The 119,677-nt window shown below is 33.8% G+C and overlaps 1 protein-coding gene across 7 annotated transcripts; it reads right to left on the bottom strand.

The window, feature by feature from the left end:
• Nucleotides 1–4,838: 4,838 nt before the first annotated feature.
• Nucleotides 4,839–92,320, bottom strand: Hbs1l (HBS1 like translational GTPase). Of its 7 annotated transcripts, XM_005329781.3 has the most exons (18): nucleotides 92,103–92,296; nucleotides 88,863–88,928; nucleotides 81,135–81,263; nucleotides 76,348–76,542; nucleotides 39,909–40,017; nucleotides 34,459–34,721; nucleotides 33,860–34,025; nucleotides 31,171–31,288; nucleotides 26,668–26,814; nucleotides 25,603–25,677; nucleotides 24,966–25,083; nucleotides 24,198–24,266; nucleotides 19,072–19,176; nucleotides 15,821–15,911; nucleotides 15,350–15,458; nucleotides 9,816–9,916; nucleotides 7,043–7,187; nucleotides 4,839–5,497 (listed from the first exon to the last, which is right to left on the bottom strand). In XM_005329781.3, exons 1-18 carry the CDS (start codon nucleotides 92,143–92,145, stop codon nucleotides 5,486–5,488), a joined length of 2,061 nt encoding a protein of 686 aa, XP_005329838.1. In that variant the 5' UTR covers nucleotides 92,146–92,296; the 3' UTR covers nucleotides 4,839–5,485. The 7 variants fall into 7 exon arrangements, with proteins under 7 accessions (XP_005329838.1, XP_040139293.1, XP_077875214.1 ...); XM_040283359.2 differs by lacking the exon at nucleotides 81,135–81,263; XM_078019088.1 differs by lacking the exons at nucleotides 81,135–81,263; nucleotides 88,863–88,928; nucleotides 92,103–92,296 and having other exon boundaries at nucleotides 39,909–40,043; nucleotides 76,348–76,485.
• Nucleotides 92,321–119,677: the final 27,357 nt, after the last annotated feature.

Below are 119,677 nucleotides of genomic sequence, written 5' to 3'. Positions count from 1 at the left end.
TCTATTTGTGGATTTATTTCTTTCATCAGTTCTGGAAAACTTTTAGCTATTATGACTTTGAATATTCTTGTACATGTATTCTCTGTATTCTCACTTTCTACAATTGATTTTATATAATATATGCCTTCTCATATATTCTTCATTCAACATGATTTTTTTCATATTTATTTCTTTGCACTATATTCTGGCTAAATTTTCTCATCTATGTTTTGTCACTCTTATTATTGGTGATACCTAATTTGCTTAATCTATTAGTTTTAGTTTATATAATTTTTTTTACATCAAAAAATTATATTTGATTGATTGTAAAACATGTCTGGTCATTTTTGTATAGTCTTGTGTATTCACATTTCCACTTCTTCAGCAAATGTTAAAGAGTTAGTATTTCATCCAGCTATTCTCTAACTAATAATTTTAGTATCTCTAGTCCAAGACAGGCAGCTAAATCTGTTTAAGACTTCTAAAGTTGAAAAATAACACCCATATCTGTGGGTTGATCAGTGTTGATTTTATAACATTTAACTCTTCAGGATCAGTGTTATTTATCTCATCGAATTCTTGAGGAAAACTCGAATTACAGTGTATTCTCTTTGCATGTATTATATATATTTGTATATATATTTGTGTGTATATACATATATATTTATATTTGTATATATCATTGTATTCTTTCTACTTTGGCATTTAAGTCCTCTACAAACTTAGTTTGCATGATCTATAAGGTAATATTATGAGAATGCCTCAATAATTATATTTTTTTCCCCTAGTACTGGGGATTTAACCCAGGGGCACTTTACCACTGAGCTACATTTACAGGCCTTTTTATTTTTTGTTCTGAGACAGGGAGACTTGCTAAGTTACTGAGGCTGGCCTCAAACCTGTGATCCTCCCAAGTAGCTGGGATTACAGGCATGTGCCACTGCACCTACTAGTCCTTTAATTTCTAATAAATTTTCATTATACAGTTGGATAGTTTCAATTTTATACTAATTGTTCATTATACCTCTTAACAAGATGAAATGTTCTTTAATTTTTTCATTTGCTTACTTTAAATTCTTAGCCCAATATTAATAGCTATTCATGATTTCTGCAGAGGCAGTATAGTGATCATGCCTCAGATTTAAACTCAAATCAAGGTTTTATAATCCCTCTGTCTCTCACTTTTCTCCTTTATAGACTGAGATTAATAATGCCTGCCTTACATAATTACATAAATGTCATATTTAATGAACTAGTGTACAAAACTTGCCTAAAACATAGTAGATACCCAACTAGTTATTTTGGGCTCCTTTTCCATTCCATCCATAATTTTAGGCATTTTATAAATATCATTAACTTTGCAGTTTGAGCGTACCATTTTAAGAGAAAAATCTAAACTACTTTCACCTATTATTATAATTGCTGCCTGTGTCTGCATTTAACTTTGCTATTTTCTATCTCTCTACAGATTAAATTGCTTTGCTTTTGTCTTCTGCATTGATATAGTTTTATTAATTCCATTAGTAGTTATCTTAGTCTTACAACTTTATGGATTGTCAGAATAACAAATAACACAGTCCCTTCATGGACTATAAGTAACTCAATGCCTTTTCTTCCACTTCATGTCTCCATACCTGGAGAGATAATTTAATTCACTATTTCATTATTTTGTTTCACACTGTAGGTTACAATTGCATTATTAATTTACTTCTATGTATTTAAATGGCTTCCATGTGAGGGGGCAAAATCAGCTTCTGACAGCTAAGAGCTGACTTGGCACTCACAGTTAGGCCAGGGAGTTCTCTTGTTGAATAATTCCCAAATCTCTGTTACTATGCCAAAGTGCAGGCATAAAGTCACTCGCAGACCATAAAAATGACTAAACAACCCCCTCTTGTGGTTCGAATTAGAGACTGCTGCTTCTTTCCAGTCTTCCAACCTCCTATGTAAAAATTAAGGTACCCTACTTTGGGATAGCATTCAACCTCCCATGAGTCCTCCCCCAATTGACTGCACCTGCTTGAACTCTGTAACAAACACTTCTTTGCAACTTCTTACTGTGAAGCACCTATAATTCCTTAAGGTTTGCAATCTCTCTTGCTGTAATGAGCATCAATAAAACTAATTTTGACTACACTTGTGTCCTGGTGGTCTTCGATGCCACCAACAAATTGTGGGTATCAACAGATACTTACTGTAGATTTTCCACCATCACTGCCCAGTCTTAACCTGTTAAATTCCAAGTTCTCAGTTCTCTAAACATAATATTCAAATATTATTTCAAAGTCACAGAAGTAGTATATTTGTTGCTCAATTTAAGTTTTCATAGGGGTTCCACATCTGGATGATCGAACAAAATGAGTTAAGGTTTCGAATTACCTCTTTATGATCCAAGTATTCTTCAATTCTTCACCCTTCTGCCAGGGCACCTGAGACTTTCTGACCTTTGTCTTTGAACAACATCAGAGCTAGTGTGAAGTTGTGGGTTGCAATTCTTCTAATATGAAGTTAAAAAGCTTGATGCAGTTAACATTTTGTTTCTTGCAAATAATTATTTTAGTAGTTTTATCTTGCTTAGAATTTAACAATTGTTAGAAAAAATGCAGTTGTAATCCCTTTGTGACTTATATAAAATGCAATGTGCTCTCACGTGCAAAATTCGGCTGTCTATAATTTCATCTGTATGCATTGCAGCAGTGGTTTCTGCATTCTAGCAGGTCAGTTTCTCTATCAATTCTACCTTTTCAATCTATTCCAGTCTTCACTGAGTATCTGAATCTAGGATTTAGGATCTCTAGTCTCTTCTAATCTATCCCAATACTTTTCTCAACACACTAGCTTTCTCTTACATCTTAAATACTAAGTAATAGCTATTTAAAGAAAACATATTTCCCACTACAAACCTGAGCAGTGAGAGATAGGGGTCTAATTTCATTTTATTACATAGATTTCCAGTTTTCCCAGCACCACTTGTTGAAGAGGCTATCTTTTCTCCAATGTATGTTTATGGTGCCTCTGTCTGAGATATCTGTATTTGGTGGGCTTGTCTCTATGTCTTCTATTCTGTACCATTGGTCTACATGTCTATTTTGGTGCCAATACCATGCCATTTTTGCTACAATAGCTCTGCAGTATAACTTCAGGTCTGATATTGTGATGCCTCTTTTCTCACTGAGGACTGCTTTGACTATTCTGGACCTCTTATTTTTCCAAATGAATTTCATGACTGCTTGTTCTATTTCTAAGAAGAACATCATGGGAATTTTAATAGGAATTGCATTAAATCTGTAAGTCAAGGTCATAGGACAAAGTGAAGGTAAGATATAACAGCCAAACCATGAAAAGGAAGTCAAGAAATACCTGAAGCAAAATGACAAATTGGAATACTATTTCATCTGGATGGAAATGCCAGAACAAGGAAACCAGATCACAACCATGCTTGGGCATGCTTGTTGTACCTTGTTATTACTAATTAACACCAACCATCCACTGCCAGTGTCTTCTCTCACAGTGGTTCCTTTTAATAACTTCATCATTCCCTTAAACAACAATCCATTATAAACATAGTACAAATAAAAAGATCATATTTCATCACAATTTAAGGGGGAAGAAATGAATAAATGCATCCATTTCATCTACTAATATTACCACTAGTTAATGCTAAATTCTTAATTAAAATTTTTCAATCTACCATGATCTTCTATAACATACACAATTTGTCTCATTCTTGCTAAGTTCCCCAGTCTACTCCCCTTAATAGCACCCTAAATTTCAACAGTCCAGCTTTGCTTTGAGTTATGTTCATTTCACAACCCCCTATGAAAACACCTCACAGAGGGAAATAAAAACCAATCATAGTCAATGATGAGAACAGTTCTAGGACTTCCGGAAAAGATATGCTCTTTGGGGCCTGTCCTTGCCTAGGATGGTCTAAGGACACAATTGGAATTCTCATATCCTGTCTAGAACCTGGCATTGCAAGGGGATTCTATACAGAGCCTGGAAGCAAAACCAGCACTGGAGCTAGGAGAGATAAGACCCTGGAGACACTGTGAGGTGTATCAATCTAGAATGATCCAAGCTAGGGCTACCTCTAAATTTTTTCAGTCAGTCAGTCAAAAAATTTCCTTTGTTGTTTAAGTTACTTTGTTAGGTTTCTGCCATATCCATCTGTTAAATTCCTAATTTATATAATCATAAATAGAACATCTTCTTGTCTCAGCACAATTACTCTGAAGTGATGACACACTTTTTAGTAAAGAAATGTATTGTGTGGGTGTGTCTATTTGGCAATCATCCATCAAGCAGCACTCCTATGATCTGTGCACTTTACTACATGGATGTTATTTTTCAATTAAGAATAAACAGTGTTGTATATGGTACACCATCAATGTTCAAAATCACACCATTTTTTTACCCCACCGCACCCCCGCAAAAAAAAAAAAAAAAGGCTTACCATAAATACTCCCTCAGATCAGAATCCTAGGCTTAGAGGAAGACAAAATCTACTTGAACATTCCTTAGAGGCAACCCAACAAATACTTGTCAAATAAGCAAACCCTAGGGTCTGCTGTTTAAAGAAAAACATGACTCTAACTCATAGAAGACCCCATAATCTCTAAGGTAAGTAAGATACAGATATAGTCATTATATATGTAAGTCTAACAGTAAGAATGGGAAAATTAAGTTGTGGTTACAAATGGGTGAACTAAATTTGATTTGCTGTTAGGATTACAAGCAAGAATTCAGAAAGATCCAGGAAACTCTTAAGTGAAAAAGATCCCACAAAACTCCCAAGTCATATTTAGTGAAAATCATAGAGCTCTCATAAATGTCTAAGGAACAAAATACACGTTGCATTATGCTTCAACTAAGGCATTTTATTAGCTGGCTTTACAACTTAAATAAAATCTTAGTCACCAAAGGAACACAGCTTCCACTAATTCCAAACTATACTTTCAAGAGTTGACTTGTTAGAAGGGGAACATTTTTATACTCAAAACAAAATACCTTTATTATAATCTTCAGCAAATCTTAGAGTTAACTAAAAAAATAAGTTAACTTAAATATCTACTACCTCAAAAGCCCAATTTTGTTCTTTTCCCTAAAACATGTGCAGTACAATTGAATGAAAAGAGAAAATTGCAAATATTTTGTGGTTTGGCTGGAAGTAGAGTGTATTTCATGATAATTTCAATATCTTCTAATACTATTTCTGATACTTTCCATAAATCTTAGCAAAGTAAATCCATTTGCTAATATTTCAGAGGGAAAGATGGGTTCTTAAATGAAAGTGCAATATTAGCCTTTCTTTGCCTGTTGGCAGTTTGAAATTTTGCAGGAGTGATTATTAATACTTCTTTGTAGCTAATTTTAGCTTTAATTTTTCTCTCTCATTAAAAAAATATCGATTGCACATTGTTTCTTTAACTTCATAACTGGATTCTTTAAAATCAGTGGTCAGATATTTCATTCCATTTGGGACCGTGGTAGAAATTCAGAAACATCATTCCTTTATCTGTAAAGAGGAAAAAAAGATATTTGCTATAATTTAGTGAATCATATTAATGAAAATTAACAATAAAAAAGAAAATGACAGTGAGATAATTATCGTATCAAGAGGAAATTTTTATCTTTTTTCTAAAATGTTTTTCTACCTTCCATCATCAGGCAATTTATAAGGTTTACTCTAATCTCTCCATTATTTTCCACAAGAAAGTCACACTTTTAGAATGTTCTTTTATCAAGAATGCCTTTATAGATTAAACATGCGATTGATGACAATGGTGACATTAGCTAATATTATTGAAAGCAGTGACAAATACTGTGGCAAGTACTTTGAATGGATCGTTTCATTTTAAAACAATTACTCCAATTTTATGCATGGACAAACTGAAGGAGAAATGTATACTAGAAGTCAGTGGAGCAAGAACACAAATGGGTGGTTTAACTCCAAAGATAGATAGATATATATATTGGTACTAGGGATTGGACTCAGGGGCACATAACCACTGAGTCATATCCCTCAGCCCTCCACCACATATATTTCATGTAAAGGATGTGTCAGAAGATTCTTTTTATTTCATTTTATTTTTTAATTTGTTCTAATTAGTAATACATCACAGTAGAATGCATTTTGACACATTGTACACAAGGAGCACAACTTCTCTTTCCTTTGGCTGAACATGGTGCAGAGTCACAAAGATAGTGTAATCCATGTATATAGGGTAATTGCGTCACTAAATTCTGATGCAACTTAAAAGCTCTATATTCAAAGTATATATTCAATTAAATTAATGAAATAGTTTTATGCAGAAAATAATAAATCATATGAAGTAATAAAGTCTCCTTTAAAATATAATAACTATGATTCATATTAATAATGATAATGTGGAAGAAAATTTAAATTACTAAAGTTTCCTTGTTCATGTCTTCCATTTTCTCCAAAATTTATTTATACCTTGCATTATATAATAGACACATTCCAGAAACACCACTACTACATTAGTTAAACTTTTTGAATAAATCATTTCAAAAGAAAACAAACTGGGGGACTGGGATTATGGCCCAGTGGTAGAGACCTTGCCTAGCACATGTGAGGCACTGGGTTCGATTCTCAGCACCACATTTAAAAAAAAAATGGATAGAATATATTATATATATTCTATCCAATATAAAATATTCTATCCATCTACAACTAAAAAAATTTTGAAAAAAAATTAATGAGGGCTCTTCTATTAGACAAAAATCACTATTCCCAAGTCACTTAATTCCAAGTTTCTATATTCTAATTTGTATTGCATTTTTAACACCTATTTTCAACAGATTCCCTTTAACTCTGAACAATTCACCAATGGACAACAAAGTTTGGAAGTTTCACTATGAGAAAGTCTAAGATCAAATATTTTCTACCCATCGTTCTTTTTAATTTTTTTTAAATATAAATTTCATTTTCTTGTTCTAATTCCTTACTTGTGGTTCTCTTAAACCATAAAATCACAGTAACTATCCCTAAAAGGTAAAAAAGAAAAGACAACATAACCCTGCAGCCACTTGAAATTACCTCAGTGACAACGCCAGCAGCTATCGTAGAACCACTGTAGCGCAGCATAAACCGCCCTAGCTCCTTGAAGTCTTTGTAGAGCTCTAGGGCAACTGGTCTTTGTGTTTGTAGCTCTACCAATGCATTTTGCCCTTTAGTCAACAACCTTTTAAGAAAAGAAGAATAAAGGAACAAATGGACATACAACACATATGAGAAAGTGTAATAACAACCTGAAAAACGAATGTTTCACAATCAATGAATCAACTTAAATTTTCAAAAACCAAAAGAAAGTTGGTTTTTGAAAGTTTAAGTGTCTTTGTGTGTGCATTTTTAAAGGAAAATATATGCCTTTGAATATTTCTGGATTACTTAAAAGAAATGAGGAGAGGTTCTAGATTTAAGAAACATTAGGTAGTTCCTATATATCAGGTAATTCATACATTAGTTAGTTCATATAAGTATTGGACCTATCATCCAAATAAAGCTCTATCCCTTGAAGAACTACTATAACATAAAATGCTCAAGGCCCTTCCTAATCAATACTTTCCTTTTCATTCCCTGAAGAAAAAACTGAGAAGTTTAATTATCTCATAAAGTAATGCTAATTCTACAAGGAGGTGTCTACATTTTAAGAGAACTGCAAGGCCTTGTGTCTTTCCCAGTAATTATAATTTGCAGAATGTGTGTTAAGAAGTTACCTTTATTGTTTTGTGTTTAAGTGCAGGGACTTGCTCATGCTAAGCACACACACTCTACCAATGAGCTATACTCCCCAGTCCAGAAGTTATCTTTAAAGAGGACAATCTCTTCCCCACCTCTTTCCCCATGTTAGGAATAATGGTTCCTTAGCAGGGGTTCAGGACAAGATCATATATGGAATGTTATTTGTAGGAAAATGAAAGGTCACATTATAAATGATAATATACAAATAAGTAAACAAAATCCCTGGCATAGGCCCCATCCAGACTCACTGAAAAAGGTGCAATCCAAAAAAGGGACACTTTGGAAATGTCCTCTAATTTAATATTGATATACTGTAGAAGGATCAAGGATAGAAATCATAAATTCTCCTTCTGAAAGATTAATTCAGGGACAGACTGACTAAGCCAAACAAGTTCCTTAAAAAAACACACAATTACACACACAACCCCCCCCCCCAAATTTCCAATTATCAGCTTTGGCTAATTTCAGTCCAAAGTCTAATTCTTTAGTAAGGAAAAAATCTAATATTCATGACTTATGCTTAATTCAGTTCCTAAATACAATTCTGTTCCATTCTGCATAAAGCAACTGCGTTTATGATGTGTCTGAAATGGAATAAAGGGGAAAGGTCAAATGGTTTTTGTGTAAAATAAAAGGACAAAGCTACATGTAGAAGACAAGGAAAACTAACTGAGAATATGTTAAACCCCAGCATTACTCAGCTAAGACAGTGTAGCAGGAGGAGGCAAGGGAAAACTCAGGATTAGAGTTGACAAGCCAATTTCAGTTTGAAGATTCTCCAAGTCAATATTCTGGGTCAAATACCTTGACTCCAGCACAAAAAAAAAAAAAAAAAAAAAAATGATAAAACAACTGAGTTGATCAGAACCCTGACTATGCCATCTGTAAACTCTCTGTTACTTTGATCGCTGCTTCACATGATTGTTGAGAATATAAAACATGTGAAAGTATTCATGGTAGAGCCTATAAAAAAAGAATATTAGTCTTAGGGCTGGGGAAACATTTCAGTACTAGAGTACTTTGTCTGGCATGTACAGGCCCTGGGTTTGATCCCTAACATTGGAAAAAGAAGAAAAAGAACAAAAATCTTATATAAATCACATTTCTCATATCATGATGGTAAACACTAATGCTAGAAGCAAAATCTGCCCATTTAGAGCTGCAACGTGAAGATTCTCTTCCACTTGCAGCCAACCCATTAAACCACTAACCACTGTGGGCTGCTTAAGCAGGTGCAGAAGGTGAGGAACAATCAAGGACAAAATAGGGGATTTTAGGTGGGATTCCCCCTAGGGTTGAGGTTAAAGAAAACACCAAAACTGAGGCACCAAGACAAACTGTGATTAGCTTTTTTGCTCAATTAGTATAAGAAATCTGTATTTTGTAGCATTCATCTTTAACCTTTTGTGTTTTGTTTTTATGTACAATACTTAATTTCTTAAGAAGTACTTCCTTTGAAAAATTTCAAATTTGTCTCAGCCAAAGGGAAACCATTCACACATAGGCCTGGATATTCAATGGTAATCAGAGGATCAAATGGTGGTGATCACTGTAGCTGAAGGCTCCATCTGGAGTTTTAAGCAGAAAAGACTTTCCAGATGGGAAAATGAGGCACTGCAAATTATATAGATGAATGACTTTCTTCTTAGTATTGGGCATGAGCTGAGTATATGGGTGAGGAGACAGTTCGGGAAAGTGCAAAGCTGAAATGTGGAACCAGTGGCTAGACATAACTCAAATTCACCTCTTAAAATGTAAGATGAGTTTTTACAATGCCCTTATCTTTACATCATCAGTGTCTAGGGCTTGATACATAAATTTATATTTATATTTTTTACTTACAAATCACATCCCAATCATCATGCATGACAATAATTATATCTAACATACACACACAAACAGGAAATTAAATATTTGTTGCTATGCTTGTTTTAATCTAGTCATTAAAATTTTTTCTAGAACAAGTAAAAATGGATTTCACTTACTTCAAATATTATACAAATGACTTTATCTATAAGGAACTTGCTTAAGTTGTTATTATTTATGATTTCTGCATTAAAATACTCACTTAGGCTTTTTCTTTGTGACTTCCCCAGTACTTTTGTTTAAGACACTAATCAATCGTTTGATAATTGCAGGTTCACTGACAGTTTGGTAGTGTAACAGCACCTTAAAAAAAAAAAAGAAAAAAATATAAATATATAAACTGCAAAACTGAAAAAGCATTTACCACAGCAGTTCTGGCTTTCTCTTTGGTACTTACATTTAACTATGCTCAATTCTGTGCTGCTACTTAAGGTCAATCCATGTCCTCAGTTGCCTGAATCCCCCTACTGTAAGCAGGTAGCCCTTAACTTTCTAAGGGAGAAACTGCCACAAGAGGCAGTTTAAATATCTACTCCCCCATTACGTCTAAACTACATAACCCTCCTGTCAGATTCTCCTCTGTAAAAGTAGAGGATGACAGCATCTTAGGGTTCCTGTAAAGATGGAGACTTTATCATTTAGAACAATTATTATTGTTGATGTACAGTCATTATTATTAAGGAGTAGTATAGAAAGAACTTGGGATTGAACCCCTACTCTTTCCCTGTAATCTGCCCATGCCTCAATTTTTCCTTGGTAACAGCAGAAGCCTTTTAGGGCATTGTGACAAGAATTAAATATGATGAGACACAGTACCTATAATAGTAGATGTTCACCAACTGTTAATTGTTTCATTTTAAAAATGAGGGAATGGGGATATGGTGTTTACAAATCAATTAAACTTTGATAACTTTACTATTTCCTGGGAACTTGTTTTTTCAGCTATATCCAAATTACATATATATTATATACTTAAAGTCTATTATCCAAAGATAGTTTTGGTTTGGATTAGGATCTGTCCAAGCCTTAGCAGAAATTAATAATACATATTCATTACTAGGTAATGAGAATAAACTATTATAAATATAGAGATAAGAAGGAAGGAAAATAACATTTTTAAGCTCCCCTGAGTGCCAAGCACTGTGTGATGTGATTCATATACACTACTAAATCTTATGTATATGGAAGTTTAATTAGGCTTTGAAAGTCTTACAGATCTGGTTTCAAATCACTTCCTTTTGGGGCAAGTTCTTTAACAGTTCTCTACCTGCAAAGTCCCAGCCGCAGGTTTCTCATTTCTCACTAAAATGAGAAAATTCAGATAATGCATTTTCAAGTGGTTCTCACCACGTGGTAAACATTCAGTTAATTGACGACCATACATTAGACAATATATTATCTATAACTGTCCATGTTTTACATGTAAGGAAAACTAATATCAAAAAAGCAACGTAATTCAATGAGGCCATGGTACTTTTATGTAAGAGCTGAATTTTACCCTTTCATCAGTTTTGGAGCTACAAGTCCCTAGCTTTCCCCCATTTCAGCTTACTAAGGGCCTATAAAAATTGCATATATGCAACCTTTTGTTTTATCAAAAGAAAGCTAAGGCTTACACCCCAGAACATAGGCCAAATATCCTCAAATAATAGGCTTTAAGTGTGCAATACGTCTATAGTTTGAGTATAGTACGAAGACCAAATTCCCAAGAAGTAATAAATCAATCAAAGTTTAATTGATTCATAAACATCAATTTAGGCTATTTGATTGTAGAAACACAACTATCTCAAATCTGGAATTTCCTGGTCAAAATAGATTGCACATTCAGAAATCAGAAATGAGAGCTGGGGATATTACTCAGTGATAGAACACTTGCCTAGGCCCTGAGTTCCATCCCCAGAAAGCAAAGGCCAAAAGAAAGAAGACATAAAGAGAAGACAAAAAAGAATACAAAAGAAAAAAAGAAGACTAATGCAAGGGGGACTGTGAATGCACAGTCCTAGTCTTTGGAAACTTTTCTGAAAATCAAGTGATAAAATAAATAAATACAGGCACAATTGAAGCACTATTACTCCAAAAATGCAAACTGGCTTTCATTTTCAATGACAATTGATGATAGTGAACTGCAAATATTACAAAAAATTAACAACTGACTCTGGGGGAAAAAATGCCAAAACACAGGCTAACATGATGAGAAATACTTTTGTGCATTCAGTGAATTCAGGTCTCATATACTACTCTATTAACTCTAAATACCTAAGAAACATCTCTTTCATAACAACTTAGATAAGTAAGCAGAATTCCCTTCAATCAGCTCAGATTCAACTAAGAAAAACTGGTCTTCATGGTTTGCCAAATTAAAAAAAAAAAGAGGCATATGAACCTAATTAAGTTCCTTCTACCTTCAGCTGAGCTATGTGTGGATTTGGGGGTAAAATTAGAGTGGATAAAGAATGGTTGTGGCAGTAAGTATTTAGGTTTTATTTTTCTATCTCCACAGCATCTCACCAAAAGTAGTTCAAACAAAATACAAGTGAAAAGAATCTACATGCTTAAAATAAGAAAGAAGTGGTTTTATACTACCTTGACATTTTTATTCATGTTATATATAAACAAGGTCATTTATAATTCAAACCAATCTGCAACAGAATGTAACAGAGGGAAAAAGTACTGGATTTCATAATGAAAGTGATGAATAATGTGCCCTGGCTGAACCACTTCTAGTCATATAGTTACAATCTCTCAGAGTCTCCATTTCCTTATGTGTTAATAAAGACAACACTGACAGCTCCACAATCTCTTACCTGTAATTCCAAAAGACTGAAAACCTAAAAGTTTCTTTTTCCAAAGTTTGTTATAAATATATTTAAGCAGCAAAATTGGACTTGAAGTGAGGCAATTTAGAGTCCTGTGTATCTCATATAGTGTTAAGTTTTAGTGCAGGAATATCAATGTGTTTCATTATAAAATATTGGGTGCTGTCTCACTTTTTGTTAAGTGTTTTATATAATATGTACATAGCATTTACCTTTCCAATATCCGAACATTTCTAAATTCTGAGATACACTGGCTTAAAAGGCTTCAGGGAGGAACTCTGCTTCATGTGGAGTTATAAGAATCAAATTAGTGTTTTATAAATTATAGTGAGCTAAATAATGTTAGGTGGCAAAATAAGCCATTATTTTCCTTAAACCTCTAGTTAAACTATATTTTTAAAAAACTTATGGATATATAGACATTAGATTTTCAACAAGGGTTGCCAAGATCCACTCATTAGTGCAAGGAAAGTCTTTTCAACAAATGGTGCTGGGAAACTGGATATCCACATGCAAAAAAAGGTGAAGCTTTACCCAATGGCATATCTAACAATTAACTCAAAACAGATTAATGATCATAAAACTCTTACAAGAAAACAGGGCAAAAGTTCATTACACCAAACCATAGGTAACAACGACTATAAAAAAGAACTGGACTTCTTCAAAATTAAAAACTTTAGCCCATCAGAGGACACTATTATCATTGAAGGGAATGAAAAGATAACTCACAGAGGAGGAGAAAGTATTTTTAAATCATATATCTGATAAAATGATTAACATATGGAACAAGTCAAGAATTCCTGTAATACAACAATAACAAAATAATCTCATTCAAAAATGTGAAAAGGACTTGAACAGATATTTCTCCAAAAATACACAAATAGCCAATGAGCACTGAAAAGATGCTCAACAACAGTAATCATTACAGAAATGCAATAAAAACCACCATGATATACCACTTTCACTCACTAGTTCAGCTATTATTAAAAAAAAAAAAAAACTAATCTTTGCCTCCATTCCACCCAAATGGAAAATACACATTGATGAGAAACAAGAAAGTAGAGAAAACAGATCCCTTTTCTTGGGGGAGGGGAGGGGAGGGGGGGATAGGAAGGGGATAGGAAGGGCAGCAGAATACAATAGACACTTGTTTGGCAGTATGTGTAAATGTGGCTGTATAATCAACATGATTCTGCAATCTGTACATGGGGGAATGATAAGAATTCATACCCCATTTGAAACAAATGTATGATATATGATATGTCAAGATCAATGTAATGTTTTGAGCAACCAATAAATTTCTGATGCTTAAAAAATAAAAAAATAAAAAATAAAAAAGTTCTCTGGAAGTTTTTTTTCCCTTGGGAGTGAGCTGATCAAATACAACCATTTTTTTCTAAATTAAATTTCATCCTGGCATTTGTCAATCAATATGCACAAGTAGAATCTCATAAAGCTATGCCAAAAAACTTTCAATTCATGCCAACTTTTAAGAAACTACTGTAAACAGGAAGAAAGCATTAGTATTTAAAGTGACTACTGACCTCTTGACCTCTCCACATCTCCATTGGCAAATATTATTATTGCTGAGTAAAAACATGCAGCAACTACCCTCTCCCCCATAGGACACACTGCTTTCTATGAATGAGTTCCATCCACCCAAAAGCAATTAATTTGAAAGTTACTTCCCCATTGTTATATAAATATTATATAATTAAAATTTTAATATTTTCAATTGTAACAATTTTGTGACATGCTTTTATTCCTTTTTTAGTATATAGAAGAAATGTAATATATAAAGTACTTAAATAGTATCTTATAATTTTACATCATCAAAATTACACAGAAATAATTACAGAATGACAAGTACATGATTATATCAAATGTAGTAGTAGTATTCTAAGATGAATCTGAATTATCTAAATAAATTTATCACCAACTTCTAAAACAATAATTTTAAAAAGTTGAAGGGACAACTTAACTATCTCAATTTTATTTGAAAAATGCATCAAATAAAAATAGTCACTTTATATTTTAAAAGACAAGGTATATAATTTCACCGAGAAACACTTTTCCTTGTCATACAAAATCTGTACTATCAGAAAAAATAAGTCTAATGAAAAAATGTTTGCCTGTTAATTTACAAAACAAGGTGCTAACCTATGGAGTATGGCCTTAAACTTATGAAAAAATAATTTCCATATAAAACAAGAAATTCAGACTAGTCACAAGTAGTATGTTTCCGAGATAAGTAATATTATGGTATTAAAATCCCCTTCTTATTGTTCAAATGCTGCTGATCAATGAATACTTTAAACCAACATCACAGCATGCATGGTCTGAATGTGATGCTGCTTTAGCACAATTAAAATTTACCATATGTCAAGGGATCATCAGGATACACTCATAAATATCAAATGTATACATACTGAGTGGATAATATGTACACATGAAAATATAATGAAATGTAAAGAGTAGTTATCTACTTTTTATGCAAATATAGAACATTCTTATTTCTTGCATTTTTTTGTGGTTTCCAAAATTTTCTAAAACAATCCATTTCTTTCATAATTAGAAGCACCAGAAATAAGCATATTAAATAAAACAAAAAGCCAGAAAGTTCCAGTCCAAAAATATTAGACAAACTTTACAGTAAAAACTGATCAATTGTTATCTCCAAATTTAGTTATTATTGTCAGTTTGCATCCTATTGATTATGAAATATCTTTTCAATGCCTCTCTTAAAAAGTTCTCAGTCTCAAAGATCAAAATAAAAATGACTTTCAAATTCTAACTTGTTTTTCTAGATGAAAATAACAAGATATTAATTGAAAATAAAGACAGACTCATAAAATGTTACTACTTTTTGGGTAAACTACTTTGAATTTTTTAAAAGAACAATAAAATATTTGAAACTTACAGGAAATCCTTTAGTGATAGGAATTTCTATATTAAAGATGAGAATTCGGGCTCTGAAACGAGTACAAGCTTTAATGGGTTCTTTGGGGCCACAAAATATGCAGCCAACACTGTAACAACAAAAATAAGTAAATGAGGACGGATAGTTGGAGGACAAATAAATTTACATCCAACAGGAGTACTTCTAAAAACATTTATTAAAAAAACTAGAACAATTAAGTAGGAACTTTTCCAAAATACTCTCTTCAAGGTTAAAACATGACTTTATGCATTACAGTTTTTCCATCAACATGCAGAGTTTGTACAGGGACAGGTACTGATTCCAATTTTAAGTAACATTTGCTAATACTGTAAATGTCTATTTTTGGCCAAAATTCAAAATTCAGAATTGAGCTGATAGATTGCAAAATCTATGTGTTTTTATGTCCTTTATTCCAAAGTGATAGTTACTTAAACTTATTTTCTTACTCACTTGATTTTGATGATATCCATCCCAACCAAAGTCAGACTAACATGATCGCCTGCTGCTGCCCAATCAACAGGTTCATCATGCAGTGTGATTCCTGGAAATGAGTAAGAACCAAAGCATACAGTGAAACACCTCAACACTGAACCATAACAACCAAAAGAGTTTGGCTGGTTTGTGCTTCATCAGTCACTACTCATCATTTTCAATATGAATGGACTGAGAGTGAGAAATATAACTGTGAGCGTTGAGGAAAACACACTTCCTCTAGACTTGACTCTTCTATAACACCACCCTAATCATAAAGTGACTTGTATTTGCCCATAAAAGGCTGTCTTCTGCTTATTTAACCAAGATTTTTAAATTAATTTACACAATGAAGTCATTAAACAGGTCCCATTCCATTATTTTTGTTATATTAATAGAGGAAGGTATAATAAAAAGTTCAAATTATTCCTAAAGACATAAAAAAAGATAGGACTGGTGGAGATGCCTAGTAGTATTTTAATCTCTTGAGCTTTGCTTATAATTAGATAACCACCCAAACATAACATGTGTTCTCTAAATAATTCATGGGGCAAAGTGCTCAGTCATAACTTCAAATGGTCCTCTCAGAGGTCCCTTAACTGCATCTGGCTCAAGGAGAACTTCTTCCCAGAATCTGCATATTGATCACTGCTTATATGAAGAGAAAGATATTAAGGAAATAGTGTTAAGAAAAGTTAATTTTAAAAAGATCCCTAGTGTTACTCTATACCTAGAAATAGACACCTATTTATCTAGACACAATCCTGCCCTGGAGAGCAGTTCCAGAGGACAATACTCAGCAATCTTAGTCAAATGCTTTTAAAGATACTCCATACTTTCTTTCTGCCTTTATGGGTTAAGTTTATTGGTAAAGTTCCTTTCCACTGGAACCTGAGTCTTCTGATGAAGAGAATGTATAGGCCAATGACTGTGCAATAGTTTTGGACTGACATAATTTTAATGAACTACAATTTCCATATTTCCTTCTGAAATGTATATTATTTCCCATGCAGCATATTTCTAAGGAACAATTTCTGATTTGGGGGAGATAACCTACAGTTTTGGTGCAGAATTTCATACATGCATCAGCCTTAATCTGAAAAGAGGGATTCTTGACTCCAAATATGTTAGCAATTATGGTATTAAGGAATATTTGTCAGATATCAAGTAATTAAGTTTAATTTATAAAATGTAAATTAAAAATGATCATATCTGACATTTGCTTTGAAGTTTAAGATTAAAACTAGAAGGTAGCTATTCACATACAATAGCTATGTATATAAGTGTGTTTTGATGTCCTTTATCCAGGGACTGCCTTTGGCTTAAGATTTTGAAAAGCTTTCATGTTACAAGTTCAATGAACACTATAAAAATTTCCAAAGAGAATCATATCATCTGTTTTTCCTTCCCCCAATCATGCTAGACTACTCCATATTTGTCTTCCAAGGACTTTTCTCATTGGCCAGATATTACAAAAAGAAATTGTTTTATAACATTCCATATACTTGATATTTTAATGAAATAAAAAGGTGATATGGGGTTGCTATTTTAGTCAAGTCTCCCTTTTGGGACACTACCAATTAGAAAGCCACAGTAGCACTCAAGTATTCAACAAAAAGGGTGTGTTGAACAGTCAAGCAAAACAAGCAAAAGCAGCCCTGTCAGAAATTGAGGGCTGAGAACCTCCCACTTGTTACAAGAGAGGCTCCGAAGGAGTAGGCGTTTCTACCCGGTACTTCTGATGGGGTTTCTCTTTAAGAATCACTGATTCTAGGTAATGCTTGGAGTTTTTCTGTGGGAAAGGGACAGAGAAGAAAAGTAAAGACTATAGGACTTTCATTGGTCACCAAATAAAGATTTTAGCAGTAACAAGAGGGTCCATCCCAAGGTCTGTGATAATTTTGGAATCATGGTCTTAATTCATGACTGCTGATTATTAAAATACATATACGTATGTATATTTATACATATTATTCTCACAACAGCTCATTAACACAGGTAGAAATTAGTATTTCAGAAATATTGCAGTTCTTGATCACTTTTTTAAAAAATGAAAGAAATGAGCTGCACTTAAAATTAATAGATCTGGTTTGGGATTATGGCTCAGTGGTAGAACGCTTGCCTCACATGTGCAAGGTCCTGGGTTCGATCCCCAGCACCATATATAAATAAATAAAGTTATTAAATAAAATTAACAGATCTATGGAAAGTGACACTTTTTAAAGTGCATATTACTTTTAATCTAAATAGAAATTTCATGATCCCTAGTAGGCATAAAAAAAAGGTTAAGTAGAAATAACATTTGCTTTCATTCCCTTATTCATCTTTAAATATAGTTTAAACATGCTACCTAAACACACTCATTAATTTCTTCTAATAAGCAAGATATCTGCTTTTAAAGTGAGCAATTTAAGCAAAATATATATATTCAAATTTATAAACTAGTCAGTTGCAACACTGGATGTAAACTATAAATTAAGAATAATGAAGGAAAATTTTAACATGCCAAACAGGTTTTACTTCCTTCAGCTTCAAATTGTTACTAATAATACTATTTCATAGCATAAGACACTTCTTCAGATTTAACTGATGTCATATTAAGATAAATCCAGAACTATAAACTATTAGACCAAATTAGGAAAAGAATAACATGTATGCATGTAAAGCTAAAGAATAAGACGACAGAAACAGTTATAAACCATCATGGAAAAACAGATTCCTTTGGCAATTTAAACTAGCTTTATTAATTTTTTTCAGCATTAGGATTTTCTACATTTGTATCTTACTTAGGTCTTGCATATGTATATATTATATAACTTATTGATATAAGTTATTATATAACTTGTTCTGTAATAAACATTTCAAAATGACAGACTATTTGCTTTGCCACTGACAAATTAGTGTCAAGTTACACTTAGATTTAATTTTTTCTACAGAGTATGATCTTATAAATTTATCAGTCAGGTGTTACACATCTGGTTCAATCCTAACCAAACTTCTTGAATCACTGTCAAAAACAGAATGCTACCACATTTAGAATGCTATATGTACATATATACACACAGTCACAACAGAAAAAAATCGTTTATTGTTTTCACATCTAAATCTTCAACAGTTAGTATCATTTTGACAGTCAGTTACAATTTCAGTAAGAGGTTAAACCTAAACTACTTTTAAAAAAATTTGCTATCTCAAGGCTTGATTAGCAAAAGCAGCCTGCAGATGAATACCTTTTGCAGTACAAGTTTCATTAGGAGGCATTGCTAGTAGTCGGTCACCAGTCTGAATATAACCAGCTTCAATTTTACCAGTAACACAAAATCCAGATCCTTGATCTGCAAAATATGCAAAAATCTTACATAGCAGGTTTCTAATAATTAGTATTATAGTATTTAGTCCCTCGTAGTTTCATAAAACTAGTAGTTCAATGGCTACTTAATTAATGGTCCCTTCAGAATTTTAAACATCTCTACTAAATACAGGTATACACATTCTATTTTTTCTTGCAAATAAAAATATTCACATTACAAAAAAGTAGAGGTGCGTTTCTTTCTCAAATATTTGAGTGGTACCAGGCATTATGCCAAGCTTGGGACAAAGAGATGAATGAAAACATAAGACCTCACCTGTAAGAAATTTACACTAGTGAAATAAAAGACAAAAACAAGTACATTGAACTAAGACACAAATGCTATTTAAAATAAAAAGGTAAATCACAAACAATGCATGATAGCATACTGCAAGTGTAGCTCAGTGGTAGAGTGTGCTTGCCTAGCATGCATTGGCCCATAATTCAATCCCCAGTATCACACACAGACACACACATACAAATTCATGATGGGGAGAACATACACTTTACCTGTGCATTTTGAAGAAGCAGGAATAGAGTTTACCAGGCACCTTGTGTGTATGAATTGAGGGAAAAATGAAAACACTTGCTGACCCAGGAAACTGAATGTGCAAAGCCAAAACCAAACACGGGATTTGCTAAAAGCCACATGTATTGTTTGTAAGGGGTATACATATGAAATAATGAAGAAGAGGCAAAACATGAGACAAGGGAGAAATCATAAAGGAGCCTCATAAGTGACATTTAGGGTTTGAATTTCATTCCTGCAGTTAAGTAATGTAAATCCAATAAGGAATTATGAACAGAAAAGTCACATAATGGTATTCTGGGGTCAGAAAGGAGGCTGATGGAAATGTACACACTGACTATAGAAAGGGAATACAACCAAGAATTTGAGAATAAATAACAACAAGATTAGAGTGATAAAGAAAGTAAAGAATAATGGAGAAATGTGAGGATATGACATATTACCTAGGATACAGGAAATTAAGGCACAAGATCTATTTTAGCTTTGCAAATTTGAAGTGTCTATGGGATAAGGGTGGCAAAGTTGCATTCCAAGGAGCACTAATTACACCTTGATCCGTAAAAATGATAATTCCAACTGCACACTCCTCGGGAGATGTCCAGCCACAAGTGTGTGCAGATAAAAGAACAGGTTTGGACAACTGAGAAAGCTTCAAGATGCAGGCAAGAGAGGAACTTATAGTCATCAGTTCTTGGAATACCTGGGCAGAGTAAAAGAAGAGGACTGAGGCAACAGGACACCATTTCAGACTCAGAGAATGAGTAGCACACAGAGAGGCTAAAGAGGGGTCAGAGAATATACAGGTTAGCAAAAGAAAGCACGTCACAGACACCAATGAAGAAAAGTTTCAAGGAAGATATGGTTAGCAGCATTAGAAGTAATGCCACATTCAAATAAGATAGTAACGAAAGTGTGTACTGACTTTGGCAACCAAGAGGTCACCTGGTGACCTCAGCCAAAATACCCTGAGGAGAGCAGTGCATGCAAAAGCCAGTAAGCAACCTGAAGATAAATCAGCACGGTGGTGCATGCTGTAATCCCAGTGGCTTGGGAGGCTAAGGCAGGAAGATTGCAAGCTGAAAGCCAGCCTCAGCAATGGCAAGGTGCTGAGCAATTCAGTGAGACCCTACCTCTAAATAAAATCCAAAATAGGCTGGGGAGATGGCTCAGTGGTCAAGTGCCCCTGAGTTCAATCCCCAACACCAAAAAAAAAAGAAAGAAAGAAAAGAATATAGAGTCAGCAAAGATTAACTACCTGTTGTATTGTTAAGAGACAGTGAGCATTTTGGAAACCATTGCCTTATTTCGTCTACTATTATGGCACTAGAAGCTGATAATGATATATTTCAATTTCATTGATTTTTTTCACTCATTTTTTTATTCACTTATTAAACATGTATGGTACGTGAAGTACTGAGCTGGGTCATGCAGGTACAAATGCTCCTTGCCCTAAAGGAGTTCATAGTCTATGTGAAATAAGCAGCACAGAAACAACTGTAATATTGTTTTTAAAATGCAGGGTTACAAGCTGGGGTTGTGGCTCAGCAGTAGAATGCTCACCTAGTACGTGCAAGGTGCTGGGTTCGATTCTCAGCACCACATAAAAAATGAATAAATAAGGAATGTCATGGGATTTTGATTGGAATTGCATTATATCTGTATAGTACTTTTGGTGGTGGTCATTTTGACAACATTAATTCTGCCTATCCAAGAACAAGGGAGATCTTTCCATCTTCTAAGGTCATCTTTAATTTCTTTCTTTAGCATTCTGTGGTTTTCACTGTAGAGGTCTTTCACCTCTTTCATTAAGTTGATTCCCAAGGTTTTGTTTTGTTTTGTTTTTTGAGTTTTTTTTTTTTTTGATGCTATTATAAATGGGGTAGTTTTCCTTGTTTCTCTTTCAGAAGAAAACTGGGAATGAAACCACCATTTGACCCAGCTATCCCACTCCTTGGTCTATACTCAACAGACTTAAAAACAGCATACTATAGGGACACAGCCACAACAATGTTTATAACAGCATCATTCACAATAGTTAAACTGTGGAAATAACCTAGATAACCTTCAGTAGATGAATGGATAAAGAAAATGTGGTATATATACACATTGGGATATTATTCAGCATTAAAAGAAAATAAAATCATGGCATTTGCAGGTAAATGGATGGAGCTAAAGAATATAATGCTAAGTGAAATTAGCCAATCGCAAAAAAATAAATGCCAAATGATTTATCTGATTTAAGGATGCTGATCCATAATATGCTGTGGGGGACAGGAGGATGGGAGAATTAGATGAACTCTAGATAGGGCAAAGGGGAAAGGGGGAGGGATATAAAGGGAAGGGGGATGGGGGTAGGAAAGACAGTGGAATGCGATGGATATCATTACCCTAAGTACATGTATGAAGACATGAAGGATGTGACTCTACTTTGCGTACAACCAGAGATATGAAAAATAGTGCTCTGTATGTATAATATGAATTGTAATGCATTCTGTTGTCATATATAACAAATTAAAATAAAAATTAAAAAATGATATAAAAACTGAATAAATAAAATGAAGATATTGTGTTCAACTACAACTAAAAAAGTTTATTTAAAAAGTACATTTTACAATGAAATATTACTCAGCCTTAAGATGAATGAAATTATGGCATTTGCAGGTGAATAGATGCAACTACAGAATATCATGCTAAGTGAAATAAGCCAATCTCACAAACTAAAGGTGAAATGTTTTCTCTGATAAGCAGATGCTGATCCACAGTGGGAGTGGTGGGAAGTAGGAAAGAATGAAGGAACTTTGGATTGTGCAACGGAGAGTCAGGGGAGGGGTGGGGCTGTGGGGATGGGAAGGACGGTAGAATGAGACAGACATTAATACCCTATATACATGAATGATTACACCACCAGTGTGACTCTGCACCACATACAGCCAGAGGAATGAGAAGTTGTGCTCCATTTGTGTACAATGTGTCAAAATGCATTCTGCTGTCATGTGTAACTAATTAGAACAAAGTAAAAAAATGAAAAGAAAAAAAAGGTGGGGCCTTTAAAGAAATGATTAACATCTGGGGAATACCATCCTTGTGAATGGATTGAGGCTGTTTTTCTGGGAGTCAGCACTGGAGTAAGTTAGTAATCAATTCTGATGAGTTCAGCTTTTTCTACTCTCATTTTATCTCTCTTTCATGTGCTCTTTGATACCTTTCAGCCTTTCACAGATTCAAAAAGACCCTCACCAGAGGCACCTCCTCAATAACCTCAACTTCCAGAGCCAAAACCAAGCAAACAAGCAAACTTGCATAGTTTATGATTTATTAAGTCAGTGGCATTCTGTTAGCATAAAATGTATTGAAGAACCAACTGATTGTGTGTGTATATGTGTGTGTGCATGTGCACGCACACATTTTTTTGATGTGTCTGTATCAAAGTTTTTGGTCCATTTCATAATTGAGCTGTTTGTGTTTTTATCATTGAATTTTAAAAAATTCTATGTATGCTTTGGATAACAATCCCTTATATGGTATTTTGCAAACATCTTCTCTAATCTATGGCTTATCTTAAAAAAAAAATTCAGTGTTAGAGGGTACAGAGAAAATAAGAGATACCTTGGGTAAGTGTGTGGGTAAGCATGCCAGTTATAAATCTATTGATGCTCAGTTCCAAATCCATTCTTAACTGTCTGATCTGTGATCATGGAAATCTGGGGGCAAATGACATCTTTTCAGTATTGATTATTCTTGTGTGTGTGTGTGTGTGTGTGTGTGTGTGTGTGATGTTTATTACCACTTTATACTTTTCTAGACAAGATTGTGTGTGTGTGTGTGTGTGTGTGTGTGTGTGTGTGTATAACTAGATATATTCTTAGGCATTCAATACAATACCTTCTCCCAGCAAAGTATGAACCTCTTCTGACTTTACTCTCCCTAGGATGCTATTTAGGGTTTCTTTATATCTTATGGTTATTCTTTTATCATAATTAGTAATTCTCTATGGTAAGTCTCACTTAATATATGCGTAGTATCTATCTCCTAGCTGTTCCTAGGCTGTTACAGATGGGAAGAAAATGGGCAAGTAAAAAAACACCAAAATATGGAAAACACTGGTAGAGGAAGTGGCAATAAAGATCCCAGGTTGTCAAGAAATAGTGAAAAATCTAGTTTGGTTGAAAGACACAGAAACTAAAAGGATCTAATTGGAGAAGGTTACAAGGTTAGAAAGATAAAGAATAAGGTTTTCTTAAGTCTAACAGGTACATAAGAATAATATGGGAAATGGTGAGTAAACTGAAGGTCTTTCTAGGCAGAGGAGCTCAGTAACTAGAACCGTGCATTTAAGATTAATTTTACACTGATCCTTATATTGGAATGGGGAAGGAAGAACCTGGAGAATGTACAATGACTTAGTCCAGGGAAGGAGGACAAAAGAGAATGGAAAGGAAGGGGCCACAAAGAAGCAGCCCTGCAGAGGTATCACTTACCTTTGAAAACATCTGACACACATAATCTAAAAGGCTTGTCAATAGATCGCTGAGGAGGCTTGAAGGAATCTGAGAGAAATGACAAAAAACAAAGTTTAATTTAAAATGTGGGACTGTGGATGTTGCTCAATGGTAGAGTTCATGCTCAGCATACACAAAGCTCTCAGTTTGATCCCCAGCGCCACAGTTTTTTAAAAGAAAAGCAATTTTTTTGTTGTTGTTTTAAACTGAACAATTTTGTATATATTAATTAACTAATTAATTTAACAGTAGAATGCATTTTGACATACAGTACACAAATGGAGCACAACTTCTCATTCCTCTATGGATGTACATAGTTCAGAGTTACTCCACTAGTGTAATCATACATGTATATAGGGTAATTATGTCTGACTCTTTCTGATTTTTTTTTTACTCCAATGAATCCATTATAGTCCACTTCTACTAGAAAATAATTATACTTCACAAATAGTAATAGCAAATGACTCTCACTCATATAACACTTTTATAAAATGTATTCACATGTGTTATCACATTTAATTATAAGAATAGTTGTGACAGGCAGAGCAGGCACTAGTCTCATTAAGGAAGTTGAGGAAAACTGTATTAGAGTTCAACAGTAACGTACAATCTCAAAACTAGTCACCTCATTCGTCTGACCACAAATTCTATGCTTTTTCATACATATTACTGTCTCCTATAAGAACTCTAAATAATAATTAATGTCAAGTTTAAAATTCATTGAAAGTAGAATGGCAGTTTACTTACCAATTTGCTCTAACAAGCACAGTCCTTTATACCATTTGGTGAGTTCACTTGACTGAGATCTTGTAATTAGATTTTCACCACTGAGACCACTTGTAGGGATAAAGGCTACATCACTCTCCTATTAAAAAGATTAAATGTATGAAGTTTAATATGTAACAGTATGTTTAAAAAAATTAAGAGTCACCATTACCATAACTGCACCAAGTTTGTAAAAGCAACAATGTATTTTTTTTAAAGGTAATAGAAACCATAGAACTTGAGGTTATCTGATCCAATAGTTTTCAACTTTTTTGATTTTGTGCAAAACACAAATTTATTCCATAACTGTCAAGCATTTTCACCTGGTCAAACAGGCTAGAGAAATTGTTCTATACCAACATTGTTCTGTGACCTCCTTAAACCTTATACTATCATAATAAGTGGGGAGAAATTCTTTTACTTATATAAAATCCAAGTCAATTATTCAACATATGCAATTTTTAAGGTGAAGTAACCCAAAGAATATATTACATATATGGTACCAGGAGGAAATAAAATACAAAAAAAAATTATTAAAAAAACCAAGAATATGAAAGTTTTAGGTTTGTTCTCATGATTTCTAGAAATTATTAGCCAAATGAATCTAAAATTATCATACCTTAAAACCTGCTTGCTTAAGAAAGTGTCCGAGTTTTCCAGTTATCTCTTGAAACCTTTCTTGTTGCCAATTAACCTGATAAAGATCCGATTTATTTTTAGAATTATCCTTCAGAACATGATAAAGAAAATTTAAATTTCTGCAATAAAATATAATCAAGACTATATAAAACATAAATATAAAATCTACTAAGTATGAAATCTATTAAAACTCAAAATATAAGTATTACCACTAACATAACCTAAAATTAATTTTTCCAGAAATAAAAAAATCTATAAACAATATTTCTAGATTTCTTTTTTTTTCCCCAGTACCAAGCACTGAACCCAGGACCTTGTGCAGGCTAGGCAAGCACACTACCACAGAGCTATATCTTCAGTGATAGACTTTTTTTTTAATGGACCAGTCCAGGAAGGCTGCAACTTTACTTATTTTTCCATAGTTTTTATTGGTGCATTATAGTTGTACATATGGTGGCATTTGTTGTCATATATTCATACATGCACACAATATAACAATATATTTTGGCAAGTATTAGCCATAGAATTTTTTACATAGACTAAATGTATTTCAAATTTACAGGGAAAAAGTGAACAATTTATTAAATTATTGGAAATCTTCAAAACTACAGGCCTATTTAGATAAATCACTTCATGAAAACAGACTAGAATAAAGCTATAAAAAATACCCTTTTATTTAATGGTTATTAATTACTTGCAAATATGATGCAAAGAGTAATATACTATAACCCAATATAAGAATCTTACCTAAAAAAAATGGGTGAATATACAAAATGATTTCATACTTTCTGCTACAATAAATGCATATTATTTTATAATTAAAAATAGTTTTTAGGTTTCAAAAATATATTTTAAAAATATGAAGACATTCTTCCTTAAACATTATTAACATCTCATTTATTTCATCTCAGGAAAATGTTTTTATCTTGAAAAATATAGCAACTTGGTTAGTGAAATGTGCACTAGTCACACCTGAAATCATCTATATGGGCAGAATATTATCTTATCTAGCATCTAAACAAATTCTCACAAAGGCTACAGGTACCTGATCCATTTTATTGACAGCAACTGCAAGCTGTGTTACTCCGAGAGATCGAACCAAAAGGCCATGTTCTCGTGTTTGTCCTCCAGTCTCAAATCCAGCTTCAAATTCTCCTCTACTAGCGTCTACAACCAATACCGCTACATCTGCCTAAAGAACAGAAAACAATCAATAAAAATAATTCCATACTACCTTAATTCAAAAGTCAAATTATCCAATTAACTGGTCAGATTTTAAAGACAGACCCTAACTGGACCCCAACCTGACACCACACAGCACAACAAATGAAATAAAGAATTCCACAAATGGATTAAAATATTTTAAAAAGTACTAGCACGTACCCACATGATACAAGAAACAGTGATATAAAGAACAAGAACTTCCATAATTGATTACCTCACCTTTAGGCAGAAGGGAAAAAACATAAACAAAATGAAAATATAGTAAACAGGGAAAGATTCCCAACATTTAAAGTAAAAACTATAATCCTAATGTAGAATCTTCATCAAAAAAAAAGACACACCACCTTAGAAAACTAGTGAAAATACAAGCAAGCAATCTGTTAAAGAAATACAAATAGCCAACAAACAAAAAATTCAAAATCACTAGAACTAAAAAAGAGAGAAAATAAAAAGAAATTTAAAATACACGGATAAATTCCCCCAACCCTACATTCTGTTTTTACAAGTCTCGACGTTAAAGATTTAAGACTAAATTATTCACATTAGGTTAAGGTGCTGCAAAATGGGCATGCTCACATGCTGCTGTGGACTCTCTTACACTTTTCTGGAGAGCATTTCCACATGCTCACATGCTGCTGTGACTACCTTTCTGGAGAACATTTCCACAGCAAGTAAAAATTAAATATATTTCATGTCCATGAATTTATCCTAGATAAATAACTATGAATCTACAAAGATATACATCAGAGTATTGTTTACAATGATGAAAAATTATCAATGAAGGAAAATAACATTCATCCCCAATGACTGCTGAAAAAGAATTTAGTGTAACAAAATTTTATAACCTTTGTGGATCATTTTGTGAATCAGAAAGACAGTTCTCCTTTCATACTCAAATTACACAAAAAAAAAAAAAGAAAGAAAAAAGCTAACATTAGGGTAGCTGATTTTCTTTGTTAGTCTAAGTGAAACTACCTTTGTAGGTTCCCATTATTTTGTGTTGATGGTTCTTTATTGCATGTGGTGGATACAGACAGAAAAAATTTACAAGAAACAGTTTATATAACCATAGATGTCCCTCGATTTTCATTCTTATCATTTATTTGTCATTGTACTATTCGGACGTTTTTTAAAGAACATTCACTTTCCCTTTCACAATTTTGCTTTGAGTGCCCGATGGTTCTCATGAAATCTACCTGCTTCTCGACAATCCAGCATACAATGATTAAATGTCACCATATTCCTTTGGCTAGTTATCTCAGATTGATCATCATTTTCTTGCAAGGGTTCTCTGACATTACACCCACGTCATTGAGTGTTGCTTTGCGTCAGAAATAGTGTTTCTCTTTGTTGCTTCCTCAATGAAAGTATGTTTGTGCTGTCCAGTTCTTAAGGAATTTCAGATATATTTACATCCAATTCTCACCATAATGGGAAATGAAATGGACATAAATACTATCAAATACTATGCTCTTAAACAGAACTTTATGATTTAAATTAAAAGTATCAGAAATGATGGTGGAATGTGATCGTTATTATTATTATTATCCAAAGTACATCTATGAAGACACGAATTTGGGTGAATATACTTTGTATACAACCAGAGATATGAAAAATTGTGCTCTGTATGTGTAATAAAAATTGTAATGCATTCCACTGTCATATATAAATAAAAAAATAAAAAGCATCATCCACATGCTTTGTTTGCTGTGGCATTTACACTACTACTTTTTTTTCCCCTTACTCTTGTCCAAATACTCCTTCTGCTTTACTTCTCCTATTAAGTGTAGTATTCATTTCTAATCCTTTATGACTTCTAATGCTGAACTCTATCTTATTCAATGAGATCCAGTTCTTATGATCAAAGATTCTTAGTTAAGAGTACAAATTAGGCTGGGGATAGTAGTGCATGCCTGTCATCCCTTGAGAGGCAGAGGCAGGAAGATTGCAAGTTCAAAGTTAGCCTCAGCAATTTAGCGAGACCCTCTCTCAAAACAAAAATAAAAAAGGGCCATGGGTATGCTCAGGTGTTAAGGGCCCATAGATTTAATCTTCAGTTAAAAAAAAAAGAAAGAAAGAAAGAAAGAGTAGGAATTGGAGCAATCAATTTAAAACAGGCTATTTTAACTCATACTTTAAGTCACTAACATGTTTCACGTCTCAGTAAAGTTGTCTAGTCACAGAAAACAAGGAGTAAACATAGACTCCATCTCCAAGCTTATAAATCCTAGGATTGATAATTATAAATTTTTTTCTCATCAAGTTTTGTTAATAACTGTAAATTTTACCTTCTTAGGTTAAAATCTGAAATTCACTGAAATGCCATTAATAATACACCTGATGCTATAAGTGCTTTATCTAATCCCTAAAAAATGCTGGGCAAAATTCTCTATTAATATATTCTCAGTGCTCTTGTCTTTTGGGAGCTCAAAGCCTATGTATTTGGAATATAACAGAATGTAATGAAATTCAATTACTGTCTCTAAAATACTGTCCCACCCTTATTCCATAAGGAGTTTAGAATAATGATCTTCATAATTCTGGATACTCAAGTTCTAGAATTCCAACACATTGCTGCTTTTTCTGGGGTTTACCTCTCCCATGAAAGTATCAAAATGTGCTTTGCCATCATCATATCCCCACACTGCTTTCCATAGGGTTTAGCACATAGAAAGTATTCAATAAGTATTGAAAAATACATGTGTGTGTATGCGTACGCACACATACACACACAGACAAATATGTAAAAGAAAAGAAATTAAAATTATATTGTATCCCTTGGTAAAGATAAAACTCACAAGTATATTAAGGGGTATTAAAATGGGGAAAATACATCCCTCATAGAGTTCTTGTAAGTATTATACTGAATGCATCTGAACACATAGCACATTATCTACCCATATTAGGTACTAAATCATTTCAATCTTTTATAACATTCAGTCCATAAATCTCAAATTAATATTCTAAAATTCTATATTAAATTTCTTAAAAAGAATCAAATAATTTCTCATTTATTTTCAAATACATATATATATGTGTGTGTATATATATATATATATATACACACACACACATACATATATATACATATAAATAAAAATTTGTGATCCTCCTGCCTTGGTCTCCCAAGTTCTGAGATTATAGCCACGTATATTTTAATTTATTCATATAATACCGTTTTTAGGTTGGTAATGCTCATAAGCATTTCCTTTCTATAAATGGAATCTTGAGTCGACTGCTTGAATTCATACTTCTTTCAATGTTACACAAATTCTGAACTCTTCATATTTTCTGATAATAATCCATTATAAAAGAGATCAATGCCCTATTGTTTAAATTACTTAAAATAATATATCTTTGACATTTTTTTTCAGTATACTTATTAAGAATAAGTGTAATAATTACAATTGGTTTCCAATCCTTATAGAAAGTAAATAAAATCTGAATTGCACTCAGTACAGGAAATAAATAGTTCCAGTGGTCACAACTGTCACACACCTGTATGACAGCTATCCATGTATTTGGGACGTTTCTGATGTTTGCCAGTCTGGTGGGAAATGGTGCTTTTAGATTTCTAATTTGCACTTTCACATTTATGAATGAATACACTCTTTAAAAATAAATAATATAATTTTTTTACAAATAAGGTAAATAAACCACTGAGTCGTAAACCCCAAGCTTTATTATTTCTGCATAAATTTGCTCCTTAAAGATACAGGACTTGAATACAGAGTAATAAAGCAGATCTTAAAATAGTCATTCTATCTTATCAACAAATAAAATGGTTTTATAAAGTTCACATAAAGAGATTTTGAAAAATCCATTCCTCAATTTTTTCAAAGTTAATTTGTTTTTTTTAGTTGTAGTTGGACACAATACCTTTATTTTATTTATTTTTATGTGGTGCTGAGGATCAAACCCAAGGCCTTGCACGTGCTAGGCGAACACTCCACCGCTGACCCAAAACCCCAGTCCCCAAAGTTAAAATTTTTAATTTTAAAATATTTTAAAAGTTAAAATCCTAGAATCGTAAACCAAGCATCAAGAAAGTTATGTATAAGCAGGGTATGGTGGCATGTGCCAGTAATCCCAACAACTTGGGAAGTAAGGCAGAAGAATCAGGAGTTGAAAGCCAACCTCAGCAATGTAGTGAAGTCCTAAGCAATTTAGTAAGACCCGGTTTCTACATAAAATATTTTCCAAGAGCTGAGGATGTGGCTCGGTGGTTAAATGCCCCTTGGTTCAATCCCTTGTACCTGCTCCCTAACCAAAAAAATGTATGTTTAATCAGTATACTATATAGAATTAACAAAATATCTGGTACCTGGGCTGCTCCTGTAATCATATTTGGAATGAAATCCTTATGGCCTGGAGCATCCATTAATGTAATAACTTTGGTTGTAGTTTCAAATTTTGTCATACCAACATCCATTGTTACTCCCCTTAAACAAAATAAAAAGATTAGAATGTACTATTATAAATAATCAGTGATATGGGTTAAATTATTTATCAATAGGCTAAATAATCTAAATGTTTAATGAAAGAAAGTTTATTAAATAGACCACAGAATTATACCCATATGGCTTTAAAATAAGGTTGTGAATGCAACAAGAGTTAAATCAAAATGATGATAAACAGTATAAATTATGAACAAAGAAAACTACACTAGGTCATTTCCAGATGGGAGAAATATATATACTAAGCATGAGAGAAGATAAAATGAAAAGCCATTATCAAAAGGCAGTGTTCCTTGTGTTTTGTTATACTTCACTAATTATAAACAAAAATTTATAAAATTTTCATTTGAAAAGTTGATCAATATGTTACATATTTAGAAAATAGGAAATGTTAAAGGATATGACATTTTTTTGAGAATTTAGAGAGATAAACAAAAATTGGCTTCATTTCTCATTTCATCCTTCTTGGAGACCAATACAGTGGCCTTTTCAGCCACAAAAATGAGAATTCAGATTAAAAAGCATAAGGAAAATCTACAAGGGCACTAAGTCATTCTAAAGCTCCAGGATTTAGAAAGGGAAATCATGTAAACAATAAATAAGGTCTGCCCCAGGATCATTGAAAATATCAAATAATAGCATTCCTTTTTACTAACAAAAGAATCCAAATAATTATAATAAACAACAGGTTCATTCTGGCAGTAAGGTAACTGTGGGTCTCTGTGGTCAAGCCCTTTGGTTTAATTTGAAACCAAAAGCCATTTGAGTTTGCCAAAGTGATACATAATTCTCTTCAATATCTTCAAATCATCTAGGAACCATAGGCACCTTCAGAATAAGTCATGAACCATCACCAACTATCCAAGTTCCTCCCTAGACTCTTTGACCTAAGTGTACTCTTCTGGCCCGGCTCTGGTCTGAATCTGTAACCTTGAGAATATGAAAATGTCACTCAGCTCAATAATTTCTGTTCTTCCACATCTGAGAACAGAGGATACAAATATTTAACATGACTGGGTAAGCAACACAGTATGTTTTTAAAATGCTATTAAGAACAGATAGGAAGTGAGATAAAACTTCTAACATGTACCTGAAAGCTTCTGCTTCCAGAACGAAAAAATATTCTAAAAATTATACCATGCTGAGCAACAGAGAACTAGCAGTAGCAAAACTATGACAGCTGAGTAGCAAACACAGTATTCAAAAAAACTAAAATTATTAATCACTATAGGCAGAGAGTAGATTATTAGCTCACTGCCAGCTCAACTTACATATTAAGTAAATTTAACAAGTCATTCTAATTTCAGTTATAGTGTTCTCAATCTCTCTTGCTATTTAACTAGATGGCATGAAAGAAACTAAAAGGCTCATGCTTTAATAATCTCCTTATTAAACAGGAAGAAATTATTTAGCTTCTAGTATCTTCCTAAAATTGGCAACTGCATAGAATACTACTTTTCTTTCTAGGGTGAAAAACAGGTTTGTGATATTATACTAAGTTTAAAAGATATCTATATGGAAAAAAAGATCACTATGATATAAATTTCTATTTATCAGAGAGCTAAGAAATACTGTGGGCTACTTTATTGAGACCTGCCTACTACAATGTAGACTAAGACCTCAAAAAAATAAACATGTAAAAGAAGTATGAAAAATTAGATATGTTCTCTAATCATATTCATATTGGGGAACATAATTCATTTAGGACTTTCACAGAACTTCACAGGTTATTAGTCATTATCTTAACATAGTTGGTATATGTGCTATTTCGTTTAACTATTAATGTATCCTTTGGGTCCCCATCCCTAATAGCCCTAATATGATTTATATAGCCACTCTAAAAAGACTTCAGAAGAAATACAATCCTGGGGCTGGGGTTGTGGCTCAGCAGTAGAGTATTTGCCTCACAAATGTGAGGTACTGAGTTCGATCCTCAGCACCACATAAAAATTAAAAAATACATATATTAAAAAAATACAGTTCTTTTGCCAGAAGTATGTGTCCATAATATCCTTCTAGAATCCCTCCAAAATTAGCATTAAGCACCAAAACAGAGACATAAGGAACAACTGGCTAGATTGTATCTGTATGGTATGATATGGTTTAATTGTGTCATTCTTCACTGTTTCATAAAAACGTAGTATACAAAGTATAAAATGAACTCAGTCTGGTATTTTTAATTCATTGGTCATTCTGAATCCAGACAAAGAGAATTTACTGCAGTTAATCCTTCCTTTTTAACCTGATGTAAGATTACAATTCTCATTCATAACTTTAATTCAATTTGATATATACTTAGAGAAATGACAATTGAAACCTCTCCTATAGAAAAATTAGCTTCGATTATCTGTCTCTTCTTTCTGTCTTAATTTGTTTTTGATAAACATTCTTTTAATCTGTTCTTGTAGAATTCAAAAGGGGAAAAAAGTAATTATGGTGAATTATAAAAATATTACCCTGATCATTAAAACTATTTCATGGTATGTTTAACATATTTAAAACATATTACACACTTAAAAGATTATCATTTCAAACTGTAAATTTTAAAATGACTACCTTTCCCTTTCTTCACCAGTCTCATCCAAGACCCATGCATATGCAAAGGAAGCCTTGCCAGCCTTTTTAGATTCTTGTTCATATTTATGCATAGTTCTTTTGTTTACATTACCCAGAAGATAAAGCATATGGCCCATCAGGGTACTTTTCCCAGCATCAACATGACCTAAGGAAAATTGATTCAGGATTAATACTTCATACATTTCCAGATGTTGTTCACATTGAGGCATTGTATGGATGTGTGATTCAACAGTTCAGGTCAGTGTTTAGAGTTATAAATACCAATTTTTATCAAATGACAGTTAAAACATCTAGAGAGGGGGGCACATCTGTTCAGAGAGGTGGGTAGAATTTCCCTGATTTTTGGAAATACATGCCATTTTCAAAATATTCACAAAATGAAAATGCCACAAACCAAATCTAATGATTGGCAACTTGGCATTATTTCACCCAGGGTAACCAGAAAGCATTATGATGCAATGCCCCCTTACATCATGTCCATTATACCCAGAGAGACATTCAGAGTTTCCCTGCTGTCTCTAGAGCAAAGTCAGACTAAGACAGAACTGACTGACAATCCAGAGGAACAGAGGGCATACCAATGACCACCAGGTTGAGGAGCTGCTTCCCGCCTTGCCGTTTCTCCAGTTCAGCTTTCACATCTATTTGCTGTCTCAGCTTGCCAGCCTTTTTCATTGGTGTTGGTGTCAAACTCTGTTCTTCTGAGGCTTGAATGTTGTGAGGTGGAAGAGATGATTTACAAGTGGTGTCAAGAATGTCAGAAGAAGCAATGCTGGTATCTTCACTAGGAGGTACTTTTTGAGGTGTCTGGAAACTATGACCATTTTCTTCAGATGTTACTCTAAAGAAAGCAGACAGGAAAGAAGTGTTTGAAACCAATTTGACTGATGTCCTATAGTGTCATAAGGAGAGCAAAGATGCCTCTTCAAAATTCTTTATATTCCAGACCAAAAATGATTCCTTTTAAGTGGCTACTGACTGTTAAGGTGGAAATGAAAAGTAGTCAGACCCAAACCACTCCCAGGAGAAAAAGGCTACCAAAAATTAGATAAGAAAAATGTATACTATAAACTAACTGAAATTCAAAGTCCAAACCCATAGCTTTTGCCATATAATAAAGCCTGTCAAAACAGATGATAAAAAGGAGATATTTTATAAAAAATAGCACCAAATATATAATGGAGATAATCTAGTATTAAAAAATCATTTTTGGACTAGCTCATCCATAGGACTATGATCTTTTCTGCTCAAACACTAAGCTTAAGAGATATTGATAAACGTCTACTGTTTCTTAAAATTTGTCAGAAGAGCTTAAATTCATTTGTTCAACAAGCACTAGATTTATTAAGATCTACAACATAGAATACATACTGACATTATGAAGAAAAAATGATACAGAAATGAAATAATTATTCATGGTTCAAAAAAGCTTACACTCTAATAAGAGACTCAAATATATAAAGTAGAAACAAGACCCCTAACTTAATTTATCCTCTCCTTGACAATGACAATGCCTCCAAAAGTAAACACTGCCCCCACTGCTTCATTCACTCTGTGATTCTGACTATTTCCTGCAAAAGTTAATACTAGCACTTCATCCCATGCATGCCCATAAAGAATACAACCTCATTAATCAGATTACACTATGCCTTGAGCTTCCTTTAACAACTAGGATAAATAGAATGAGGTCTAAGAGCAGGTTAAATTGCAAGTTAATAAAAATGAAGCAAAGTATATCCAACTCAAATGGAGCTGACCAAGATTGCAGTAAAATGGAAATGAGTAAGAGTAAATCTATTTCCTTCTTGCCCACTGTTAACAGATGACTTTTACCTTCTCAGGACAGTTTTTATAGGCTCAATATTAACCCTTCATCTTATTCCTCAGGAAAAAACATATTAATTACATTTGCAACTTCACAAAAAAAAAACCTCACTAGTGGTACATGCCTGTAATCCCAGTTCCTGGAGAAGCTAAGACCTGAGTAACTTATGTAGATCCTGCCTCATCAGGGAAAAAAAAAAAAAAATGGGGCAAGTAGTACAGCAGCCCTGGCTTCTATTTCCAGTACTACAAACAAACAAACAAACAAATCCTCATATCCATTCTCACTTTGTTTTTCAATTTTCTTCTAATAGTTAAGTGTTCATTTTTTTAGCACTACTCGGACAGATGAGTTCCATCTTGAACTATAAGGAAAAAATTAGTATGTGGAAGCTGTCTCCAACACTTTTAAATCAAACTTAAAGATAATAAAAAATAATTTACAATGTTGGGGGGCTAGGGAAAAGTAGAGGTACTTTGCAATAGGCAGAGGGGGGTGAAGGGAGGAAAGAGGGTATGGTGATAAAGAATGATAGAATGAATCAGACATTATTCCCCTATATACATTTATGATTACATGACTGATATGACTGTACACCATGTACAACTAGAAGAATGAGAAGTTGTATTCCATTTATGTATAATGTGTCAAAATGCATTCTACTGTCATGTACAGCTAATTAGAACAAATAAGAAAATATATACACAAAATACAATAAAAGTATTCTACTGCAATGACTAGTCATAGGCTCTGGTTCTGAATAGACCTGGGAGAAATCTCAATCTCTGGCTTCAAATCTTTTTGTTCTTAGCTTCAGAATCTTTTCTTTAGAGGAAAGCTTATGCTAAATCCATATGAAAAAACAGATAACTGTAGACAGCTATGGCTGACAGAGTGGGCAGGTCCTTGAAGTTTAGCACACCCACCAAGTTCTAGGAAACTCTTAGAGGGACTACTTGAGTAGGAAGATATTCACAAAACGCAGGGCTGACAAGACTCTTTTATTTACAATTCAGTAACCTGAAAGGGTTACTTTTCTCTCACTTTTAATAATATTCCCTTTCTCAAGTTGCAAATTAATTCATTAAAATTATATAGTATTAGAAGAAAGTAACCAAAGCAATTGAAAAGCATCCTCAGGTAAATCTGCATTTAATAAAAACTTCCACATATTACAACAAAAATCAATGTTTTAAGATTTGAAAAACCTCCAAGGTAGGTCTAAAATGACTATTCTAGATTACTAACTGATGTGAATAAAAAATAAGTTGGTCAAATTTTTTTCAGGTGCTTTCTGATATAATTTTGTAACCTTATCTAATATTATAAAATGACTAGTTTTTTTCCTCCAACACTATCTATCCAAAAATGGGATTATTAATAACATGAATTTAGAGGCTAATAATTTAAATTTAAGAGGTTAAGTGTAGAGTATTTGTTCTACACAATGTTCTAACCATTTTTACTTGCATATATTTACTTACATATATTTTGTTAATACAAATTCTACATTCTCTTAAGTGTTCTTTGTTTTATTTTAGAAAGTTTTGGTTTCCAAGCAAACTTAACATATTATCTGTGAATGTGATTTTTTGATAGACTTATTTTTTAGATTTTAAAACTAAATTTGAGCCAAGTATGGTGGCACATGTCTATACTCCCAGTAACTAGGGAGGCTAAGACAGGAGGATCACTGTTCAAGGCTACTATCTGCAACTTAGTGAGGCTCTAGGCAACTTTAGCAAGCCCCTGTCTCAACATCAAAAATTATTAAAAAAAAAAAAAAACTGGAGGTGTGGCTCAGTGATCAAGCACCCCAAGTTCAAACCCCAGTAACAAAAAAGGAAGACAAAAACATAAACCTAAATTTGAGAAATTATGCATATTGTACACCTTATTTAATCCAAAGATTTATTTGCAATTTCAAAAAAGTGACAAAAAGGCTGAACTCAAGTTAAATAACCTACATGTTCTACATTTTTCACATTCCATTTCTGAGCAAAGAAATACTATTCTGTACCATACATTACTTGCTATCTAATAAGTCAGATTGTCAGAATAACTTCAATAAATTATCTCTATTTTTAAAGTATATTTTAGTCAACTTTCTCTCAGAACTGATCTCGTCAATAATATACACTGTGTGACATGTATTATTAGCCCAAAAGCTTAAATAACAATCAAACTCATAGTTTTACAATGGATATTTTAACCTTAAAACTATGTACGTATTTACAGTATACTGCATATTAAATTATCATTTCAACTAATTTAAACATTTAGCAATCATTTGTACAGGCACTTTCAAAGGCTTTGATTACCAATATCCAGACACAATACTAAGCTTACGAAACTTGAATATTTGCTGTAATATTGAGGAAAAGACTGACTTTTTAAGCTATTGATTTGTATAGATACAAAAGTGCTTGGACTGACAAAATTACTAAAACAAAAACATTTGAAAGGCTTTTTAGTTCTCAAAATATTAACTATCCTATACTTTTTAAAAACACCATTGGGAATCAAACTATAATGTTGAAGTCTCAACTAAAACTGTTTTGTCATGCTTCTAATGTGCTTTCTTAGACTAAATCAGACAATCTTAAGTACTCATCCCTATTATAAATCTCAAAAATTTCTATGAAAGTATAATCTGGTTGGTCTTAAGTATTATTAAGCATTTCTGAGTACCTGAATCTGTAATAAGTCACATTCACATTCTGATGACTTCTCTCATAGGCCACATCAAAGTTACCTCATGGGCTGTTTTTTTTTTTACCTTTATAGTACTTCCAAACTTACTTTTATAATCATATATATAAAGTTCAAATGTGTAAACTATTTCTGTGCATCAAATTATCTATATTCTTGATCATTTATTATTTATTACCCATTATTTTTATCCTTATTCAGAGAACTATGTATTTACTTTTAATATAATTCTATAACAACATTTACTTCATATTGCTTTTAAGACTTCTGAAACCTTCTACATTAAGACTATAAAATCCTTAGGAAAGGTACTGTATAATTGTTTTCCTTTATTTCTCTTTGTCAATGAAAATACTAACACTTAGGATTAAATGGCACTTAAAACATTTAGTACATAAAGAGTATTTATGTGAACTTAACCCTAATTAAGAGAGAAGAAAGACACTCCTTAAGCTTTTGTAATTGAACCACAACTCAAAATTATTTTAACTGGTTAAGCTTACTCAAAATAAAAATCAACTTTTCTTTCATACAATCATTGAACTAATATATAGTGAATGCTTACTATATTGTAGATCCTGAGACCTTTCCCACCCTGAAGTTTAAACCAAATGAATAAAATCTTCCTTTTATAATAAAGTACAAAATTGAAATAGGTGATCATTAAGATTCTGCACAACACATGACACTCCTATTAATTTATAAAAGAGAACATTATAATAGAGAAAAGACAAGGCTACTGGGCTCTTTCTCTTGAAATTACAAAAAAAAAAACTCAGTTATTTATATTTGGTAACACTGAGTTTTCTTTTTTTGAGAGTCAAAATACATAAATTTGTAAGTAAAAGTATACCTTTTGGAATGATTGAAAAATTCAAAAAATTTAAGAGGTTCAACATTACTGTTTATAAACAGTGCATCTGAGACTCAAACAATTACTTTCATTGTCTATAAAGACTTCTGGAAGAATTCTAGAAAGATGATTTTTTAAAAAAGAACAGCTGCTATTAATTTATGATTTCATATCACTTTTCAATAGATATTTGAAATTCTAGGTATGTTTCACTTTATGTATTTTCTACAATGATACATTTTATTCAATAAGAAAATCTAAAAGAGCTCAAAGATAATATTTATTAGAATTTTAATTAGTGATTCTATGATTGACTGACTCATATAACTCCTAAGCCCTGGCCTCCTACGCCACCTAATGGTATAAAAAATTCCCTACCTCAACATGCTAGCTTTCACAAAATCATTATAAATTATTTATGTGAGGAAATTAACAGTGAGATGCAGTAATACACCCAGGCAAGGCTATAGAATTCAAGTCTAATCTTTCATCCCCATCTCTTTGAACTATGTTATAATGAGGACAATGGGATACTTCAATGCCAATGTTATATAAAATGCAAAGACATTCTCTTTCTAATAGACTAATAGGATACAATATTGATTTCAAAAAACAGGGAGAAAGACTTAAAATCTTACCCAGGTACTTCAAATCCCATAGTTTGCTTCTTTCCAGATACAGTCATTTTAGTAACTTTTGGCACAATTTCAGATTCACTTCGAGATGACTGAGATCCTATTGATTTTCCTAATTAAAGAGTAAAATATAAAAGGCTAATTAAAGTTAATTTCTAGAAACATATATTATATGTTATATAAATTATAGGCTATGATAATTTTCACAGAATTTGGGTCTTTATAAATACTTATCTTTTCTTTAAAAAAAAATAAATTTTTGGTGAGAAAATTCTGTCACCCCATTCTGGGAAATTCCCCATTGTCAGGACTCTCCTTTGCTTAACCTCTACCAAATCTCTTCCTAATTTTGAACTGACTATTAAGTTTCAGTATTAAGAGGTCACAACGTGGTTTCTGCACTGAGCCTTATTCTGTCATTATACCTAGACCATCTAACTCCCTCTCCTACTACACACTTTCAAAACACTAAAATTGTTTCCTCAGTTAGCAGATGGCTCAATTATTTTTAATACTGTGAGATTTACAAATTGATAAACAAGCTGAGAGTCTGCTGAATTTTGTTAGAACATTACATGTATTTTCTTATATACACTAGATTTAGTAAGATATCTGGAAACTACAAATATGAGGAAGAGATTGATTTAAAAAACTGAATCAACATGAAAGAAATGAGCTAGATCAAATGAGCTAGATCAAATATACATATCTGCTCCTTATATAATACATTGAATTTTTTTAAAAAACATATCTTCATAATTTCCAAAAAGAGTACCATCAGGACTAAATACACATAAACCTGTGAAGAATACATTGCTACATCACTAAATATACAGAAACTACTTACTTCACAAAGATAATGTCCAGAATTCACTCAAAATGTTTACTGTTTGCCTCCTACATGCTAAGCATTATGCTGGAAATACAATGGTAAACAAGAGCAGATACAATGCTTGTGCTCAGAGAACTTACAGTATAGTGAGGAAAAATATTAAGTAGTTCAAAAAAAGCAAAATTAAAATTGTTACTAGTTTCATAAAGAATTCATATATAGTGCCAGGCACAGTGGCATATGCCTGAAATCCCAGCAGCTCAGGAAGCTGAAGCAGGAGAATTGCAAGTTTAAAGCCAACATCAGCAACTTAGTGAGGCCCTAAGCAACTCAGCAAGACCCTGTCTCTAAATTAAAGTGTTTTTTAAAAAGTGCAGGAATGTGACTCAATGGTTAAATGAGTTCAGTCCTTGCTATCAAAAAAAAAAAAAAAAAAGAATTCATATATAGTGCCCTAAGATTTGATGACAGGGCACATGAATTAACGAGCTTCTCTTGGAAAGTGAGAAAGCTAAGTTGTAAAAAAGAAATTAACTGATACAAAGGAAGATCATATCAAATAGAGTAGCTTTTGTAGTACAATGGCCCTGTTATAGGACAAAGCATGGTACTTCAGAGTGAGTGAAAGCAGAAGGGGAGCTAAGTGAAGCTGAAGAGGTGGGCAAGCCACGTAGGCCTTTTAGGCCACACAAAGATCCTAATCTTTGTTCTGCAGAAATGAATATTACCAAAAATGAGATAAGCATGTGTTGGAAGGGGAAAGAGAAAGAAGAGAAAGTGGAAGGACAACCAGTTTGGGCACAGGAAAATCATAAGATTACGATATTCTGAGATTTTTAAAAAAGGGAATATCAAGTAGGCAGTTCAACATATTGATCACACTCAAAGAAGAGGTCTGAACTAGAGTGTATATTTGTGATTCATTAACACCTAATTGGTAGTTGACAACACAGACAATCACCAAAGGAGAGAATTAAAAAAAAAAAAAAAAAAAGTGGTCCTAGGAGGATGATAGCTACAGCAAGGAAAAGGAGAACCAGCAAAGGGTGATACCAGTGAAGCTAAGGAAAGAGAATGTTTGATGGAGTTGGCATCACCAGGATCTGAGGGAGCTGGCCAGTTAGTCAACTGAGAACAGAAAACATTTACTGGTGAAATGATCGCTTTAGATAAAGGTCACTGGTTGAATTAGCAAGAATTACTTGAAGCAAGTAAGGGAAAGTAAACACCAGAATGGGTTAAAAAAAAAAAAGTGAGAAAACAAAAGCAGAAGTACATACCCACTACCTCTCATTGTTAACACCAAAATCCACAAGCAATAAAAAATTTTTTAATTACTTTTAATAACCAAAATGAGATTATTTATCCACAATCCTTATTTATCCCACTTAAAGTGAAAAGCCCAACATTTCAGAGAAGAAATAGCAAGTGTTTGATTCCAGGGTGCTGCTTTACAACCCACTGGATATTAACACCACACATGGTACATACATGGTAATGCTTTTCTAAATCCAAACAGATTCGTAAATCTGAATTAAATCTGGCCCAAAGAGATTTGGGCAAGGGACTGTAGATGTGTAAAAATGATTCTTTCAAAGATGTTTGGTTGGAAAGGGAGAAATGGAGGAGAATGATAGAAGAGAGATGTGGAATCAGTGCATGAAAAAGATAAAACTGAAAAGGATCAGATGAATACATGAAGAAGAGATTGCCAATATTTATTTTTTTTTAATTTTGATTGTTATATATGACAAGAGAATGCACTACAATTCATATTACACACGTAGAGCACAATTTTTCATATATCTGGTTGTACAACAATGCATGCATGCGGCCCAGGTTCGATCCTCAGCACCACATACAAAGATGTTGTGTCCGCCGAAAACTAAAAAATAAATATTAAAAAAAAATCCTCTCTCTTTAAAAAAAAATATTTTAATTTTTGAGGGGATAGAGTCTAAGGCGCAGGCAGAAACTGAACTAAGATTGGAAAAAGGTCCTTTTATTGCAAAAGAAGGTAGATTTGTTTGTTTAGGAACCGGGGAGAAGAAAATTCCCAACGGAATGCTTCTATTTTCTCTTTAACATAGCAGCTAGTTACCTGCAGGGACTGAGGCTGGATGAGAAAAATAGAACAATCTAGAAAGTGAATAAGATTTTCAATAACTGTTGCTCAAAGAATAGGTTGAACATAAGATTTAGGGCAAGTGTTCAATAATACTAAAGCCCATTAAACTACTAAAATAATGAATTTAGCGTAGAATAACCCACCTTTCTGCATGACTTTCTCAGCAACGGTCAGCCTTTCAGGAAAAGGCATTAACTGCTGCATATAGGGTTAAGGTTCTAACCGATAGGTGCCAGCCAGGAGAAAGCAACAAAGTCACTGAAGATACCAACACCCAAATAGAATGATATTAAAATTATTAAAGACCATGAAATCTAAGACAGGTAAATTAAATGATAAAGGGAAACTACTGATATAGTAGAGAAAGCAGAAAGGTCAACAATGAAGAAAAGGTCATGGTATGAGAAGTACAGTTTTGAAGCACAAGAAATTACAGTGAATTGCTGATGAGAAGTGAAGGTCACTGGAAATGGAGCTGTCAAGGAACAAGCATTTGTTTCAGATGGACTTGGGTGCTTTCCATTTAGATGCTCTCAAGTAAGCTATGACCATGAAGAGCTGAGGGTAGAGAAGAAAACTGTACACCGCCAGCAGCTAAAGTCTGAAGGATAAGGAAAAGGAGTTGTGAGGTTCTTCAGTAGATGACTGCAGGAGAACTAACAAAACACTGATTCAGGCAAAAGACCTGAACCTCAACGGAGCAGGGGATTAAGGGAAGAAAAAAAAGATGAATAATGATGTTGGGAGGGCAGGAAAAAGAATAAAGTTGATCTCCCTGGGGTTTGAGAAGATAAAAATGAAATAAAACAAGTAGTAAAACATTAGGAAAAAAGATTGAGAATTATAAGGCAGTTGGCCTTTCAAGAAAAGGCAGTTCCCAGAGTTAAAATAAGGTGAAGGAGTAAATGGATAAGAAAGGAGGATACGTAGGACATGATAACAATGGTGTGGTGGTGAGGTATGTGTGTGGTGTGTGGGTGAGTGTGTAGGTGTGCAGATAAGGAGAAAGGAGATTCCCAATTGAGTAAAACAAGGGAAGGAGGCATGGTGTTACAAGAATGGGAAATAATAAGAGACTCAACCCAGGCTCCACAGGACTAATTCCAACTTCCCATTAAGGTTCATTTTTTATTTCTTCCAACTATGTTTATATGAAAACTTTCTTGATCAACTTAAACATTTAGTATTTTAGATGTGTGACTTTTAAAAAGTGGGTGGGTCACACAATTACATAAAAAGTCTCTAAGCATAGAGAAAATCATCATGATCTACCAATATTTCTGGTGATGCAATAAACAGGGGGTTTTGTTTTGTTGTTTTATCTATAGGACATCAAACTTAGGACACAATATTTCAAAAATTTGGTTGAAAATAGAAAGAAAGCAGCCAACATTATGGATCTGAATATCATCTATTAAAGCAGTTATTTCTAAACTTTTTTTTTTTAAGTCAGGTACCCTTTAAAAGGCTAACAACAGAAAAATGCACATACACACAGTATTTTGCATGTTTTTTCAAGGAGTTCAGTAAGTCCAACCCCGGTACCTCCCTTTACCAGATAACCTTGGCTCTGGCTATTTTGAAAGCATATTAATTCAAATTAATATCTACCATCAAAAATAAAAATATGTTCATTAAATTATTCACTGAGCTGTAAAAGGCAATGTTATATACTTTAAAAAGTCCTCCTTATGATGTGCACTGTACTGGATAGGAGGTAGATCTACTGGCACAGCTCAGAAATGAACTAATAATTAAAATAACCGGTCATGAATCATTAAGAGAAAAAACTGAAATGTTTAGTGTGTCTTCTCATCTTCCCCAATCAAATGAAAATTCATTCACTGTATAATAATCCCAAGAAATCAATCATTGAATTTTCAGTAAGTCTCAAACATGACAATGAGAAATGAGTACTGGATGGGAAATAGCATGGATTCTATGCTCCCTGCCCTGCCATTAATCAGCAGTTACCTTATGGCAGTTCATTTCACTAAGTTCAGTTTCCTCTGAAGATTTTGTTGTTGTTTTGCAGGGCTGGGGATGAAACCTAAGGCCTCACATATACACTCTCACATATACACTATGTCATCAGCCTTCCTCTTAAGTTTTATATAAAGTATATGAAGTTTCCACTTTATATAATAAAGTCAATTAAGATCTCTACCTCTGTGGACATTTGTATCTCACTCCTAAACCACTAAGATATCCTTTAAGTCAAACAGGCCACTATGAGGTAAAAGTATTCTATTCCAAAGGAAGACTACCAATGTTCTCCTTAAAGCCATGAAAACTACCTCCATCAAATTATGATCACCTCCCCCCACAAAAAAATACATCCTGAAGATTGATATATTAACAGTATTTAGTCCCTAGTTAAATAGAAAGTTGTTCATTTTTCAATTTTTCATTCCAAAAGAAATAACAGCTACTCAGTCAATTTAGTCTGCTAGTTTTATTGACAAAGAAACAAGGGACAAAAAGTCAAATTACTTCACCTTCCTGGCAGGGTCTATCCAACACCAAATTACCCACCTGCCCTGCCAGTTCACCTTTCTCATACTCCAGTTATCTCTGTAGCAAAGCATAATTAGAAACTGCCACCTTGTCCCCTTGATGAGCTGCTTCCTCCAGGGCTTCCATGCTTCCTTTCTGGGGCTAAAATCTAGTTAGAAGATCTAGGTTTTCTCATGATCATGAAATGATCTAGGTTTCTTGTCCTGAAGGTTCTTTTTCAATGACTATTCCTTTGTAAAGGATGCAAAGTTAGATATCTAAAGCATCACACAATTGTTACTGACACTTGAATTTAATGAAACCCTCTACTTGCACATCCATATGATTTATTTTGACTCACTCCTATGGTCTTTAAGCACATTCAATATGAGATTACTACTAGCTCTCTGAGGACAGGAATTACCTGATACATATGTTTACACAGTCTACTGAATATGTCACAGTGCTCTACCTATAAAACATTCAACAAACAGTTTAATGATTAACTCCAATGGATTTAAATTATATAACCAAAAGTTGACCTCTATCATCTTTATAAATTGTCTTAAATCTCTTCTTCAGGCAAAAACCTCCTCAATATAATCTCTTTTATCTATTTCTTACAATTAATAAATACCAAACACCTCCTAATGTTGGAGATATGAGTTCTAGAAAGACAACCTGGTATTTGCTATAGGCATTCTCTATTGTCATCTGCCAGGTGCTTTTACATTATCTTTTAACCTTCATAATAACTGTGTAAAACAGGTATAATTATTCTACATTACTTTGTAGAAACTGATGTTCAGAGGGGTTAATTTGCCAGAGGACATTAACCTTGAGGCCTATGACAGCCAGATTAAAGATCAGGGGGGCAGGGTCACACAGTGGCAATTCTGCTATTCTCCAAGAGCTTATGAACTATTCTGAGATGTGAACTATAATAAATAAGAAAAGTCAAAGTATGTACCTGAGTAATTATGGAAAGCTTAACAAGCAAAATGAGATTTGAGGGGCTAGGGATGTAGCTCAGCAGTAGAATGTTTGCCAAGCATGTGCAAGGCCCTGGGTTTGATCTCCAGCACCAATACCAAAAAAGAAAAAAATGAAAAAAGAAAAATGAGATTTAATCCAATTAAAAACTTTTAAAAAGGTAGAAATAACATGGGAAATGTCAAATTTTAGGAATCAAAGGTCAATACTTCTGAAAAAGACTAGGCAATAGTCAATAAACTGTTGTGGGGGCTGGCAAAAGAATTTTACTATAAACAAAAGTAAGACTCAAAAAGCACGAGAGAGAGAGAGAGAGAGAGAGAGAGAGAGAGAGAGAGAGAGGGAGAGAGAGAGAACTCAAGCATGAACAAAGAATGATAAAAGAAATCTAATGCTACTTCTAAATTTATTATGTTTGATATTTGCCAGAACTGGAGTCCGCCTTCTACACTCTATACCAATCAGGTTTGACCCTAGTTGGCCCTTTCAAAACTGTTCTGGCAACTATTCCATTAGGAGGTATTTCATCAAATCTGGAATTGAGCCTGAATAAACTTAAAGACTATATGATTGAGGTTTTGAAGAAAAGCCATTTTTTAAAAGATCTTTTACAGATTTATGCTCAAGGACTCTTCATTTAATAAGTTGAAAGTAAAACAGAAAGAGTATCAAATATTCTTAGGAAGGATAATTACTGAAACTCTTTAGATAGGGAAGATTAAATGAGAAAAATCCATATGTACCTACATGTGATAATGACAATTTCTCCATAAAATATTTTGCTGTATTTCATCGTCCCATAATTCCTTCACTTTCTCCAAGCAACTAAAAAGGTATTTCCTAAGCTTTGCCCTAAGATTCCATTATATCCTACAGATCTCTCCCAGCCAGGAGTAATCAGTTTTAATTAGACTGGTATGGCTAGAAATCCAAGGCTCTGCCATGGAAATTCACAGAACATGAACCTTGAACTAGTTATTAAATATTTCAAAGACTTTTTTAAGTTTTTCCCTTCTACAAAATGTGCCACCTACCTCACAATGAAGTTGTAATATACATTATATTGTGAAAGCATTAAAAAATATCATCAAACAAAACTAAAAAAAAAAAAATCAGACCTTTGCCCTACAGAATTATCTAATTGTTGTTTACATAAATCCTTGGAAGAAAACTCTAAATCAAAAATAACTGCTGAAGTTTGTGGTTAGTCAGAGCATGCTTACAGTATTTTTAGTCTGAATATTTCTGTATCCATTTAGTCTTGGGTTTTTAAGTAATTAGGTAATTAGAGGGTCAAGAAGTGCTAGAATAAACATTTTCTGTCACAAAGAGATAGTAATACAAAGCACCTTACCTTGGCTTGAACACAGTATTTTTTATTTGCTTAACTGTCATGCAAATAAATTTCAAGAGTACATAACAAAAAAAGAATGATGTGGTAGTACAAATCCAATAAGACTATTTTGGGGGGAAACATGCAAAGTTGATATTGAAGTTCATCTGGAAGAGTAAATGTGAGACAATGAGCAAAACAATTTCATTTTTAAATTAAGAATAATGATGGGGGTCTGAACTACCAGATATCAAGACCTCCTATGTAGCTGGTGAAAATTAAAGTCTGGTAATAGGATAAGAATAGCTCTATAAATAAGAACAGTACATCTGCAAATATATCAATAAGTAGGAATGTTTCTATGTCTTTTATATATAGAAACTAAAAGGAATTGAGGATATAGGAATAGAAATATATATATTTATTTATGAACAGAAATTTGGCATACGCAGAGTGTTTCAAATCAGTGGGAAAAGGATGGGTTACTCAACATATTGTACTGGGAATATTGACAATTCATCTGAAGAAAAGACTTTAGCATGGTTGATTTACCATATACAAATTCCTTACTGATTAAAGATAAGAACATAAAGTAAAAAGAAAACAGGTATAGAAGACTGACAAATTTGATATAAAAATTTTAAAATTTCTCTCTGATTAAAGATACCACAAGCAAACAAAGAATATTCCAGAAATAAATGCAAGGGGTTAATACACATTATAAAATATAGTTCCTATACACTAAAATAAAAATTTTCAAAAAGAAAGAGGGCAATAGACCAGGTAAAAGAAACACAAGTCAAAGAAAGTATGTCAAAGGAAAGAAAGAGGGAGAAAAAGGAAGAGGATAAGGAAGAGGAGAAAGAGAAGAAATGACAAAAGAAAATACAAGAGTGAGGACATAGAAGAGAGGGAAGTGTAGGAATAGTAGAAATATTTCTATTTTATGAACATCTTAGTGTTGCCAAGGGGACAGGGAGGAAAGTATTGACATTGTTGGCAAGTGTAGCTTGGCTACTCCTGGCAAGTGTATCAAAAATTTGATAAAATAAAAAATGTATTATATATATTACAAATCTGAGAATGTACCTGCAGACATAATAACACTACCGTGAAACAATATATAAATAAGATTGTTTACTATTGTGACATCTGTAATGATAAAAAACTATGGAAGCATACCATAAGGGAACGGTTAAATAGATTACTAAATATTCAAGTAGACATAGGTGGCTAAAAGAAAACTATGGCACCCAAAGTCAAAAAAACAATAACTATATTATATAGCAATAATCCACAACACTGTATTATTGGCATTAAACAGTCTACAAGCATATCAGTGAACTTTTTAATATGATTATTTCTAAACATGATACTTATGGTACAAAAGGGAAAATGTGACTTTCATTTCAAACTATATATTTCAATGCAGTAATGACTACATATTCTAAATTTAAAATTATTTTAAGCAAAAAGCATACATACTAAAACAATTTAAACAGCTAAACACTTATATCTATACTAATCTTCAGACACTTGATTTTTCTTAAAAGCTATAAAACTGTACTTAGCAATAATACTTAGTTTACCAAAACCCTGGATCTTTCCATCAATGATTCTGAATAGAACATACTACTAAAAGCACCAATGAAAATCTCCTGCTTTGAAACAAAGGTACAAAGTTTATCCAATCAATTACTCAAAGATTACTTTATATTCAGAATGCTCTCTAGTAAAGCTGAAAGTTTTAACAGTAGTGTTTTATGTGTTAAGTAACTACCTGTTCTAGACTTTCATGCTCTGGGCAGCAAAGACTGTGGTTTATATTGCTCTACTTCAACAACCTAAGTATTTTACATACTATATAACATCCACGCATAGTCACTGAATGCTGAATATATGAACAAATAAAATAATTTCTTGACAGCTCTTTCAATGTTCTGATAAATTTCTAAAGGAATGAAATAAAAGTGAAAGTAAAAGGAATTTTAAGTGTGACTTTTTGAACATATATCCTCTTACCATACAAAACTTTCATGATAAATTATCCTGCAATCATCAAATCAACTCTAAAGCAAGATTTTTCAACCTTGGCATAATAGACATTTAGGCTGGGATAATTCATTTTTGTTGGGGGACTGCCCTCTGCCCCAAGGAATGTTAGCACCATCTAGAAAGTGTCTCCAGACATTGCAAAATGTCCCTTATGGAGCAAAATTGCTTCAAGTTGAGAACTACTGTTTTTAAGAGTAGCAAGAAAATTAAAAGCATACTACCCATATTACATAAAAATGAATATCATCTCCTAAACTCATCCTCTTGCCCACAAAACCAGCAATCCTAATATCCTTTTTCCTATCTAGCTGAGCCTGACTTTAGTCATTTATTTCTAATTCCTTTCCTCACAGTCTTAATTTACCAATTAATATTACTTTTGACTTCACAGACATTTCTTAATACCATATACAGTTCTTGACAGAATGACCCCCAACTTGCTTCCATCTGTTCCTCTTCCTTGGTACTCCCATATGCAGACTGGGGTTTCCTGACATAAACAATCATGTTTTCATATACATGACTATAATTCACGTGATTTCTGTATTCTAAGTGAATGCTAGTACCTCTCAAGAAAAATATGCTTTAATTTAAATTACAGAAAGATTTTTGGTAACTAATAAAAGAAAGCCAAGGCTTGATAATGCATGAGCCACAGAGGCCAACTTCAGCATAGATTTATTGAGCCTATGAGGTAAAGACCACAAAATTGTTTCCTCTGTGTAAAAACCAACAAAATACAGTATGTATAAGTTTATATGCATATTTTCATGCTCCCAGGAGACCTCAATAACCATACCATGTAAAAAGCCAATTCACCAGCCTCTTGAGATTAGTAAGAAAGATATAAACTTTGCTGCCATACTCCTAGAGTTTGAAGACAGTCCTTATCTACATGGCCTCAAATCAATCTAATTTTTTCTGTTCCTAATTTCCTCATCTGTAGAATAACAATAGTATTCATAATAGGAATGTTTGAACAATAGATAAGTTAATAAATGCTTAGAGAATTGTCAAGCTTATAGTTAATTTTCACATCAAGAGAAAGCAAACAATCTGTGGGTCTCTGATATCACCAAAATAACAACTTCCTTCTCCTTTTCCTCATTTGATAATGGAAAACTTATATAGACACAATCATTCTGTGAAAATCACATTTGTTAATGATGGGGAGGGAGAAAATGCCAACTGGGCAACACTGTGATAGGTACTGGGATAAAGAAATCAAAAATAAAATATGACTCCCATCCTAAGGAAACTCAAGTCTAAAAAGAGCTAGCACATAAACAAGTGAACTGCAATAATGCAGGCACAATGAGAGTGCATGGTTAAGGTACTAAGCAACCCATTCTTGACAAACCAGGCAAGTGTCCTTCAAGATTGCTAGTAAATCTTGAAGAAGACAAAATCTACATAAAAGAAAGGAAATGACAGAAAGCATACAACTTCCAGTAGATCACTGGGGGTGCAACATGGGAAAGTAAGTGGTAAGACAAATGGTTTAAAAAGCAAGTCGGTTATTTAGGGCCATGTGTATCATATAGATCACTTGATTTTTAAATATAAGGGTGTGTATACGAATGGAAGTACCAAGTGACTTATCATATTGGGCACTTAGAACTTACTGTAACTACAGAATGGAAAAATTAACTGTGGAAGCAAGATTGAAGAGAAAGCAGTTAGAAAACTGTTACACAAATATATGTAAGAAATTCTATGGATCAACCTAAAATAAGAATAATGGGACAAAGATGGGAATAACAAAAAGATATTACAAAGTAAAATCAGGTACCCTTGATACCAGAATGGATATAGAAGGTGAAAAAAAGAACAATCCCCAGAATTTTTTTACCAAGGAAGAAAGGGTGGATGGTTGTACCATTAACAAATATTAAACACCTTCAAGGGAACTAGAAGTCTTTTGGTCATGACCTCTTAGTTCTGTCACTCAGTGCAAAATTCAGCAGTTCATACAAGAAATCTGTTTAACTCCTAAATAAATGGGGACTACCACAAAAAATGTATTTTATTAAACATTGCATGGATATTATCTTGGATCTCTGTGATAGTGTTTTTCAGGTTACATTATAATATCTTCTTAGAATAGAAGACACAGCAACAAAACCACATAAATACAGTTATCTCATACTAGCAAAGGAGCCAAAAACACACATTGGTGAAACAATAGCCTCTTCAAAAAATGGTGTTGGGAGAACTGGAAATCCATATGCAATAAAATGAAAATAAACCCCTCTCTCTTACTATGCAGAAAACTCAACTCAAAGTGGATCAAGGACCTAGAAATTAGTCCAGAGACCCTGCAACTAACAGAGGAAAGAGTAAGGCCAAATCTTCATCTCATCGGATTAGGTCCTGACTTCCTTAACAAGAATCCTAAAGTGCAAGAAATAAAATCAAGAATTAATAAATGGATGGATTCAAACTAAAAAGCTTCTCAGAAAAAGAAACAATGAGGTGAACAGATCCTACATTTTGGGAGCAAAGTTTTACCACATGCACATCAGATAGAGCACTAATCTCTAGGATATATAAAGAACTCAAAAAACTCAACACCAATGAGACAGGAACATCAAAAAAAAAAAGTGCTAATTAAGAACCTCTAGAAAATAAAAACATTCTGCCCAATCAATAAATGGGCTAAGGAGCTGCACAGACACTGTATAGAAGAGATATTTGATCAACAAATACATGAAAAAATGCTAAACATCTCTAGTAATTAGAGAAATGCTGATCAAAACTAATGTAAAATTTCATCTCACATCCATCAGAATGGCAGTTATCAAGAATACAGACAATAATAAATGTTAGTGAGGATGTGGGGGAAAAGGCACATGCATACATTGCTGGTGGCACTGCAAACTGGTGCAACCACTCTGGAAAGCAGTATGGAGATTCCTTAGAAAACTTTAAATGGAACCACCATTTGACCCAGTTATCCCACTCCTCAGTCTATATCCAAAGGACTTAAAATCAACGTATTATAGTAATGCAGGCACATCAATGTTCATAGCAGCTCAATCCACCACAGCTAAACTGTGGGAACCAACCTAGACTCCCTTCAATAGATGAATGGATAAAGAAACTGTAGTATATATACACAATGGACTATTACTCAGCATTAAAAGGGAATAAAATTATGGCATTTGCAGGTAAATGGATGGAGTTGGAGAAGATCATGCTAAGTAAAGTAAGCTAATCCCCAAAAACCAAAGGCTGAATGTTGTCTCTGATAAGTGCATGCTGACCCATAATGGGGGAGGGCATGGGAAAAATGGAGGAACTTTGGGCAAAGGGGAAGGGAAGGGAAGTGGTATGGGGTCAGGAAAGATGGTGGAATGTGATAGACATATTACCCTAGGTACATGTATGACTGCACATATAGTACAACGCTACATCGTGTACAATCAGAAAAATGAAAAGTTGGGGTACAATTGTGTACAATAAATCAAAATGGATTCTGGTGTCATATATATACCTAATTAAAATAAATAAATTTTAAAAATAATTTCTTCTTGGCATTGGGAAGATGAAAATGAATAACTCAGTTTTTAGATAGTTTTCATTCTAACAGATGTGACCAACATCAAGATACACAGATGGAAATAAAGACAGGGAAATTAAGAGAGTTCTGCAGACCACAAGCAGTATGACTACAGTTGAACAAGTACTACAGCATAGGAAATGAATAAGAGAATGCATAAGAGACAGTACGTTAGTTGAATATATTGATGATTAAAGTTAGGCAGACAAAAAGAAAAAAAAAGGAACCTCAAGTGACTACTAAGACTCTAGAGTAGTCTAGATGCTGTTAATGAAACAGACACACTAGGTCTGAGATTTCTTTAGGAAATATAGACAGAAAATCCACAGAAAATAGATAATCAGGTTTATAAAAATAATGTGAGCACCATTAAAACACCTGAAGCAACTCAACACCTAGACAGCTTACAGAAAGTGAATGATGAAAAGGCAGCCAAGGAAGAAACTAATAATAAAGAGGGAATCAGAAAATAAGCATTCTGTAGAGTACTTATATAAAATCAAGATTCATACATTATACAATCTGGAGGCCATATTTTAGAGGTTATTTAATGTAGCCTACCACTTTACAGATGAATACTTAAATACATCTATCTCCAAGACTACATGGAAATTTTGCTGTTGTTCTGTTCAGTCTTCTTCCAAAGCATCCTCTCCTTTGTACTCCATGTATTCTGGCTGCACCTCCTCAGGATATACAGAAGTAGTATTCCCAAGATGACTGAATCATGATCATTTTGAAGTGAACTATGTGCAAAAAAGTGCTAATCAAGAACCTCTAGAGAATAAAACATTTTTCCCAAATCATAATTATGTGAGTTTAGTGAAGCTAATCATTATTAATATCTACTCAGATACTTGTGAATGAGTTAATGTTAAACTCAATTATGTTGATTAAGTTTAATGTTTGTATTTCAAATCTAAGAATATACTGTATATAGTTACAACTTAGCAGTTAGATTATTCTCTGCTTAACAAAGGAAAATTTCTATTAAATTTTAATTTCCAGTAGGAAACTAGAAGGCTAAATTATACTTCCTTCAATAATAAACACTGGAAATTGTGTTCTTATTCTTCTCATGGTGATTTTTTAAAATATTTATTTTTTAGTTTTTAGGTGGACATTATACTTTTATGTGGTGCTAAGGATTGAACCCAGTGCCTCATGCATATTAGGCAAGCACTCTACCACTGAGCTACAACCCCAGCTACTTATGGTGATTTTTAAGAAGAAAATGATATTTAGATTTTAAGGCACACATCACAGCACTATATGATTAATTTTAGTTCACATGTAATAATCCCAAATTGCTAAAAGATGATAGCTTCATGTCAAAACTATATGACTTGAATATCAAAGGCCTCTGTTGTAGAGCTTTGGGTAGAGTATATTGTATTCTCTCTATATTATAAAATATTAAAATACAGTATGTGCCTTACCTCTCCAGTTAAACCTGAGCTCCAGAAGTTACTTCTACAACATACCATCCAGTGTTTGGTACATATTAGACATCCAAATAAATAATAAAGTTGTATAATTTTACACTTGAAAAACGGTTACATATTCTCTAATCTAGCTAGTCTCATTTTGGGAGGAACAGGAAGATGAAAAGAACAGAGACATCTTTACTCCTTCCCCCTTAAAAATCACTGTCACTGGAAGACAATGATGTTGACAAGCACCTCTCTCAGGTGTCATGAGACAGGAACAAAAAAAAAAAAATTAAGAATACTTATCTGGTATAAAACTAATTTTAATGATGCATAAGTGAGGCTTAAGTAAATTAAACAATTTGTCATGCCACTTTAACATTTTTTGCAATTTATAACCACCTACCTCTTGCAGACTGGTTTCAGACTCATAACTAAAATATAACTGAACACTTCAGAAGACCTTTTAAGATGTAGCCCTTATTGTCTCTTTTTTAAAGTAAATTTTTAGTCTATTCAGTGAGAATCTCACTCTCTAAATGACAAATACAAATGTTTGAACATCATAATACTATCATCAACATAACAGAGTACTACAAAATGAAAATTGTTGTCTAGGGACTAATGTTCTCAACCCCAATCAAAATAATCAAGGTGCTTTTTTTTTCACAAAAATATACAACTAAATGTGAGTAATATTATGAGACAATTTTAAACAGTTAACTTATGGCACTAAGTAATCTCAAATTTGAGTAGGGACTTGTGGGTATAAATCAGTGGTGGAGCACTCACTTGCCTTGCATGCATAAAACCCTGGGTATGGTCCCCAGTACCACCATAAATAAATAAGTAAATAAAATTTGAATAATACATATGGATGTGAAAATACTAGTATAAAACACTAGTTTTTACTTTGCGTAACCTGGCAATACCAGCATAAAGGTGAAAACTGGAAAGTCTTCTCACGCTTTCTATTTTATGAAAGAAAATGTGTTCAGTGGTTATATTTCTTATTTAAATGTTTACTAGTTTACCAATAAAGCTATTAGGGATAGAAAAAAATTACAACACTAATTTTTGTGTTAAGCTACAAATGCCTTTATAATTTTTAGTCAATGTTTTGACAGTATTCTCTACATCAAACAGGAATCTAAAAATTGATTGCATATTTTAAAATGTGTGTACACAGACAATACCCACAAATATATGCATATATACATCCCTACACAGACACACACACACAGACACACACACACACACACATATTATCTATAATTAAAAGATTGAAAGTACAGGATCTAAAATGTAAGTACACTGTAACATAAAGAATAAAAATGAATAGGAATAAAAACCTGAAAGAAAATATGGCCTAAGAATAAACAAAACTAAAAAATTTTTTAAAACTCTCACTGTTTTCTAGGGTAACAAAATTATGATGAATTTTTTTCTCTTTTTTGACAAGAATATATCACTCTGAAGTAAGCAGTGACTTAGGAGGATGAGGCAAGAGGATTACAAATTCAAGGCCAGCCTCAGTAACTCTTGACTCAAAACAAAAAATAAAAAGGAATGGGGTATTGTTCATTGATAAGAGTGCTATTGGATGCAATTCCCTATACAATAGATTTTACCTTGACATTGCAGAAGAGTGACTTGAAATTTTCAAAAGAAGGAAATTTTTTACTATATTTATATGGTTTAGAAACATTCAGATTAATTCACAATAAACTCCTTTAAAGAGACTAATTCACCATTTAAAGTCATTGAGATCAAAAAACCTCAAGTTTAAAAAACATTTAAAGATAAAAAAATTAAAAACAGGGGTTTTCCAGGTAATAGATTTGCCAACAATCATTTTTCCTATAAATGGATTTCAATATACTAGTACATATAGCGACACAAATAAATTTTCAAAATTTCAAAGAAATCAGTATTAAAATTTTCATTAGAAAACCTACCTCAAATAAGAAATCATCTCACCAAATCTAAAAAAACATTAAAATTCTAGTTACCACACATATTGAGAAATTACACCAACAAAGCTAGAGAATAAACCACTTCCTGCAATACTACATCTGCACCAACTGTGATTTGTTAGATATGAATTATTCACTTCATAATATAACTTTATAAATTCCTCATGAAATCCATCATGCAGCATCCATCTCCTATCACAAAGAAGGAAAAAAATCCAAAAAATTTCCTGTGACTAGACTTCAATTTAATGTAAATATCACTGAACCAACAATTTTTTTAAAACTGTAAATAGATTTCATATTCTATATTACATTGGATTAAAGCCTTGATATAAAATTATAATCTAATAATAGAATTACCATATTGTGACCATTTTATAGCAATAAGACTTCTTACTACTTCAAAAACTATGGAATAATCAATAAAAGTGATGGATTCAAACTAAAAAGTATCTTCTCAGCAAAAGAAACAATCTTTGAGGTGAATACAGACCCTACTTCTTGGGAGCAAATTTTTATCCTTCATACATCAGATAGAGCACTAATCTCTAGGATATATAAAGAACTCGAAAAGCTAAACACCAAAAAAAAAAATAAAATAAAATAACCCAATCAATAAATGGGCCAAGGATCTGAATAGACACCCCTCAGAAGATGATATACAATCTATCAACAAATACATGAAAAAATGCTCATCATTGCTAGCAATTAGAGAAATGCAAATCAAAACTACTCTTAAGATTTCATCTCACTCCAGTCAGAATGGCAGCTATTATGAAGACAAACAACAATAAGTGTTAGAGAGGATGTGGGGGAAAAGGTACACTCATACATTGCTGGTGGGACTGCAAATTGGTGCAGCCAATATGGAAAGCAGTATGGAGATTCCTTGGAAAACTGGGAATGAAACCACCATTTGACCATGCTATCTCTCTCCTCAGTCTATACCCAAAGGACTTAAAAAACAGCATGCTACAGGGTCACAGCCACATCAATGTTTACAGTAGCACAAGTCACAATAGCTACTGTGAAATTAACATAGATGCCTTTCAATAGATGGATTAAAAAAAAATGTGGCATATACACACAGTGGAATATTATTCAGCAAATAAAAGAGAATAAAATCATGGCATTTGCAGGTAAATGGATGTAGTTGAAGAAATCATGCTAAATGAAGTCAGCCAATCCCAAAAAACCAAACACAGAAATGTTCTGTCTGATATAAAGAGGCTGACTCATAGTGGGGTAGGGAGGAGGAACAAGGGAGAAACAGATAAACTCTAGATAGGGCAGAAGAGTGGGATATAAACACAACATACATACTATTTTCCCATAGGTTATTAGTACTTTTAACAATGTTATTTAACCCATAACACTAAGCTAAATGCATCATGGACACAATTTTGAGGGCATCACAGCAGGCCCCAAAAAAACTGCATAATTTATCTTTGACTCTGGTTCACTAGTTAACAAGTGAAAACCTCAGTATGAATATAAAATCCTTCCATGTAGTATAATTAGTCTTTATAAAATATCATCATCAATGCTATTATGATTAATAATTAAATGTGACAAGTGAATTAGTACAAACCTCTTGAAGGAGAACCTCAGAATATATCCTAAAAATATCCTTACCTTTTATCCAGATCTGCATCTTTTGTGATATAATTAAGAATGCACAAATGTACAAAAATGTTTATTAATTCATTTGTATAATAATAAATTTTAAAACCAACCCCTGATAGGTATTTGGTTAAATAAATAACCAGAAACCTGAAAAATAGAATACTAAGAAATCTAATTTGCTGATTAGATAGATAGATAGATATAGATATATAGATATATAAAGTAGAGATATTAATACACTCTCTATATATAAACTTACACAAAATACAAAAATGAAGACTTTGGTATGTATGTTGCTCTGAATGTCAGTTATGCCACTTAACTAGTTTGACTAGCCATTTTTAAGCTTTAGATTATATATGTGTAAAACTAAGATAAAAGTAATCTCTACACTGCATAACTATTATGAATATTACTGAGATGAGCAGATAAAGAGTTTAGTACAATATTTAGTATATAGTTAGTACCCATTAATATTACCTAGTATAATTTAGATATATCAAAATGCTAAATAGTTCTAAATTCTCGATAATTGGATTGGGTTTTTTTAAAAATATATATTGATTCATTTGAATTTCCTAGTTTTGCTAAACAATTCTAAATTCTCAATAATGGAATTGGGGTTTCTAAAAAATAAGTATTGGTCCATTTAAATTTTCTAGTTTTACTTTTTTATCTGGTGGTTGAGAGGACTGAACCCTGGGCCCTGAGCATGCCAGGCAAACACTCTTAACACTTAATTACATCCTCAACCCTTAGTTTTTCTTAACAATCTAATTTATAAGTTTGTGCTTAACAAATAACACCAAGCTAGCAGTTATTAAAAAAACTAAATTTTATAGTACTTTAAATCAAACAGAATTGCTGCTTTACATAAGGAATCAAAGACTATAAAGTTATTTCAAATTTAATAAGAAAACAGCTTCATTTTTAGGATTAATTTGTTAATTTGTGAGAACTTAGAAACTGATATAATACAAGCAAAAAGAATCTAAAAAGATAAAATATAGCTTAATGATGAAAAGCTAGTTCCTCTGACAAGGAATTCAATTTTATCCTTAGGATACTTATCATTAAAACCAGATTACATTGTTACAGAATAAAATTTTGTCGAGACTGAAGTTGTAACTCAGTGGTAGAGTGCTTGCTTAGCATGTGTGAGGCACTGAGTTCAATTCTCAGCACCATATATAAATAAATAAAATAAAGGCCCATCAACAATTAAGAAAAATATATTTTTAAAAATTTGTGGCAAGAAAATAATATGTAACAATGAAAAGGGATTGGAGATCCAAAGAACAGTGTTCAAATTAAACTTTGGCTCTAAATAACCAACTGAAATAAGGCCTCAACTTCCTCCACCAACCTCACAGGTTCTTGTAATGAACAAATAAAACATATACAAAATGTGACACATGATTGCTCTTTAATATATTAATTCACATCTCTACCTTCCCTTGAAAGGCAGTAACTCCCAGAACAGAAAACTTTACATATAAATGAAATTTTTAAACAAATAAATAACATGTTCACAGTACTATATTTGGTATTTCCATTAAATCAGAAATCTAGCCCTTTTTCCTTGGAAAAAGCTGGAAATAAAAATTTTATGTCCCCAATAGCTAGTACTTTTGATTAAAATAAAGAAGCATGCAACAAATGCTGGCTAAACTGAATCTGATCTATCTTCTCTCTTTCCATTCTATCAATTGCTAAACCATTCATTGATATTCAGCATACAGGAAGCAAAAAAATAAAAATTTTTATTAAAAATAGTTACAGTTGTCTTCGAATGGAATAAGTATGTAAATATATATAATCTAATTAAAATGTGCAAAATTTTAAAAAGCAAAGAAATAAGAATTAAATGAAAACTATGTAAGATTCATGATTCATATTTCATACTAGATATTGATACAAAGCTGTTTTAAGAGTCTAAAGCACATTATTTTTAAATTAGGCAATTAGTGTTTCAATTTTTCCAGTGTAGGTGTATATATACAAAGAGAATTTTAGAACATATCTGAGAACATTCTGAACTACTTAAGTTTTTTCACTGAAATTAACCACTTCCTTTAAAAAAAAAAATACCCACATAATTTTAAGCAGAAGGCCAATTAATTCTAAACTTATGGGTACAAAAGAGTATAAAATTCCTCTAATTGCTTGAATAAAAATACTCTGAGATGAATTAGTTAAAATGATTTTCAGAGAAAATATATTTAAAGGGGAGTTACAGTCAAATATGCCTATTTTAACAACCTAAAGAATTAAAGTAAAATGAAACATTTCAAGTCCATTATTCCAAAGTTCATATTGATTTAGAATTATATAGACTCTCATATTAATAATTTTTATTCATAATATAGACTTTCAAATTAGTCATAGCATAAAAATCTCATGATACACTTGGCTTTTTAAAAATTTCTTGGCTCTTCTCTAGGGAATAGTCTGCCATTAAGACTCAAAAATATGATAATCAAGACCTGAACACAGTTATAAATAATACTGTACATATATTCAAATCTCAGTATACAAATACACTGTAAAACATCTGTTTAAGAGACTAACACTACAAAAAATAACACTACTAGAAAATAACTATATCCTCATTATATAAAATTCCACTTTATCTTCTAAATAAAATTTATACTTTAAAAGAAAACTAGATGAAATTCAAAGGTAAAGGAAAATAATGCATAATATATTTCCAACCAGTTTTATCAAAAATAGTAGCTCTATTATAAAGCACAATACTGATGTGTACTTCTGCAAAGCTGGCATCATTTCTAAAAACCAATTCTCTTAATAATCTAACTCATATAAATGTTTACCAACTACTTATTTTTCTGAGGCAATAAAAATTTTGAGAACTATAAAAATATTAAATTTAAATTACACAATTATTTTTACATTTATAGAACCATTTTTTCCTCCATGTTCCTTGTTCTTAACATCAACTACTTTCTAAAAGAATCAAAATAAACCCACAGTTAAGAATGAGCAATCAGGGGCTGGGATTGTGGCTCCGTGGTAGAGAGCTCACCTACCACGGGTGAGGCCCTGGGTTCGACCCTCAGCACCACATAAAAATAAACAAATTAATTAAAGATATTGTATCAAACTACAACTAAAAAATAAATATTAAAAAAAAGAATGAGCAATCATAAGAGAGAAATCTCACTTCACACAATAACACTATAACTATCCTATTGATTTCCCAGTTAGAATGTCTAATTATAAAATTTTAATTTTCAATGATTTTTCTTTACAATAATAATGCTATATGTATTTTCATTTCCTGATTTTTCTATGGAAAAATAATTAAGAATATGTGTTACTCCATTTTATAGTTTGAGGAATGTTTTCTCCTCCCTTGGTAGGTTTAAGGTGACAAGAAAAATAATATCAGAAAAAAAAAAAGGCTAAAAGGTTATATCCCATGATTTTACTCCTCAAATACATGTTCTTTTAGCAATTCATTCTTATGTATTTGCTACTGGTGACTTTAATCAATGTTAACAAAATGAAATAAAATGTTGCCTGAATTAAGAAGACACATTAATAATCATATATGGCATCATTACACCTAAGTTTCTAAACCTTTGGAACAAGTGTCGCCAAATCACATGCATAGAAAAAAATTATTCACAAGCCTCTAGTGTCAGATGGAAAATACTCTTGGGGGGAAAAAATCCAGATAAAAAATCATAGCAAAGTTATTTCTATCCTATTTTTCTTCCAAAATGAAAGTAGAAAAGTCCTAATACCAAAGCACAAATTATGAAGAGCATACACCAGACAAAATATTTGATACATTTGATACCCTGAGAGGCAGGGTTACATATGACTGCAGATTTTGTCCAGATGGCACAGTTCTCCACAGTTGGAGGCATTCCTCTCAGGACTCAACAAAAGAGCCATCATGAAAAAATGAAGATCTGAAAATGTGTAAAGGCTGAAGAAAAATCTTGAAAGTCATCTACACCAACCAAAAGGAAACTTTAAAAAAGAAGAAGAAAATTTCACTGTTAGACTTTTAGAGGTTCAGTTTTGCTTCAAAGAGAGAAAATGGAATGTTGATAAAATTGCTGAAACAGGACCCAAGGACAGAGTGTGCAGCAAGTTAGACTAAGCTCAATCACTACACTCTTCCCTACATTATTCTTCTTCACATAATGATGTCAAAAAAGAATTCCTTCCCTTTCAAACTGAGAAATAGGGAAACTGGACAGGACATAGAAGCATAAAAAGATATTCTAAGGACAAATAATGAAAGGAAAATAAAAGCAGATAAAGAATATACTATGTGTCAATGAGAAAATTTTGTTTTTAAATTCTATTATATCAACTACAGCAAGGAAACTATCTCTTAGAGAGAAGCTAAAAGAAAGACAAAGGATGAAAGAAAAGAATAAAAACAAGAGAAGAAAGACTAGAAAATTAAGTAAGCCTAAGGAGAGCTCAGAGCAACAGAGGCAGAGAAACTGCCATACTGCCATACCCTGGGCAGAATTGGGCTTGTTCATAGGAGACAATATTAGAAAACAGTGGAGCAACAACTGTAGTGCCCTGCAGGAAACAGAGGGAACTCTATTATTCATCAATATGTCTTACAAATATAGACCACAAAATCACTTTCAAATACTTAGTAACTTACAAAATATCTTACATATTTACATTTTAAGGGAGAAAAAGGTGAGGATTGAACCATGTCAAACAAACAGAGGTCTAATTGAGAAAAATCAATTAATTTAAAAATAACTACATTTTAAAACTAAAAAAAATTTAAGCACAGAATAAAATGAAAATATTATACATCCTAACAATAATATAACTAGAAAACTCAGGCAATTAACGGAGAATAAGTTAAGAGAAAATCTAACTCTGATAAGCTCAATTTTTAAAATTGGGACTCATTTTAAATAAATATTATAAAACATGAAAACCTTACCTAAGAACTTAGAATATTAATGAAAATTATAAAAGAGGGGGAAAATATATGTATATATATATGAGTTTCTTCGTTTTTCATGAGACATCAACATATATTACTTAAAACTGGCAAACTCTTAAATAATTAAAAGTTCAAGTATGTTATTATATTATAAACTATAAAATGTCCAAACTGCCAGAGTAGATGTGATGATCAAAACAAACACAAGTCACATATCAAAATATGTAAATGTAGAAGACCACAACTTTCTTAAAAATGGCAGTATTATGTCTATTATATTAATCCCATAAATGGTAAAAAACTCATTATTAAAACAAAAAGTCTCTGACAACACCAAGTATATGTAAGTTTAGGAGACACAACCAAACCAAAGTGACTTGGAAAAATGAAAGCAGAAAAATGAACAAATAAAACTGACAAAAAGTGATAATCGTAATATTAAAGAAACAATGTAAGGCAAAAAGCATAAAACTAGCAAAAAGGGGACTTGATATGAATGAAACAACAAACCCACAGAAAGATCAGTTATCATTTCATATATGATTGAAATTTACATCGTAAAATCTGTAGCAAATAAGATGAAATAAAAATGCAAGGATGTTATATTTTAGTTCATCTCTCTCAGCCAATAGCCAATCAAAGAGACATTTTAAATAATACCAAACTCTATCTCAAGTTTTTTTAAAAAGTAATAACAGAAATTTTTTATTCTGAAAATAGAATAGTAATGTTGGCAAGTGCCAATAAAGACATTTAAAATTACAATGGGGACACACAAGCATGCGCACATGCACACACACAAGACACAGAAATCTCACCAAACTTCAAAAAGTAGAATATGGATGCCATCTCTGCTAACAATATAATGAAACTAGTAATCGTAACAAAAACAACAAAACTTCCAAAACAACCTGGAAATTTTAAAATTCAGACAAACCCTTGGCTTTAAAAGGAGAGAAAAATTGTGGATTACCCAGAAAATAATTACCCAGTGGCTTAACAAGAACACAGAAGCCAGAGCAAATGCACTATTCATAGGAAAATACTGATTCTAGGAACATAAGTAAATAGGAGCATTTTTGAAATAATGTACATTCAACCATCAAGTAGGAACAAGAAAAAGATAAATTAGAATTCCAATCTACAAGTAATTTCTTAAAATAGAGATCTGAAATGTATGTGGCAAAATGTCTGCTTCTGTTGAAGCTATGCATACTGTTATTTTAAATTATTTTCTGTATTTTTCTTTTTAAAATTTTATACACGAAAATTAAGTTCTAGGAGAAAATTAAAGATGCTTAAAGTTAAATATTCTGCTTAGAAAAATAAACTTACAAGTAATAAATTAAAACCAGTAGAATTAATTATTGATTTAGGAAAGCTAATTTTGGGGGTGAAGGGAAGACAAGACAAATTGCAAGGTAATATTCAAGAGGGAAAACGTTGAGCAGAGGAGAAGGGAAAAATAGAAAAGAGAAAACAATATACAAAATAAGAACAGAGAATTAACCACAGGTAAAGAAGAAATCTAAAAGAATAAAAGACAATGTTTGGTACAATGTTAAACTCACACACTTGTCAACCTGGATGAAATGGATGGTTTCCTAAGAACACTAAAGCTTTAAAAACTCCCAATTCACCAAGATGAATCCTACTATGATACATAATATTAATGTTATTTAAATCAAGGATTAAGAAAACTTTTTCTAAATAATCTATAAAAATATCAAAGAAAACATCAAAATCCAACAGAAGATGTACATACACAATTGTAAACTAATTTTATTAATAAATGAAATCATCTTAAATAATAGAATAAAATGAATCCATGAAAAGAGTAATCCACCATGACAAACTCGAGATGTTTGAATGTTACAAGGCTAGATAAATAGTAGAAAATTTAAAATAATAATGATAATAACATTTAATTTAACATTTAAACATAAATGCCTTTAGCATTTATAGAGACAATATTCTTTTATTCCAAAAATGTCTTGACATCATCATACACCCCAATAAAAATTGTAGCTTGATTTTTTTTTTCAGTAACTTGACAAAGTAGGATGACAAATCCATCTTTTCATGAATAAGAAAAACATTGGCTGCTTCTCAATCTCCAGACAACCCACATTTAATCTTGAATGTGCCTTTGTTTTCCTAAATAAACCTCTATCTATACTTCTAACTGGCATGTGCTAAAGTTCTTTTCCTTCACATATGCCAAGAACCCTGCTGGTTCTGAATGGAGTTCCCTCTTCCCCTTCAGACTCTTCTTCAGAGAAATCTCTTCCCTGTGAAACCTCTTGATAGCCCTTACCAGGATCTTTGGAGGTACTGACTTGGTTACAACAATTCCATATTAAGTGGATGGCAAGACAAGAATTCCAACCCATCCTGGCAACTGAGAACAGTGTCTTATCTCCTTTAGATCAGTCAGGATAAGACTTCTGAGTCCTGACTAGGCAGGATCACTGCCCGTCGGCAAGCCTGAAACAGTCACAGAAGAAAGATCTCCCTCGCAACCCCTTAAGATCAAGGTATCAAAGTCTGGAAGAGAGAGATGACTTAGGAATTTGGGGATTTTAAAAAAAGGCGGGGAGAGATACCAAATCTCAAACCACTGAAATGCAAGATAAATGCCCATTAATTACTGAAATACAGAAAGTACCCATCACAGTTGCAACTCTTAAGCAACCCAGCCCATACCCTTCGCCCACACCCTTGACCCATCCTTGTCTGCAAAAAGAAATGTGAGGACAATGTGCAACAGAGAAAATTGGTGCAAAACTGTGTAACTCTGCCCTGACTGCACCTCTAGTCTAGCCCCTAGCAATCATTCTTTAAGAAATATTTACATCCCAAACCAAGAGGTTGCTGCTTCTCACTCACAAGACAGCCTGCATTCTCCTCTCAATGTGCTTCTGCTTTCCTAAATAAATCTGTCTACACCTCTGAATTTAAAAAAAAAAAAGAGGAAAAGATGTGGGTGGGAGGAAAATGTACTTCTAGGTTTGCTCTTAATACTGGATCAAAGATACAAATATTAAAAAATTAACATCAAAGGCATAAGAAGAAATAATGATTTTAATTTTAAATTAACTTGTAGCAAAAAACTTTCAGTCCAACTTTTTTTCCCTCTTAAATATGACTTTGCAACTTGTCTTATTTCTCCATTTCCTAAAGACGGTAAAAAAGAATTCTCAAAAAAAAAAAACGTTAAGAAAAAGAGATTGATAAATATAAATGTATAAAGATTGAAAATCTGTCTTATAAAAATATTTTCCATGCATAATAATTATAAAAACTAATTTCCTTAGTATAAAAATATGTACATGAGGACTGAAATTGTGGCTCAGCGATAGATCGCTCATCTAGCACTTGTGAGGCCCTGGGTTCGATCCTCAGCACCACATAAAAATAAAATAAATACAATAAAGATTTTGTTTCCAGTTACAACTAAAAAATAAATATTAAAAAATATGTTCATGAGATTATGTTTACAAATACAATTAACACATGCCCCTAAAACTGACAAATCCAGGAAAAAAAAAAAAAACGAACAAAATTTAAGAGCGACACTTCTGAGAAAAAAGACAAATAGCTTTAAATACATGATAATGCAGTAAGCCTCACTCAAGTAAAGAAATATTTTAAAAAATGAAAAAAAAGTTTCTCAATTATCAGTTTAGCATAATACCCAAAGTAATAATACCTACCCCATCTGTGAGAATCTTAGAAATTCAATTTCTAGAAATGTACAATGTTCATTTTGGTATCATTAGTGATAGCAACTGGAAACACTTAAAATGTTCATCAACTATGTTTATAAAAATGATGTTACAACCATATTATAGAATTCTAAACAGCTTTTTAAAACAAATGAGACTGATCTACAGAAAGATTTGCAAAATGCTTTAAGTGGTACAAATGTGTTACAGTTTCCTGCTTGTGTAAAAGTGCAGATGTTCACTCACATATGCATAATATATAAGTAAAGTTCCTAGAAGAATATTGTATATAAGAATTTATGCAAAATACACACACACACACACACACACACACACACAAAATCAGATGATATAAATGGTGTGAGGAACAATTAAACAGGGTTACAAGAGAAACAGAGTAAATGTATGAGGGTGGGATTACAATTCCACACAGGGTGATGATAAAAGGAGCCAGGGGTATGGGAGAGGGAGAAGGGAAACACTGTAGAAGCAAGGGAACATCAGGAAGGTGGGCTAGGGTAGGTTTGGGTACAGGGGCCGGAGGGGCGGGGGGCAGCGTACACAGAAAGAATCCAGCTAACAAAAGGGTTCCAGAAATAAAAGGATTTGGACAGGGAAACAGAAAATTATATCTACTTTTAGAAAAATTACTTGAACTGTACCATTTTATTTGTAAGTATTTTAAAAGAAAATAAACTGAAAAATTATAAAACCAGTTAGGTATTTCAGCAATTCTGCATTCTCATTCTCAGAGATTCCAAATTTGTGAATTTTCCTACTCACTAGAATGTATTTGAAACCCCAAAATTACTATTTATAACATTTTGGCAGTCACTTGCATACATGTGCAGAGCAATGAAGAATTTGTGTCACCAACATGCAAGTTCTCAAGTGAAAAAACAGATAACATTATGTCTTTTTGTTTTAGCTCTCATAAAGTAAACAAGTATGCTTTCTATGGTCTATTTATTACTATGTTTTTCTACTTTTGTGGAGTATTTTTGTTGTTGGTAATTTTGCTATTTCAAATGGTTTGCAAGTGTAGTGCTTAAGTGCAGTCTAATGTGTCTAGGTACAAGAAGGCTATAATGTGCCTTATGCATAAAGAATGTGTTAGATTAGGCCTAAATTATGTGCCATACACCAGGATTCCCAAGTTAATGAACCAGTGACATATATAAGGTGTATTTAAATAGACACATATAGAAAACAAGGTTATATAGTGAGTGATTCACAAAAATATGATCAGAGGCTCACAGGAACCTAACCCTGTATTTCCTAGAGGAGCAGTATTGTATTTCTTAATTCTGCAGATGCAGTGACTACCCCCAAATAACAAGAATCAACACTTATGCATATATATGTGCATACATATTTACTTCTTTCTAAGACAGAAATAAAAAGAATGGTAATTGATTTTGAGTAGTAGGCAAAGTAAGAGGAATCGAGAATAATGCTATACTTTTGGTTTGGGCAACTACTAAGATGATGGTGTCACTTATGACAAAGATAGGAAAAAAATAAAGAGATGGCAGTTTGGATGAGGAAGACAAAGATGTATGGTTTAGATATAATGTGTCCCAAAAGCTCACGTGTGAGACAATGAAAGGTTTGGAGGAGAAATGATCAGGTTATAGCCTTAACCGATCAGTGAATTAATCCCTCATGGGATTAAGTGAGTGGTAGCTAGAAGGAGGTGGGTGTGGCTGGAGGATTGGTTCATTGGGGGCATTACTACGGGGTATATATTTTGTATGTAATGAGTGGAGACTCTCTCTGCTTCCTGATGATGTGAGCTGCCTCTCTCTGCTACACACTCGGCCATGATGTTCAGCCTCACTTCCAGCCTGGAGGAATGGAACCAGCAGCCTTCTATAGAATAAGACCTCTGAAACCATGAGCCCTCAAACAAACTTTTCCTCCTTACAGTTGTTCTGGTTAGGTCCTTTAGTCACAGCAGCAAAAAAGCTGACTAATACAGATGTCTGCTTTGATGAGTATAATAAGCCACACCATGCTAAATGTAATTTGTGTTTACATGTCAATACTCAACCTCCCATTCAGAATAAGAATCTGTTAATAATAGTATATCTCCTGCATCTAAAATGGTCTCTTTTAAGTCATGCAATGCAAATCAGGCATGACAGCATCAGAAATATACTCTTATCATTTCTTTTACCTTCCACTATCACTTCTGCAATAACATGATCAATATTTGCCATAACCTATAGAGTAATTAACAATACTTCCAAGCACATACACATATATTTTTACACACACACACACACGCGCGCGCGCACAAAACAATTTACCCCATGGAAAGCAAAATTATAAACACATCTTAGAAGAAATTCCTTACAATCCAATGAATTTTTTAAAAAATTTGTTTTACAGAAACATAAAGCAATACCTTCTGCATAAAGTATCAAAATATCATTCTGAAATCAAATTTATATAGAAAATTCTAAAAGATAAATTGTTATGCTTTCACATTTGATTTAAGAAAACCTCAGATTATAATTTCTTTTAATTCATTATTTTTCTTTCAATGTAGCTCTTCTAAAACTATATATATATGCTTAAAATGTGACAAATCCTTTACAATTTATTTACAATTAAAATTCTACATAAATTGAGCCTTAAATAGTAAATATATGTATACAGACAGAAGAAAACTAGTGTAAAAATTCATACTAATCCCTCCCTGTCTAGTTAACATTGTCTATATACATTCCATTATTTAGATAATAGAAAACAATTTCTAAGATACCATAAAATTGATTTTATAACCAAATATACACTTTTGAGTACATGAAACATAAAGCTTGCTGATACACAGTTCTTTCTCAATATATAATAATCTCAATATATAATAATCTCAATATTTACTTAAGGTCAGTTTAAAACTAAATAATCATATAAGAATTCATTATTTTTCTTTTAACTGTGTTTATCTTAAGTGTCTCCTTTTACATTCAAAGAAAAGCATCTTGTTAGTTTTATCCTTGGTATGACAATTAGTTTCATGACCTTTCACTGAGTGCTAAAATTTAAATATAAAAAACACTGCAAATACTACTATGAGAAGAAAAAGGTAGAAAAAAAAAGCTTAAGAAAGGAAAATTCAAAGCTAAAGGGAAGAAAATAGGTAAGAATGTCAGCAAGATAGAAAGGGTAAAATAAAGAGAAATTAGTGTTCTGAATTGAAATGAAACTCCAGTTCTTGGCAACTAATTGTAAGAAGAACTACAACCAAAAAGTCAACTAAAGACTTTAGAAAGCAAAAGGACAAAACATTCATGAACAACATTAGATCTTTTAAAGAACAAAAAAAATGAAGTGCAAAACGAATAATTTTTTATTAGAATTATCTCTATTCCTAAAATATTAATGCACTTTATAATACAAATAAAAAGTTTTATACCTCAAAGTTGGTATTTGAACTGGAAAATAAAGTAAACCTAAAACATTCAGCATACCTGAGCTACCAAGATAGTAGTCAGTCAGTGAACAGCAGCTGATGCAGAATATGCACTTAAAGCAAACAGTCATTGTCACAGTTCCATGATGGAGCTGCCACCTGTCTTTTTACCAAGGAGTCTCCTTAGTTCTACCCTTTGAATCTCACAGACTGTGACATTCCCTTGGTCTACATGGCAAATGCTTGTCAGGTACATGCCTGATAGACCAGTAGCCAAGACAAGCAAAATAGGAAGATTGAAGACTTATTTAAAATACTCTTTTGCCTTCCCTTATCACTCCATTATATAGAATTTTTCCCACCCCAAAAAATAATCTTATAAGCGGTAGTTCAATTAATTAGCCAACAAAAGGGTTCTGCTCCATGACCTAAAGTACTATACTTCCATTTGAATGTTTGTTATGAAGACAGTAAAACAGTACCACTATTCAACTTCAGTGTGGGTTAAAAAAGATATTTTCAAATTCACGGGCATATTGAAGCACTTGTGGAGGATTTAATCTATTAGGAATTATCAGTTACAACTTCAGAATATATTCACTTCTAGAGACTTCCTATACATAAATCTAAATTAGAGTTGTACGCTAATAGTTCAAAGTTACTAAATTGTTTAATCAAGGTTCAAGTCTGGAAAAATGAACCCAGCAGTTGAGGGTAACACAAATTTAAAACTGATCTTAAAACATATTTTGTACCTAATTCAACTCAAGGTGCTTTGCCATTGAGCACCTGCCTGTGATCCTCCTGCCTCAGCCTTCCAAGTAGCTGGGATTACAGTGATCACCACTGTGTCTAGACAGCTTGTGATTTTTATGACATACTAAGCATCTGCATTAGGTACACTGAAATAAGAAATTAAAAATAGAACTTGAGGCTGAAGATGTAGCTGGTGTACAGCTTCCTTGCCATGTGTGAAGGCCCTAGATTCAAACCTCAGTATCACTTTAAAAAAAAAAAAAAAAAAAACCTGAAGACATTACAAGACATCAAAAAGCATTTTGTGAAGAACAATAAAAACATAATGCCATCTTAACTTTTCCCACCAAAAATACTGAAAAGTCATTCTGAAAATAAACAAGAATATAAAATGTTATCAGATGCGCTGTCAAATAGTTGCCAGAGGAGCATCTTTCTTTACTGGAAAAAGAACAGTTATTTTGTTTTCATTAAGAAATAATATTTTGCCAGGCACGGTAACACATGCCTGTAATCCCAACAATTCAGGAGGCCAAGACAGGATGATCGTGAGTTCAAAGCCAACCTCAGCAATGGCAAGGCACTAAGCAACTCAATGAGACCTTGTCTCTAAATAAAATATAAAATAGGGCTGGGGATGTGGCTCTGTGGTTGAGTGCACCTGAGTTAAATCCCTAGTATCCAAAAAAAGAAAGAAAAGAAAAAAGAAATAACATTTTAGCTATATGCAGTGGTACATGCCAATAATCCCTGCAATCAGGAAGGTTAAGGCAGGAGGATCACAAGTTCAAAGTCTCAGCAACTAGAGACCCTGATTCAAAATACAAAATAAAAATGCTAAGGATATTCAATTTCCAGTACTGGGGAGTGGGGGTTTAATATTAAAACATTGAGATATTACTGAAATGTTTTTCAAGAAACAATAAAAATATCTTCATCATTTTATACAAAAGACCATAATTCCTAAATAAGCTATTCTCCTTGGTATTCCTCTTCATGTTAAGTTGCTCAGATATTTTGTCATTAGTGATTCCATTCTACTGATTTATTTCTCTAAGGTGTGGATCTTGAATATAAGCAGACATTCAGAACCACCTGGGGAATCATCTTGGAAACATACATTCACAAGTGCCATCCCTCAAAGATTGATTCAGTAGGTCTGGAGGGAAACCACAATATCTGTTTCGAAAAAAATTCCCCCGTTGATTCTGACTACTAGTTAAGGACGAATGCTGGTAAGGGATGAATTGCAAACTATTTTTCTAACTAAAAGAGCTCTTATTTGATCTGCCATTACTGAAACTTTCACTGCAGTGTATACAAGTGTCAGTAACTCCATGTTTCATTTTTTATTACAAAGCAAAAGTTTAGGAGATCTGATAAAACCATCTAATCAAAGAACATGCAACCATTCTTGAAAACACTTTCTATGTATTTATTTTAAAGTATACATTAGAACAAATGGTCTTGAAAATGTATAAAAATAATTTATGCATTAATTCATCTTCAATATTTACATGGTCCCTTAAAAGATTTTCATTTTATTATCATCGAAAATGTATTTCAACTGCATCTATAGTACTCTCAAAAGTCAGGAATTTTAAGATTTTTCTAATAGAAATGTTTCTAATATTCACATTCAGTAAAATAATGAAACTGGGAATGATACCAATAATATTTTAAAATGTAATTATGTCTCAGCTACTCTATGCCATATATCATAAGAATAATCTTCACACTGTAATAATACCAAATGGTGGCATTTTTGTTTAAGAAAAAAGCACAAAAATAGTTTATAGAAGAAAATATCCCATCGTAAAAACTTATAAAGTTGAACACCAAATAAAAATATCTGAGGTTCAATTTCACAATATCAAGTTTCCATATCCATTTTGTAAACATATACTCGTTATCAACTCAAATAAAGCCAGTTATCACTACAAGAAGATAGAGTAAAAAAAAATTTTTCAGTGCAAAAATACATATCAACTTAAGTTGTTATCAACTGACATAAGATAATTTTAATAAAAGTCACAATTTGAATCCCATAATATAAGTTGATCCTACAAAGACATTAGATTAATTTCAAATAAAAAGTTCTACAGCAGTAACCCAAGTTTTCCTTTTGCTACTATTCTCTAGTAAATGCTTTCTTTTGATTAGCTTTTACAATGTCATCAGGAGATGCTGATTTGAAGTCAAATGGTGTTATTGCTACAAGAGGGCTTATTTCTTTGTCCTTTACATCTTGAACTTGTCTACTATAAAGAAAAGTCTTATAGAGGTCAAGGGTGCGCCGCTTGCATCTTTTCAGTGGATAACGAAGACACAGTGTTGAAGCAAAAGCTGAAGGTTTAGCAGCAAGGGCCTTGGTCCAAGAGAGAGAAAAAGGTGGTTTCCTAGTCAGAGAGCCTTTATTGTTTTTCTTATTATCTTTAGCAGAATTAGAATTCTTCCCTAATTTTGAACTAAGAACTTCAGTTCCTGGTGTTGGAGCAATTGATTGATCAACTATAGGCTTTGAAACAAAATCTGGAGCTTTTATCAGGACACTAAGATCAATATTTGAATCTATTCCAGGAGACCTCGTTTCGGATAAACTGAGCTCAAAAGAATTTTTCTTAATCTGAGAATTGTCTACCTCAATTGTTTCTGCAATCAAATCAGAAAGTGACAAATTCTCAAGGTCTCTTGTGGGAGAAGCTTTACGAAATGCCAAAGATGACAGAGATCCTGTTAATTCTGATATTCCAGAAGAAGACTGACAGTGATTTGCTAGCTGTGACAGGGGAAAGGATCCCAAACTTAGATCTGTAAAACTGGCAGATGACTGGTTACAAAGATTAGATAAAGTAAAGCATTGGCTTGGATGGTTTTCTTTGTGTTCCTGAAACAGTTCAGCTAGGGATGGACTTTTACATTGGGAACACTGCAAACTGTCATTTTTAAAAATGCAATTCTTGGCACTCTGTTCAACTAAAGAAACATTTCCAACTTCAGTCTTTTTACTAGGATTTAGATTATCACCAGTCATATTTTCCAATGAGCTACTTAAGTGCAAAGGATTATTTAAACTTCCCACGCTGTTTTGTACTGGAATGTTTTGGAAATCAGATAATGAACTGTTTTGAATAAATAAAGAATTATTATCTGTTGTGCTCTCTATCATTAAGGTCTTTAAGTCTGGTATTCCTTTGAAAGCAAAATCATCTTTGGAAACACATTCAGATGCATGAGGTCTTAACAAATCAGCATCTAGATTCTCTGAAAGCAGCCTTTTCAAATCATTTGAGGATGATGATCTGCCTTCTGGCTGACATTGATAAGAATCTCTTGGCATATCATGAATTAGGTCAGCTAATGAAACCTCTTTTGTTAACTTACATGATTCTAGCTTCTTTTCACATTTAGGTCTGTCAAGTTTCTTTTTCCTATGAAGTAAATAGTGACTTGGTACAACCAAAGAATTATGTGATCCATGTTTTGCTACTGAATCAAAGGGTTTGTTACTGCAATCCAAATGATTTTGTGACTGAGAATAAGAACTTTGAACATTATCAGTTGAAACTTCAGAAGAAGAAAATAAGACTCCTTACCTTACAAGAGCCATCAATTTTCAGATGAATAGGTTGACATATGCAGAAGACAGCCACAGCAACCAAAAGGAAATATGAAATGAGGCATTTAATTACTAAATGTTTCTTTTGATTATAACATTAATAAAGCAATAGTTGATCATTATTTAACATTAAGTGAACATGCTAAAAAAGTAATAAAGAATATTACCTGCTTTTAATAATCTAAAGTAACCTTCATACTTAATTCATGGTATTTACAAATGTAAGTACCAAGTCAATGTTCCAATTGTCATAAATTTAATAAAGTGAGGTTTTACCATAACTAAATAAATAGTTATAATTGTCTCAAAGTCAAAACTTTTTTAAATAGTGGTATTTTAATGCATTAAAAACAACACAGCTTAAATTTTTAAAAAATTTAAAAATCAATTTTAAAAAAACCTTAAAAATTTAATTAATTAGTTAATTAATTAAAACACACACACACACACACACACACAGCTAAAAACGTAGCTCCCTGGTACAGCAGTTGCCTAGCATGAATAAGGCCCTGAGTTTCATCCCCAGCAACACACACACCATACAAACACATCAAACAGGCAAATAAGTAATTCCCTATAATATCTACTATAATCTGGGCTACACTATAAATACAGGTAATGTATTACTGATTCATTCTCACATGGTCAGCTAAAAGTATATATCCACATCCCTTCCCCACAAAAAACACTTCTTATTTCATGGTAACAGATTATATGCCACTATGTTGTAGTAAAATTCTAGCCCACAGATTATAAGAAATATCAAATCAGTTAGTAAATCACCTAGCAGATATCATATTGATTAATATAATGGTACCTCAGTTCCCTTCTTATATCCATTAAATTCCAATTTAAACTCAAATCCTACAAATTTAAAATTAAAAATCTTGGCATGAAATGGAATAGTAGTATAGCTCTAGTGGTTATAGTATTTAATATTTAAGTAAAATGAAATTATATATGCTATAACATGCTATAAGCATCAAGGGTTTTTTAAACATTAAATGGCTAGGTATTAATTTTTATTTTCTATCTCACTAGATTTAAAGAAAATTAAAAAGTTTTAAACCCAAGAAAAAAAAGGCTTATCTGATTTTATTTCCTAGATGCTCTGTTACACAAACAAGTAGTGAATTAAGGGGTGGGGGTGGGGGGAAGCCCATGATGGCATAAGCCTATAATCTCAGCAACTTAGGAGGCTGAGGCAGGAGGATCAAAAGTTCAAAGTCGGCAATTTAGAGAGGCCCTGGGCAACTTAGCAAGATCCTGCCTCAAAATAAAAAATAAAAAACAGGCTGGATGTGTGGACAGTGGTTACACATCACTGGGTTCAATCCCTGGTACCAAACAAACAAAAAATAGGCTGTAACAGAGAAGGGAACATAGTTGGAAAATTCACGACAGAAAATCAATTGATAATAATCAAGAGTTAACAGTAACATGCAATATTTTAACAACTTGAGCAAATTAAAGACCCTCTAAAACCATTAACTACATAAAACAACAAAAAGGGAACATATAAAGGCATACCTTTTACTGTCTTTCCTGTAGATATTGCTCTCTCGCTCTTTCCCTTCAAATTCTGCATGTTATCTTGTTCCAGAACCACTGACAAAGCCTTCTGCACATCAAACTTGTTCTTCAGAATTGCTTCAATCAGTACTTCATCTGGCACAGCATCTCCAAGTACCTCTCTCATGTGATCAAGGCACGAATAAAGACGAGCTGGGACAGACAACAAAGATTAAGAACTATACTAAACAGCGCCAAAGAACCCCAATCTTCAAAACTGATAAAAAGGACTTGAGACTACACTAGGATATTCACCTCTCCTTTTTCTTTAGCAAAAATTATTTATAATGATCATATTTTTCTACAATATACCTTTCTTCCCTTATTACCAGAGGAACAATTTTATTAAGTCATTATACTAAATGTTCCTGAATAATACTATTTGAAAAACATATAAACTGTATACAATAATATCTATTTTCATCTCATGATGATGATAAAATGTCTCTCCCATAATACTGACTAATGCTTGAAAAAAATGTAACTGGTACACACTAATATCTATTTTCAGAAAGCAATGATGGTATCTATACTAACCATTTTTCAAATGTGTGGAAATGGAGGGCCAATGTTCACTATTCCTAACTGTGCTGATAACTAGATATATTTCTTACATTTTATAAATTACTACTTTTAAGTTTTCTTTTAAGCTAATTCAGTTTTCCCGAGCCAACTCAAGTCATCCTTAAATGACTCTTATAAAACAAGCAAAATGCATAACAAGGAAGTCTAATAGAATAAGAGAAACATAAATATTTAATTCTAAAATAAAAAATTTAAGAACTGGGAATGTCAATTGGTGGTAGGATGCTTTCCTAGCATGAATGAGGCCCTAATTTGGTCCCTAGCACCACACACACACAAAAATTCATACCTGGAGTTGTCCAAACTATTTAAGGATTTTATTTTCTTATGATTATGTCATTATAAAAAGTAATTATTAACAATATTCATGAAGTAAAATAGGACCTGGTACCTAAGGGCCAGTGAATAAAAATGAATTAATATACTCATTTATATTTTTATTCCACTTGGCAATTTTCACAATTCAGACCCATGCACACCTTCTGTAATACAATAACTCTGAGTTAGTCGTATGGGGCAAATTCTAAATTACAAAAATTATGAAGATTGAAAATCACAGCATTATTAAGTTAGCAATAATCGAAAAGAACTGAGGCTTTTGGATTTTGTTATGGTTTGGATGTGGAATGTACCCACATGTGTTAATGACTTGGTCCCCAATGTAGCTATGTCCAGAGAGGTGAAGCTTTCAGGAAGTGATTTTATCATGAGGGTTCTGACCTCATCAGTGGATTAATCAAATCATCCACTAATATCTGGCTGACTACTAAGAGATGGTAGAAAGTATAGGCAGGTGGGGCACAGTGGCAGGAGTAGGGGATGGGGGCATGCTCTTGGGGACAGTATCTTGTCCTTTGCTTCTGGCCTCTGGCTGCCTCCCTACCACCCCGTTTCCTGGCTGCCATGAGCTGGGCACTTTCCATCACCATGCCTTTCTGCCACATCTCTACCTTAGAGCAAGCAGACCATGAACTGAAAACTCCGAAACCATGAGCTAAAATATATATTTCTTCCTTTATATTGCTACTATCAAGTTGTTTGGGTCATAGCCTTGAAAAGTTCACTACGACAGACTTCCTACTCCACCAAATCATTTCACAGAATTCAATTATGTTTCATTTTATATGCTTACATGCTAAACAAAGAATCTGCTAGCAATACTGTAATTGTTTCAAGAAAAAAAAAAAAAGGTATTTGGTACTTTGCTCCATGTCTCAATTATTGAAAGTAAATTCCTCACCCAATTCTGACTTGCTTAGTCCATGATTTATTTTAAAGGGCAAGTGAGCAATGTTGAGAAAATAACACCAATTTGATAAATATATGACTTATTGAAACTGGAACAGAATACATGGCATAGTGAACATCAGAACCTCTTCTCACTTTAGAACTATTTTCTACACAAAAGAGACAATTAAAAGTTGAGGTTAAAGAATTAGTTGGCTTAGCTGGTGCAACCTCAGACAAGTTCTTTCCTGAGTATCATTTTTCTTCCCTGTAAAAAGAAGGACAATAGCTTTCCTACAATGTTTCTGTGATGATTAAATATGTTAATAACTGAACAACACTTAGAACAGTCCTGGAGAGCATTTAGTAAAAGTGAGCCATAATCACTATTACTGTTATCATGCAATTACTTATATATAAAGTTGGAAGTTTAACTTTCCTTCTAAAACATGATTTTGAATTTCACTACTCCTTAATCTTTGTTCACAGAGGCATACGTAGCAGACGAAAGGATGAAACTTATACTCTATTCCTGTCTTCTTCTGTCTTCTCATCCCACAATGGGAACTGTTTAACACCTTTTTTCAAAAATACTATAGAAGCCAAGGGTGGTAGCACACATCCACACATTCATATGCCAGCTACTAGGAAGGATGAGACAGAGGGATCAAAAGCTCAAAGCCTGCCTTGGCAAATTAGAAAGACTCTATTTCAAAATTTTAAAAGGCGGGTGGAGAGGGCTGGTAATGTAGCCCATTGGTAAAACACCCCTAGGTTCAATCCCCAGTAATGCAAAAACAAACAAATAAAAACACTACTGAAGTGTTCACATAATAGCTTCTCTACCAACTTTTATTCAGATAGGAACATACCTCAACATCATAAAGGCTATCTATGCTAAATTCCAGGCCAACATCATTCTAAATGGAGAAAAATTGAAGGTATCCCTCTAAAAACTGAACAAGACAGGGATGCCCTCTTTCACCACTTCTATTTAACATAGTTCTTAAAACACTGGCCAGAGTAATTAGACAGACGAAAAGAAATTAAAGGGATACATATAGGAAAAGAAGAACTCAAACTGGCACTATTTGCTGATGATATGATTCTATACCTAAAAGACCCTAAAAGTTCCACCAGAAAAATTCTAGAACTAGTAAATGAATTCAGCAAAGTAGCAGGATATAAAATCAACACTCATAAATCAAAGGCATTTCTGTATTTCAGTGACAAATCCACAGAAAGGGAAACAAAGAAAACCAACCCATTTTCAATAGCCTCAAAAAAAAAATAAAATATTTGGGGGGGGGGGGCTGGGTTGTGGCTCAGTGGTAGAGCGCTCACCTAGCACATGCAAGGCCCTGGATTCAATCCTCAGCACCACATAAATAAAATAAAGATATTGTGTCCAACTACAACTAAAAAATAAATATTTAAAAAAATAAAATACTTGAGAATCAACTTAATGAAAGAGGTGAAAGATCTATATAATGATAATGATAATTACAGAACCTTAAAGAAAAAAATCAAAGAAGACCTTAGAAGATGGAAAGATCTACCTTGCTCTTGGATAGGCAGAATTAATATTATCAAAATGACCATACTTCCAAAAGCACTATATAGATTTAATGCAATCCCAAAATGATATTCCTCATAGAAACAGAAAAAGCAATCATGAAATTCATCTGGAAAAATAAGAGACCCAAAATAGCTAAAGCAATCTTAGCAGGCAGAGTGAAGCAGGTGGCATCACTATACCAGACCTCAAACTATGCTACAGAATAATAGTAACAAAGACAGCATAGTATTGGCACCAAAACAGACTGGTAGACCAATGGTACAGAATAGAGGACACAGAGACTAACCCTCAAATGTATTTCCAGAGTTGATAAAGAAATTGTTTTTTTTTATTTCTTCTCATTTGTCTTTCTGCTTTCTATTTTTTATATGTATTTATGTATTCTTTCCATTTTTCTTGATTTGTTTAGCAGCTGGTATAATTTTGTTGACTTATTTAAAGATCAGCTCACAGATTTCTCATTCATTATAAATATTTACAGGAAAAAGTCATACTGTAGAAAAAGAGCAAATCAGCTTATCCCTGCTTACTGTTAACAGATACATAGTGATATATCTGGCCATTTCAGCTCTACTATCAATCTGTGCTTAAATAATGTTTGAAGCAACATCATGTTTCAAATTTACAAGATAAAATATAAGTACTTTTGTTAAAATGTTTAAAGGAGTTGAAAATAAGAAAGCTCAACCAATGTTACTTCCATTGAACTTACAAGTTCCAACCTGAAGTGTAATTTAAACAGATGTGAACCATCAGGACACTTGCATAGCTGTTATTTTGGCCTTTAGCTTGTTTTTTTAAAGCCTTTGGGTACTTAAAAATCTTTGCAAATAAGAAAGTTTCTATCCTCTAATCATAAACTCCCCATAAAGCTTATGAAACAATACATATTCTTAAAAATTATCTTATAACAAATCACTGGAGCTTTTTCTCTCTCTTTTTTTTTTTTTCTTTTGCAATATCTTTATTTTTTTGTTGTTGTTTATTCATTTTTATGTGGTGCTGAGGATTGAACCCAGTGCCTCATATGTGCGAGGCAAGCGCTCTGCCACTGAGCCACAAACCCAGCCCCCAGAGCTTTTTCTTAAGGAAAAGAAAGATGAAAGAATGAGAAAATTAGATAAAAAATTCCCGCTACTGAACAGTAGCCATATAATCAAATTTGCAATCACATAGTTAAATATTCTACTCAAAATATGCTTAATGTAAATTTTCCTTGAAGATGAGATATTCTTGTATCATTACTGTCCTATCACTATTATGAATAATCACAGTAAAATTAAAATTCTAATATATTTCATTATTAATTATTTTTAGGCAATAAATATAGACAACACTATTTTTTTTACTATACCTTGATCAATTTCACTTAGCTGATGGTTCAAAAGAGAATTGGGAGAATCTTTCAGGTCTTCATAATCATACTCTTCTACAGGCTCAACAACTGAAGGCTTGTCACGTCGTGAGTAAATAAATTGAGCAGCTAGAATGTAAAGTAATTGAAGAATGCTATGGTATTGACATTTTTCATTAACTCTTTATTTTAACAAAAGTTCTAAAAAAAACTTATTTGCTCAGTTATAAAATACTAAAGACTTATTGTATAATTAAGAAAATTAGCAATAGTTTTCAATTCCCAAGAATTACTAATTTGTCCAAATACAAACACGACCAAAAATATGTCCTAATTTTTTGAACAATGTATACTTTCAATCACTCACTCACACTGTAAATATTCATTCAATCATTCACTTACACTGTAAAAAACCTTCAACTTTCAGACATCAGGCTGTGCTCTTCTACAATACAAGCATCACTAGTGAGTGATATTATGAGGTATTACATATTGCATTAAAAGGAGGAAAGACACTCTATCACAGTGCCAATATATCTTTGAATGCCATTACTGAACTAATAGCAATAGGAAAAATCATCACACACACCCCCAAAATACTAACACTTCTACTACCTTAACTAGATGGTCCATTGAAATCAGTCTCAAAGATTGTTCAATTACAAGAGAATAAAATTAACCAATGTTATGAAGGACAAAATATAAATACAATATCCAAAAGGCAAGGTATTATTAGAGTTTTGCATTACTAAGCTTTCTTTAATAACATGTAACATATTAAGTCCCTCACATAAAATGCCTACATTTGACTTTTGTACATGTTTTCAGAAAGGCATTACTTATAAAAGGGAAATTATATGTAAAATTTACAAATAATACACAGAACATAAACCTATGGCCCAAGATGAATATTATGATAACCACCTGTAATCCCAGTAACTCAGGAAGCTGAGGCAGGAGGATCACAAGTTAGAGGCCAGCTTCATCAACTTAGAAAGACACTGTCTCAAAATAAAAAATAAAAATGGCTGACAATGTAGATCAGCAGTAAAGCACCACTGGGTCAATTCCCAGTACAAAAAAAAAAAAACTATGGCTTATGTGTAACACCTATACTGAGAAGGCCATTGCACAGATGCTCTCAATTCAGAGTATAAACTGATGCTTTATTATAACAGGAAAGGCAAAGAAGAAAAATGTAATAACATATTTTAAAAGCTAAAAGAATAATATAGATAGGAAAGTATTGCAGAGGATTAGTAAGTGAAGAATGAAGCAGTTGGGTTTTTTGTTTTGCTTTGGTTTTTGTCTGTTTTCTGGTTTTGGTACAGGGGTTTGAACTCAGGGGCACTCAACACTAACCACACCCCCAGCCCTATTTTGTATTTTATTTATTTAGAGACAGGGTCTCAGTGAGTTGCTTAGCATCTCACCATTGCTGAGGCTGGCTTTGAAATCATGATCCTTCTATCTCAGCCTCCAGAGTCCTTGGGATTACAAGTGTGTGCCACTGTGCCCAGCTCTAAAGCAGTTTTAATAAAGGAGGTAAGAAAACAGGAAAAGCTGAAGAGGTAGAAGAGATCTTGGAGAAGGAGAACTGAGTAAGAGACATACAGAGAAGTTGAAAGAATTCAACCTATTCTATAATGCATGTTTCCTTATCACAAATTAGCTCATACTAATAGGTACACAAAGGAATGATGAGGATGTAACATTAAAGATGCTTTAATTTTTGAAACTTTTCCCCTAACACTTCAATGTTCTGCATCACCATGTAATAGCATAAGGTTGAAACCCAATAAAACCAAACAAAAACAAATACAATACTGCAACTCTAGTTGTATTATAGTGCCACATAGCCTCACATTCTTCTCTTGGCTCAGTTTGGCCAAGTACCCTGTTTGACAGTGCTTACTGCTTGCATCTCCAAGATCTGTATTTTGCTTCTGCAACATTATTCATGAGTTTCAACCCTTTCTTCATTTTCTATCAAGCTTTTACAATTTGTCTTAAGTATACCAGGTTTACATTTACTGGAGTATTTCTTCACTGAGAAGTCAATGCATCTTTTCAAATGTGCAAGCATTTTTTATTAAGATAACTAGATTTTGTTCATATATTGTAGGTTGAGCGGCCTGTCCTGATCCTCCTACATCCCATGAGCTATTTTTAGTATTTAATTTTGAAAACCACAAAGAATTTCAGGAATACACATATTATATTGTGTATGTGTATGTTTCTCCCTTCTTTTAAGTAATGAGATGCCTTAAAATCCAAGACATCTTAGATTTAACATAGTGTAATATACTAAAAAATGTAAAAAGGGCCATTCTGAGTCTGTGATTTACAAACTGCTATTCTGCCCTTTAAATTATATTAAGTTTAGCCTAAATTCAACAAATGTACTTCCTTCATCTTCCCTCTTACCTCTAGCTAAGATCCAAGAAATCTAAGATCCAAACATTAAGGCAAAAAATCATGATGTTTCCCTCAACAAGTTTTACTTAGAAAATACTGACAGGGAAGAGACAGTTCTCGAAGTTCAGGCTTCTACTCTACCTCACAGGAGCTATTCTTGACAGACGAGGGTCCCTAATACCACTGCACCTTCCCTCACACGTGAATCCAACTCACAAACTTGTGCTATTGCCACTATTTTAGAAGTAGAAATGGTTAGATTTGCTAGGGAGGAAAACAAGTCGAGAAAACTTTTGTAGAAAAAATAGATACTGGGGGGGAGAAGGGAAGCATTCCAAACCTTTGAAGTTGAAATGACAGCCCAAAGGCAACAAATAAAATAAAAGTTAAATCAGAGAAAAGCATGGTAATAGATATAAAATGTTGTTCTTCTCTAAACTCTAAATTTTAAAGCACTACAATGGAAGTGCTTTCTGAAAAAAACAGATACACAAAATGATTTTTCAAATGTAAGGCATTTTAACAAACATAAAAGTTTAGAGAATTCAAAACCTAACTCCTGAAACTACCTAAAATTGTTCCCCAAACACCTTAAGGTCAAAATCATGTGAGCATGCAGAGGTACAGCTCTCTCATCCCCTGGTGCTTCTGATGCAGTGGTGCTGGAATGGAGCAAGAAATTTATGTTTTTAACAATTACTCGCACTGATTCAGACCACTGGGAAGGTTAGGAAACTCTGATCTGTAAATCTCCCCTCTCATCTACCCTACCTATACTCCATTCTGTAAACTGTCATCAGTCACTTACCTGCCTAAAATACCATCCCCCTGACTTAAAAAGCTCCAATAAAGTTGACACCACAAACCCAAAATTGAAAACATCTTTCACAATCTGGTTCCTACTTTTCCCTGCCTAGTTCTTTTTAATGCTACAAATTCTGTGAATCCTGTGAGTCTCTGGAAACAAACCTCACTAAGAGGCCACTACTTAAGCAATGTTGTTTACTCTACCTAACATCCCATTCTCTAAATTTGCCAGCCCAGTTCCCATCTGCCAGAAGCCTTCCCAGGGGATTCCAGTCAGGTTCATGTTCACCCACCCACCAAATTGTTGCAGTCAGCTGTGAACAGGCCTTTATAGGCTGCCTTATATCAAATTAATAGGAAATTTTATTAGAAGAGAGATTTTTTTACACATAAATTGATATCCAATACAGATTTTAAACAGGATAGAGCAAATATAGATTACTTCTAATCATACTAGTTGATACAAAAACAGACACTCGTAGTTTTACAGAGTTATAAAACTATCTGAGTGTCTACCCTGCTCCTCAACTTATATTCAATATTCAGTATCAAAACCAATCTTTCTAAAGGAAACAAAAAAATAAAGCTGTTACATTTAGAAATCACCTTTCCATAAGGAAAACTGCACTTTGTTGAATTCAAAACAATATATATAGGTTGATACATTTTAGAGAGAAATTCCTATTAACTGGCAAAGTAACTCAATTAACAGACTTCAATAGACTATTAGTAAGATCACTTCAATGAAACAATTGTGTGTTTTTATTTCAATTATTTTAATTTAGAAGTAGAACACATATGGAGGGGAGACTCAATATGTGGGTTAATTTTTACTTGATGAGCTTCTCAAACCTTCACTTGTCCATCAATCCCCAAACACTATTCCAAAAAGTATTCAGTCGCCAACTAGGATATTATTAATAGAGATACGGATCAAATTCAAAGCCCATGACTCCCACTACAGTAAATCCTACTGATGTTGCCATAGTAAGCTGCTTCTTTAAGAACAAGGTATTCTTAAACTATTCATTTTATATTGGCAGTTACTTGGAAACCCACTGAAGAGGAAGTTAAATTTTTTAATCTGATATTACTGCTACTCTGTAAATTTTTTAATAAAACATCCAAATTCACATGCTTTTGCTCAAAATACAAGTTTGTCAAAGAAATTCGAATTAACTATCTCCTGCTTTGATAATGATATTGGACTTGTTGATGTGTAAAAAATGTGATGCTCATAGGCAGACTATCCAGAATACAAACATATGCAAGATCAACATATGCTCATCAAGAGCTTTGAGAGACACATGGATAAACTATGATTCTGTCCTCAAGAAAGCTAGGCCACAAATGCAAATCTCAAAAAAAAACAACTTTGGAAGGCCTGACCTTTGCACTATTAGTTCATTACTCAATAGTAAATGTTACTTATCAGAAAAGCCTACCTAAATGAGAGTTAGCCTGCAATAGTAAGGTGTCTTTCAGGAATCACTCTATGAATGGTTCAACCCTTATATAAGCCATATTTACCAAGTTTCAAGTACTGAAGATCTCAACTCTTGTAAATCTTGTAAATCTCTTGTCCAAATCCACTCTTATCCTAAACATATGGTTCCCCATGCAAGCCACAAACACAATCTAGTGGGGTTTTTATACCATTGCTGTGTCTCACCTCACCATAGGATTCTGACTCTTGGATCCCTCCACCATCACCTCTGAACTACATTTCTAACAAACTCTCAAGTCATGATGATGGTACAGGGACCACACTTTGAGAACACTGTCCTAATATCCTTTATATACTTTAGTATAATAGTCTTCTAACTAATCTGCCTATATTAGCTCATGTACCTCTTTCAATCCACTGTCTACACTGCAGAAGAGATCTTTTTAAAAGTCAATTCTAATACTATATCCACATCATCTTCTCAGCTACACAAATGTACCTTGCTTTCTACTGCACTTAGAATGTGAGTAATGAGGACAGAGATACCAGGCATCACTTTATTACCTCCAAAGTTTAAAGTGCCTAGTCAACTTTGACACTGAATTGTATGAGCCCCAAAGGGCAAGTGCCTAGGGGGATCCTTGGAAAAAGGGAAATTTCTTTTATGCTTATATCCCTATAAAATATCTTCTTTTGAATCCCTCAATAAGGAGCTCTAAAGGAATGTTGGTTGTTAACTTATCTCTCAGCTTCCAACCCACATTTACTCAGCTTTGCGATGCTGATGTTCAAGTATTACAAAGTACATTTATTCTTTGACAACTAGTTCCTTTTTAGCATCCAGTAAGATGCTAAAGGAACACTACAAGGCTGAAGGAAGAAAGCACACACTCCTTCCCTTTTGCTTTTTGTTCTGGTCAGCATCGCCCTGGCAATACTTTACCTTGCAAAAGCAGTTTATTCTAGTAAACAGTAACTAACTTAAGTTTTTCAGTTTTTTCAAAATTCCCAGAATCAACATCAACTTGCCCCTTCACTCCCTAAACACCACAGCAGAGAGTAAATTGAAATTATTTCTTCAAAAGGCTGAAACCCAGCTTCAAAAAGTCACTTCAGAGGCACCAGCATCAGCCAGGCTCCCTAGGACCTCAGGTGAACCTCAGAGGCAAAGCAGAACCCCTCCTTGTTGTCTGAGTCCTATCTCCAAGGAGATCCCACAAGCTTCAAAAGATCAGTTTCGACCTCATCTGTTTGTTCTATACAGAACTACGGATGGTAAATTCTTCTTATAGTTACTACATTCTTGATATCTGGGTTGTCCTTTCTGCAACATTTGTTTTGTAATTCCTGGATAACAACTTCTTTTTGTATTAAATTCCCTCTGATAAAATAACTGGTAAAATTTTCTTCTATTATCAGAATCCTGAATGACAAAAGTGAAACATTAAAAGGAGAGAGAAAAGATCATGATTAGGTTAAATAAGTAAAGTACTTGATCTTAAGAGCAGCCCTACAAATAAAACAAGATGCATTTCAGAATAACAAGTAACAGGAAGAACAGAAGTATTAAAGACAAGTTCTAGAGCATACCTACGCCTCAAATGGGGTATATTTGGTCTTCAAAGTCTAAAAATAAACTAAAGCAGGTATAGTCTATAGGGCATCTCAGTAGACAATAGAATAATTATGATGAGGAGAATGTCTTAGACCATTCAAGCTGCTGTAACAAAATGTCATATAAACTGGACAGCCTATAAACAGAAATTTATTTTTGAAAGTCCTAGAGCGGGAAACCCAAGATCAAGGCATTCTGGCTCACAAATAGCACTTACTTGCTGTGTCCTCACAAGGTAGAAAGGCAAAGGAATCTATTCAGGACCTTTTGTAGAAAGGCACTAATCCCATTCATGAGCACTCTGCCCTCATGACCTAATCACCTCCCAAAGGACCTATCATCTCCTAATATCATCACCTTGAGAATAATATTTACATATGAATTTGGAGAAGACAATCATTCAGGCCATAGCAAAGGGCTCTAAAGGTAATTTTATTATAATAAACATTTAAACTAAATGGAAAGTGAGTTTAATGAATTATACTTTTGTAACACCTAGCAATAGTTAAATCATACCCTCTTTTAATGCTACATTAAAATTTAACAGGAATTTTCAACCATTGTCTATAATAGCCAAGAAAAATGTATAAAAGAAAGGATAAAAAATACTCAGTCTTTACTAGAAAGGAGAATTTTGTTTATATGGTAGCAAAGAAATCTTTGAACAGATGAATAAAAGATGCAACTCTGATGTGGAATCATATAGGAATCTGAACTCTAAATCTCTCTGTGGCTCTATCTACTGTCTGAAATAGCCAGGCAGAGTGGTGTACACCTGCAATCTCAGTGACTCAGGAGGCTGAGGGAGGACATCTCAAGTTAAAGGCCAGTCTCAGCAACTCAGTAAGACCTTGTCTCAAGAAAATAAATAAATAAAAAGGGCTGGGGTAGAAATCCCCTGCAGCCATTCCTGGTTCCACTAAAAAAATGTCTGAACTATGGGTAGTTGGTGTATTTACCATACTGCTTAACAGTAGATAATCTAAGGTACTAAATATCATACTGTACCGCATAAATATGCACAATTATTGTGTCAATTTTTAAAAAAACACTAAAGTACTACAAAAAAAGTGGATGTACAACATCTCTCTCTAATATTCAAAATATCCTTAAAGATATAAAATTAACTGCTGTCTGCCTCCAGAGGCTTTAGAACTTCATTACTAACTAAATTACCATTTAGTGTATTTAGATTAATTGCATGTTGTAAAGAATATTGGAAAACCGTAGTCTTCAGAATTTTCTTCAAACTGTTAAAACTAAATGATGGTGTCAAAACTTTAAATGCTATTCATGGGTAAAAAAAATCAATATACATTTATCTTTTTAAATATTACATATTATAGTCATATAGAACACTCTGGCCCTAGAATAACAATAGTATTTACTTGACATTTTTAACATTCAAATTAAGGAAATTGAATTGTTTTTAAAAATTCACCTGTTGATGGCGAAATACAATAATCATCCTCTACAGACTGACCATAGAGATCATCATCTTCAAAATCTAAAATCAAAAAAGAAATAAATTAATTTACAAGTTCTTTTTATATCCTCCCTTATTAATACTGTATCTAAATTCTCTCCAAAATAAATTGTCAAAACTTGGAAATGTCAACTCTTTCAAAAAATTCTACGTATTTCACTTACAAAGTAGGTATTTACTGACATTCTATATATAAAAACATACATGGTTCTTGTGCTTTTAGGTTGATTTTTAATGTTTTCCCAAATTTTCACTCCATGTTATCAAAAAATAACAATAATCCTATGGTAATAAACTTGTCTTTCCAGTGTTGACAAAATCTTAAACTAAGCCATCCATCCATGTTTTTCACCAAGTACTCTCTATAGACAAATCCTTCTTTTCAATAGAATTCACTAGCATGTCTAGGTCCCAAGAACAGTAGTTCTTCACTATATAATTAAGTAATCTTTACAAAATCAGCTTACCCCTAAATAGCTTTGTGCTCACTTTCTTTACAGCTAACTAGCTTCTTTTCCTACTGACTGGAATATGCTCTTTGCCCAGATCTTCCTAAAGTTGTTTCTTATCCTTGGTAAGGTTTCAGCTTAAATGTCATCACTTTCCAGAAGTCTTCCCTGACCTGGGTAATGCAACAAGCCTCCCTTCCACCTTTGCCCTCTAGCACACAACTTCAATTTATTGTCTTCAAAGCACCACTCCTGTTTTAATCTATGGGCATATCATCTTCATCAGGGCAAGAACTCGTTTAGCCAAGTCCCTGGCACACATATGACAGTAAATAATTATTTGTTTTAATATTTAAATTAATGAGTCAAACTATTAAGAACTAAAACCCACAAGGAATATATAAATGTATTCATTCATTTATTTAATAGATGCTAACACTGGACCAGGGACTACTTAGGAGGCACTTGCAGTACAAAAATGAGCACATTTCAGCTCTTTCCAAACCAAAATTCTGACAGGGAATACATATAAAAAAAAATGGACAACTACAAAACTACACAAGTGCTCAACATGAGATTTACAGCACAATGATATAAACACACATATGAACAAAACTAGAATTAGGAGTAGGGATACTAGGGAAAGATCTCTAGGAATATAACATCCAAAACAACAAAGGATGAAGTTAGCCAATTTTTTAAGGTATTCATGCATTAAAAACATCATGCTTAAAGGCTAATACCAAATGTAATTGGCACAGAAAAATTAGACAAATGCTATTTGGATCAAATATAAAATTAAAGTAGGGCTTTTAAACTAGTATCTGAGGCAATCATGTAAAGTACTATCCAAATTATAGAGAAAAAACAAATTAGGAATTAAAGAAATCAAAGTATTTTAGAGCACAAATGCTAATGAGGTTAAATTACTTATGTGAATTTTTTTTAAATTATTATTGAGAATGCAAGGGAACGCTTAATTAGGAAGAACAGAAACAAACTGGACCCTGAAGATGTACGAACTTTCATAAACAGAACAGGGGTATGAACCCCCCATGCTACAGGAACTGCTTGGTTATGATGTCAGCAATTGTTCCAAAGAAAACATGGCAACCTGACCTCAGGTGGCCAAGATGAGAAGATATTTAGCACTCACTCCCTGCAGCCAAGAACCTCTCCTCCAGCAAACTTTCCTTCACACAGAAATCCTGCTTCACCTCAACTCCCAACCCTTTCTGAATTAGACACTCTTTTTTGCAGCCTCCATAGCACTATCCTTACTTTTTGTAGTCTCTCTCATTATTATCTGTTACTTTTTATTATCTCCTTCTTAGACTACCCTCAATATCTTAATGTCATTCCCCAGCTTTAGTGCTTTAAGCACTCAATTTTGGTTGTTTAAGGAAATGATGGCTACTAAAGAAATGAATGAGTAATAATAAAACCTATTCATGTCATTTATTTTATAATTGTACAAATATCTCCCAGTCAGGCACAGTGACACAGGTTTGTAGTTCTTGATATGCAGGATGCTGAGGTGGGAAGATCACTTGAAGGAGTTCAAGGCCAGCCTGAGCAACATAGCAAAATAATGTCTCACCAAAAAAATAAAAGCTCCCAGTCTAGTCATTTCCCAGGAGTCCTTGGTCCACATGTCAATGTTGACAACCACCAGAACACTTACTTTAAAAGGACTTCCATTCTAACATATACCAGGAAGAATGTAGTGGGTCACAGTCTCCAAATGTAGCACAGAGTGTTAGTTGCCTAAAACTACCAGATCACACTGATATTTTAAAACAAAAACTACTGGAGGTGCCAATAAAAACCACCAACATATTAAACACTACATGCTTTGCACTTTACAAAGCAATAGGTCTTTATTCCTCTTCTGCATTAGTCCATATGTGTTTATATTTTTCAGTTTGAATAATGCTTGGTAATACCTATAATTAGGCACTGCATAACATCCTCCTCTGAAAACTACTTTTAAACTACTAGACAATGTTCATACACACATTTGTTCTTTTCAGTTTTTTAAAGTCCGTAAGTTCATTTCCATGCCCTTTATTCTAACACTACTTTTTACTTCCATGTCAAAATATATGTATATCAAGTACTGATAGTGAAGAGCTGAGTACATGCCTCGAGATTATCTGATCAACTTGTTCTGTGGGTCTTTTAAGTATCTTTTCTACTGTCTCGTACATTTTTTTTTATTTGAAATTCGTTGAAAAATAAATCCATCTGTTACTTCAAGCTAAGCTGTATAGTAAAAACATATGGACAGACAAAGATTTACCATGTAAATCTAACATAATTACAGATCAGTTAAACATGGCTCTAAGTCCATCAGTGTTTTACCAATAAGCAACTTTTTATGAACATTTCTAAAAGGGAAAACAGGGTTAGATGGAGACAAGCAAGTGCCCAACCAGGGGAAAAACAACGGGATTGGTTATAATATTATGTGCCTAATATCATCGGATCCTAACCTCGCCAAATATCCTTCCTATATGAAGCTGTGCGGCACTTGCCCCTCCCCTAAATAAGATATATCCTAAAAATCAGAAATTGCGAGTTAGCACCATTAGCTGGCTCTCAAACGTCCTGTTATTTCCCCAACTGGGCCTCCCAGAATTTCAGCCGGGAGCCACTATTTAAGAACTTGGATTGAAGTGAATGTCAACGGGCTAGAATCCCAGCTGGAATAGTAAAAATGTCCCGGCGTGACCCTGTCACCTACCTTCATCGTAGTTGTAGCCTCGGACATTCCGATGCCGGGCCATGGCAGCAAGACAGGGCGTTTGCCACAGCACCTTCGAAAACACCCGGCTCAGATACTCTTTAGGCGCCAACTGCGGCCTGGAGACCACTTACGCGCCATCTTGGCTTCCGGCAGGCCTCTGCGCCAAGCGCCTGCGCACGCGCGACGTCTTTCGCGCACTGCGCGACGGCAACCACTCAGGGTCACACTCCGCTTGAGACGCATGCGCACTCATGCGCATGGAAGGAATGTTTTTGGAGCGGCCCCGCCCACGGGCAAATTGACTGACGTGGATTTACAAAGCTGGGAAATTCCGCCGTCTACAATTTGCTACCCGGATTACGTGTTACCAGCAGAGATCTTTGACTTACGCCTGCATTCTGGGTTTCCAAATTTCATTTCTGATAATATCCTGAAAAAGCTGCTGTGTGCTCAATAAGAGTAGGGCTTGGTTTATCCAACTTACATCTTTGAGACATGGTTAAGCTCACAAATTTGTATAAAATTCAAAATAAGAAATAGGCCAGGTGTTTTTTTTCTTTTTTGGGAGGTGGAGGGAGACATCAGTTTTAAATAAAAATATATGGTTGAATTTAGATTTGGCTACAATAGGCCAATCTGATTTTGAGTAATTCAAGACTTCATACAGGAACTCCATTCTCCTTTAACACGTAGAGTAAACAACTATCTGCCCTTAGCTCTGTAAACTATCTTCCTCAACATCATGAAATCCAGCGAACATTCATTGAATACATAATCATGTGTAACATGCTAAGCATATTAAATATACCTTTTTAGACATAGCACTGGCCTTAGGTGGTGATGATGAATGTTGGGGATACTAAATCTATAACCTGCTATTAAATGTCCTCATTCCTTAGAACATAAAGTTAATAATGCTATATAAAAGCCAACCTCATTATGATGCTCACTTCCTTTGAGCTTGTGTTTTTGAAATGGTGAATCTATGCATCAAAGGCAAATGTCAAATTCTAGAAACAAATTAAGAGCTTGCTCAGCTTTTAATAATCCACAATAGAAAGAAATAATGAGAGTAATACAAATTTAACTCGTATTTGTAAGTGGCTTAGAAGATAATTTATACCTGCATTTGAATATGTCTGACTAAGAAATGTTTTAACTATCACTGCTATTTAGTACAGCTCGGAGATAAAATTTTTTTCTGAAAAAACATATAGTTGCTAATTTTGTATGATTTTAAGTTTTTTTATTGTTTACATCTTTAAATAATTTTATATTTTGCAGCCTGTTTCTTTGAAAAATGGGGATAGTAATACTATCTAATTTCTAGAGTTGTGAATAATAATTTATCCATGGAAGAGGTCATAGTACAGAACATTGAAGACGCTTAAAAATACTGTTATTAAAATATAAATGGCAGCCTCCCTTCCACTGTAATCATCAGTAACTAATTTAGATACAACTTACTGAGCTAACTCACTGAAGAAAATGAATTATGAGTTGACCACATAAAGTGGTACAGGAGCAGTGAATAAGAAAAGAACACTTCTGCCTGAGAGATGGTATGAAAATTGACTCTGTCATCAAGAATGCACTCAATCCTTCAAAATTCTAAATTCAGGAGCACCTCAAAGCTTCTCAAACCATAGAGTCCCAATAGCAAAGGCCTCACTGACTTCCTCAGAAAGTATCAGACTTTTGACCCACTGCATCTGTGCTCTCTAAGAGTGACTATGGCTTAATGGAAAGTACCATAATGTTGGAGGCCTAATTTTGCTGCTTTCTGTCTGTTAACATCTTTGAGCTGAATTTCTTCATCTGTAAAATGGATATATAAGAATATCATTGTTTTCTGTTTTGTGCAAAGTAAATGAAGTGATACATGTAAAAACAGTAGTTGTGACACAATGGGTACTCAATAAATGCTATTTCTCTACCTCACTAGTTAGAAAGCTGAATCTTTGTTTCTCTACCATCCTGATATCTGGAATTTTAAATGTTTACTGAATGAATGAATGAATACAAAAAGAGAAATATAGTGATGACTCTGTTGCTATGAGAAAACTCACAAATACCATATGTATACAAGTAAAGAATTCATTTTTATATTAATTGGTGAAAATAGCTTAACTACATTACTGAAAAAAAATTTGACAGCTTTATGAAGGTATCACTTTATGAAGTGTAAATTTAGTATCTTTAAGCATATGTATACTAAGTAAACATATGTATATTTTTAGCATATGTACACTAGTAAAACCATCAAGCCAATCAAGATAATGAATATATCCAGAATCCCAAGAGATTCCTCAAGTACTTTTATATCCAGAATATAAAAATTCCAAAATATTCAAGGCTTTTTGCCCCTTCCTATTTCCTCACCATGGCTCTTGGCAACAACAGATCACCTGTCACTATAGATTTGTTTTCATTTTCTAAAATATTATATGGATGAAATCATATAGTATATTTTTCTTCTTTATCTTTTTCACTCAACATAATTGTTTTGAGATTCAACCATGTAGGTACTTAAATCAATAAATAGGTCATTCCTTTGTATCAAAGATGAGAATTTCATTGTATGGATACACAAAAATTTGTTTTTCCGTTAACTTATTAATATGTATTTGGGTTGTTTTCAATTTCAGCTACTACAAATAAGACTACTATAAATATCATGTTCAAATATTTGTATGGACATAAACTTTATTTCTCTTGGGTAAGTACCTAGGAAGAGATGTTTGGATGATATAGTAGATAATTTTTAGCTTTGTAAAGAAAATGGCTAACACTTAACATAACATTTCCAGGAATGATGAAGTTCCATAGCCTTCTCATCCTTCCAGTATTTCATGGGATCAAAATATATTGTGCTTTTTGACATTCCTATTTCATCTTTGATAAAGCATCTGTTTGAGTCTTTGGTTGATTTTTTTCATTATTAATTAATTTATCCATTTTAATTAAGTATACATGACAACAATGCATTTTGATTCATTGTACACAATTGCAGCACTTTTCATTTCTCTGGTTGTACATGATGCAGCGTCACAACATATGCGCAACCATGCATCTAGGATAATAATGTCCTCTATTAGGTGCAGGGTCTCTGGTCTAATTCTTAGGTCCTTGATCCACTTTGAGTTGAGTTTCATGCATGGTGAGCGATAGAGGTTTATTTTCAGTTTGCTGCATATGGATTTCCAGTTTGGTTGATTTTTAATATGGTGTTTTGTTTATTTTGTGGTGCTGGAAATTGAGCTTGGGGGCCTCATATACCTCAGACAAGCCATTGAGCTACAAGCCCCCCAGCTTTTTGGGTTTTGGTTTTGGGTGGTTGGTTTGTTTTTCTTTATAGTGCCTGGCATCAAACCCAGGGCCTCAGGTATGCTAGACAAATGCTCTAACTCTAAGCTATACAATCAACCTGGGTATTTGTGTTTGAGTTTGAAAAGTACTTTTTGTATGAGAAATACAATTCCTTTATCTAATATGTAATTTGGAATTATTTCTCCCAGTATGTGATTCATCTTTTCATTCTCTTAACAGTATCATTCTCTTAACAGTTTTGAACAAAGTTTTTCATTTTGATAAAAGTCCAAATAGTCATTTTTTGATTTAATGGATTTTGTTATTGATTTTGAATCTAATAAATCTTTATGGGATCTAAGCACTTTCCCCTGTATTTTTAAAGGTTTACAGTTTGGGGGTTTACATTTAGTTTTGGAATACATTTTCCTAACTGAGTTACAAGGTTGGATCAAAGTTCATTTCTTGCATACAAATGTTTAATTGTTCCATGCCCATTTAAAAAAAAAAAAAGGACATCCTTTCTCCACTGGATCACATTTGTATCTTTATCAAAAATCTATTGTGGTGAGTGTAGTGACAAAGACTTGTAATCCCAGTTACTCTGGAGATTGACGCAGGAGAATCTCAAGCCTGGGCAATTTAGCGAGATCCTGACTCAAAAAATTAAAAAAGGCTGGGTATCCCAGTGGTAGAGCATGCTTGCCTAGCATGTGTGAGACTCTGTGTTCAATCCCTAGTCCATTAAAAAAAAATCATTGTCCACGGTGGATCTATTTTTGGACTCTCCATTCTCTTTCAATGATACCCTGATCTACTGACCTAACTTAACACCAGTACTATACTCTCATGATTACTATGGTTTGGTAAATCTTTAAATCAGGTAGTATTACTACTCCAACTCTTTCAAAGTTCTTTTAGCTCTTTTTATACCCTTGGCATTTTCAAATGAATTTAAAAAATAGCTTATCAATTGTTACAAATGTTCCTTCTGAATGTTTAGCTAGTATTTTGCTTCCTCTGTCCATCAATTTGGGGAAAATTGACATTTTAACGTTGAGTCAACACATACACATTATGTCTCTCCATTTGTATAGATCTTTAATTTCTTTTAATGCTTTCTAGAATTTAGTGTCTGATCTTACACAACTTTTAATTATTTAATACTAAATATTTCTTATATAACCTTGATGCAATTGTATATAATAATTTAAAATTTTTTAAGATAAAGATATGCAATTAAACCATTAAAATTAAGAAGTTAATTAGCAATAGTAATACAAAAAATTGTATACTTTACACATTGTATAATTTATATATAAAGTATGAAATTATAAAATCTTATATAAAATTTATGTAATTAATATATAAAATGAACAAACAATAGAAAAATAAAAATTAAAAAGAAATACATTAGTATAAAAATAGAATCCCAGGGACTAAGGATGCAGTTCAATGTTTGCTTACATAGGATGCACAAGGCCCTGGGTTTGCTCCCAAGACCACTGGAAAAAAATACACACACACACACACATACTCCTTTGATACTCAAATAATTACAAGGAAATATATATATATATATATATATATATATATATATATATATATATATATATGGCCCAAACTAGAAAATATTGCTGGAAATAAAGAAAATTATATTAAATGAAAATATATACCATGTTTATGAATTCAAAAAGTCAGTACTATTATGTTAAGTAGGTGAGATGTCCATTCCTTTCAAATAAGTCTATATACAGTGTTATCTCATTCAAAATACTAGTATTTTGTCGTGGAAATTGTAGTCAAATTCTGTAATGTCAACAGAGGTACAAAGATCCTAGAATAGCCAAGATAATCTGAGAAAAAGTCATGTTGGAGGATTAACACTGTCTGGGCAGATATTGTAGATATATAAATACAGCAACATAGATGACTCTCACAAGCATAGATAGTAAGAACCAAGGAAGCCAGACCTAAAGTATCTGCTGTTTTATTCCATTTAGATAAAATTTTAGAATAGGCAAAACATTCTATAGAAGACAGGATGTGGATTACTTCTGAGATGAGTGTCAATGGGGCTGGGGGAGAGAGACCTAAAGGGAGTTGTATGAGATATGGAAATTTTCTGTGTGTTGATTTGCATGAATCATAAGTTTTTATACATGCATAAAATGTTATTATGCTGGACATTTAAGATTTATACCCTTTATGTGAGTTATACCTGAATTTTAGAAAACTGAAGAAAAATGCAAAAAAAAAATACTTAATGGAATTTTTGTATCTATCCTAGATATTGATTTCTATGACTTTGATCTGAAATACTCCACAGAAGCTCAAGTATGAAAAGCCTGATCCATAGTGCAGCAGAGTTCAGAGTTGGGGCCTTTGGATGGTGATCAGATCGTGAAAGCTCTAATCTCATCAATGGACTAATCATTTGATGTAACAGGCTTTTAGGAAGTGTAGGAAATGGTAGGAGATGGAGCTTCACTGGAGAAAGTAGGTCACTGGGAGCATATTTTTGAAAGGTATATCTTGTCCTCTATCCCTTACCCCTCCCTGCTTCCTCTCTCTTTCTTTCCTGCCATGAGGTAAGCAGCTTTGCTCGGCCACCCACTTTCCAGGATGTTCTACCTCATCAAAGGCCCAAAGTGATGGGGCAACATGACCATGAACAGAAATCTCTGAAACTGTAAGTTAAAATAAATATTTTCTCATTTAAGTTGTTTATCTCAGGTATTTCATCACAGCAACAAAAAGCTGACCAACACAGATATGAATATATATATATATATATATGTGTGTGTGTGTGTGTGTGTGTGTGTGTGTGTCTAACATGTATATTTCAAGTATACATTTCAAATATTTCCTCTATACCCTTATACTGTCCTGTTTTGAAGCTATAAATAAAAATTTAGGATTTTGATATGTTGAATGTTAAAATTCATTGAGAAATGCATAAATAGCTACCAGAGTACAGAGTACAGGCTGTTTTCTTTCTATCTCTATTTTTAGTTTTTTCTTTCTTTCTTTTCTTTTTGTTTGTTTGGTTTGGTTGTGGCACTGGGGATTGAAACTCAAGGGCACTTTACCACTGAGCTACATCCCCAGTCCTTTTTATTTTTTTATTTTTATTTTGAGTCAGGGTTTCCTTAAGTTGCCCAGCCTGGCCTCAAATTTGCGGTCCTCCTGTCTCAAGCTCCAGAGCAGCTGGGAAGACAGGTGTGTGCCACCACACGTGCCCAGAGCTAATGTATTTTCACCTTCTTCTATGTAATTTCCCCTGACTTTCCTCGGATATTATTCATTTTTCTTTTTCCCAATTTCTTTCCTCCTTTCTTTATTTCTTTTTAAGTCTGAAATCTGAGTAAAAATTGGCACGATTCTGTGAACGGGACCTTATATGGGCAAAGCTCTGCCCGCCAAGGAAGTGAAGCCGTCCAGGGATTCCCTGTTTGGCAGAAGGGCTGATAGTATAACTAAACCAACAAGGAGGTCTTTCAGGGACACTGGAACAGATCTTCAAAGAAGATTCCATGGGTGATTAAAAATCTCTGGGTGGTATTAGAGAGCTTACTGCAGAACGTATCAAAACCTTGGAGAGCTAATAGTGGGGTCATGAACTTTATAAAGCAGAGTGAACCCCTGAGAGAACAAAACAGAACGCAAAAGAGTCCTCTAAACGACTACATGGGGAATACCAGCAAGACAATAACACCTGGGCGAAAACTTCTATGGGAGAGTCTTTCAACCCCCAGTCTCAGGCTCTCTGGCTGTTAAGTACCTTGTCAAGAAGTTTAGTAATAAAGCTATTTCAGAAGTTCTTTACACGTTTCACTTTTTCAACAGTTCTTGTTGTTTTAAATGCTCTAGCAGTAATTAATCCCCCAGTGTAAAATCTTTCAATGGAAAGATTCTAAGTCCAAACCCGTTAGAATTTCAAAGGAGTTCCAATGTGATTTTCATTGCTTCCTGGTTCCCTATCTTAGCTACACCCCACTGGAGGCACTCTGTGCCACAGCTCCTACTTTCATGGCCTCAAGTCCAGCCATGCTCTTCCTGCTCCAGGGCACTGGCACATGCTACACCTTCAGCCTCAAAAGCCCTTCTATCCCCACGTTCTCCTTATTGCTCAGGGAGCCCCCCATTAGCATCACTTATGCTGAAACATACTCCTTGATTCTGGCAGAATAACTGTGCTCCTCTGTGCCCTCAGAATACCCTCTGTCTGGGCTATAACACATATTTAAGTTGTCCATGTTTTCATCTACCCCTATCCACCTCCCAACTAGACCTGAGTTACTTCAAGGCAGGTACCCTCTTTAGTTTATATTATCTCTCCAGCACCCAGGAAACAAATTTTGTTGAATGACTGTGAACTATACTTATAACATAGAAAATAAGTATGTTTTGTAAAATATAAAAGTTTATGATTTTGGAAACATCAATGTGATCAGAAGTGTGGAAAAAGAAACTGAGAAATGAAAAAGCAAATAATATGGAAATAGGGACTGTGAGCCGTTTCTAGATTAAACGAGTCTTTTCTCTATATACCCTAAAGAAATAATAAAGTGGCCACACAAAACTTGTACTTGAATATTTATAGCCGCATTATCCATAATAGTTAAAAAAGGTAGGTCTTCTATGTCCATTAACAGATGAACAGACAAATAAAATGTAGTGTATCTATATAGTAGAATATTATTTGGCAGTGAAAAGGAGTAAGGTACTGATAATAAGTTACAATATGAATAAACCTTGAAAATATTGTAGTAAATGAAGAAAGCCAAAAACAAAAACCATATTATTTTATTATTATTCATATTTATGTGAAATGAATATTATTATTCATATTTATGTGAAATGTCTAGCAAAGGCAAATATATAGAGATAGCACATTAGTAGCTGCCTAGGTTTGGGGTGGTTGGAAGAAATGCTGAGTGACAGCTAATGAGCAGAGGTTTCTTTCGGGGTAAGGAACTATTCCAAAATTGTGGAAACAATTGCACTACTTTGACAATATATCAAAAGCTGTTTTAAAAGCTGTACTGTTAATCAATTTCCATGCACATATAAGTTTTTCAGGATGAACCCAACTCTACTATGTATAACTATAAAACTGGGGATTTACATTATATGTTAATTATATATTAATAAAGCTATTATCTTTCATTAAAAGTTCCCTTTCAGTGGTTCTTGGTAAATATTCAATCTGAAGGTAGAGACTTTCTGTCACTGTCATGAGTGGTGAGAAGCTTCTATAATTCCTATAATTTGGTGACAGAGAAAGAGGCACGTTGGGCACTGGAACCATTTACTATTGTCAACACTGCTAAAGAAATCAGAGTCAAGCTACCAATATTCCTCGATATACCCAACTCCAAAAATCTTGTTTTTTAATTTTTTAATTAATTTAAAAAATTTGCTGGGCACAGTGGTGCACACCTGTAATCCCAGCAACTTCAGAGGCTCAGAAGGAAGGAGGGTCACAAGTTTGAGGCCAGCCTCAGCAACTTAGCATCCCTGAGTTCAATCACCAGTACCTAGGTTGTTTTTTTTGTTTGTTTTTTTGGTTTATAAGATAGGATGTCTCTTTGTTGTATTTTGTCCAGGCTGGAATCAAATTCCTGGACTCAGTTGATCCCCCTGACAAGTAGTTGGGATGTTAGGTGCATGCCACTGTGCCCAAACCCATCTGGAAATCTTTAAAACAACAGCTCCCACCCAACCATTCTTTCTGAACATAGTATTATTTTTTAAATTTTTTTTAGTTGTAGTTGGACATTTATTTATTTATTTATTTTCATATGGTACTGAGGATTGAACCCAGTGCCTCGCATTTGCTAGACCAGTGCTCTACCGTTGAGCCACAACCTCAGTCCTGAACATAGTATTCTTTAAGAAAGAAAGCTGTTATGAGGATGCTTTAGTAGAATACATGAACTATTTATTTTCTACACCCAACCTGGTCTGAATTCAGGCTTGCTGGACATCCTTTGTTATGCCCATGACTTTTTCTATCATCAGTTAATTTTTCATTTCTGAGTTTCATCTTGAACACACTCTGTGTTTGTATAACTTAGAGACCCACAGAACCCTTTTTAGCCATGGGAAAGAGGTGTATCCACAGTACAAAATGCTCCAAGGCACCCCACAGAATATTAATGAAAAATCAAAGGGCAAAGCAGTTTTAGTTTCCAAAGGAAAAGTCAAAGCAAAGAAAATTTGCAAATCAAATTTAAAACAGAAAAAAAAAGATTCAAGATAAAAGGCAGGGTTTAAAAAAGGTTAAAAAAGGCTCTCATTAGAAGCCATTTAGAAGAGCAAACTGTTTCAGGAATTTCCCTTCTTTGTCCTGTCATGCTCTGTTTCTTTGAAAAGGAGAAGATGGGGTATAGTATCAAGGCATGTTGAGAACCTAACTCTAAAAAAACTCTTGAGAAAACAAGAGTAAAATAATTTAAGCCACAAAAGAAGGTTTTTATTAGATTTTCTTAAGAAGGAAAATTGGGAAGATAGAAGGAAAGCATTTCCTCTTCACCTGAATATGTATATATGGTTGGAAGTGCCACTCACCCTGAGAATTAGGGTATGGATCAGTTGCACAACAGTGTTGCCTGTGTGTTGGGTGATGGATTTTTGCAGTATATGTTCTCCCAAAACAAATTTGCACTGAAAAGAGGTCACATGATACTGGTCACTTTTTTTTGTTATTTGACCAAAGATCATTTGGAAGATTGGCTCCTAATTTCTATGTCTCTCAGGAAAGGATCACTATGACTAGTCATCTTCTTTTTTATTTCTTTCTACTCTTTTGATATCTTTTCTTAATGATTAAAATTTTTAATTTGTTAATTAGACCAGAAGAATCTTCAAAATCACGAATCAGACCATTATGCTATTTCAAGTTCTATTTAGTTACAATCTAGGAATAAAAATAAATATAACAAAAATTTCACCAATGTTCATGAATCTATTCTTTGTGAAATTTTCTTAGACTTATTCAAATTACTTCACATATAATATATTCTTCAAAAGTTGACTACAATTAGAAATTGCTATCTCTAAGTTATTTTTATTTACCAAATTCCACTAAAGGTGGAAATTAACTTTATTTTTAGAGTTGGTAGTATCTTATCACAAACATATTACAAGACATTTTTTAGAATGGGCAAAGCCAAATAATGAACAGGAAGGGGGAACTTAATTTTTATTATTCATCTGTTTAATCTGTAAAAAGCAAAAGACAGGGAGAAGCTAAAGACCTCATATGAAATAGATTGTGTACAAACACTTATTAAACTGTACAGTACAATGAAAACTAAAGGTGTTATTGACATGGAAATCTAAGGTATGGTTTAATTAAGCAAGAATTAACTTTTCCTAGTCATGATGGCTTGTGCCTGTAATCCCAACAACTCATACACATAAATACATTGATAAAACTGAAAGGTTTATAGCCAAGTTTGCATTTCTATAAATAGAATAAGAATTAGCCCTGAGGAACAACAAGCCGTATGGATTTTACCGTGGTAGTAGATCATATTTTCCTAAGATAACCACATCTGTACATACCACCCAACATGCTCTTGCCATGTAATGCTGACACTCCTCCACTTAGAAATGAAGACTTTTCAACAAAGAGAAATATTTCCTCTCCTTAAAACTGGGTGGATCTGTGACTACTGTGGTAGCTGTATTATGTACCTGCAAGGTTAAGTCTTTGTGTTAGTTAGCTTTCTGTTGATGAAACAAATACCAAAGATAAAGCAACTGAAAAAGAAGAAAGGTTATTTTGGAAGTTTCAGCCCATGGTTGGTTGGCCCTGTTGTTTGGGCCCATGGTGGCATATACATCATAAAAGTGAAGGTCTGCTCCATTCGTGGTGGCCGGGAAGTAGTTGGAGTCCTAATATCCTCTTCAAAGTTATACCTCCCAGTGACTTAACTTCCTGCCATTAGGCCTCACCTCTTGAAGGTTCCACCTTCTCCCAATAGCTCCACAAACTGGAGACAAAGCCTTTAACACATGGGCCTTTGAGGCACATTCTATATCCAGACCTTAGCAGTCATAAAAGGGGATACTGCTTTCACCCATCCTCTTGGCATGATCACTCTAAGAATCTAGCCACCATATTGTGAGGAAACCAAACAGTCACATGAAAAGGCCATGTATAGTGTTCTAGCAGTGCCTTAGGGGAAATCCCAGGCAATAGTGAGCACCCACGACCAGACACAGGTATGAACAAGGCTTCGGATGATCCCAACACCAGCCTTCCAGACACCCCAGCTGATGCTGAGCAGAATAGAGACAATCTGTTCTCACTGATCCTATCCACATTGCAGGCTTATGAACAAATATAAATGTTGTCCCTATTTTAAGCCACTAAGTTCTAGAGTAATCCCTTGTGTAGTAATCCCTTGTGTAGGTAACTGCCGAAGTCTGGCTTGGCACAAATCAGGAGCCACTTGTCAAAAGAAACTAACTTTATTTTTAGAACTACAAACGCCAAACAAAACAGCTCCTCAGGGAAAAAACCCTCAGAGCCCAACTGCCACCACCGGCTTCCACAAGCCTCTCCTCACACCAACCTCCCAACCTCCCACAATCCTCCTGCTCTTGAGGCTGATTGGCTGGGTCGTGTGGGCGGAGCCAAAGAAGTCCCCCAATGAGCAGCTCCGTGGAGGAGCCAATCAGCTAGATGTTGCTGGGGCCGCTGTGAGCCAATCATCAGCTGGCAGTCTGAAGGGCAGGGAAACAGCCCAATGAACATCACCGCAGAGGAGCCAATCAGCTAGATGTTGCTGGGGCCACTGTGAACCAATCATCAGCTGGCAGTCTGAAGGGCAGGGAAACAGCCCAATGAACATCACCGCAGAGGAGCCAATCAGCTAGATGTTGCTGGGGCCACTGTGAACCAATCATCAGCTGGCAGTCTGAAGATTGCTGGCAGCTGGAAGTTTGCTGGGGCCCCTTTGGCTGTGGCTCTCAACAGGTAACCAGAATAATTATCATCCCAAAAACATTTTCACAGGAAACATTAATAAACACCGCCATGTTAACAGCTTCATGCTTGCAGATCTCACAATTAACAAAAATGTTGATGATAGATAAATCAATGACAAACACATTGATCGTGATCATTTGTATGACAAGGAGTAAAAGTTGAGAAAGAGGCTTTTAGTGGGATTTCCTTTTATCACTAGCCACAGTTCTGAAACCTGCCTCCTAGGTATACATGAATAATCACAAAAGATCTTTTTATTCTCTTATTAAAATTTATACTAAAATAACTCAGGCAAGCTAGTAGTGTAACAAGGACTTGATTTTCTAACTGGAAAAGTCTTGTTGTGAAATTCTGTAGTCCCCATTCTTTCACGTGTTACCCAACACATTAATTGTCTGGAAATTTTAAGGAACAGATATTTTACTCAAAAGTTTATGCTTATCTAAAAAAACCACAACTCAACAATGAAACTTTTGATGAAATGTCCCCTTTCTAAGTAATATTAATGTAGATCATTTATGATATTTTTATAAAAAATTATAATAATGAGAACTGGAGATGTGGCTCAGTGTTATAGCACTTACCTAGCATGTGTACAGCCTTGGGTTCAATCTCTACCACAACAATAAACAAATAAATGGAAAAATTCAATTCACTGCCCTTCTTCTTGAATCATAGCAAATATGATCTTTGAATGTAAAACCAGAAAGTACATGTTTAGGTTCCTTCACTAGATCTGAAAATATGAGAAGTTTCTACTTTCACTGCTCAAATGATTACTGAATAGTTCTTCCAAAACCAATAGAGGTGATGGTTAAATATAACAGTGCTGAACTGGGTGAAATCTCAGATAATAACCAACACCAATGACCAGACACAAGTATAACTCATGGTAGAGCACTTGCCTAGAATATGTAAGGCCATGTGTTTGATCCCCAGCACTGCAAAGACAAAAATCAAATAAATAAAAAACACCCATGCTTGGTTTTAAGGGTAGTCAGGCATTCGATGACTTTGAGATTATAGCAATCTAGGAGATAGAAGACAGGATTGGGGCTAAATCCCCAGCTATTGTTTTTGTGTAATTTATGACAATGGCATATGTAGCAGGAGGCCAAGAGGAAACAGAGTAGCTTGGAGAAATGGGAGGGAAAGAAGATGGATGGGGAGATTGGTCCAAAGCTGAGGGAGGGCACTCTCCATAACGCCTGGAAAGTTTACACAGTAGTCTGTCTGTCTGTCTGTCTTTAAATCTTTTTACCTTCTCCTTCTCCTCCTATTCTTCCTCCTCCTCCTTCTTTTTTTTTCAGCATTACTTCTCCACCAAGAAAAAGGGAATTCTTTTCTGAAAAGTGAGCGCAATTTGGTCAATTTCCACATTTGTGTGTTCATAATCAGTAAAGATTACACAGCAGGAGATGGGGTGGTAGCTCAGTGGTAGAGCACTCACCTAGCATGTGTGAGGCACTGGGTTCGATTCTCAGCACCACATGTAAATAAATAAACAATAAAGGTTCATCAACAACTAAAAAAAATATTTAAAAAAGATTGCACACTACTTCAAGGAGAAGATGTGCTAACACCTAAAGTCCTGGTTAATTCCATCCTGGTTCCAAGTCAAATAATTTCATTCTGCCTACTTAAATACTGGGCTGTTTAACTGAAGGAAGATGTGCTTCATCCTAATTCCTTAGAAACTAATAAAACATATCTAGAGTTGTTTGTACTATTATACATAGTATGTGATCCTTAGATTCTTAAATGTCCACAAAACTCTTTATATTCCTAAGAAAAGACTCTTTAAATTGTGGTTGTTTTCATTTTCCCAGAGATAAGACTTTAGATGTTCACTATGTTATTAATATGTATTTATGAATATCTTAATTAGGGAACATGTATCAATATGATATTTTATATAGCATATGGCATATTTCTTCTTTTTATAAAGTTATACACTGATAGACTGCACTATTCCAACTTTTCTTTTACTTTTTTTTTTCAGTATTGGGGATCAAACTGGCTAAGTGAGTGCTCATACACCCCCAGCCCCATTTTAGTTTTTTTATAATTCTCTTTGGAATGCTTTTTAGGCTTACAATATAAATCCAAGAAAACAGCAAGTTCTATTTGATTCTTTACTGCACCTCTCGGTTGACAGTTTTTCTGAATTCTCTTTATATTAAGGCAAGACCTAACTTGGCTTGGTTGTTGGAAAGTCCTGGCATCATAGGAGGGTCGAAACTTGGCCTAAATCCAGTAAACTTTCATGACAACACCCTTCCAGCTCCATTCTGGTGGCTTAATCTGATAACCAGAAAGAAAAGAACTGCTTAGCAATATGTCAGCTTACTGTCTACCTGGGTTCACAGGTCGAGATTAGAAAGTTCTATCGCCAATTGCTGGGTGAATGTCATGTCATGCAAAGACTAATCTTGTTCAACGGATACTCTTTTTAAATGTATAAATCTACTTGAAAACCAATCTGATAACAAAGACAGGCCTGCAGAAGGATGATTCAGTTGTATCAATGTAGTTGTCACTCAAACCTCAACAACAATAATAAAAAATTATATGCTGAGGGTGGGTGTTAAAAGTATGCACAGTCTTGATAATAGGAAAACATTAGCCACAAAATGAAAAGAATAAGCTTTTTTTTAAAAGTGTAGGCCAAAAAATTGTCTAATGAGTTTTTTCTCTTTAGATTTTGTGACATGAACAGGAAGAGACAAATGATCATCTTGCCTAAAAAATTAATAAATCTAAAGAACACTCTCTTTTACTTTGGCCATTATCATCATTTTTAAATTGCAATTGCATGTATTGTCCTGACTTATTCTTAAATGAGTTTGGGAATATAATTCTCCCTTGAATCAAATTTTGTGCACTAGTAGGAAGTGAGGGCTATCTCTTAAATGTACTTGCAGAAATTATATTCATCTCCTCACCATTTCCAGTTTCCCTTTATTTTCCTGCTTTAGTTATTTGTGAATACAGATTGTGAGTAATTTACTTGAGGAGATCATTGGCTGAGTTCAACAGCCTATATCTGAAAATGAAGGTGTGTTTTATGCATTCTTTGATACTTTATTAAAGTACTTTATTTTTAGTTTCATGTAAGAAACTCTTCCTTTGAAATCCAATTAAATAATTCCAAGGTAAGAAACTCTTCCTTTGAAATCCAATTAAATAATTCCAAGGTAGATTTTTAAAAATCAGGAAATCCACCCTAAAAAATCCCCCATATTTTTCTAATTAATTCAACCAAACCATTCCTACCCAAGAGACCAGATCCAGCCATGCAGAAACCAACAAGAGTATTAATTAGATAATCTGATATATTGGCTAGGGTTCTTTATTATTCCTGGGACCTGCTTTTTTAAAATCACACTAAATTAGGATCTCTATTTTTACTTTGTAAATGGATAATTGACTGCTCTTCACCTGACTTTTCTCACTTGTGCTTGACCTTGGCTTGACTTTACCATGATACTATGTGGCAGGAATAGAAGTCATTTACCCTTCCTTCCTTCAATATGTCAAAGGACAAAACTATAATAATTTAGTTTAATGATCTTAATTGACTTTATTTTGAATTCTGGAATCAGGCAACACTTCATTCCCTAAATCAGTGTTCCATTGAGTCAAGTAAAAGAGGTTGGTTTTATAAATAGAAAAGGACTTGAAGAAAGCAAAACAAAAAGTAAAATCCAAGTGGTCATTTCAAAGTTACTTTCCTTGCAGGTAGAACAGAAAGCTAGAACTACAAGAAAATAACTTCTTAGTTAACAAATTATTTTAGGTTATTCCTTTTTTATTTTTCATTAGTGTATTATAGTTTTACAAAATTGTGAGGTTTGTTTTGACATTCATCAATGCATATAATTTGTTCGGTTTCAATCCTGAGTACTACCCACTTACTTCCTTTCGACCGTCCTCACCCTCTTCCTCTATTCTGTTACTATTCCTTTTGTTAATTTACTCTTAATTGGTACATTACAGTTATACATAAAAGTGGAATTCATTGTGAAATAGTCATGCATGCACATGGCAAAATTTGGTCAGTTTCATTCTGCAGTTCCTCTTCTTCATCCCTCCTCTCTACCCTCTTAATCCCCTCCTTCTACTCCACTCTTCTCCCTTCTATTGTCAAGAAATCCCCATTTTAAAATTTTTCTTATTTCTCTATAGATTATGCATATGAGAGAAAACATTCAACCCTTGACTTTCTGGGTCTGGTGTATTTCACTTAGCAAGATGTTCTCCAGTTCCCTTCATTGATGAGCAAATCACAAAATTTCATTCTTTATAGATGAGTAAAACTCCTTATTTATATATACATTTTCTTCATCCACTAGTTATTGAGGGACACCTTGTTTGGTTCCATAACTTGGCTATTTTGAATTGTGCTGTTAAAAACATTGTATGCATGCATTAGTATAGTACGCTGATTTTAGTTCTTTTAAATAAATACTAAGGAATAGAATAGCTGGGTCATATGATGGTTCCACTCCTGCTCTTTTGAAGAGTGACTGTCCTCCCAACCAATTTGCAGTCCCACGAAAATTGCATGAGTGTACTTTTTCCCCTACATCCTGGCTAGCATTTATTGTAACTTGTATTCTTGAAGGCTGCCATTTTATTTATTTTTTATTGGTTGTTCACAACATTACAAAGCTCTTGACATATCATATTTCATACATTAGAATCAAGTGGGTTATGAACTCCCATTTTTACCCCAAATACAGATTGCAGAATCGCATCAGTTACACATCCACATTTTTACATACTGCCATATTAGTGACTGTTGAATTCTGCTACCTTTCCTATCCTCTACTATCCCCCGCTCCTCTCTCCTCCCATCTTCTCTCTCTACCCCATCTACTGTAATTCATTTCCCTCCTTGTTTATTATCCCATTCCCCTCACAACCTCTTATATGTAATTTTGTATAACAATGAGGGTCTCCCTCCATTTCCATGCAATTTCCCTTTTTCTCCCTTTCCCTTCCACCTCATGTCTCTGTTTAATGTTAATCTTTTCTTCCTGCTCTTCCTCCCTGCTCTGTTCTTAGTTGCCCTCATTATATCAAAGAAGACATTTGGTATTCGTTTTTTAGGGATTGGCTAGCTTCACTAAGCATAATCTGCTCTAGTGCCATCCATTTCCCTGCAAATTCCATGATTTTGTCATTTTTTAGTGCTGCGTAGTACTCCATGGTGTATAAATGCCACATTTTTTTTATCCATTCATCTATTGAAGAGCATCTGGGTTGATTCCACAGTCTAGCAATTGTGAATTGTGCTGCTATGAACATCGATGTGGCAGTATCCCTGTAGCTCTTTTAAGGTCAACAAATGGGACTTTCTTAAACTGAAAAGTTTTTTCTCAGCAAGAGAAACAATAAGAAAGGTAAATAGGGAGCCTACATCATGGGAACAAATTTTTACTCCTCACACTTCAGATAGAGCCCTAATATCCAGAGTATACAAAGAACTCAAAAAATTAGACAATAAGAAAACAAATAACCCAATCAACAAATGGGCCAAGGACCTGAACAGACACTTCTCAGAGGAGGACATACAATCAATCAACAAGTACATGAAAAAATGCTCCCCATCTATAGCAGTCAGAGAAATGCAAATCAAAACCACCCTAAGATACCATCTCACTCCAGTAAGATTGGCAGCCATTATGAAGTCAAACAACAACGAGTGCTGGCGAGGATGTGGGGAAAAGGTACTCTTGTACATTGCTGGTGGGACTGCAAATTGGTGCAGCCAATTTGGAAAGCAGTATGGAGATTCCTGGGAAAGCTGGGAATGGAACCACCATTTGACCCAGCTATTGCCCTTCTCGGACTATTCCCTGAAGGCTGCCATTTTAAATGGAGTAAGATGTAATCTCTACAGTCTTGCTTTGTGTTTCTCTGATTGCTAGGGATGTTGAATATTTTTTTCATATATTTGTTGGCCATTTTCATTTCTTCTTTTGAGAAATATCTCAAAGAAGAAGGGTTTTATATTTTTGGTGTTAAATTTTTTAGTACTTCATATATCCAAGATATTATTCTTCTGTCGAAGCTGATGAAAATTTTCTCCCATTCTGTAGGCTCTCTCATCATGGGCTTGTCTCCTTCACCATGCAGGAAGACAGAACAATAAGGAAATAACTTATTAGTTAACAGATTATTTCAGGTTACTTCTTTTGTGCAAGGATGAAAGAGGAGATAACTTCATTGTTATGTCTGTTTAGGAAACTTGGCTATTATTGCTCTAATTCTAATTCCTCAGAAGTTCAGATATACAGTTTAGTTTCAGATTGGTAATTAAAACTTAAGCACAAGTGACTTATTTTGATTTTTAGTCTGGTCTAATGGGGCCCAGGGAAGGAGATTAGTTCAAAACAATGGACTAAATAAAATGGGCATTTTATTTAATCTTTTCTTCCCTCCTTCCTTGCTTCTCATTATTTATACTAGCTTAGAAATTTATCTAAAACACTTTTTAAAAAATGATTTTGTTTCATTAGTTATTATGTGCTTATTTGTTCAGTTAGGAATTTGACTATAGACTTGCGAAATAACTCAAGCTATTTTGTTATTATATTTGTAGAAAAATATTTTACATCTCACATCTTCAAGAATTTGTTTGAAAATTTTATGTATAAATTAATAAATAGCTTTCCATTCCTATTACCACTTAAAATGTAAACATAAAATATATTAAATAAATTAAATAGAATATTTTCTAGCTCCATTTTAAAGAACTATGAAAGGATATTTTATAGCAACTATAAAACTACATTTTAGGGGCTGAGGTTTAACTCAGTGACAGAGCACTTGCCTCCCACATGTGAGGTACTGGGTTGGATACTTAGCATCACATAAAAATAAATAAATAAATAAAACAAAGATTTAAAAAATAAAATAAAACTACACTTTAATGTTTTTTATTTTTGAATGCTTTAGGTAAAGCTAAAATATGACTATTTTTTTAAATCAGAGACACAAAACTGAAAAAGTAAAAATAATGTATGAAAACAATATATAAAAATAAATTTGCCTTTTCCTTGCTTTGCTGTAAGGAAAAACCACAATAATACAAAAGGAGTTTTCAGCCTAGAGAAATATGTCATTTATGTGACCTACTCTTTACCTGAAATACTCTACTGTTTCTTCATTCCTCTTTATGCTATTCACAACTGTCCCACATTTCTCTTCCCATGCTAACTCTAGATCCCAATGCCTGCTGAACTCCTACCTCTCCTTCAGGCTGCAACTTAAACCTTGCTCTTCCAGAAAACACTTCCAACTCCAAATATTTGGACAATTACATTAGGTACAAATTGGCAATTTTTCCATATAATAACACCCAACCATCTTATTACATTATTTTGCTTACTGTCTATCTGGGGATTTAAAAGCTGAAAGCATCTTGATTTTATTTGCTACCATTTCCTAATCCCTTGCATATTTACAGTATGAACTCAAGTTCTCTGAATAAGCTGCATACATTAAAGATCCTAGAGACTGCCTGAACTTGGCTGACTAGAACATAGCGATTGTGGAGAGATGGAATACTATAGGTCAAAACCCAAAATTATCTTGAGTCATTGTGGGTCCTATTTTAGCCATTTACCTTAACTTTTATATCTGACCTAATATTTCTGGTGACTAATAGGTAAGTCTCTCCAAAGCTATTGCTAAACTTAGCAAGTCAACAGCTTCCATCAGCTCTAAAGCTAAGAATGTGATAATATCTGAAACCTATACAAGAAATTTCCCCACTCTCTGGTGGGGATGCCTACCTGATATTCTAACCAACATAACTGGCAAATGTATTGATTTATGATTTCCTTTTGTTCTGTAATCATAAAACTCTTTGTAACCTCTTCCATGGTGAAATGCATCATTTGGGGTAACTTGAATCCATGTTCCTAGGCCATAGTCACTTATATTTGGCTCAGAAGAAACTGTTTCTTATTTCCTTTAAAGCAGCATCATTATTTTATGTTAACAATAGGTCTGTGCTAGGTAAAATAAAATAGAAAATATTTTATAAAGCAAAGATGAAAACACGATAGCATGACTCCAGTGTTATAACTTGTTGCCTGCTATGTAGAGTCCATATGCACTTTTAAAGCTCAACTTCAAACCTACCCTTTGTGATACTGGGATTGACTCTGCAAAGCACATTTCTCCTGTGCCATATGGTGGCTCCCTGTCAGGCTCAGCCAATAGAAAATGCTGGAGCAAGGAAGTTGGAAAACTTGCTCTTTCCTATCTGTGTCCTATTTTATTAATATTGACTCAGCAAAGGATCTCTCAGCCTGGCAGAGAAGGATTCTTATCTCCAAGAACTCCCAGAGTCAGCTTCATGGTTCCTTCACATTGATGCCACCAAGGGGCCAGTTAGGAAAACAGAACTTCTCCAGTCATATAAATTATGATCATTTAATATAATGAACGAATGATTGGCCGGCTGTTAAAGACCTAAAAAAGCCAAAGGTGATCACTGAGGTAACACAGAGACAAGTAACCCCAGGTAACAACTACCATCTAAAGGGAAAAGAGAAAACATGAGGCTTGTCATAACCTAGGAGCCTAGAGGAAGGACCCAGCAAGGTGGGATTCAGGCCTCTGAGAAGGGACTGTACTTGCTGCTGGGGATCCCAGGAGCTCAGAGGCAGAGGCTCAAAGAGTCAGAGTTGACACCTTCAAGCTTGCCTGCTGCCTAGCTGGTACAAGGTGTGCAGAGGAAATCCCAGTGTGAGCCTAGACTGTGACCACCTAGGTAGTTCAGGAATATCTAGGCACATTCACTGAGCCTTTCAGATTGGCCTGAGAAAAGCCAGTGTTTGTCACTTGATATTTTTATTTGTTTTATTTGTTTGTCTCTTTCTTTCTTTTGGCCTTAGGAGGAGAAAATAGGTTTCAGTGGCTCAAGGAGATGGAAATAGGTGATTGAGTGGCTAAGGAAAAAGACTGGAGAATAAAGAACATGACATGACATTTAATTCCCAGCCTGGTCCCTGACAAATTCCAAACCTTACAGGAAGGGAGAGAGACTGTAAACAGGCTTAAGAGACCATTTCCATGAAGGCCTTTAGAAAAATCTGAGCACTAGGGATATTTCTTAAAGTCCATATGACAGTGAATGACAAACATTGGAAATGTGTGGCCCTCTACCATTCCTGAGCTCTATATGCTGTCACACCAGCACACTAAAAGCTAACTTGCACAATCACATACAGTGGTACTCAACAAACAGTGCTGCTACTGCTGTACTCAAAATCAGAAAAAAAGCAAGTATCCAATAGAGAACAGAGTTAAAGACAGGCCACAGTGAATCTCAACATTAAATATATCCACAGACACTAATTTAAACAAACTATAAATAGATTGCAGAAAGATCGGTGGAGTGGAGGAAGGGGAGGAGGGGGAGAGAGGAGGAGGAAGGGGGAAATACTAGGGACTGATTTGGAGCAAATTATAGTCCATGTTTTTGTGATTATGTCAAAATGTATCCTAATGTTATATATAACTAAAAAGAATTCTTAAAAAGTTAAAAAAAAGATACACCTCAGAAGGTAAGTTCTTCCACAAGTGCTAGATCCTTCTCTCATTATTCTTTATCATACAAATGGATTTTGAACTTACTTCTTGATTTCCCATTGATTAGCTGTTCATAGTTTCAGCTTTATAACACAAACTCTTGAATGAGATTCAGAAATCTTTGCATGTGCTCATTAAATATGTCTAGAATGAATTGTTGATTCAGTTAAAATATGAGCTGATTGAGAGATCTGCCTCACTGACCTGCACAGGAGCCTGGGCCCAGGATAGACCCAAGTTCATCCTGCCACAGGTAGTCACTCACCAGAGCTCAGGCTCGGCCCAGGACTGCCTCTGCCCACTGGTAAACAGCCAGCGAAGTCAGGCTCGGTCCAGACCCGCCTTGCTGACCTGCATGGGTGCTTGGGCCCCAGGTAAGCTTGGTTCTGCACCTCCACCACCACCTGGAAGCCCAGGTCAAACCCACTTTCATCTTGAGACACTGCAGCTGTAGCCTTCCCCATGCAGTAGCCTCTACCTTGGGACAACAGACAGGGCCTTGAAGCAGCTGCATCTTGGAGTATGCATCCCAAAGCCAGTGTAAGGCCCACCCTTTCAACCCATCTCTGAAAGACATCGCATCCATCTTGGGGCACCTCTACTGCTATTTTGAGTTACCTCTTGCTATTGCCACCACCACCTATATTTGCTGTAGCATCCGTCCTGGGAGAGCAGCAGGGTCTGGAAGCCCAACACCAAGGTAAGGTACAGACGATCTGCATGGGTACTACAAGAATTTAGGTTAGAAACTATAATACCTCAGATCAGCCCTGTAAGTAAGGAAATCACATAGACAACATGAAAAAACAAGGGAGGAAAGTGCCCACAACAAATCAGGATACTACCATAACAGAACCCATGGACAGTGCAGTTGATGAGAGGTCAGGGAAGGAGTTCAGAAGGCTCACACTTAAAATGATCTGTGAATTAAAGGATGACCTAAGTAAGCAAATATAGGCAAAAGTTGATCACTCCAACAAAGAGATAAGAGAAAAAGTAAAGGCAACCATTGATGACATCAATAAACAGATAAGGGAGCAAATATAGGCATCCATTGATGACGCCAACAAAGAGATAAGGGAGCAAATACAGGTAGCAAAAGGTTACTTCAAGAAAGAGAGATTCTGAAAAAGAAAAAAAAATCAGAAATCCTTGAAATGAAGGAAATAATAAACCAAATTTAAAAACTCAATAGAAAGCATCACCAACAGACTACTTCTCAGAATGTGAGGTAATGAAGACAAAGTACACAACCTGGAAAATAAGGTGACCACATAGTGAATATGGTAAGGAACCATTTGGCTTCTTCTCAATAAAAGAGGTCAGCATGCACTCTCTCTTTCTGCGGACCCTTAAGGTCAGAGGAACCATCACAGCACCCCCAAAGAAAAAGGTATTTCTGTCTCTTGTGTGGTTATTTCACGCAGCCCAATTCCCCTGGAGTGACCCCTGAGTGTTTAAGTCTCTGGGAAGATAACAGAAGACACAGAGTCTAATCCACATAATTATGGTTATCATATATTAGACAAAGGCATCAAAAACATACATTGGAGAAAAGATAATCTTGACAATAAATGGTGCTGGGAAAACTGGAAATCCGTATGCAACAAAATGAAATTAAACCCCTATCTCTCACCATGCACAAAATTCAACTCAAAGTGGATCAAGGACTAGGAATTCGACCAGAGACACTGTATCTCCTAGAAGAAAAAGTAGGCCCTAATCTCCATCATGTGGGATTCAGCCCCAACTTCCTTAATAAGACTCCTGTGGTGCAAGAATTAAAATCAAGAATCAATAAATGAGATGGATTCAAACTAAAATTCTTCTTCTTAGCAAAAGAAAACAATCAATGAGGTGAATAGAGAGCCTACAATTTGAGAACAAATTTTTACCACACGCACATCAAATAGAGCACTAATCTCTAGGGTATATAAAGAACTCAAAAACCTTAACATCAAACAAACAAACAAAAAACCCCAAATAACCCAATCAATAAATGGGCCAAGGAACTGAATAGACACTTCTCAGAAGGTGATATAAAGTCAATCAACAAATATATGAAAAATGTTCAACATCTCTAACAATTAGAGAAATGCAAATCAAAACTACTCTAAGATTGCATCTCACTCCAGTCAGAAGGACAGCTATTAAGAATATAGACAACAATAAGTGTTGGCAAGGATGTGGGGAAAAAGGCACACTCATACACTGCTGGTGGGACTGCAAATTGGTGCAGATAATATTGAAAGCAACATAGAGAGTCCTTGGAAAATTGGGAATGAAAACATCATTTGACTCTGCTATCTGTCTCCTCCTACCCAAAGGACTTAAAAACAGCATACTAAAGGGACACAGCCATATCAATGTTTATAGCAGCACAATTCACAATAGTTAAACTATGGAACCAACCTAGTTGGCCGTCAGTAGATGAATGGATAAAGAAATTGTGGTATATATACACAATGGAATATTACTCAGCATTAAAAGAAAATAAAATCATGACATTTTCAAGGTAAATGGATGGAGTTGGAAAATATAATGCTAAGTGAAGTTAGCCAATTCCAAAAAATCCAATGCCAAATGTTTTCTCTGATTTAAGGATGCTGATTCATAATGTGGTGGGGAGTGGGGCATGGGAGGATTAGATGAACTCTAGGTAGGGCAAAGGGGAAAGGGAAGGGACAGGATAAGAGGGGGCATGAGGGTAGAAAAAACAGTGAAATGAGATGGACATCATTACCCTAAATACATGTAGGAAGACACAAATGGTGTAACTCTACTTTGTGTACAACCAGAGATATGAAAAATTATGCTCTATATGTGTAATATGAATTGTGATGTGTTCCACTGTCATATATAACAAATTAAAATTTAAAAATGAATGGATTGAATTGGACATTATTAATTATATGAAATATGGAAAACACAAGTCACAATATTGAGACTAATTTGATAGGGTGCTTATATTCATAGTATTCCTTATTTTTCCAGGAGACTATTCTCCTGCATAGTTTCTCAAGTAGGGAACTGTGAAAATGGTGTTTAGACATGTGTTTTGCTATAAAAAGTGGTGTTGTTAAGATTTTTAAAAAGAAACATGGATGATATGCTCCCAAGTTTAAGGTTCCCTTAAAGCCTTTTCATCTTAAATGAGATTAAGTACATCTTTATGAATATTTCTCATAGTGTCCTCAGAAGTTTTACAAATTCAAAAGAACACTAAATGTCTAAACATGCTTTTGAATATACACAAAATGGCATAAAATGCAACTGGATATTTTTAAATTTTTAGAAGTATTGCACTCCATATGCTGGAGGGCATGTATTATAGTGTGTTGTTGGAAGTGTGATTTCACTCTAACACTTTTTACACTAACAATGATATTTAAGCATACCGTCTGTTCAAGATTCCTGCCTGCTCAATTATTTACACTTTAAGTCTAATGTAAGCCTGACACATTCATTTCTGTGAACAACAGTGTTTTACTGTGGAGAGAAGGTGTTTGTAAGCACTGCCACATGGTCTTGGGGATGCCTGCATAAAGTGTCATTTTTTTTTTAAACTGGAAAACAAAGACAATGCAAGCCCTAGAGAGAAGCAGTGTTGAATTTTTTTTGTTTAAAAGTATTTTCAGGATTTTCACATTGTTTTAAATTTGAGACACAGAACATATGCAGTATAAGAAGGAATTTCTTTTTTACATAATAAAACTGCCTGGGAATTGAAAGTGTCCCAAAGCACACGTGTGCATGCACACATAGAGGCCTTCACAAAGGGGAGAAGATATTCAGCTCAAACCATTAAAGAAATCTCTGAGCAAAAATTAGCTGACCACTAAGCTAATCACACAAGACCTTAGTGGCCACACAAAATTTTTTTAAAAAATACAAACTTTCCATAATTAGTTTGGAAAGTCACTAAACAAACATTAAGCACAACAAACACTTGGAAAATGGAGGAAATCTGACTTCCAGAGTTATCAAATTGTACTTTGAAAATATATTTTTAATGAAAAATAATATAATAAGGCATGCAAAAATTAGGAAAGTACAATTGGTACACAGGGGAAAAGTAGTCAATTAAAATAGCCCCCGAGGAAACAGAGACATTGGACAGCTTAAACAAAACCTTAAATCAGTCAGATTCAGTGGCTGTAATCTCAGCCACTCAGGAGGCTGAGGCAAGAGGATTGAAAATTCAAGATCAGTCTGGGCAATTTTGTGAGAAATCTGTATCCAAATAAAATTTTTTAAAAAGAAAAAAAGAAACAGCTGCAGATGGTGCTCAATGGTAGAGGATTATCCAGCATGCAAAAGGCACTGTGTTTAGTCCCCAGTACTGAATATATATATATATGAACAATAACAAAAACTAACCCGAAACCAGCTATCACAGCTACATTCAAAGAAATAAAAGAAATTGCTGAAAATTTAAGAGAAAATGTAAAAACAATGTCTCATCAAATTAATGTCTCAATGAAATGTCTCAATGAAAAGGTAAAAGTTATTTTAAAATGAGTTAAATAACCTGAGTACAGAGATGCTTGTCTGTAAATTCAAGATACTCTGGAGGCTAAGACAGGAGAATTGCTTGAGTTTAGGAGTTTGAGGCCAGCCTGATAAACACAAGGAGATCCTGGCTCAGATAAATAAATACTCTATAATTGAAAAGTATATTACTGAAATAAAAATTTCATTATAGCCAGGCATGGTAGGCACACACCTATAACCTCAGTGACTTAGAAGGCTGAGGCAGGAGGATCACAAAATTCAAGGCCAGCCTCAACAATTTAACAAGACCTTCATCAATTCAGTAAAAGCTAGTCAACAACAATAATAATAATAATAATAATTAAGAAGAAGAAGAAGAAGAAGAAGAAGAAGAAGACGACAACGATGACAACAACAACCGGGGATGTAACTCAGTAATAATCCCAGTACCAATCCCCAGTACCAAGAAAAAAAGAATGAAGAAATAAAGAGAATTTACTAGCTGGACTCAACATCAAAATTTAACTGATGGTAGAAAGAATCAAGAGTTTGGAAATAGGTCAATTGAGATGATCCAGGTTAAGAACAGAAAGAAAAAAGAATGAAGAAAACCAACAGAGACTGAGCAACCTGTGGGACATCAATCATATCAAGATAAATATAATAGAACTCCTATAGGAAGAGAAGACTGGGAATGAAACAAAAGAAATATTTGAAGAAATAATTATCAAAACTTTTCCAAAATAAAATCAAGAATCAATGAATTGGATGGACTCAAACTGAGGCAAGAGGATTGAAAATTCAAGATCAGTCTGGGCAATTTTGTGAGAAATCTGTATCCAAATAAAAATTTTTAAAAAGAAACAGCTGCAGATGGAGCTCAATGGTAGAGCATGCAAAAGGCATTGGGTTTAGTCCCCAGTACTCAGCAAAAGAAACAATCAATAAAGTGAACAGAGAGCCTACATTTTGGGAGCAGTTTTGTCACACACACATCAGATAGAGCACTAATCTCCAGGAGATATAAAGAACTCAAAAAACTTAACACCAAAAAAACAAATAACCCAATCAATAAATAGGCTAAGGAGCTGAACAGACACTTTGCAGAAGAAGATATACATTTGATCAACAAATATATGAAAAAATGTTC

This window comes from Ictidomys tridecemlineatus, chromosome 8 (genome assembly GCF_052094955.1).
Source record: "Ictidomys tridecemlineatus isolate mIctTri1 chromosome 8, mIctTri1.hap1, whole genome shotgun sequence".
In the NCBI taxonomy this organism is placed as follows: domain Eukaryota; kingdom Metazoa; phylum Chordata; class Mammalia; order Rodentia; family Sciuridae; genus Ictidomys; species Ictidomys tridecemlineatus.
The sequence above is the reverse complement of the archived record's forward strand: the minus strand, read 5'-3'. Positions and strand labels throughout refer to the sequence as shown.

Bases quoted from the DNA above. Each gene is read 5' to 3' on its own strand.
- Hbs1l (XM_005329781.3), bottom strand. From the start codon at position 92,145: ATGGCCCGGCATCGGAATGTCCGAGGCTACAACTACGATGAAG. The intron at 88,929-92,102 runs GTAGGTGACAGG...TTTTGATTTTAG, and splicing joins AGGCTACAACTACGATGAAG to ATTTTGAAGATGATGATCTC. The intron at 15,912-19,071 runs GTATTCATCTGC...ACTCATTTCCAG, and splicing joins TGAAACTTGTACTGCAAAAG to GAATCACACTGCATGATGAA.